This window comes from Melospiza melodia, chromosome 28, assembly GCF_035770615.1.
Source record: "Melospiza melodia melodia isolate bMelMel2 chromosome 28, bMelMel2.pri, whole genome shotgun sequence".
Lineage (NCBI taxonomy): Eukaryota > Metazoa > Chordata > Aves > Passeriformes > Passerellidae > Melospiza > Melospiza melodia.
Window position 1 is genome coordinate 6,794,118 of NC_086221.1, and position 135,841 is coordinate 6,929,958.

General features: G+C 49.3%; 13 protein-coding genes across 17 annotated transcripts; 7 read left to right on the forward strand and 6 right to left on the reverse strand.

Annotated features, from left to right (window-relative positions):
* Positions 1-11,904: 11,904 nt before the first annotated feature.
* On the reverse strand, positions 11,905-17,179 carry CHIA (chitinase acidic). Its single transcript, XM_063177817.1, has 11 exons — positions 17,008-17,179; positions 16,357-16,386; positions 15,581-15,782; positions 15,278-15,334; positions 15,008-15,173; positions 14,771-14,895; positions 14,515-14,638; positions 14,222-14,407; positions 13,568-13,687; positions 13,344-13,485; positions 11,905-12,236 (listed from the first exon to the last, which is right to left on the reverse strand). The coding sequence occupies exons 1-11, from the start codon at positions 17,030-17,032 to the stop codon at positions 11,989-11,991; spliced, it is 1,425 nt and encodes a 474-aa protein (XP_063033887.1). The 5' UTR covers positions 17,033-17,179; the 3' UTR covers positions 11,905-11,988.
* Positions 17,180-20,050: 2,871 nt separating this feature from the next.
* On the forward strand, positions 20,051-24,559 carry LOC134430244 (acidic mammalian chitinase-like). The gene is made up of 11 exons (XM_063177813.1): positions 20,051-20,147; positions 20,780-20,809; positions 21,413-21,614; positions 22,028-22,084; positions 22,188-22,353; positions 22,469-22,593; positions 22,857-22,962; positions 23,037-23,222; positions 23,399-23,518; positions 23,600-23,741; positions 24,405-24,559. Exons 1-10 carry the CDS (start codon positions 20,123-20,125, stop codon positions 23,732-23,734), a joined length of 1,152 nt encoding a protein of 383 aa, XP_063033883.1. The 5' UTR covers positions 20,051-20,122; the 3' UTR covers positions 23,735-23,741; positions 24,405-24,559.
* Positions 24,560-26,407: 1,848 nt separating this feature from the next.
* On the forward strand, positions 26,408-33,225 carry CIMAP3 (ciliary microtubule associated protein 3). The gene is made up of 6 exons (XM_063177732.1): positions 26,408-26,486; positions 27,747-27,889; positions 29,207-29,316; positions 30,796-30,855; positions 32,320-32,446; positions 33,157-33,225. The coding sequence occupies exons 1-6, from the start codon at positions 26,462-26,464 to the stop codon at positions 33,223-33,225; spliced, it is 534 nt and encodes a 177-aa protein (XP_063033802.1). The 5' UTR covers positions 26,408-26,461.
* A 2,377-nt stretch (positions 33,226-35,602) lies between these two features.
* TAF8 (TATA-box binding protein associated factor 8) lies at positions 35,603-46,452 on the reverse strand. Of its 2 annotated transcripts, XM_063177935.1 has the most exons (8): positions 46,393-46,452; positions 45,116-45,269; positions 43,700-43,798; positions 42,328-42,390; positions 41,269-41,393; positions 39,445-39,592; positions 38,212-38,354; positions 35,603-36,960 (listed from the first exon to the last, which is right to left on the reverse strand). In XM_063177935.1, the coding sequence occupies exons 1-8, from the start codon at positions 46,450-46,452 to the stop codon at positions 36,817-36,819; spliced, it is 936 nt and encodes a 311-aa protein (XP_063034005.1). In that variant the 3' UTR covers positions 35,603-36,816. The 2 variants fall into 2 exon arrangements, with proteins under 2 accessions (XP_063034005.1, XP_063034004.1); XM_063177934.1 differs by lacking the exon at positions 46,393-46,452 and having other exon boundaries at positions 45,116-46,113.
* A 15,759-nt stretch (positions 46,453-62,211) lies between these two features.
* CCND3 (cyclin D3) lies at positions 62,212-76,166 on the forward strand. The gene is made up of 5 exons (XM_063177830.1): positions 62,212-62,433; positions 64,041-64,256; positions 69,075-69,234; positions 70,469-70,602; positions 74,827-76,166. The coding sequence occupies exons 1-5, from the start codon at positions 62,236-62,238 to the stop codon at positions 74,989-74,991; spliced, it is 873 nt and encodes a 290-aa protein (XP_063033900.1). The 5' UTR covers positions 62,212-62,235; the 3' UTR covers positions 74,992-76,166.
* A 1,661-nt stretch (positions 76,167-77,827) lies between these two features.
* On the reverse strand, positions 77,828-82,871 carry BYSL (bystin like). Its single transcript, XM_063177829.1, has 7 exons — positions 82,595-82,871; positions 81,693-81,849; positions 81,255-81,393; positions 81,010-81,143; positions 80,672-80,832; positions 80,053-80,155; positions 77,828-78,632 (listed from the first exon to the last, which is right to left on the reverse strand). Exons 1-7 carry the CDS (start codon positions 82,869-82,871, stop codon positions 78,284-78,286), a joined length of 1,320 nt encoding a protein of 439 aa, XP_063033899.1. The 3' UTR covers positions 77,828-78,283.
* A 91-nt stretch (positions 82,872-82,962) lies between these two features.
* MED20 (mediator complex subunit 20) lies at positions 82,963-87,411 on the forward strand. Of its 2 annotated transcripts, XM_063177932.1 has the most exons (4): positions 82,963-83,005; positions 83,434-83,585; positions 84,461-84,714; positions 86,224-87,411. In XM_063177932.1, the coding sequence occupies exons 1-4, from the start codon at positions 82,992-82,994 to the stop codon at positions 86,437-86,439; spliced, it is 636 nt and encodes a 211-aa protein (XP_063034002.1). In that variant the 5' UTR covers positions 82,963-82,991; the 3' UTR covers positions 86,440-87,411. The 2 variants fall into 2 exon arrangements, with proteins under 2 accessions (XP_063034002.1, XP_063034003.1); XM_063177933.1 differs by lacking the exon at positions 83,434-83,585.
* A 1,884-nt stretch (positions 87,412-89,295) lies between these two features.
* Positions 89,296-109,272, forward strand: USP49 (ubiquitin specific peptidase 49). Of its 3 annotated transcripts, XM_063177885.1 has the most exons (8): positions 89,298-89,343; positions 93,623-93,750; positions 99,728-99,855; positions 101,600-102,962; positions 104,135-104,339; positions 105,667-105,775; positions 107,356-107,561; positions 109,007-109,272. In XM_063177885.1, exons 4-8 carry the CDS (start codon positions 101,628-101,630, stop codon positions 109,171-109,173), a joined length of 2,022 nt encoding a protein of 673 aa, XP_063033955.1. In that variant the 5' UTR covers positions 89,298-89,343; positions 93,623-93,750; positions 99,728-99,855; positions 101,600-101,627; the 3' UTR covers positions 109,174-109,272. The 3 variants fall into 3 exon arrangements, with proteins under 3 accessions (XP_063033956.1, XP_063033955.1, XP_063033957.1); XM_063177886.1 differs by lacking the exon at positions 93,623-93,750 and having other exon boundaries at positions 89,296-89,343; XM_063177887.1 differs by lacking the exons at positions 89,298-89,343; positions 93,623-93,750; positions 99,728-99,855 and adding an exon at positions 100,381-100,407.
* A 1,711-nt stretch (positions 109,273-110,983) lies between these two features.
* TOMM6 (translocase of outer mitochondrial membrane 6) lies at positions 110,984-112,837 on the reverse strand. The gene is made up of 3 exons (XM_063177733.1): positions 112,707-112,837; positions 111,838-111,939; positions 110,984-111,325 (listed from the first exon to the last, which is right to left on the reverse strand). The coding sequence occupies exons 1-2, from the start codon at positions 112,835-112,837 to the stop codon at positions 111,843-111,845; spliced, it is 228 nt and encodes a 75-aa protein (XP_063033803.1). The 3' UTR covers positions 110,984-111,325; positions 111,838-111,842.
* A 3,571-nt stretch (positions 112,838-116,408) lies between these two features.
* Positions 116,409-126,066, forward strand: LOC134430181 (basic proline-rich protein-like). Its single transcript, XM_063177734.1, has 11 exons — positions 116,409-116,777; positions 119,934-120,011; positions 120,501-120,749; positions 122,724-122,882; positions 123,015-123,103; positions 123,247-123,368; positions 123,460-123,578; positions 123,663-123,773; positions 124,119-124,241; positions 125,445-125,624; positions 125,718-126,066. Exons 1-11 carry the CDS (start codon positions 116,409-116,411, stop codon positions 125,967-125,969), a joined length of 1,851 nt encoding a protein of 616 aa, XP_063033804.1. The 3' UTR covers positions 125,970-126,066.
* A 954-nt stretch (positions 126,067-127,020) lies between these two features.
* LOC134430182 (uncharacterized) lies at positions 127,021-129,251 on the forward strand. Its single transcript, XM_063177735.1, has 3 exons — positions 127,021-127,030; positions 127,561-127,839; positions 128,773-129,251. The coding sequence occupies exons 1-3, from the start codon at positions 127,021-127,023 to the stop codon at positions 129,135-129,137; spliced, it is 654 nt and encodes a 217-aa protein (XP_063033805.1). The 3' UTR covers positions 129,138-129,251.
* Positions 129,252-129,395: 144 nt separating this feature from the next.
* Positions 129,396-134,666, reverse strand: PRICKLE4 (prickle planar cell polarity protein 4). The gene is made up of 6 exons (XM_063177736.1): positions 134,610-134,666; positions 133,407-133,802; positions 133,116-133,316; positions 131,561-131,747; positions 131,108-131,391; positions 129,396-130,975 (listed from the first exon to the last, which is right to left on the reverse strand). The coding sequence occupies exons 1-6, from the start codon at positions 134,664-134,666 to the stop codon at positions 130,169-130,171; spliced, it is 1,932 nt and encodes a 643-aa protein (XP_063033806.1). The 3' UTR covers positions 129,396-130,168.
* On the reverse strand, positions 133,788-135,557 carry LOC134430405 (prickle-like protein 2). The gene is made up of 2 exons (XM_063178043.1): positions 135,025-135,557; positions 133,788-134,928 (listed from the first exon to the last, which is right to left on the reverse strand). Exons 1-2 carry the CDS (start codon positions 135,154-135,156, stop codon positions 134,779-134,781), a joined length of 282 nt encoding a protein of 93 aa, XP_063034113.1. The 5' UTR covers positions 135,157-135,557; the 3' UTR covers positions 133,788-134,778.
* Between the last annotated feature and the right edge of the window lie 284 nt (positions 135,558-135,841).

The following is a 135,841-nucleotide window of genomic DNA, read 5'->3' on the forward strand; positions in this document are numbered from 1 at the left end:
TAAAGTATAAAATGTAAAAGGTAAAATATAAAAGTGTAAAGTGTAAAATGTAAAATGTAAAGTATAAAGTGTAAAGTGTAAAATATAAAATGTAAAGTGTAAAATGTAAAATATAAAAATATAAAGTGTAAAATATAAAATGTAAAGTATAAAATGTAAAATGTAAAGTATAAAATGTAAAATGTAAAGTATAAAATGTAAAATGTAAAGTGTAAAATGTAAAATATAAAGTATAAAATGTAAAATATAATATATAAAATATAATGCATTATATATTAATGTAAAATTTATAGAATACATTATATAATACATACAAATTTATATAATATATTATATAATACATAATAATATATTTACATTAATATATAAAATATAAAATGTAATGTGTAAAATGTAAAATGTAAAATAGAAAATTAAAATGTAAAATGTAAAATAGAAAATGTAAAATGTAAAGTGTAAAATATAAAATATAAAAATAAATATAAATATAAATATAAATATAAATATAAAATACAAAATATAAAAGATAAAATATAAAATATAAAATATAAAATAACATGTAAAATGTAAAATATTAAATATAAAATGTAAAGTATAAAATGCAAAATATGAAATTTAAAACAAAATAAATATAAAATATAAAATATAAAATATAAAATATAAAATATAAAATATAAATATGAAATTCGAAATATGAAATATTAAATATGAAATATGAAATACAAAATATAAAATATAAAATGCAAAATACAAAATATAAAATATAAAATAACATGTAAAATGTAAAATATTAAATATAAAATGCAAAGTATAAAATGCAAAATATGAAATTTAAAATTTAAAATATAAAATAAATATAAACTATAAAATATAAACTATAAACTATAAACTATAAACTATAAACTATAAACTATAAACTATAAAAATAAAATATAAAATATAAAATATAAAATATAAAATATAAAATATAAAATACAAAATACAAAATACAAAATGTAAAATATATTTATTTTTCCAGGACAAGCTGGCCCTGGCAGCAGCAGCAGCAGTGTTGGCTCAGGAGATCAAAGCTCCGCAGGGCCCTGGGAACAGAGCGGGGCCCCAGGTGAGCCGTGCCCTGCTGTGCCCCACCCCAAGCCGTGATAAAATCTGCCCCAGCCCAGGGCAAACAGCACGTGGGGGCACAGGCGGGCACAGGCCAATTGCCCTCGGTGATTGCTCCTCATCAGGGCGCGGCCGCCCAGCCAGGCCTTGCCCTTTCCCCTCTGGAAACTCCCAGGACAAACACGGAGCGCAGTCAAAACAGGCACTCCCTCCCTCCTGCACACACCTGGGGACAGGCGCGGTGACACCGAGTCCCTGGCACTGCCACAGAGACGAGAGAGATCAGGGGAAATTTACAATAAAATAAATTTATTCTCCAGGATGGAGAAAACCAAGCCTGGGAGATGGCACCTCCTGTTTCAGGCAAAAAAACAATCAGGACACAGCAGTGGTGGGATAAAGGATCAAAATTCCTCCCCTCTGCCTGATTTTTTCAGGCCAAAAAAACAATCAGGTCAAAGAACTGGTGGGATAAGGAATGTACTGAGTCCTTGGCACTGCCACAGAGATACCCACAGACAGGAATCCAGGGAAAATGTGGGAAAATTTGTGGAAAATTTGTGGAAAATTTTTTCTCCAGGATGGAGAAAACCAAGCCTGGGAGATGGCACCTCCTGTTTCAGGCAAAAAACCAATTATGAATAGCAGGAATGTGCAGGACCAAAATTTCTCCCATCTCCCTGAATTTTTCAGGCTAAAACCAATCAGGACCCTGCACTGGTGGGATAAGGAACTAAAATTTCTCCCCTCTCCCTGAATTTTTCAGGCCAAAAAAACAATCTGGACAAAGAAATGGTGGGATAAGGGACTAAAATTCCTCTCATCTCCCTGAATTTTTCAGGCTAAAACCAATGAGGACACAGAAGGAATGTGCAGGACCAAAATTCCTCCCAATTCCCTGATTTTTTCAGGCTAAAACCAATCAAGACAAAGAACTGGTGGGATAAGGGACACACCAAGTCCTTGGCACTGCCACAGAGACACACACACACAGAGATCCAGGGAAAATGTGGGAAAATTTGTGGAAAATTTATTCTCAAGGATGGAGAAAACCAAGCCTGGGAGATGGCACCCACTGTTCCAAGGCAAAAAAACAATCAGGACACTGCAGGAATGTGAAGGAACTAAAATTTCTCCCCTCTCCCTGAATATTTCAGGCTAAAACCAATCAAGACACAGCACTGGTGGGAAAAAGGATCAAAATTTCTCTCCTCTCCCTGAATTTTTCAGGCCAAAAAGCAATCAGGACACTGCAGTGGTGGGGTAAAAGACTAAATTTTCTCCCCTCTCCCTGAATTTTTCAGGCCAAACCTCCCTCCTCGGGTCTGTCTCACACCTTTCCTTCTAAGGCAGGCTGGACTGAAGGATTTCCCCTTTCCCTGCTGACACGCAGCTACGAAAAACAGATTTTTTCTTTTCTTAGAAACGAGAAGTACAAAAATAAAACCAACAAAGAAAAAACCCCAGACCTCTGGCTGAAACCACAAGACAGGAATTTTATTTTTTATATATTTTTTTTTAAGGGTAACTGGGCTGCCAAAATGCAGCTCAGCCAGGCTGGGAGGAGCTGCCAGGGCAGCACATTGCCCAAAATCTGCATTTTTTTTGACAGTTTTGAAGAGAGGGGAACGCGTGGTGCAGCTCCATGGCAACATAATTTTAGCATTGCAATATTAATTATTATTAAATATTATTAAATTATTTTCAAATGAAAGAGGAAATGGTGAAGAGCATCCCAAACAATAAGAAAAAGCCATTCCAGATGTCCCAAATAGCAAACCCAGGCACAGATCTGAGCTGAGCCTTATAAATCCTTCCATCACTAAAAACATTGAATAAAGAAATTCGGTGAAGAGGCATGGACAGGGAATGGGAGAATTAAATATATTGAATTAAGAAAATAAAGTGGAGGAAGAAAGGGGCTGGTGGAAAGGCCCAGCAGAGCAGGGAAAAATAAAAATACCCCACAAATAAATGGCTCCAAGGCCCCTGATCTGAGCTGAGGATTACATAAATCATAAAAACCCCCCATAAATGGCTCTGATCCCACTGAGGGGTTGTTCCTATTTGGGACCAGGGACATTAAAACGGGAATGGCCCAGCAGAGCAGGGAAAATCCTCTATAAAATCCCCTATAAATGGCTCCAAGGCTCTCCCCTCCCTCTGCCCTTGCCAAGATAACCCCATGGCCGTGCCCTTGGAGCCTGCAGAGGCTGGAAAGGCAAACAGAGCTTTAAAAGGGTCTCAAATTCCAACCTCCCACTCCCTCCTCCTCCTCCTCATCCTCAGGAGAGCTCCTGAGCTGCTCTCACAGGCCCCCAAAGGCCTCTGGAGCAGAAAAAAACAGCTAAAAATATCTCCCACCCCCTCAGCCTGCCGGATCCACAGCCCTGGAGGGTTTTCCTTGGCCTCTGGCCACGTTTGTCAACCATAAATGAGATTTTTTTTTTTTTCACTTTATTTCCCACCAAGGCCCTGTTGCGCTCCAAGCGCTCTGCTCAGGAATCCCAGCTCTGAGCTCCTCAAATCTCCCAGTTTTGAGGCTTTTTTGCCCCATTGTGAGGGGTGAGCAGAAAAGAACCCAGCTAAAAATATCTCTCACCCTGCTGGATCCAAACCCCTGAAGGGTTTTCCTTGGCCTCTAAATGAGATTTTTTCCACTTTATTCCCCCAAGGCCGTGCTGTGCTCTAAGCGCTCTGCTCAGGAATTCCAGCTCTGAGCTCCTCAAATCTCCCAATTTTGAGGGGTGAGCAGAAAGAAACAACTAAAAATATCTCCCACCCCCTCAGCCTGCCGGATCCAGAGCCCTGGAGGGTTTTCCTTGGCCTCTGGCCACGTTTGTCAACCATAAATGAGATTTTTATTTTTTTTTTTTTTTCACTTTATTCCCCCAAGGCCATGCTGTGCTCTAAGCGCTCTGCTCAGGAATCCCAACTCTGAGCTCCTCAAATGTCCCAATTTTGAGGGGTGAGCAGAAAAAAAACCCAAATAAAAATATCTCCCACCCCCTCACCCTGCTGGATCCAAACCCCTGAAGGATTTTCCTTGGCCTCTGGCTATGTTTGTCAACCATAAATGAGATTTTTTTCCATTTTCCTGGCTAGGCTGTGCTGTGCTCCAAGCGCTCTGTTCAGGAATTTCAGCCCTGAGCTCCTCAAATCTCGTAATTTTGGGGCTTTTTTATTTTTGCGGCTTTTTTTGCCCCCCTGTGTGGGTTAATTGATTAAGAGGAGGTTTTGGGTGAGAAAAAATCTGGAATTGCTCCTGCTGATCCTCAACAAGGCCTGAAATGCAGGAATGAACTGAGGGAAGAAGGGAATAAAGAAAAAAAATCCAAATTTCCCTTTGGGCTGCTGCTGTTTTGGGGTAGAGATAAACCACAGGGATTTGATGGATTTTAGAAGCCATGAAAGGATTTTAGAAGCCACGAAATTCCTTCATTTTCCATGTGGATTCCCTGAAATTCCCTGATTTTCCCTGTGGAGCAGAGGGTGATGCTCAGAATTTCCTCACCCCAAAGCTGAGTCCCCTTTGCTCCTCCTGTTCCAAGTACAGCCAGAGTAAAACCACAGGATATTTATGGATTTTAGAAGCCATGATATTTTTTAAAAAATGGGTTTTATAAGCCTAATGGATACCCTGATAAAATACCCTGATTTTCCCCATGGACCTGGTGTGTCCCACCTGAACCTGGATTTTTCCCAACCACTCCTCAGGTTTAATTTGCTTCAGAGCTGAAACAAGAGAAACAAAAATTACTTTTTTTTTTAACAAAAAGGAAGGGAAAAATTGGAAAATTGGAGTTGTTCTCCTCCAGCCTCACCCCAACAGCAGCAGCACAACAAGGTCCACTTCAAAGGTGTCACCTGAGCCACACCTGACCTGAGAAAATCATCAGCAGGGCCCCTGGGGATGCTAAAAATTGCCCCCCAATTACTCTGTGGGCTGCTAAAATTCAGCATAATTGCCTTAATGACAACTAATGACACCTGGGCTATGCAAAGAAAGGCAGCACACGTGGGATGAAAAAGGCTCTGACCACATCTGGCCCAGGGTGAGAAGCTCCTGCTGGTCCCACTCTGCTCCTTGCCCTGCCCAGCAGGTTCCAGCTCCTCCAGAAGATCAAAGCCCTGGGTGTGATCCTCGGTTTTGGCTCTCTCCAGTTTGGGATAAAGGGATTTTCCAGCATCTCCCAGTGTCCTTCAGCTGGGGCCACTGTAATCTGGTTTTTTTCCCCTGTTGATTTCTTTATTTTTTGCTGATTTTTTCATATTTAAGAGCAGGACCCGCCTTATCTCCCACCACCCACATGAGAGGAGGGATTTGCAGCCAGGTCAAGGAAAAAGGGCCTTGCCTTGAATTTGGGGTTTTCCTTCTCCAGATGATGAAAGCCCTGGGTGTGATCGTCATTTTTGGCTCTCTCCAGTTTGGGATAAAGGGATTTTCCAGCATCTCCCTGTGTCCTTCAACTGGGGCCAACTCCTACTCCCCTTTTAAGCTGCATTTATTTTTTTATCCCCTTTTATTTGTTATCCCCCTTTATTTTTTATTCCTCCTTTATTTTCATCCCCTTTTATTTTTACTCCCATTTAATTTTTAGCCCCTTTTTTTTATCTCACTCTTTTTTATTCCCCCCCTTTTTACCCTCCTTTATTTTCACCCCTCTTTTTTATCCCCTTTTAAGACCCATTTATTTTTATTTTCAATTCCCATTTATTTTTATCCTCCTTTATTTTTTATCCCTTTTTATTTTTATCCCCCTTTATTTTGTATTCCCCTTTTATCCCCTTTTTATCCCCCTTTATTTTTTACCTCCCTTATTTTATCCCCCTTTATTTTTACCCCCCTTTATTTTTTATCTCCCTTATTTTATCCTCCTTTATTTTTTACCTCCCTTATTTTATCCCCCTTTATTTTTATCCCCCTTTATTTTTTACCCCCCTTTTATCCCCTTTTTTACCCCCCTTTATTTTTTACCTCTCTTTTTATCCCCCTTTTTTAATCCCCCTTTTTTCACCCTTCTATTTTTCTAATCCCTCTTTCCCAAGCATTTGAAGTCACCAATTCTCCTTTACTCCCCCACAAACCTTCTGAACCCCCCCAAAAGTTCCCCAGTTCTCCCCCAGGACTCAAAACTCCCAAATTCTTGGAGAACCAAAGGATCTTTTATCTTTTATCTTTTCCCTTTCCAAATGAGCCACAACTGCTTTGGAGAGGCTTGAAATGGGGAGGAAAAAAAATCAAATTTAAAAAAGAATTCTGGCGAATAATCCCACCCTCAGCAGCAAAACGCTTCTTAAAGAGAAAGGAAAATATTGTGCTGAGCACAGGGGGGATAAAAAACCAACCCTGGAGTGTTTATCCCTGGAGCTGACAGATCCCAGCTGTTCCCAAATCCCAAATTCCCAAAAAAGGGCCGCGCTTCCCTCGCCTGACGCGGCCGCGCGGACGTCAGCGGGAGCAGCAGGGAGCTCCAAAACAAATGACGTGGGAGGAAAAAGCTGCCAGGGAGGGCTGGAGAACAGCCAGGCTGCCAAAGATGGAGATCCTGACGGGATTCCAGCCCTGGGGAGCCCCGGGAATGTCGGGGGGCTGCTGGAGAGGGGCTGGGGTTGGAGGGGTGAATCCAGCCTGGAGGTGGGGAAGGAGTGGGAGAGAGACAATCCACCCTATTTTCCTGGCATAAAATAGAGAATTGTCAGTGGGAGAAGAAATCCTGCTCCTAATGTACAGAGCCAAGGGGTTCTGTCCTTTATTTCTGTGGGAGAAATAAAGTATTGGGAAATGGAAGAGGGGAGAGGAACGTCAGGGATTCTTGGGAGTGGGACAGATCCAATCCCTGTTTTCCTGCCCGAAAACAGGGAATTATCAGTGTGAAAACAGATCCAGGTCTGTGTACCAGTTTTGTTTTCTTCCCTGTGGGAGAAATAAATGATTGGGAAATAGGAGAGAAAGGAAAGTCAGGGATGCTTGGGAGTGGGAGAGATCCAGTCCCTATTTTCTGCCAGGATTGTCAGTGGGAGAACAAATCCTGCTCCTAATGTACAGAGCCAAGGGGTTCTGTCCTTTATTTCTGTGAGAGAAATAAAGGATTGGGAAAGAGGAGAGAGGAACATCAGGGATGCTTGGAAGAGGGGAAGGAGTGGGAGAGATTCAGTCCCAGATATCTGGGAAAAAATAGGGAACATCTGGCAGAAAATAGGGAACAGGAAAACAGATCCTGTTCCATGTCCCAGTTTTGTTTTCTGTCCTGTGGGAGAAATAAAGGATTGGGAAATAGGAGAGAAGAGAAGAACATCCAGGGAAATAGGAGAGAAGAGAAGAACATCCAGGATGAACCCAGCCTGGAAGAGAGGAAGGAATGGGAGAGATCCAGTGCAGGGAAGGAAAAGTCCACATTACAAACTTCAAAAGATCCATTATTAGGTTAGTGGGGAAAATAATCTAAGTATCAGTTCTTAATTAAATAGTCTCATCTTAAAAGACCTTATAACAAAAAAGTTAACCATTTTTACCTTACTAATAAAAAAGTACAGAACTCATAGTTATAGGACTTTTTCATTAATAAAAAAATAATAAAGACCTCAGTCCAAACATCTCAAACACCTTCAATCCCAACCTCAAAAAACTAATACACCCTCAAAAGCCATGATCCCCTAACCCTCCCCCTCGAGATATTCCCAATTTCTGCCTTCGTTCCTTAATTTTCATTCAGGTTTTTAACTCATTTCCCTTAATTTTTCATTTCAGGTTTTTCCCTGCTCTGCTGACTGAAGCATTGCTGAGGGAACAGGAAATTCTGTCCCAAATGAAAACCCTTGAGGGGGATAAAAGGGTGTTGGGAGATAAACCCCATCCAGCTAGGTTTGGAAGGGAAATTTCTGCTATTTCCAAACAAGGCCAAGTGGCTGAGCCAGCGTGGGGACAGAGATGATGTCCCTGCCCCAGTGAAGGTCACCTTAAACCCCGCTCAGGAAAGCTGAACTGGGGGCTCAGCCTGACTCCAGAGCTATTTTAAACCCAGGGAGGTTGAAGGGCACCTGCTCCAGCAGGGAATGTTTTATTTAAAGGCTATTTGGTTGCTCAAGCTGGGCTCAAAATGTCATTAAATTATTAAAAATCCTTTTTTTGTTGTTTTGTTTTAATTATCCATGCCAGGTCACTCATATCTTCCCCTCCAAGTTGTGTCTTCCTCCTTGATTTTTTCCCCCTGCTTTTGCAACATCTGTCAGGTTGGTTTTGGCCTGTTTTGGTCCTTTGCACTGCACCTCATTTCCTCCCAGACCATTTTCTTGTAGTCACTAAATAATCCTTTATTTTAACCAGCAGGAATTTATGGATGTGAATGAGAGGAGCTCACACCCTGTGCTGGGGGGGATGTGACGATCCACAGCCATTTTTAAACCCTTTTATTTTATTTTTTGGGAATTTTTTTTTGCAAGAAACGTGGGGTCAGCTGGGTTGTCTGTGGTAAATATTTCATGGGAAGCTGATCCAGCCTCCCTGCCCAGATGGCTCCAGCTCTGGAGCTGGGATTAGGGGGGACAGGCAGATGTTGCCTCAGCACAAGGGGTTAAACTGGGATTAGATGGGCTGGGATGGGGCTGGGGGGCAGAGAATCCTGGGAGAGGGAGAAGGAGAAGGAGAAGGAGAAGGAGAAGGAGAAGGAGAAGGAGAAGGAGAAGGAGAAGGAGAGAAGGAGAAGGAGAGAAGGAGAAGGAATGAAGGAGAAGGAGAAGGAGAAGGAGAAGGAGAAGGAGAAGGAGGAAAGGAGAAGGAGAAGGAGAAGGAGAGAAGGAGAAGGAATGAAGGAGAAGGAGAAGGAGAAGGAGAAGGAGAAGGAGAAGGAGAAGGAGAAGGAGAAGGAGAAGGAGAAGGAGAAGGAGAAGGAGGAGAAGACGACGACGACAGCGCACACCAAGATTCCTCCATCTTGCCTCCTAGACCCCCATTCTAAAAACCCCAAAATTCTCCTTTTTCACCCTGTGACAAATTCACCACCATTCTACTCAAACCCCTGTGGCATGTGACTCCTCACACAGAGCTGGGAATTGTTCCCAAGGGCTAAAATCAAAGGCACAGGTGGTTTTGACTCCATTCCAAGGTCTCTGAGCCCCTTGCCAGGGCATTGAGTCAGCCAGGAACGGGCTGCGTTCCCACAGCCCGGCAGAGCCGGGGTTATTTGGGGAACAGGACGGGCAGAAACTGAGCTGGAGCTGTTTCACAACACCCGAGAGAGCTCGGGGTTTGTTCACAGAGCAGGGAAAACGAGGAGCGGGGAAAGATGAGAGAGATGGGCGGGATGGACAATGGGAGAGGGCAGCAGGGCATGGAATCATCAGGGGGAAATTTCCGGGCGCTCCTCGAACATCCCCGGGGACAGGAGGGGGACAGAGGGGCCTGGAGGAGCCGAAGGGGGGCGGCTGCAGGATTTCGTAAGGCGGTGAGTCAGAGCTGGCGTTTCTGGGAAGCAGGGAGGGAGGGAGGGAGGCAGGAACCGCCCCCGGGAGGGCAGCGCTGGGAGCCGGGAAGCGGCGCTGCTGCCGGGGCTGTGGAGAGCAGGGCAGTGGAGACCCAGGGGAAGGTGGAGCTGGGGTTTGAGCTTGAAAATGGAGACATTTATAGTTATAGTTATTTCTATTTATATTTATACTCATATTTCTGTGTGTATTTCTATTTCTATGTATATTTCTATTTCTAGTTATAATGATATTTCTATTTATTTATCCATATTTATGGGTATAGGTATAGTTGTATTTATTGATACTACTTATATCAATATATACTTATATTTATACTAATATTTCTATGTGTCTTTCTATGTGTATTTCTATGTATATTTCTATGTGTGTTTCTATTTCTATGTATATTTCTATTTCTAGTTATAATGATATTTCTATTTATTTATCCATATTTATGGGTATAGGTATAGTTGTATTTATTGATACTACTTATATCAATATATACTTATATTTATACTAATATTTCTATGTGTCTTTCTATGTGTATTTCTATGTATATTTCTATGTGTGTTTCTATTTCTATGTATATTTCTATTTCTAGTTATAATGATATTTCTATTTATTTATCCATATTTATGGGTATAGGTATAGTTGTATTTATTGATACTACTTATATCAATATATACTTATATTTATACTAATATTTCTATGTGTCTTTCTATGTGTATTTCTATGTATATTTCTATGTGTGTTTCTATTTCTATGTATATTTCTATTTCTAGTTATAATTATATTTCTATTTATTTATCCGTATTTATGCGTATAGGTATAGTTGTATTTATTGATACTGCTTATATCAAGATATACTTATATTTATACTAATATCTCTATGTGTATTTCTATGTGTATATTTATATTTATATTTATATTTATATTTATATTTATATTTATATTTATATTTATATTTATATTTATATTTATATTTATCCATATTTATGGGTATAGGTATAGTTGTATTTATTGATACTACTTATATCAATATATTATATTTATAATTTATTTATATAAATTATTATCATATATAAATTATTTATAATTTATATATTATATACTTATATCAATACTTATACTAATATTTCTATGTGTATTTCTATGTATATTTCTATGTGTATTTCTATGTGTATTTCTATTTCTATTTCTATTTCTATTTATATTTATATTTATATTTATATTTATCCATATTTATGGGTATAGGTATAGTTGTGTTTGTTGATACTATTTATATCAATATAGACTTATATTTATACTAATACTTCTCTGTGTATTTCTATTTGTATCTATATTTCTATTTCTATTTCTATTTATATTTATTTCTACTTATATTTATACTAATATTTCTATGTCTGTTTCTATGTATATTTTTATGTATACTTCTATTTCTATGTATATTTCTATTTCTATCAATATCTACATCTATATCCCCATCTATATCTATATTTATGGGTATAGGTATTGATGTGCTTATCTATACCATTTATGTTTATGTTTATTTCTACTTATATTTATACTAATTTTCTATGTTTATTTCTATTTATATTTTTATGTATACTTCTATTTCTATGTGTATTTCGATGTGTATTTCGATGTGTATTTCGATGTGTATTTCTATGTGTATATTTCTATGTGTATATTTCTATGTGTATATTTCTATGTGTATATTTCTATTTCTATTTCTATTTCTATTTATATTTATATTTATATTTATACTTATATTTATATTTATATTTATATTTATATTTATATTTATATTTATATTTATATTTATATTTATCCACTGAGCTGGTGGGACTCAGAGAGAGAGGAGCTTTCCTGCCTGTCCCAAACAGGAAGAATGGCCTTTGGTGGAATGGGATGAACTTTAAGGTCCCTTCTAACCCAGCCCACTCCGAGATTCCGTGATTCCATGTCTCCCACAGGCTTTAAAACCCTGGAGAAACAAACTCTGCCTTTATCCTGTTTTTTGGGGTTTTTTTACCTATCAAAGTGCTCTATTTCTATTAAAAAATGCTTAAAAAATTCCTCTTCGCCTCAGATACGGATTTGTGACAAAGAGGAACAACAACTCAGCTTTCAGGCTTGCAGCCGCTTTTCTTCTCCGAATGTTGCCGGAAAATCTCTAAAAAACTCCTGGAAAATCCCTCCACCACGGCTGGGAAGAAGAGCAGGCAACATTGACACCTGCTGTCGGGAATTTTAACAGCCACGCACTCCAGGATTCCCTGAGAGAGCCATGAAAACGCGCAAAAAAAAAAAAAAACAGAGTTACAACAGAGAGGATTGCTCTGAGAAAGCTTTATTTAATCATGATTATTGCACACAATGAAAATCCGAGGGATGGATTGGCCGGGAAAGGGTTGGCAATCACTGGGGCCAGTTGCAGCAGGAGCAGGCGGGGTCGAAGACCAGCCCCTGCTCGCAGCTCTGCACGAAGGTCTGGCCGTTCAGGCAGTTGTAGAAGTTCCTCTTGTTGTTGGGGTCTGCGTAGATCCCGTTGGGTTTCCCGGCACAGAATCCAGAACCACCGGAGCCGCCGGAGCCGCCGGAGCCGCCAGAGGTGGTGGTGGGAGCCTCAGTGATGGGAGGAAGGGGCTCGGAGGGGGGAACGCAGTCTGGAATGCAAGAATTCAACCAGGAATTGGGTTATTCTAACGTTCCTGGTGTTTCATCCCACACCTACATAGGAAGCTCCTCCATAAAGAGCTGCTCCTTTTGCTGGTGGTGTTGGGAGACTCAAATGGGAGGAGGGGGAACAGAGTCTGGAATTTAGGCAGGAAAGGGTTGGAAGTGTTTGATTCCTCCCCATCCTTCATGGGAAGGTTGGGAGTCTCCGTGAAGGAGCTGCTCCTGTTGCTGATGGTGGGAACCTCAGTGATGTGAGGAAGGGGCTCAGAGGGGGGAACGCAGTCTGGAATGCAAGAATTCAACCAGGAAAAGGGTTATTTTAACATTCCTGGTGTTTCATCCCTCTCACACCTCCTTAGGAGGGTTGGGGGTCTCCATCAAGGAGCTGCTCCTGTTGCTGGTGGTGGTGTTGGGAGACTCAAATGGGAGGAGGGGGGACACAGTCTGGAATTTCGGCAGGAAAGAGTTGGAAGTGTTTGATTCCACCCCATCCTTCATAGGAATTTTGGGAGTCTCCATGAAGGAGCTGCTCCTGCTGTGGGTGGTGGTGGGAGCCTCAGTGATGGGAGGAAGGGGCTCAGAGGGGGGAACGCAGTCTGGAATGCGAGAATTCAACAAGGAAAAGGTTTATTTGAATGTTCCTGGTGTTTCATCCCTCCCACACCTCCATAAGAAGTCCTTCCATGAAGGAGCTGCTCCTGTTGCTGGTGGTGGGAGCCTCAAATGGGAGGAGGGGGAACAGAGTCTGGAATTTAGGCAGGAAGGGGTTGGAAGTGTTTGATTCCACCCCATCCTTCATAGGAATTTTGGGAGTCCCCATGAAGGAGCTGCTCCACGAGGAGCAGGTTTGTTTTAACGTTCCTGGTGTTTCATCCCTCCCACACCTCCATAGGAAGGTTGGGGGTCTCCATGAAGGAGCTGCTCCTGCTGCTGGTGGTGGGGCCCTCAGTGATGGGAGGAAGGGGCTCAAATGGGGAACACAATCTGGAATTTGGGTGGGAAAAGGGTTGAAAATGTTTCATCCCTCCCGCACCCCTGTAGGAATTTCGGGAATCTCCACCAAGGAGCTGCTCCTGCTCTCTGGAGCCACTCACCGCTGCTCTGCAGCCCCAGGCCCTTCTTCAGGCTGGAGATCAGGGGGTATTTGCCTTCCTTGCAGAAATCCCCAGTGAAGTCATCCATGTCCAGGGCCCACACCATGGCTCCTCCAAAATTGTTCTTCTTCAGCCAGTCCACCTGTGGGGAGGAAAGTCCTGGTGAGCGCCAGGAATTGATCCCACAGGAGAATCCAGCCCCATCCCAGCACTGCCCCCAAGACCTTGAGGCCGAAGCTCTTGACGTTGTCGTAGCCGACCCATTCGCTGCCCTTGTAGGCGTAGGGGACATCCTGGGGTTCATCCCAAGCCTGGGTGGCTCCAGAGCTCAGGAGAGAGCAGATCTAAGGAGAAGGAAGCAGGAATGTTATCCACAAAAAGGGAAAAGCCCAGGCCCTGGCCTTGCCTTGGCTTCATCCTCTGGTTTTGTGCTGCCTCCCCATTCCCTGAGTGCACAACTCCCTCCTGGTGATTCCATGGAGAGCTCTGTGCCTGAGCCGTGCAGAGAACTCCATGGGAGCTTCCTGATCAATTCCTTCAAATGAAACCTCCATGGGAGCCTCCTGATCAATTCCTTCAAATGGGAGCTTCCTGATCAATTCCTACAAATGAAACCTCCATGGGAACCTCCTGATCAGTTCCTTCAAATGAAACCTCCATGGGAGCCTCCTGATCAATTCCTTCAAATGAAAACTCCACAGGAGCTTCCTGATCAGTTCCCTCAAATGGAAACTCCATGGGAGCTTCCTGACCAGTTCCTTCAAATGAAACCTCCATGGGAGCCTCCTGATCAATTCCTTCAAATGAAAACTCCACGGGAGCTTCCTGACCAATTCCTTCAAATGATTTGAGCGAGGAATGTGATGGAACATCCCTACCTCGTAGTAAGCCAGAGTTCCAGCCTCCCTGGTGTAGGGTCCAGCGGGGCCAGGGCCGGATGCTGGAGCTCCAACGGAGGTGTCAGATGGGTTCTGCAGGGTGAAGCTCTTTCCATAGGTTGGGAATCCCACCAGGAGCTTCTCAGCTGGGGCACCATTGCTCTTCCAATAATTCATGGCGTATTCCTGCAAGAAACCATTCCCTCTCGGATCTTTGCTAGGATTTGAAGGATGAATTCCTCGAAATCTCACCCAGGATCTGGGAGCTGTGGGTGTCCCAAAGAAGCACTCACAACGTTGAAGTATTTGTAGTCGCCGCTGTCGGCAGGGCCGGCGAACAGGGGGCTGTTCTCTCCGGTGTTCCTCTCCCAGGAGCCGTGGAAGTCGTAGGTCATGACGTGGATGTAATCCAGGTACCTGCAGGGAGAGGGGCTCTGTCCTCACCCGAGGGCCTGCAGCTGCCGTCACCCCACCCTCAGGGGCTCTTTCACCTCATCACTCTCAGGAAATCCCTCAAATCCCACCAGGGACCCCAGGTTTGTCACTCACTTGCCAATCTCAGCGATCTCGTAGCCAGCCTGGATGGTGGAGAGTCCAGCAGCCACAGCAGCAGTGACCATGAGCCGCGGCCTGTTGCTCTGCTTGGCTTCCTGCTCGAAGGCTGCCACCATTTCCTGAGGGACCCAAGGCACAGCGATCACCTGGGGGCTCTCAGGGCTGAGGCTTTGCAGCCGCCCAGGGCTCAGGGGCAGAGCTGTGGCCAGCAGGGTCTGGAGCCAAGCCCACCTTAACCAGGACGGTGAAGAGAGACTTGTCCTGGGCAGGGCTGCCCCTGGAGCCGGGGTATTCCCAGTCCAGGTCCAGCCCGTCAAACTGATACTGGCGCAGGAATTTGATGACGGAGTTGATGAAGGTCTGGCGGTTTTGGGGCGTGGAGACCATGGTGGAGAACCTGGGCAAGCAGAGCAGGAGAGAGGTGGGGTTCCCATGGAGCCCCTTCCCCTTCTCATTTTGTTCCTATGCTGCCATTTAGGGCTGGAAATGGTTTGAACTCACTTGGCTGTGCCGAAATTCCACCCTCCAATGGCCAGCAGGGTCTTCAGGTCTTTGTTCCTGAAAGGGAAGAGGCAGGAACCTGAGTTATTGCATGTCATAAAATCGTAGAATGGATGTCCACAGCACCCCTGAGCTGCTAGCCCCATGCTCAGAGGATGGGGCTGTCCCCATGTCCTGGCTTGGCTGTGTCTCTGTCCCTCTTCACTCAGCATCCTTGTCACCAAAAAGGACAGGGAGGGAGCAGAGAAGGGCACAGAAGGGCACAGGAGGGAGCAGAGCCCTGCTGGGGCTCCCAGCACTCACTGGTTCTTGAGGCCATTGAAGGACTTGTAGAGGGTCTCGTCGTTCCACTCGTAGGTGGTGATCTCGTTGTTGTTCATGCCGGCGAAGGCGTAGATCAGGTGGTTGCACAGGCAAGGGTCGACATTTTCAGGGGTGAACTTGCCCAGGCCAGGCCTGTACTGGGCCCAGTTGGTGAAGTAACAGGTCAGCACATAGGCAGTGCCTGCGGGGAGACAGCGGCCGTGGAGGGGCTGCAGAGCCTGGGCACGGCATCCCTCACTCATTCCAGACTGCAGGGCAAGACCTGTTCTGTTGCATCTGGATGGCAGCAGGCTTTTGTCAAGTGGGCAGTTTTCCTTATCTCTCCCACAATCACTTCTCACTATGGACGGACATCTGCTGATAACAGCTCTTGATTGATAAGAGCTACACTGCCTGACTGATAAGAACTACAGCATCCCACTGGGAGCTGCTCTGCCCATAAAGAGGAGCCAAGCATTGCTACCCAAATATAATCTGGAGATTCTGGAACACCAGCACAGCTTCTCCACTGAATTTAGCAGAGGAGCAGCAGCTGCCTCTTCTTCCACTGGTTCTGACCCTGTCGGTGTTGCTCTAGTGCACCGCACTATTTATATTATCCTTTTATTTCCTTCCCTGTAAAAGAACTGTTATTTCCTCTCCCATATTTTTTACCTGACAGCCCCTTAATTTAAAACTTATAGTAAATTAGAGGGGTGGGGAGGGTTCACATTCCCCATTTCAGGCGAGGCTCCTGCCTTCCTCAGGGCACCTACCGAGCTGGGCGTTCAGCAGCAGGGCCAGACCTGCAGGGCACAAGGAAACAACAACACACGGTCACTGCTGCGCCTGGGCAGTGCAAACCCTGCAGCAAGGCTCTGCTCACAAGCTCAGGCACAACAGTTTCACTCAAGTTTCTCCATGCACTTCATTTCTCCGATGATTTCAGGTAAAAGCACCAAAAAGAACCCAAACAGATGCCAAAGGAATCATTGGGGTTTTAGGTTTATGTCTAAAAGCACATCTCAATTGCAGCCTGCAATGAACTCTGTCAATGCTCAGGCAGAAGAGTTTTGCTAACATTTCACCAAGCACTTCATTTCTCCAGTGATTCCATGAAAAAGCATAGAAAAGAACCCACACAGATGCCAAAGGAATCATTTGGATTTCAGGTTTATATCTAAAAGCACATTTCCATTGCAGCCTGCAGTGAGCTCTGTCCGTGCTCAAAGCAGAGCAGATCCCCAGCCCCAGCAGCGCTAAAGAAGAGAAATTTCCCTCCCCAAAGGAAACTGAGAAATCTCTGACAGAAAAGAGAGAGAGCAGCGTTTTCATCCCTCCAGCCCCCGGGCAGGCAGCAGAGCAGCAGCGCCAGAGCCCCCAGCCCTGCTCAGGAGGGCACCGAGCTCCAGCCCAGCAGCACTCACCGGTGAGCAGAGTGAGCTTGGCCATCCTGGACCAGACTGACGTGCTCGGGCTCTCTCCCTCTTTTATACCCTGCTCCTCTCTGCTGCCAGCGTGGGACCGCAGCGATGGACAAACATTACGCAACTTGGCAGGGAGCGGTGTCACCAAAGCTGTCACCAGCACAATGGGCCCGGGCTCTCCAGCTGCAGGGGTCACTGCCTGGGGCTGTGCCACGTCCTGGAGCTGCGAGGGCAGATAAAGAGCGGGATTAGATTGTGGGGTTGTTCAAATGTTGTTCCAACAGCAGCTCTGTGTCCCCCGATGGCTGCAGGGGTGACCTTGTGCTGTCCCTGAGCCCTTCCCAGGGGCTGGCACTGCCCAAGCCCAGCCTGGGTGTCCCTGGTGGCAGCGGCCCCAGGCAGGGCTGAGCGGGGCTCTGCCTCCAGCCCGGGCCCTGCTGGGGGCTCTGAGCTCACCTGGGCTGTGGGACAGAGGGACCCTGGGGCTCTGAGCTCACCTGGGCTGTGGGACAGAGGGACCCTGGGGCTCTGAGCTCACCTGGGCTGTGGGACAGAGGGACCCTGGGGCTCTGAGCTCACCTGGGCTGTGGGACAGAGGGACCCTGGGGCTCTGAGCTCACCTGGGCTGTGCGACAGAGGGACCCTGGGGCTCTGAGCTCACCTGGGCTGTGCGACAGAGGGACCCTGGGGCTCTGAGCTCACCTGGGCTGTGGGACAGAGGGACCCTGGGGCTCTGAGCTCACCTGGGCTGTGCGACAGAGGGACCCTGGGGCTCTGAGCTCACCTGGGCTGTGCGACAGAGGGACCCTGGGGCTCTGAGCTCACCTGGGCTGTGGGACAGAGGGACCCTGGGGCTCTGAGCTCACCTGGGCTCTCCTCTGGCAAACACAGGAAGGTTCTTTATTTCTTGGAGGTTAAACTCCACAAGGCACTCTCCGCAGTATGAACCCAGTTAATTTTCCTCTCAAATTTGTCCCCACCTTTTCCCGCTCATCTCTTTCCCAAACTGAGACACCCCTGTGTTGCTGAGCATTCCCATTTTTCCCTAAGTGAAGCTCCATCAGCTGAATGCCTCAAAATATCCTTTCCACATTTGATCTTCTATCCAGATGGAGACTCCAAGCTCCCCGCCTATGTGAGGAGCCTGGGGATTGGATTTCTTCCCTTTTCCCAACTCAGGAATGGGGACACGGCTGTGTCCCTGCACTGGAAGGTTTAATTCCCTGTGGGGTGACATGAAGGTGGCTTTCCAGGAGGTCATCCAGCCTTGGATGACTGGAAACCTGGAAAACAATCTGGTATCAGATGCTGGCTGATCTGCAGATTAAAATGTGCCAACCTGAGCCTTGGAATTTGGTGCAGGCACGGGGTGGGACACAGCTGATAACAGGACAACATCCTCAAGGAGTATTTTTCCAATGTTTTTCTTGGTTGATAAAGACAAATTCAGCTGGGATAGGTCTGGAAAATCCTACCCTCAGTGACCTCTGGAGCATTTTCAGCTCTGTTATCCAGGGAAGGTGTTTGGGTATAGACACGAGAGCATTTGGGGCAGGATCAAGGACACTGATTTGTTTTCATGTGGGGGTAACAAATCAGGAGTTTTCCTTCAGGACTGATCCTGCCCTTCTCCTGTTCTAACAAAGGTGTTTTGCTGTGGGTTCCCTAGGAGTGCTGGGAAGTGACGAAGGGCACAAGGATTGGTCCTTGCTGAAAAAATTCCAATTAGAAAGAGCAGACAGGGACCTTCCGACTATTCCAGTGTTGGGTTGCAGAGAGATTTCACCACTCTGGTTTTTCCAGCTGCATCTTCCCGGTAAAAGTCTCATCCTGCCCATTCCATTGGCTGCTGGGAACACCAACACTGGAATTACCAAAACAGAGGTGTGGCACAAGGCTTGCTGCAAACAAAGTGAATCAGAATCAGCTTCTGCTGCGTTGTCCTCCCACTTGTTCTTGTGACCATGGGTGTCAGGAGATTAGGGAAAGAAGATGACAAAAACAACGCTTCTTACAGAAGAATTTTGCTTTATCAGGTGGAGAATGACTCAGTAAAAACCAATGTGGTTTTTCTTTAGTGATGGGACTCCTCATGTCTGCTTCCAGAGGAGACCCCACCTCACCTGGGTGGGCAAGACACAGCTCAGATCACCAAGGTCCCTCTGTCCGACAGAGGGAAAAGGGAAGAAATCCAATCCCCAGTCTCCTCACACGGGGGGGAGCTTGGAGTCTCCATTGGGACAGAAGATCAAATGTGGAAAGGATATTTTGAGGCATTCAGCTGATGGAGCTTCACTTAGGGAAAAATGGGAATGCTCAGCAACACGGGGGTGTCTCAGTTTGGGAAAGAGATGAGCAGGAAAAGGAGGGGACAAATTTGAGAGGAAAATTAACTGGGTTCATACTCCGGAGAGTGCCTTGTGGAGTTTAACCTCCAAGAAATAAAGAACCTTCCTGTATTTGCCAGAGGAGAGCCCAGGTGAGTTGAGAGCCCCAGGGTCCCTCTGTCGCACAGCCCAGGTGAGCGCAGAGCCCCAGGGTCCCTCTGTCCCACAGCCCAGGTGAGCTCAGAGCCCCAGGGTCCCTCTGTCCCACAGCCCAGGTGAGCTCAGAGCCCCAGGGTCCCTCTGTCCCACAGCCCAGGTGAGCTCAGAGCCCCAGGGTCCCTCTGTCCCACAGCCCAGGTGAGCTCAGAGCCCCCAGCAGTGCCCGGGCTGGAGGCAGAGCCCCGCTCAGCCCTGCCTGGGGCCGCTGCCACCAGGGACACCCAGGCTGGGCTTGGGCAGTGCCAGCCCCTGGGAAGGGCTCAGGGACAGCACAAGGTCACCCCTGCAGCCATCGGGGGACACAGAGCTGCTGTTGGAACAACATTTGAACAACCCCACAATCTAATCCCGCTCTTTATCTGCCCTCGCAGCTCCAGGACGTGGCACAGCCCCAGGCAGTGACCCCTGCAGCTGGAGAGCCCGGGCCCATTGTGCTGGTGACAGCTTTGGTGACACTGCTCCCTGCCAAGTTGCGTAATGTTTGTCCATCGCTGCGGTCCCACGCTGGCAGCAGAGAGGAGCAGGGTATAAAAGAGGGAGAGAGCCCGAGCACGTCAGTCTGGTCCAGGATGGCCAAGCTCACTCTGCTCACCGGTGAGTGCTGCTGGGCTGCAGCTCGGTGCCCTCCTGAGCAGGGCTGGGGGCTCTGGCACTGCTGCTCTGCTGCCTGCCAGGGGCTGGAGGGATGAAAACGCTGCTCTCTCTCTTTTCTGTCAGAGATTTCTCAATTTCCTTTGGGGAGGGAAATTTCTCTTCTTTAGCGCTGCTGGGGTTGGGGATCTGCTCTGCTTTGGGCATGGACAGAGCTCACTGCAGGCTGCAATGGAAATGTGCTTTTAGATATAAACCTGAAATCCAAATGATTCCTTTGGCATCTGTGTGGGTTCTTTTCTATGATTTTCATGGAATCACTGGAGAAATGAAGTGCCTGGAGAAATTTTAGTGAAACTCCAAACAGAAACTCTTCTGCCTGAGCATGGACAGAGTTCATTGCAGGCTGCAATTGAGATGTGCTTTTAGACATAAACCTAAAACCCCAATGATTCCTTTGGCATCTGTTTGCGTTCTTTTTGGTGCTTTTACCTGAAATCATCGGAGAAATGAAGTGCATGGAGAAACTTGAGCGAAACTGTTGTGCCTGAGCTTGTGAGCAGAGCCTTGCTGCAGGGTTTGCACTGCCCAGGCGCAGCAGTGACCGTGTGTTGTTGTTTCCTTGTGCCCTGCAGGTCTGGCCCTGCTGCTGAACGCCCAGCTCGGTAGGTGCCCTGAGGAAGGCAGGAGCCTCGCCTGAAATGGGGAATGTGAACCCTCCCCACCCCTCTAATTTACTATAAATTTTAAATTAAGGGGCTGTCAGGTAAAAAATATGGGAGAGGAAATAACAGTTCTTTTACAGGGAAGGAAATAAAAGGATGATGTAAATAGTGCGGTGCACTAGAACAACACCGACAGGGTCAGAACCAGTGGAAGAAGAGGCAGCTGCTGCTCCTCTGATAAATTCAGTGGAGAAGCTGTGCTGGTGTTCCAGAATCTCCAGATTATATTTGGGTAGCAATGCTTGGCTCCTCTTTATGGGCAGAGCAGCTCCCAGTGGGATGCTGTAGTTCTTATCAGTCAGGGAGTGTAGCTCTTATCAATCAATAGCTGTTATCAGCAGATGTCCCTCCATAGTGAGAAGTGGTTGTGGGAGAGATAAGGAAAACTGCCCGCTTGCCAAAAGCCAGCTGCCATCCAGATGCAACAGAACAGGTCTTGCCCTGCAGTCTGGCACAGGAGCTGTGCCCACAGTGGGGATGCCGTGCCCAGGGCCGGACCATGCCAGGCTCTGCAGCCCCTCCATGGCCGCTGTCTCCCCACAGGCACTGCCTATGTGCTGACCTGTTACTTCACCAACTGGGCCCAGTACAGGCCTGGGGAGGGGAGGTACACCCCCGAGAACATCGACCCCAACCTGTGCAACCACCTGATCTACGCCTTCGCCGGCATGAACAACAACGAGATCACCACCTACGAGTGGAACGACGAGACCCTCTACAAGTCCTTCAATGGCCTCAAGAACCAGTGAGTGCTGGGAGCCCCAGCAGGGCTCTGCTCCCTCCTGAGCCCTTCTCTGCCCTTCTCTGATCCCTCCTGTGCCCTTCTCTGCCCTTCTCTGCTCCCTCCTGTGCCCTTCTCTGCCCTTCTCTGATCCCTCCCGTGCCCTCCTGTGCCCTTCTCTGCTCCCTCCTGTGCCCTTCTCTGCCCTTCTCTGCTCCCTCCCGTGCCCTCCTGTGCCCTTCTCTGCTCCCTCCCTGTCCTTTTTGGTGACAAGGATGCTGAGTGAAGAGGGACAGAGACACGGCCAAGGCAGGACATGGGGACAGCCCCATCCTCTGAGCATGGGGGCAGTGGCTCTTGGCCTTTCCCACCAAAGTGACCCAGGGTGCACTGACCAAACCCTTGGGGTCACTCCAGTTCCTGTCCCTTTCTTGCAGGAACCGCAACCTGAAGACCCTGCTGGCCATCGGAGGGTGGAATTTCGGCACACAGAAGTGAGTCCAACCAGCTCTTTCCAATTATGACTCCTGGGAGAGGGAGGGAAAGCAGGAAGAGGTTGGATTCCAACCCCACCTCTCTCCTGCTCTGCTTGCCCAGGTTCTCCACCATGGTCTCCACGCCCCAGAACCGCCAGACCTTCATCAACTCCGTGGTCAGGTTCCTGCGCCAGTACGGGTTCGACGGGCTGGACCTGGACTGGGAATACCCCGGCTCCAGGGGCAGCCCTGCCCAGGACAAGTCTCTCTTCACCGTCCTTGTTAAGGTGGGCTTGGCTCCAGGCCCTGCTGGCCACAGCTCTGCCCCTGAGCCCTGGGCAGAGGCTGCAAAGCCTCAGCCCTGAGAGCCCCCAGGTGATCGCTGTGCCTTGGGTCCCTCAGGAAATGGTGGCAGCCTTCGAGCAGGAAGCCAAGCAGAGCAACAGGCCCCGGCTCATGGTCACTGCTGCTGTGGCTGGAGGACTTTCCACCATCCAGGCTGGCTACGAGATTGCTGAGCTGGGCAAGTGAGTGACAAACCTGGGGTCCCTTGTGGTCCTGGGGTGGGTTCCCTGGGTGGGAAATAACAGTTCTTTAATAGCGAAGGAAATAAAAGGATAAAATAAACAATGCAGTAAACTAAAACAACACTGACAGAGTCAGAACTCAACCTGACACCCTGTGGACAGGCAGTGAAAGCCCCTGAGGGTTTCCCAAGTTCAGGGGCTGTGGGGTGATGGCAGCCCCAGCTCCGGGCCCTCAGGTGAGGACAGAGCCCTGCTCCCCACAGGTACCTGGATTACATCCACGTCATGACCTACGACTTCCACGGGCCCTGGGACGGCTCCACGGGCGAGAACAGCCCCCTGTTCAGCAGCGGCAGCACCCTCAGTGTTGTGAGTGCCTTTGGGGCCTCCGGCCCGGGGCTCCCCGTGCCACAGCACAGCCTGAACCCTGCTGCCTTTTCCAGGAATACGCCATGAACTACTGGAAGAACAACGGCGCCCCAGCCCAGAAGCTGCTGGTGGGATTCCCAACCTATGGAAAGAGCTTCACTCTGCAGAACCCATCCAACACGGCCATCGGCGCTCCCAGCTCCGGGCCTGGCCCTGCAGGGCCCTACACCGGGGAGGCCGGGCTCCTGGCTTACTACGAGGTGTGTGAGGGACTCATCGCGGCCCGCAAGGGCAGCCCTGACGCTGCTGGCAATTCCAGCACGAAATTCCTAACCTGGCTCATGTTCTCACTGCTCTTTGTCACACATCTGCACCTTCCTGAGCACCCAGGTTTGGGTTCCAACCTGGCTGACATTCCCACTGTTCTTTCTCCCAGATCTGCACCTTCCTGAGCTCTGGAGCCACCCAGGTTTGGGATGCGCCTGAGGATGTCCCCTACGCCTACAAGGCCAACGAATGGGTCGGCTACGACAACGAGAAGAGCTTTGGCCTCAAGGTCTGGGGGCAGTGCTGGGATGGGGCTGGATTCTCCTGTGGGATCAATTCCTGGCGCTCACTGGGATTTTCCTCCCCACAGGTGGACTGGCTGAAGAAGAACAACTTTGGAGGGGCCATGGTGTGGACCATCGACCTGGATGACTTCACTGGCAACTTCTGCCACCAGGGCAAATACCCCCTGATCTCCACGCTGAAGAGGGGCCTGGGGCTGTGAGCGTGCTGTGAGTGACGGGGAGGGACATGGGACACGGGCTGTGTGCCCCAAAGGACACAGAGGGGTGGGCAAGGGGGCATTGCAAACATCGTCCCTTCCCCAGTGTGAAAAACGATACCCGCTTCCAAAAAAGTTTTATTAAATTTTGCTTCCGAAAAAGGTTTATTAAAATATTAAATATTACCATGTTTATATATTAAATATTATTAATATTATATTTATTAAATTATTAAATTTTAGTTCCAAATAAAGGTTTATTAAAACTTTATCAAAAATATAACAGAAGACTGAATAGAGAAAATTTAAAGGATTTTTTCCATGGCATGTGCTGGTTTACACAATGGAGGTTTTGCCTTTTAACCCTTTAGCCCTTCCCAAAGTTTTGTCTATTGACTCCTTCTTCCCTATCCAGTGGTGGAGTTTCACTTCCTTAATTCTTAATTGGAAATCAGCTGTTGCCGTAGTAACAACCCCACCCTCCCAAATGTCCCAACAGGCCACCCCATAATAACAACACAAGGAGAGGATAAAACATAACTATAAATCTATAAAACTTCTCCTAAGAGATATACATGATATTTAATTTAATTGATATTTAATTTAATTGTGAGAGTCAGCCATGGCATTACTCATGTGTCACACCAAGGAAAATTCTGCTTTCTTTTCACAGCACAGTCCTCACGTCCCTGCAGCTGCTGGAGGTGCAGGAGGAGCTGCAGTGACAGATCCTGATCCCAATCCTGATCCCGATCCAGCCCAAAGATCCCTCTGATCCCATTGCACACAATGACAATGATTCAATAAACCTTCACCCAAAACCAACAACTTCCTGGTTCCACTCGTTTCTTCTTTTGTGTTTTTTCACTTCCTGATTCTCTCAGGATGTTGGTGTGAAAAACAGGTTCAGTCTCCAGTGGAAATGTAAACAGTTTAGTGAAGGATAGTGGGAGACGAGGACCATGGAGCAAAGGTGTGAAAAACACATTCACTCTCCTGTGGAAAAGTTTAAAAGGAAAATAAAGGACAATAAGGCACAAGGACCATAGAGCAAAGTGTGAAACAGTGAAAAACACCTGTGAAAAACCGTGAAAATGTAAAAAGTTTAATAAAGGACAACAGGAGAGCAAAGGTGTGAAAAACACTTTCACTCTCCTGTGAAAATTAAGAAGTTCAATAAAGGACAATGGGAAACAAGGACAAACATTGTTGGGTCAGCCAAGAGCACCCTGTTATCCTCGGGGATTCTCCTTAAATACCTCTTAGTTAAATCATTCTGTTGAATATTCATAGTTTCTTATGCATATCAATAAACTAATTTACATATTCAGGAGCTATTTTACATGGCCCCTCCTTGCTCTGCCTTTTTAGAGCCTGTGTTTCCTGGCTGTGCTTTTGGGATGTTATCCCATCCGAGCAGGCATTTTAACACAAAATTCATTATTCACTATTTCACTGCCATGTCCAAGCTTAACTAACAACAGAAATAAAAACCATATTTTTATAACAAAGTTACTTTAACACCACACATATAAAATCCATTTTAATATTAGCAAAAAGCCAATATTATGTATCTATAACACATAGTTATGTATTTCACTACTAAGTTTAAGTAACAACAGAAATGAAACCTGTATTTTTATAACAAAGTTACTTTAAAATCATACATATGAAATCCACTTCAATGTTAGCAAGAAGCCAATATTATATGTATCTATAACACATATCAGCCATTTCACTACTAAGTTTAATTAACAACACAAATGAAAACTATCTTTTTATAACAAAGTTACTTTAGTATCACACATATAGAATCCATTTTAATTTTTGCTAAGTGCCAATATTATGTATCTATAACACATAGCATCTATTTCACTACTATGCCCAAGCTTAATTAACAACACAAATGAAAACTATATTTTTACAACAAAGTTACTTTAACACCACACATATAGAATCCATTTTAATATTAGCAAAAAGCCAATATTATGTATCTATAACGCATAGTTATGTATTTCACTACTAAGTTTAAGTAACAACAGAAATGAAAAGGTACTTTAAAATCATACATATGAAATCCACTTCAATGTCAGCAAGAAGCCAATATTACAATATGTATCTATAACACATATCAGCCATTTCACTACTAAGTTTAATTAACAACACAAAGGAAAACTATCTTTTTATAACAAAGTTACTTTAGTATCACACATATAGAATCCATTTAAACATTAGCGAAAAGCCAATATTATGTATCTATAACACATACTTATAGCATCTCTTTCACTACTATGTCTAAGTTGAAGTAACAACAGAAATGAAACCTATATTTTTATAACAAAGTCACTTTAACACCACACATATAAAATCCATTTTAATACCTGCAAAAAGCCACTATTCCAATGTGCATCTCGGGCAGGTTTTGGCTTCCCTCCCAGCCGGCATTTCTCGCTGCCGCTCCCTGGCAGTGCCAGGGGAACGGGGGCAGGAGCCGCTGTCACACCGCCAGCGCTGTGACCTCACAAGGCAGAGCTGCTCCCGGAGCCAGCCCGGCCGTTCCCGAGGGAAATGCCCAATCCCGGCTTTTCCCCGGCCCCCTGATGCCCAACCCCGGCTTTTCCCCGGCCCCCTGATGCCCAACCCCGGCTTTTCCCCGGCCCCCTGATGCCCAATCCCCGCTTTTCCCCGGCTCCCTGGTGCCCATAACACCCGCAGCTGTGCCAGGCCGGGATGGCAGCAAGGCAGGAGCCCAGAGGTGAGAGCTGGCCCAGGTAGGGGCACCTGGAGGGGCTGACATTGCTTCTCCTTCATCCCCCATCCATCCCACCGTCAGCTGCTCCAGCGGCTTCTCAGATCCCAGTTCCCTGCTCAGAATGGGATGGGGAAAATCCGCCCTGTTCAGGAAAATCAATCCACAAACATCAGAGGTTTGTGGCCAAAAGAAGAAAAATCCGCCCCTGTCAGGAAAATTAATCCACAAACATCAGAGGTTTGTGGCCAAAAGAAGAGAAATCCGCCCTGTTCAGGAAAATTAATCCACAAACATCAGAGGTTTGCGGCCAAAAGAAGAGAAATCCGCCCCTGTCAGGAAAATTAATCCACAAACATCAGAGGTTTGTGGCCAAAACGGAGACAGAGGAGTTCTTTTGCTTTATTCCAATAAAAGGAGAGGCCATGGGGTGTTCACCTGGGGTCTCCAACTTTTGGAGGATGCAGCCTCCTTTATATCCCAATTTTCCTCTCTCTTTCCCCATTTCTGAGGTACCTGAGAGGTTCAGACTTCCCAAAGATTCCCCTCTAATGTACAACCCTCCCTTTTCATTTTTAATTTAGGGTTTTCTCCCATTGCTTATTTCAACTTTCAATATCCAATTTAATTTATCAGCAAACCTACAGCTTATTTATAAAGGTAAATATCTTTTTTTCCCATTCATCAAGAATGGGAATGGGTTGAATCCAATCCATGGTTGGGTTTCCATCCATGGGAATCCTTCCCATCATTTCTTTTCTCTCTCAGTGCTGGTTTTTACCTACCAGCAGACCCACAGTTTGTTTGGAAAGACAAATTGCTTTTGAAAAATAAATCTGTTTGAAAAGACAAATCCCTCATTCCTCTCAGCCCCTCGTGGCTTTGAGGAAGGGTCTGAGAGGAACGAGGCAGAGGGAAGGGCAGACCCCTCTTAACTATCCATGGCAAAGACAAATCTGTCGTTCTTTGTGGAAAACAAATCAATTTTCTTGTGAAAAACAAATCTGTTTGGGAAAACAAATCTGTCACTGCTTGGGAAAAACAAATCCATTTTCCTGTGAAAAACAAATCGTTTTGGAAAGACAAGTCCCCCATTCCCCTCAGCCCCTCGTGGCTTTGAGGCAAAGAGCAAATCCCTCCCAAATACCCCAGGGCAGGGGGATTAAGGCAGAAGGCAGCTCATGGTTACCTTTTTTTCTCTTTTTTTTCCTCTTTTCTTTATTTTTTTCTCGTTTCTCCGGCGTTTCCCTGTGCCTGTCCCCTCAGCTATGTCCAAGCTCATCTCCTTTGGGACCACTCAGGACCGGAAAATGTTCCCCTCCAGCTTTGCCCCGGACAGGCTGGGCATCGAGGTGCTGGGCGTGAGGGGCAGCCCCTTGCTGGGGCCGGGCTCCTACCTGGGGCCAGAGGTGAGCTCCTCCCGCCTTCTGGGGTTTTTAGACAAGTTACGGGGTCCCTCCTGCCCCGAAAACCTGCTGGGAGATGCCCCACATCCTCCTGGAGAAAAGGAATTTTCTCCTTTCCCACCCGATCCTTGATGTTCTGGAATAGTCAGAAATTAAGGGGATAATTAAAGGAACAAAATAAGGAAATAATTAGGAATGGTCAGAAATTAAGGGAATCATTAGGAATAGGTTTATTAGGAGTAGTACCATGAAATCCTCCCTGAAAACCTGCTGGGAGATGTCCCAAATCCTCCTGGGAAAAGGAATTGTCTCCTTTGCTTCAGGCTCTGCGGTAGTGAGAAATTGAGGGGAATTATTAGGAACAACATTTGCTGCTCAGAGAATTCTGCCGCTGCAGGACGTCCCACATATCCTCCTGGAAAAAGGAATTGTCTCCTTTCCTGACCAGTCCTTGAGGATCTGGAATAGTCAGAAATTAAGGGAATTATAAGGAGTAAGTTTAATAGGAAAAGTGTCTGCTTTTCATGCTGCACTCCTGCCCTGAAAACCCACTGCAGGATGGAAAAAGGAATGATCTCCTTTCCCAACCGGTCCTTGAGGATCTGGAATAGTGAGAAATTAGGGGAACAAAATAAGGAAATAATTAGAAATAGTCAGAAATCAATGGAATAATTAGGAATAAGTTTAATTGGAATAGTACCATGAAATCCTCCCAGAAAACCTGCTGGAACATGTCCCAGATCCTCCTGGAGAAAAGGAATTTTCTCCTTTCCCACCTGATCCTTGATGTTCTGGAATGGCCAGAAATTAAGGGAATAATTAAAGGAACAAAATAAGGAAATAGTTAGGAATGGTCAGAAATTAAGGGAGTCATTAGGAATAAGTTTATTAGGAATAGTACCATGCAGTCCTCCCTGCAAATCCACTGCAAGTTGTCCAAATCCTCCTGGAAAAAGGAAATTTTCTCCTTTCCCAGCCAATCCTTGACGTTCAGAATAGTCAGAAATTAAGGGAGTAATTAAGGGAATAAAAATAAGGAAATAATTAGGAATGATCAGAAATTAAGGGAATAATAATGGGAACAGTATCATGCACTCCTGCCCTGCAAACCCACTGCAGGATGGAAAAAGGAAATTTTCCTGGAAAAAGGAATTACCTCCTTTCCTAACCAATCCTCGAGGCTCTGGAATAGACAGAAATTAAAGGAATAATTAGGAATAACCCTATTAGGGATAACTTTTGCTGCTCAGCTGACTCTGCCCTGCAAAGGATGGGTTTTGAATAATGCCAAATGAATTATTTTTGGGTCTCAAATTGCAGAACAACGTCCTGCAATCGTCCTGGAGCACCCGGCCCATGAGCGCCCTGGGCTACGTGATGGGAGCCAGGACGGCCCCGAGATTCCAGCAGAGGGCTCAGGTGAAGGAAAAGTGCCAAAAAGAGGGGAAAAGCGGGAAAAAAAGAGGAAAAACGGCCAAATAAGAGGGGGAAAGCAGCAGGAAAAACCCAGGGAAAAAGCAGAAAAAAATACAGGGGAAAAGCAGAAAAAAACCAGGGGAAAAGTGGCTGAAAAGAGGGGGAAAGCGCCCAAAATAAGAGGGGAAAAGCAGGAAAAAAAATTAGGGGAAAAGCAGCCAAACAGCAGCCAAAAAGAGGGGGAAAGTAGCCAAAAAAAAAAAAAAAAAAAGGAGGGAAAAGCAGCCAAAAAGAGGAGGAAAAGCAGGAAAAAAAAGGGGGGAAAAGCAGCCAAAATATTCCCCAGCCTGGCTGTGCCATGCCCTGGGTGCTGCCACAGGAATGTGGAATTTCGGGTGGGAATGTGGTGGAATTTTTGGGCGGGAATATTGAACTTTGGGTAGAAATATTGGAATTTTGGGTGGGAATGTTGGAATTTTGGGTGGGAATGTTGGAATTTTGGGTGGGAATTTTGGTGGAATTTTGGTGGCAAGTGGAACTTCAGGGGGGAATGTGGAATTTTGGGTGTGAATCTGCAATTTTGGGCAGGAAAGTGGGATTTTTATGGGCATGTGGAATTTTGGATGGCAATGTGCAATTTTGGGGGTGAATGTAGAATTTTAGGTGGGAATGAGGTGGAATTCCGGGAGGAATGAGGTGGAATTTTGGGTGGCAATGAGGTGGAATTTTAGGTGGGAATGAGGTGGAATTTGGGGAGGGAATGAGATGGAATTTCAGGAGGGAATGAGATTGAATTTGGGGTGGCAATGAGGTGGAATTTTGGGAGGGAATGAGATGGAATTTTGGGAGGGAATTTCGGTGGAATTCTGGGAGGGAATGAGGTGGAATTCCGGGAGTAAATGTGGTGGAATTTTGGATGGGAGTGAGGTGGAATTTTGGATGGGAATGAGGTGGAATTTTGGGCAAGAATGAGGTGGAATTTTGGATGGGAGTGAGGTTGAATTTTGGGAGGGAATTTCGGTGGAATTTCGGGAGGGAATGAGGTGGAATTTTGGATGGGAATGAGGTGGAATTTTGGGAGGCAATGTGCAATTTTGGGAGGGAATGAGATGGAATTTCGGGAGGGAATGAGATGGAATTTTGGGAGGGAATGAGGTGGAATTTTGGATGGGAGTGAGGTGGAATTTTGGGAGGGAATGAGATGGAATTTCGGGAGGAAATGAGGTGGAATTTTAGATGGGAATGCGGTGGAATTTTAGGTGGCAATGTGCAATTTTGGGTGCCAATGTGATGCAATTTTGGGTGGGAATGAGGTTGAATTTTGGAGGTGAACTCTCCCTGAACTCCCCTGGTTTTTGGCCTCTTTTCCCCTGGTTTTTGGCCGATTTTCCCCGGTTTTGGCCGCTTTCCCAGACCGTGACCCCCGGCCCCGCCGCCTACGGGCCCTTCCCGGCCGAGCCCCGCCCGGCCCGGCCCGGCCCGGCCCCGGTCCCGTTCAGCTCCAGCAGCCCCCGGTTCCCCACCCGCCTGCAGGACCGGGACCGCTACCCCGGGTAAGGAAAACCCTTTGTAAAATAGAAAATAAAATAAAATAAAATAAAATAAAATAAAATAAAATAAAATAAAATAAAATAAAATAAAATAAAATAAAATAAAATAAAATAAAATAAAATAAAATAAAATAACATTGGTTAACATTGGAATATTTAGGTTAATATTGGAATTTTTTTTTGTTAACATTGGGACATTTTTGATAATACCGGCACATTTTGATTAACACTGGAATATTCTGGTTAATATCGGAATATTTAGGTTAATATTGGGACATTTTGGATAACACTGGGATATTTTGGATTACACTGGGATATTTTATGTAACATTTTGGTTAACATTGAATCATTGTAATTAACATTGGAATATTTAGCTTAACATTGGAATATTGAGGTTAATATTGGAAATTTTTTTTGTTAACATTGGGACATTTTTGATAATACCGGGACATTTTGATTAACACTGGAATATTCTGGTTAATATTGGAATATTTAGGTTCATATTGGGACATTTTGGATAACACCGGGACATTTTGGATTACACTGGGATATCTTGGATTACACTGGGATATTTTATTTAACATTTTGGTTAACATTGGAACATTGTGATTAACGTTAGAATATTTAGGTTAACATTGGAATATTTAGGTTAATATTGGGACATTTTGGATAACACTGGGACATTTTGGATTACATTGGGATATTTTATTTAATATTTTGGTTAGCATTGGAACATTGTGATTAACATTAGAATATTTAGGTTAACATTGGAATATTTAGGTTGATATTAGAATTTTTTTTGTTAACATTGGGACATTTTACACTGGGATATTTTATTTAATATTTAGGTTAATATTGGGACATTTTGGATAACACTGGGATATTTTGGATTACACTGGGATATTTTATTTAATATTTTGGTTAATATTGGGACATTTTGGATAACACTGGGATATTTTGGATTACACTGAGATATTTTATTTAATATTTTGGTTAACATTGGAACATTGTGATTAACATTAGAATATTTTGGTTAACACTGGAATATTTAGGCTAATATTGGAACTTTTTTTTGTTAACACTGGGACATTTTTGATAATACCGGGACATTTTGATTAACACTGGAATATTCTTGTTAATATTGGAATATTTAGGTTAATATTGGAATATTTAGGTTAATATTGGAACATTTTGGATAACACTGGGATATTTTGATTTACATTGGGATATTTTATTTAATATTTTGGTTAACATTGGAACATTGTTTATTGGAACACTGATTAACACTGGAATATTTAGTTTAACACTGGAATATTTTGGATATTAGAATATTTTGGATATTAGAATATTTTGCTCAACGCCGGGACACTTTGGGCCGACGCCGGGACATTTTCATTCAACCAAACCAGCCCGAAAATGCAGATAAAATGCATTTAAATCAACAAACAAACAATTGCTGCTCCCCAGGCCTGGCACCTACGACATCCGGGAGCCTCAAACCAAAAAGGTCTCGTGGCCCTCCCGGTTTGGGGCTCCCAACTGGGCAGCGCTGCCCCAGCCGGTGCAGAGGATGATGAAGATGCAGGTGCAGAAGGTGAGGAAGGCTCAGAGACAGGAAATTCCCTTTTTCCCTCCATATTTTCACTTTTTTTGTTGTCCTTTCCTGCTCCTGAGACAGGAAATTCCCTTTTTTTCTTCATATTTTCACTGGTTTGTTTTCGTTTCCTGCTCCTGAGACAGGAAATTCCCTTTGTACTTCATAATTTTCTCTATTTTATACTCCTTTCCTACCCCAGTACTTCTGAGAGAGGAAATTTCCTTTTAATTTCCCATTTTCGCTGTTTTGTTGTCCTTTCCTGCTCCTGAGACAGAAAATTTCCTTTTTATTCCCCATTTCCTCCACCTTTTTCTATCCTTCCCTACCTCAAAGCTTCTGAGACAAAAATTCACTTTCAATTCCCATTTTCCACAATTTTATTGTTTTTTCCTATTTCCTGAGAGAGAAAATTTCCTTTTTTCCTTCACATTTCCACAATTTTTTTGGTTATTTTGCCCTGCCCAGAGCACAAAACACAAAGTGATTTTTCTCTCAATCAATCCCAGTTTGCAAAACCCCCCAAAAATCCACTTTTACACAGAATTTTCTCCAATTTCCACCCCCCAAAATGAGCAAAGTGGGGCCTCCGCTGCCTCGTGGGGCTAAACTGGTACAAAAATCTCATTTAAATCCCAATTTTGGGTCTCACCCTTTCATTTCCTGGCACATTTTCGTCGTTTTTAATGGAAAATTTGGGTTTTTTTTAGATGACTGTGGATAAAAATTTCCAGAAAAACCAGGGCAGGGAGGCGTACCTGAAGCTGCACCACGGCTGAGGAAAAAATATCTTTATTTGGAGACATCACTGCAGCTCCAGGCTGAATAAACCAAATATTTTAAATGGTTTTTAATGTTTTTAATGCTTTTTAATGTTTTTAATTTGCTCTGCTCATGTCAATCCTCTCAGCCCCATTCCAGCCCATTGGGAAGAAATTGAAATCCAGAATTTGTTTTGAAATCGATTGAAGGTGGTTTAAAATATTTTGATGTGTTTGTAAATGTGTTGGAGATATTTTTAAAAATTTATGGTCGTGAGCTGAAAATAAAAATATATAAAAATATCTAAATATATAAAATCAATTTTAAAGTAAAATAATAATATGTAAAAATATATAAATATATAAAATCAATTTTAAAGTAAAAATTCAAATTCTAAACTTTCTTTTAGTTAAACATGTCTCTAAACTGTAAATTTATATTCCCACTTTTAAAGTTTTTTTAAAGGTAAAGGCTTTATTAAAGCCTCAAATTAAAATCTTACATTTAATTTTAAACTTTAGATTCTAAAACCACATAATTTTATATCCCAAATATTTTTATATACCAAATAATTTTATATCGCAAATAATTTTATATACAAAATAATGTTATAAACCAAATCATTTTATATACCAAATAATTTTATATCCCAAATATTTTTATATACCAAATAATTTTATATACAAAGTAATTGTATATACGAAAAAGTTTTATGTATCAAATATTTTCATATACCAAATAATTTTATAAACCCAATAATTTTCCAAGAATTCCCTACATTTCAAATTCTAACACTCAGAGAATTTTTTTATGTTTTTTGCCCAAAATATTTACCCTGAAAATACTGAGGGAAAGAGGCCGGGTTGGGACAGGTGGATTTTTGCATTTTGGCTCCTTCCCTGCTGAAATGAAAATATTCTTAATTTAAAAAAAAAAAAAAATTGCTTGAAACTGAGAATATTGACACAAAAATAAACGTGGCCTGAAACAGAAAGTTCCTGGTGTTGGGGCAGCTGCTTCCCCTCCAACCTTTAATTTCTGTACTTCCAAACCTAATTGTTAATTTAAATTCAATGAAATCAATAATTTAATTCAAAGTAATTTAATTAACAATTAAATTTTAATTAATAATGAAATTATTTTCAATTAAATTGATTTAATTGAAATTAGATAAAATCTCAGATAAAATTCCTTTTATTATGAACATAATAAATTATTATTATATTCCTTTATTTAATTTAAATTTATTTAATTTAAATGTATTAGTTTTTATTAAATTGATAAAGGAACATAATAATACAAAATAACTTTAATAAATACCTTTATTAAATAATTCTAAATACCTTTACTACATAATAATTATTATTCCTTTCTGAAGAACATAAAAATCACAATTTGCCCATAAGGACATCATTTTTTAAAATTATGAACACAATAAATTATTATTATATTATTTTCTTAAATTAATAGTTATTAAATTTAAAATTATTATTTTTTATTAAATTGATAAAGGAACATAATAATACTAAATACCTTTACTAAATAATAATTATTATTCCTTTCTGACGAACACAAAAATCACAATTTACTCGTAAGGACATAAATTTTCTTTTATTATGAACATAAAAACTACAATTTTCATTCCACCTTTTTTTTTTTTTTTTTTTTATTTCCCCTACCCAGCAAGGGATTTTTCTCCTTGCAGAAACCAAAAAAAAGTTAAAAAAAGATAAAATTTGTGGATATTTACAAACATTTACAGGTTTTCTGTACATTTTTCACTCTGTACAAGCAAGGCACCAGCAGAAGTGACAGTGGCACACACAGCGGGGAGTCTGAGATTTAATTTCAGATTTTTTTTTTTTGGCAGGAAATCATTGAAAAAAAACCTTTTTTTATTAAATTTTTGTCCTGGGGAAGAGGGGGGATCCTTTTAACAGCACGGAGGTGAAGTTGGAATTTTTGGAAGGTTTTGGACCAAACCTCAGGAGCTTTTTCTGATGGGAACTGAACCCGGATTTTGGGTTAAAGAAAACCCAAATGGTTTTCCCAAAGAAGCCAAAGAAAAACTTTTTTGGTTTTCTTTTACCCTAAAATAAAGAGGATTTTTCTTCTTTATTTTCTGTAAGAAAATGCTGAAGGGAAATGAAAGCAAAGCCCTCCAGAAGCGGCAAACAATGACAACAGTGGTGTGGAAATAAAGGGAATAAAGGGGGGAAAGAAAGGGAGGAAATAAAAGGAATAAAGGGAGGAAAGAAAGGGAATAAAGGGAGGAAAGAAAGGGAGGAAATAAAGGAAGTAAAGGGGGGAAATAAAGGGGGGAAATAAAGGGGGAAATAAAGGGAATAAAGGGAGGAAAGAAAGGGAATAAAGGGGGGAAATAAAGGGGGGAAATAAAGGGGGGGAATAAAGGGAATAAAGGGAGGAAATAAAGGGAATAAAGGGAATAAAGGGGGGAAATAAAGGGAATAAAGGGGGAAATAAAGGGGGGAAATAAAGGAAATAAAGGGGGGAAATAAAGGGAATAAAGGGGGGAAATAAAGGCTGGGTCCTCCAAATCCAAACCCAATCCCAATCCCCGGGTCCCCAAATCCAACTCCTGTGTCCTCCAAATCCAACTCTGGATCCTCCAAATCCAAATCCAACCCCTGTGTCCTTCAAATCCAACCCCTGGGTTCCTCCAAATCCAGTCCCTTGGTCCTCCAAATCCAAATCCAAATCCAAATCCAAATTCAATCCCTTGGTCCTCCAAATCCAGCCCCTGTGTTCTCCAAATCCAAATTCAAATCCAGATCCAATTCCTGTGTCCTCTAAATCCAAATCCAACCCCTGGGTTCTCCAAGTCCAAATCCAACCCCTGTGTCCCTCCAAGCCCTGGATCCCTCAGCTCCAGCTCCTGTGTCCTCCAAATCCAATCCCTTGGTCCTCCAAATCCAAATCCAGCCCCTGTGTTCTCCAAATCCAAATCCAAATCCAAATTCAAATTCAAATCCAAATCCAGCCCCTGTGTTCTCCAAATCCAAATCCAAATCCAAATCCAGCCCCTGTGTTCTCCAAATCCAAATCCAAATCCAAATCCAGCCCCTGTGTTCTCCAAATCCAAATCCAACCCCTGGGTCCTCCAAACCCAAGCCCAGTCCCTCCAAGCCCTGGATCCCTCAGCTCCAGCTCCTGTGTCCTCCAAATCCAACCCTTGGGTGCTCCAAATCCAATCCCTTGGTCCTCCAAATCCAAATCCAGCCCCTGTGTCCTCCAAATCCAAATCCAAATCCAAATCCAGCCCCTGTGTTCTCCAAATCCAAATCCAAATTCAAATCCAGCCCCTGTGTTCTCCAAATCCAAATCCAAATTCAAATCCAAATCCAGCCCCTGTGTTCTCCAAACCCAAGCCCAGCCCCTCCAAGCCCAGGCTCTCTCAGCTCCTCAGCAATGAAACCCCCCCAGAGCGGAGCCCAAAGCCCCCCCAGACAATTCCCAGCTGGTTCTCCTGGGCCAGTGAGCAGAGGGAGAGCCGGGTGGGAGCGGGGCCCAGAGACCCCTCCTCAGCTGGGCAGCCTCTCCTGAGCCCCGGGGGAGCCCCCCAGGGGAATTTGGGGAACGTCCCCCCCTCACTTCTTCCTGCGGATTTTGGGTTTCTTGACGGGCCTCAGGTAGGGGTTGTCGATGACGTTCTCCTCGCCGTTCCTGCTGCCTGCCAGGGAGCTGCTCTGCTGCAGCACGGAGCTGTTCTCCTTCTCGGGCCCTGCGTCGTCCTGGCACGGAAAAAAAACAGCAAAAAAAACAAAAAAAATCACAAAGTCAGGCTTGGAAATCCTCCTGCTCACAGAATCCGTGGTTGCTGCAAGTCGCCGGAGCGTCCTGGGGTAGGGGAAGGTGTCCCTGCCCGTGGGACGGGATTTTTATGGTCCCAGACTGTTCCAGGATTCCAGGTTCTAAGCCCAGAGGCTGTGGGCAGGAGGGACAATCAACAACAAGGAGCTGCACCAGAGGCCAGGACTCGTGGCTTGTGAGACAGGAAAATCCCCTGGGAAAATGAAAATTCAGGATGCCCTGAAAGCTCCAGCTGGACTCTGCAGGGAGCTGGGGAACCAGGACAATGCTCAGCTCCATTCCCCATTTCCCAAGGAACAGAGCCAGAATTCCAAGCTGGAGAACCAGGACCATGTTTAGATCCATTTCCCAGGAGACAGAGCCAGGTTTCCCAAGCTGGGGAACCCTGACAATGTTCAGTTCCATTTCCCATTTCCTAAGGAGGCAGAGCCAGGTTTCCCAAGCTGGGGAACCCTGACAATGTTCAGTTCCATTTCCCATTTCCTAAGGAGGCAGAGCCAGGTTTCCCAAACTGGGGAACACTGACACTATTCAGTTCCATTTTCCATTTCCCATTTCTCATTTCCCAGGAAACAAAGCCAGAATTCCAAGCTCAAGAGCCCTGACACTGCTCAGTTCCATTATTCCCCATTCCCAGGAGGCAGAGCCAGGTTTTCCAATCTGGGCAACCCTGACACTGCTCAGTTCCATTTCCCATTTCCCATTTCCCATTTCCCAGGAGGCAGAGCCAGGTTTTCCAAGCTGCAGAACCCTGACACTGCTCAGTTCCATTTCCCATTTCCCAATTCCCATTTCCCAGGAGGCAGAGCCAGGTTTTCCAAACTGGGGAACACTGACACTGCTCAGTTCCATTTCCCATTATTTCCCACTCCCAGGAGGCAGACCCAGGTTTCCAAGCTGCAGAACCCTGACACTGCTCAGTTCCATTTCCCATTTATTTCCCATTCCCAGGAGGCAGAGCCAGGTTTCCAATCTGGGGAACCCTGACACTGCCCAGTTCTATTTCCCATTTCCCATTCCCCAGGAGGCACAGGCAGGTTTCCAAGCTGCAGAACCCTGACACTGCCCAGTTCCATTTCCCATTTATTTCCCATTATTTCCCACTCCCAGGAGGCAGAGCCAGGTTTCCAAGGTGCAGGAACGGCCCCAGGAGCCCCCCAGGGTGGTCCCACCGTGCTCATGTGCAGCGGGAGGTTCTCGGTGTCCGCCTGCTCGTCCTGCTCCGAGGAATCCGTCTCCTCCATCTGCTGCATCTCCAGCTCCGAGGGCAGCAGCGCCGTCAGGTAGGGCACGGTGAAGGGCCTGGCAGCAATCACTGGCAGCAGGGAAAACGGGAGACACAGTCAGCGAGCTGGGAGAAATTCCTGCCCTCAGAAACGAGCGGCGAAGTTATGGAGATCAAACATTTCGCTGGTTCTGGGTTTGGACGCATTTCGTTTTCCTTTTCCTTTTTTTTTTTGGATACTTTTCCTTACACTTCCTAAGGATGAGGAAGGAAATCCTGATCCCTGAAAGATGGCAGTCTCTAGTTCCCAATTTTCTGATCCCCAGAAGATGGCAGTCTCTACTGCTTCCCAAATTTCTGATCCCTAAAAGATGGCACTCTCACCTTCCCAATTTTTTGATCCCTAAAAGAAGGCAGTCTCTATTGCTTCCCAATTTTCTGATCCCTAAAAAATGGCACTCTCTATTTCCAATTTTCTGATCCTTAAAAGAAGGCAGTCTCTATTATTGCCCAATTTTCTGATCCCTAAAAGATGGCACTCTCACCTTCCCAATTTTCTGATCCCTAAAAGATGACAGCCTCTACTACTTCTCAATTTTCTGACCCCTGAAAGATGGCACTCTCACCTTCCCAATTTTCTGATCCCTAAAAGGTGCAATCTCTATTATTTTCCCAATTTTATGATCCCTAAAAGATGGCAGCCCCTACTGCTTCCCAAATTTCTGATCTCTAAAAGATGGCACTCTATTTCCAGTTCTCTGATCCATAAAGGATGGCACTCTCTACTTCCCAATTTTCTGATCCCTAAAAGGTGCAATCTCTATTATTTCCCAATTTTCTGATCCCCTAGAAGATGACAGAGTCTACTGCTTCCCAATTTTCTGATCCTTAAAAGATGGCACACTCTACTTATTTGGATTTGGGATGAGATTTGGATTTGGGATGAGATTTGGATTTAACTTCTCCACCAGGAAAAGAAAGGGAACCTCGAGGAACTGCTTTCTTCTTTTCCTCCACACTTTAGCCCCCAACCCCTCCTTTCCCAACCTCCCATTGTGGCCACCCTTAAATCCTTCCCCCAAACCCTCTGATTTGAAGGATTCCCACTCTCAGCAAGGCCAGCACCACCACGGGACGATTCCCAAACCCTGCAGGGAGGTGAAGCCATGGGGTGACTGACGTGGGAAGGTGCTGACATCGTCCTTGAAGAGGCTCTGGGTCTCGCCTGTCTTGGCCATGAAGCGGGTGAGGGCCCTCTCCACGTCCCGGCGCTGCGACGCCGCCTTCTCGCGCAGCACCTGGTAATCGCACACCGGCTCGCGGTACGTCTGCACGAGGGAGAAGGGCAGGGTTACACCTCCGAACCTCGCAGGGATGGAGCAGCTCCTCCTCCAAACCTCACAGGGATGGAGCAGCTCCACATCCAAACTGCACAGGGATGGAGCAACTCCACCTCCAAACCTCACAGGGATGGAGCAGCTCCTCCACCTTCAAACTGCACAGGGATGGAGCAGGTCCACCTCCAAACCTCACAGGGATGGAGCAGCTCCACTCCCAAACCGCACTGGGATGGAGCAGCTCCACCTCCAAACTGCACAGGGATGGAGCAGCTCCACCTCCAAACTGCACAGGGATGGAGCAGCTCCTCCACCTCCAAACCTCACAGGGATGGAGCAACTCCACCTCCAAACCTCGCAGGGATGGAGCAGCTCCTCCACCTTCAAACTGCACAGGGATGGAGCAACTTCACTCCCAAACCTCACAGGGATGGAGCAGCTCCACCTTCAAACTGCACTGGGATGGAGCAGCTCCACATCCAAACCTCACAGGGATGGAGCAGCTCCACATCCAAACCTCACAGGGATGGAGCAACTTCACTCCCAAATATCACAGGGATGGAGCAGCTCCACATCCAAACTGCACAGGGATGGAGCAGCTCCACCTTCAAATATCACAGGGATGGAGCAGCTCCTCCACCTCCAAACCTCACAGGGATGGAGCAGCTCCTCCACCTCCAAACCTCACAGGGATGGAGCAGCTCCACCTCCAAATATCACAGGGATGGAGCAGCTCCACCTTCAAACTGGACAGGGATGGAGCAGCTCCTCCACCAAATATCACAGGGATGGAGCAGCTTTACTCCCAAACCTCACAGGGATGGAGCAGCTCCACCTCCAAATATCACAGGGATGGAAAAGCTCCAGCTCCAAACAAATATCACAGGGATGGAGCAGCTCCTCCACTCCCAAACCTCACAGGGATGGAGCAGCTCCACTTCCAAACAAACATCACAGGGATGGAGCAGCTCCTCCACTCCCAAACTTCACAGAGATGGGAGGAGTTATGGAGCAGCTCCACCTCCAAATAAATATCCCAGGGATGGAGGAGTTGTGGAGCAGCTCAACTTCCAAACTTCACAGGGATGGAGCAGCTCCAATTATGGAGAGCTCCACCTCCAAACAAACATCCCAGGGATGGAGCATCTCCACTCCCAAACATCCCAGGGATGGAGCAGCTCCACTCCCAAACATCCCAGGGATGGAGCAGCTGCAGGCTCTGCTCTTCACCATCTCCAGTGTTTTGGACAGTTAAGAGTCCAGCAGGCAAAACTCCAGGGATCCTGCACTGGGAATGGTCTGGGAGCAGGCAATGGGAAGGATCCCATCCCAAGGAATGCCCACAACCCACAAACAAGGAATATTCAAAGCCAGGAAAAACAATACTTTGGATAAATAGCACCAGCACTGAAGTAAAAAAAAAAAAACAAACCACTTCTGGGGTTCTGGACATCAAACAGATCCCAGCCAGCACAAAAATGAGAAATCCAGGGGTTCTGGCTGATTTCTGGATGGCAAGGGATGCCCACAACCCACAAGGAAGGAATGTATCAGGTCAGCAGGAATATTTTGGATAAAACGGCAGCAGCACTGCAGCAAAACCTCCCCAACTCCTGGAATTCAGAGAGAGCCCAAACAGCACAAAAAAAAATGTTGTTTTCACTCACTGGTGTCTTGATGTAGGTGTGAGGATCTGGGAACTCTGGGAAATGGCCAGGAATGTGGGGTGGGTGAGGTTTGTTCTGCCCGGCTGTCAGGGCCTTGGGGGTCACGGGCTGGTTTGTCACTGGAGCTGCAGGGGGGAAAAAACAGCACGGGAATCAGGGAGCACAAAAAGGGAAAACAACAAAGGAATCGGGGAAAACACAGAAATAAGGGGGAAAAAAAACCCACAGGAATTAGGGAAAACAGCACAAGAATCAGGGGAAAATACCCACAGGAATCGTGGAAAATACCCACGGGAATCAGGGAAAACAGACACAGGAATCAGGGAAAAAAACCCCACAGCAATTAGGGAAAACACAGGGATCAAGGAAAACAGCACAGGAATCAGGGAAAACAACAAAGGAATCAGGGGAAACCAACATAGGAATGAGGGAAAACACAGGAATGAGGGAAAACACCGCAGGAATCAGGGAAAAGAACACAGGAATCAAGGAACACAAAAAAAAAAACAACAAAGGAATCAGGGGAAACACCACAGGAATGAGGGAAAACTACCACAGGAATGAGGGAAAAGAACACAGGAATCAAGGAACACAAAAAAGGAGAACAACAAAGGAATCAGGGAAAACTACCACAGGAATGAGGGAAAAGAACACAGGAATCAAGGAACACAAAAAAGGAGAACAACAAAGGAATCAGGGTAAACACCACAGGAATGAGGGAAAAGAACACAGGAATCAAGGAACAAAAAAAAAAGGAAAACAATAAAGGAATCAGGGAAAACACAGAAATGAGGGAAAACAAACACAGGAATTCTCCTTCCCAGGGTGTCCCCAAAGCTCTGCTCCCATCCCTGACCCGGGATTTGGATCCCGAAGGGAAAAGGATCCCTTGATCCTTCAGACCAATCCCCTCCCGAGGGAGCCAGGCCCCTTCACCCAGCACAGGAGCCCCAGATCCTGGGCTTGTCCCACAGAAAGCTCCTGGGGAAGGCAGTGAGAGGAATGCCAGGAATCCCAGGCTGGAATTGCCAGCCCAGGGAGGGCCCCCCATGCACGTACGGGCAGTGATCACCATCCTCTGGGAACGCTTGGCGTAGGCTGGAAGGGTTTCCACGTTGAAGCCTGGAGCACAAAAGGGGAAAAGAGGAATTGGTCCTGTCCGAATCCAGGATTTTTCCCAAATTGAACAAGAAAGGGATGGGCCAGGGGAGCGGATCGTGGGGAGGATCATGGAAAAGCATCAGCTGTGTGTGGCCACAGCACGGAGCACCTGTCAGGGACGTATTTTATGAAAATTCCTTTTCTTTAGGATTTTTCTTCCTGAGAAGCTGAGAGGCCTCAGGAACAAAATGCAAACAATGATTATCTGCTGCTGGGGAATGCAACAGGTGCATCTGTGATTGGTCTCATGGGGTTGTTTCTAATTAATGGCCAATAACAGCCCAGCTGGCTGGGACTCTCTGAGAGTCACAAGATTTCTTTTTCCTTTTCCTTTTCCTTTTCCTTTTCCTTTTCCTTTTCCTTTTCCTTTTCCTTTTCCTTTTCCTTTTCCTTTTCCTTTTCCTCTTCCTTTTCCTTTTCCTGCCTTCTGATGAAATCCTTTCTTCTGTTCTTTTAGTATAGTTCTAATACAATACAAATCATCTGTGGTGGTGTTCACAGGGGTTCCAGGACGAGGGAAGAGATGAGAATCTGACTCCATGCTCCACAAGGCTAATTTATTATTTTATGGTATATATTATATTATATTATATTATATTATATTATATTATATTATATTATATTATATTATATTATATTATATTATATTATATTATATTATATTATATTATATTATATTATATTACATTATATTATATTACATTACATTATATCATATCATATCATATCATGTTATATAATATTATATAACATAATATAACATAATATAATATAATACATTATATTATATTATATTATATTACATTACATTACATTACATTACATTACATTATATTATATTATATTATATATATTAAAACTATACTAAAAGAATAGAAGAAAGGATTTCATCAGAAGCCTTGCAAAGGAATAGGAAAAATAATGGAATAAATAACAAAATCTTGTGACTGACCAGAGACTCTGAGCCAGCTGACTGCGACTGGCCATTAATTAGAAACGACCACATGAAATTAATCAAAGATCTACCTGTTGCATTCCACAGCAGCAGATAATTATTATTATTATTTACATTCTGTTCCTGAGGGTTCTCAGAAAAAAATCCTAAGGAAAGGATTTTTCATAAAATGTGTCCGTTATCGTAAAACAATAAAATAATTATTTTATTATCATAAAATATTAAATGTAAATATAATTAAAAATAATAATTTTATTATCATAAAATAATAAAAAATCCTTCTGACTATGGGGGCGGGAGGAGGGAGCTGCTCACCCATCTCCACCAGGGTCACCACGATGTCCGAGAGCGTGGGCTGGGTCCTGGCCGTGTGCTCGCAGTAGGACTTGGCGCTCCTGCCGATCTCCGAGATGTCTGCAGGGCAAAAACACCGGGGCTCAATTCTCACTGCTGGGGCAGCTCCAGGGATGGGGAACTGGGGGCTGATTCCAGGGATTGGTGCCTTGGATTGGGGCTGATTCCAGGAATTTGTGTCTTTGGATTTGGGGCTGATTTTTGAGATTGGTGCCTTTGGATTTGGGGCTGATTCCAGGGATTGGTGCCTTGGATTGGGGCTGATTCCAGGAATTTGTGTCTTTGGATTTGGGGCTGATTCCAGGGATTGGTGCCTTTGGATTTGGGGCTGATTCCAGGAATTTGTGCCTTTGGATTTGGGGCTGATTTTTGGGATTGGTGCCTTTGGATTTGGGGCTGATTCCAGGGATTTGTGCCTTTGGATTTGGGGCTGATTTGTGGGATTGGTGCCTTTGGATTTGGGGCTGATTCCAGGGATTGGTGCCTTTGGATTTGGGGCTGACTTTTGGGATTGGTGCCTTTGGATTTGGGGCTGATTCCAGGGATTGGTGCCTTTGGATTTGGGGCTGATTCCAGGAATTTGTGCCTTTGGATTTGGGGCTGATTTTTGGGATTGGTGCCTTTGGATTTGGGGCTGATCCGAGGAATTGGTGCCTTTGGATTTGGGGCTGATTTGTGGGATTGGTGCCTTTGGATTTGGGGCTGATTTTTGGGATTGGTGCCTTTGGATTTGGGGCTGACTTTTGGGATTGGTGCCTTTGGATTTGGGGCTGATCCGAGGAATTGGTCCCTTTGGATTTGGGGCTGATTTGTGGGATTGGTGCCTTTGGAGCTGATTTTTGGGATTGGTGCCTTTGGATTTGGGGCTGACTTTTGGGATCGGTGCCTTTGGATTTGGGGCTGATTCCAGGGATTGGTGCCTTTGGATTTGGGGCTGATTTGTGGGATTGGTGCCTTTGGATTTGGGGCTGATTCCAGGGATTTGTGCCTTTGGATTTGGGGCTGATTTGTGGGATTGGTGCCTTGGACTGGGGGCTGATATTTGGGATTTGTGCCTTGGAGTTGGGGCTGATGTTTGGGATTGGTGCCTTGGATTTATTTGGGATTTGTGCCTTGAACTGGGGGCTGATTTTTAGTATTTGTGCCTTTGGATTTGGGCTGATTGCAGGGACTGGGGGCTGATTTTTGGTATCTGTGCCTTGGATCGGGGGCTGATTTTTGGGATCGGTCCCCCGGGTTTGGGGCTGATTTTTGGGATTTATCCGCAGTGCCAGCCAGAGCAGGGCTGCACTCCGTGCCCCGCCAGCTCTCTCCCCACCCTGTCCCTGTGTGAAAAGCAGGACCCAGCCCCTCCGTGGGCGGGCAGGGGGCACTCACAGCTCTGGATCATCTCGGTGAGCGTCTCCACCGCCGCCTTCTCGGCGCTCTCGAAGCCGGCCTCGGTCAGCAGCGAGCTCACCACCACCTGCAGCGTGCGGCGCCGCGCCAGCTGGTAATTGTCTGCGGGGGTGCCAGCCTGCTTGCTGCCCCTCTGACAGGGCAAAAACAGAGTTACCCATGGCATGGGATCCATGGGGATTGTCTGCGGGGGTGCCAGCCTGCTTGCTGCCCCTCTGGGACCAGGGAAATGGGAAAAGTTATCCATGGAATCCATGGGATGGGATCCATTGGATGGGACGGAATCCATGCAGTGGGACGGGATTGAATGGGATCCATTGAATAGGATCCATGGGATGGGATGAGATGGGATGGGATGGAATGGGATCCATGGGATGGGATGCAATGAAATGGGATGGGATGCATGGAATAGGATGGGACCCATGGGATGGGATAGGATACATTGGATGGAATGGGATGCAATGGAATGGGATGGGATCCATTGGATAGGATGGAATCCATTGGATGGGATGGGATGGGATATATGGGATGGGATGGGATGGGATATATGGGATGGGATTAGATGCAATGAAATGGGATGGGATCCATGGGATAGGATGGGATTGAATGGGATCCACTGAATGGGATCAATGGGATGTGATGGGGCAGGGAGCAGGGAATGGAAGGGCTTGGGAGCAGAGACTTGGGAACAGGGGAGGGTCACAGAGCAGGTGGAAGGACCATGGATCAGGGACTGGGAAGGGACATGGAGCAAGGATTGGAAAAAGGTTAGGAGCAGGCAATGGGAAGGGTGACATCGCAGGAACACAGGTACACAAACATACACATGTGTGTCCTATACACTCCCATGGGCACGTGTATATATTCCTATGCACTCTCATGGGCACGTGCGGATATGTTACATATATATATATAAATATTTATATATGTATATATATTTACACACGTGTCCTTATAGAACCTCCCAGACACTTTTTGGGACGCGGCCCTTTAAGGAAACCCCCACAAGCCCCGCCCTGTGCCCCGCCAGCCAATTGAAGCGCGCCATCCTCAGCCAATCAAACCCCGCCTCCCTCTGGCCTTCCAGCCAATCAGCGCCTCCCTCCCTCCACCCGCCGCCTCCACGCTCCGCGGCCTGGCCGCGGCCGCCTCCGCGCCCCGGAGGGATCGGACGCTGCCGCCCCGCCCGGCCCCGCCGGGGAGCCGCCGGGAACCCGCCCTCACAGCCCCGCGCCCCGGGAATCAGGCGCCGTTACCGTGCCGGAGCCCCCGGACGCTGTGTCAGCCATCTTGGAGCCATATGGAGCTGTGCGCATGCGCCAGGTGCGGGCGCGGCTGTGGGCGGGAGCGCGGGGCATTGTGGGAGTTGTAGTGCAGACGGAGCGACGCGCGGGGCGTTGTGGGAGCTGTAGTGCGGAGGAGAAGCAACATCTGGATGCGCCCGCCCTCCCTTCCCCCGCACATCTGGAGATCCCAATGGATGGAACGAGATGGGATTGGTGGTCCCGCCCATCCCAAACCGCACAGGACACGGGGAGCGCGAGGATTTTGTTGAGTCGGCAAAGTCTCCGTTGAAATCTGATTGATCACATCCCAATTCATGATATTCTGATTTATAACATCCCGATTTATGGCATCCCAATTTATTATATCCTGATTTATGATACCCCAATTTATTTATCTATATATATATGTATATATATATTATATTATTTATTATTATTTATTTATGACAATCCCAGATTTTGATTGTGATTTATTGTGATATATCTCACATTTTGGTCATGATTTATTGTGATTTATGCCACATTTTGATCCTGATTTAGTCCACATTTTGGTTGTGATTTATCGTGATTTATCCCCTATTTATATAGTGATTTATCCCACATTTTGATTGTGATTTATTGTGCTTTCTCCCACATTTTTATCGTGAATTATTGTGATTTATCCCACATTTTAATCGTGATTCCTCCCACATTTTGATCACGATTTATCGCGATTTCTCCCCCATTTTGCACGGAGCCCCGCTGCCAGCAGAGGGCACGTTGGCACCGAGAAATTCTGATTATTTCTTCACTCACAAACCAAATCAGCAGCGCTGAGTGAATCCGTGGCCATTTTCCCATCCCTCAGCTGTGAAAATCCCCAAGGATGGCAGCCCCAAAAGGAGGGGACAAACCCCGATAAAGTCCCCATGGATGGCAGCTCCACATGGGGACACATCCCAATAAAGTCCCCAAGGATGGCAGCTCCAAGAGGGGAAAATCTTAATAAAGTTCCCATGGATGGCGGCCCCAAAAATTGGGGACACAATCCCTGATAAAGTCCCCAAGAATGGCGGCCCCAAAAATGGTGACACAACCCCAATAAGTCCCCAAAGATGGCAGCTCCAAATAAAGGGGACAGTCCCAATAAAGTGACCATGGTTGGCAGCCCCAGAAATGGGGACAATCCCAATAAAGTCCCCAAAGATGGCAGACCCAAAAATGGGGGACAGTCCCAATAAAGTCCCCAGGGATGGCAGCCCCAAAAGGAAGGGACATGAAGGGACAATCCCAATAAAGTCCCCAGGGATGGCAGCAGCCCCCAAAGGGGGACACTGCATGGGGATGGCAGCCCCAAAAATGGGGACAATCCCTGATAAAGTCCCCAAAGATGGCAGCCCCAAAAATGGAGGACAGTCCCAATAAAGTCACCATGGTTGGCAGCCCCAAAAATGGGGACAATCCTTGATAAAGTCCCCAAGAATGGCGGCCCCAAAAATGGTGACACAATCCCAATAAAGTCCCCAAGGATGGCAGCAGCCCCTAAAGGGGACACTGCATGGGGATGGCAGCCCCAAAAATGGGGACAATCCTTGATAAAGTCCCCAAGAATGGCAGCCCCAAAAATGGGGGACAGTGCCAATAAAGTCCCCAAGAATGGCAGCCCTAAATGGGGATACAAAGGGACAATCCCAATAAAGTCCCCAGGGATGGCTGCCCTAAAAGGGGACACATCCCAATAAAGTCCCCAAGGATGGCAGCAGCCCCAAAGGGGGACACTGCATGGGGATGGCAGCCCCAAAAATGGGGACACAATCCCTGATGAAGTCCCCAAGGATGGCAGCCCCAAAAATGGGGGACAGTCCCAATAAATTCCTCAGGGATGGCAGCCCCAAAGGAGGTGACAGCTCCAGTAAAGTCCCCATGGCTGGCAGCAGCCCCAAAAGGGGACAATCCCTGATAAAGTCCCCCAGAATGGCAGCCCTAGATGGGGACAATCCCTGATAAAGTCCCCAAGAATGGCAGCCCCAAAGGAGGGGACACAAAGGGACAATCCCTGATAAAGTCCCCATGGTTGGCAGCAGCCCCAAAAGGGGACAATGCCAGATAAAGTCCCCAAGGATGGCAGCCCCAAAGGAGGGGACACGAGGGGACAATCCCTGATAAAGTCCCCAGGGATGGCAGCCCCAAAGGAGGTGACACGAGGGGACAATCCCTGATAAAGTCCCCAGGGATGGCAGCCCCACAGGCACAGCTGGAGCTGCAGCAGCAGCTGGGAGGCCACGATAGCTCCTGAGCTGTCACCTCCCTGTCCATGGGGACATGGCCCTGTCACCTCCCTGTCCATGGGGACAGTGGCCCTGTCCCTCCCTGTCCATGGGGACAGTGGCTGTGTCACCTCCCTGTCCATGGGGACATGGCCCTGTCCCTCCCTGTCCATGGGGACAGTGGCTGTGTCCCTCCCTGTGCCATGGGGACATGGCCCTGTCACCTCCCTGTCCATGGGGACAGTGGCTGTGTCACCTCCCTGTCCATGGGGATGGTGGCCCTGTCCCTCCCTGCTCCTCCTCTCTCGGCTGGAGCTGTCCCCAAATTCCTTCCGGAAGGTTCTGCCCTTGTTCCCTCCCGTGGGGGATTTTTAGGGACCCTTTTCTGGCAATTTTTGAAGAATTTTGTGACCAAAATCTCGATTCTGGGTCACATCCCTCAGGGGCAAAACTCCCCTCAGGATTTTTCTCTCTGGGGTTGGGTGTGAGGAATCCCAGCAGGTTTTGGCAACCTGAAATGATCTGAGGGAGTTTTCCACGCTCTGGGTGGGCAGGAAGGGAGAGAGGGTTTATATCCCAAATTTTTTGCGGGTTTTTTATGGGGATATTGGGTTTTTTCTTTTTTTTGTTTGTTGGTTTTTTGTTTTGTTTTGGGGGGATTTTTTAATTCAGCTTTTTTTGTTGATTTTTTTATTTTTTGTTTTGTTTTGTTTTTTCCTTTTTTTTTTTTTTTTGAGGATTTTAAACTTGAGGATGAGCAGAGGAGGGGGTTTTAACAGGAAAAGTCTCAAGAATTCGGAACTTTTCAACTTTTCCCTGATTTCAGCAGGAATGATGGAGATGGGATTTTCCTCATCCTCACCTGCAGAGCCGGGGCTGTTTTGGGGGGGGAAACACTCAAATATTGATGAAATTCAAATATTCAGGCATTGATAAAATTCAGATATTCAAACATTGATGAAATCCAAATATTCAAACGCTGATAAATTCAAATATTCAGATGTTGATGAAATCCAAATATTCAGATGTTGATGAAATCCAAATATTCAAAGGCTGGTAAATTCAAATATTCAAACGCTGATAAATCCAAATATTCAGATGTTGATGAAATACAAATATTCAGACATTGATAAAATCCAAATATTCAAACGCTGATAAATTCAAATATTCAGACATTGATGAAATCCAAATATTCAAACGCTGATAAATTCAAATATTCAAACATTGATGAAATCCAAATATTCAAACGCTGATAAATTCAAATATTCAAACGCTGATAAATTCAAATATTCAGATGTTGATGAAATCCAAATATTCAAACGCTGATAAATTCAAATATTCAAACATTGATGAAATCCAAATATTCAAACGCTGATAAATTCAAATATTTAGATGTTGATAAATTCAAATATTCAAACGCTGATAAATCCAAATATTCAAACGCTGATAAATCCAAATATTCAGACGCTGATAAATTCAACTATTCAGACGTTGATGCAGTGGTTTCCCAGGGGCCCTGCCAGGCTCGGGGGCACCCCGGGGGGGTGGCAGGCCACGCTTCACGTGCACACAACTGTCACCTGCTGTCACCTGCTGTCACTTGGGGCCTCTCTGCTGTGACAGAGGAGCCGCCACAGCTGGGGCGGCCGTTGGGGCTGGGGGGGACACAGGGACAGACAGACAGACAGACAGAGGACAGGGACAGACAGAGTGACAAGCAGGAAATGGGGGAAAAAAAACCAACCCAAAATCGCCCCATTTGGTGGCATTGGGATGCTCCAAACCCTTCATTGACTCAGGGAAAATGCAACCCCAATATGTGGGATACTCCAGAAACAATCCAAATCTTTGGGATACTCCAGAAACAATCCCAATCTTTTGGGATGCTCCAGATGCAATCCCAATCTTTGGGATACTCCAGAAACAATCCCAATCTTTGGGATGCTCCAGATGCAATCCCAACCTTTGGGATGCTCCAGATGCAATCCCAATCTTTGGGATGCTCCAGAAACAATCCCAGTCTTTGGGATGCTCCAGATGCAATCCCAACCTTTGGGATGCTCCAGAAACAATCCCAACCTTTGGGATACTCCAGAAACAATCCCAATCTTTGGGATACTCCAGAAACAATCCCAACCTTTGGGATACTCCAGAAACAATCCCAATCTTTGGGATACTCCAGAAACAATCCCAACCTTTGGGATACTCCAGAAACAATCCCAATCTTTGGGATGCTCCAGATGCAATCCCAGTCTTTGGGATACTCCAGATGCAATCCCAACCTTTGGGATGCTCCAGAAACAATCCCAACCTTTGGGATACTCCAGAAACAATCCCAATCTTTGGGATACTCCAGAAACAATCCCAATCTTTGGGATACTCCAGAAACAATCCCAATCTTTGGGATGCTCCAGATGCAATCCCAGTCTTTGGGATGCTCCAGAAACAATCCCAGTCTTTGGGATGCTCCAGATGCAATCCCAATCTTTGGGATACTCCAGATGCAATCCCAGTCTTTGGGATGCTCTAAACCCTTTCTTGAGGCAAGGAAAGAAATCCCAATCTTTGGGAAAATGCAGTCCCAACATTTGGGATGCTCCAGAAACAATCCCAGTCTTTGGGATGCTCCAGAAACAATCCCAATCTTTGGGATGCTCCAGATGCAATCCCAATCTTTGGGATGCTCTGAACCCTTTCTTGAGGCAAGGAAAGAAATCCCAATCTTTGGGAAAATGCAATCCCAACTTTTGGGATGCTCCAGATGCAATCCCAATATTTAGGGCGCTCCAAACCCTTTATAGAGGAAGGGAAAAATACAACCCCAATTTTTGGGGTGCTCCAGACGCGACCCCAGTCTATGGGATGCTCCAAACCCTTTACTGAGGCAGTATCCCAATATTTGGAATACTCCAAATCCTTTATTGAGGCAGGGAAAGCTGCAACCCCAATACCTGGGATGCTCCAAACCCTTTATCAAGGCAGGGAAAAATACAATCCCAATCTTTGGGATTTTATCCCAAACCCTTTATCGAGGCAGGGAAAGATGCAACCCCAATATCTGGGATGCTCCAAACCCTTTATTGAGGCAGGGAAAGGAATCTCAATATTTGGGATGCTCCAAAACTTTTATAAAGGCAGGGAAAGATACAATCCCAAACCCTTTATCGAGGTAGGGAAAGATGCAACCCCAATATTTGGGATGCACCAGATACAGCCCCAATATTTGGGATGCTCCAAACCCTTTATCGAATCAGGGAAAATGCAATCCCAGTCTTTGGGATGCTCTAAACTCTTTATAGAGGCAGGGAAAGATGGAACTCAAATATTTGGGATGCTCTAAACCCTTTATAGAGGCAGGGAAAGATACCACCCCAATATTTGGGATTTTATCCCCAATTCTTTATCAAAGCAGGGAAAATGCAATCCCAGTCTTTGGGATGCTCCAAATACTTTATTGAGGCAGGGAAAGAATTCCTCCCTTCCCCATAAATTCCCCATCCTTTGGTTGATTTCTGCCCAGCCTGACCGCGGGTGTGACAATCCCACAAAATGTCCCCAAAAAGGGCACCCGGGAGGGGTGGCTGCAGCTTTTCCAGCCATGAATAATCCCCACAGTTTTGTGGAGAACAGCTGGGAGGGCGTTTGGGGAGCTGTGCCACATCTGGGTGTCCCCAGAGCCGCGCAGGTGGCACCTCGGTGTCTAATCCTGCCAGCCCAGCCCGGGCTATCGAGGCCCTGTGGGGGCAGAAAGGGCACAGATAAAGCAAAAACTCCTTTTTTTTTTTTTTGAAGCTCCAGACAAAGATAAAGCAAAAAACTCCAATTTTTTGCTTTTTTTTTTTTTTTTGGTGCTCCAGGCAGAGACAAAACAAGAAGTCCTTTTCTTTTTGGGTGCTCGTGCAGCTCCAGACAAAGATAAGAGGCTGCCCTGGGTTATCAGCACCCCACAGATTAAAGGGGGAAGAGCTGCCTGCACTTCCAGAGGCAGCTGTGCCATCAAACTGCAGGGCTGCAATGGAAATCCCACCATTTTCCTCAGCCCTGCAGGGTTTGGAATGGAAATCCCAAATTTTGGAATGGAAATCCCACAATTTTCCTCAGCCCTGCAGGGTTTGGAATGGAAATCCCAAACTTTGGAATGGAAATCCCAAATTTTGGAATGGAAATCCCACAATTTTCCTCAGCCCTGCAGGGTTTGGAAAGGAAATCCCAAATTTTGGAATGGAAATCCCAAATTTTGGAATGGAAATCCCAAATTTTGGAATGGAAATCCCAAATTTTTCCTCAGCCCTGCAGGGTTTGGGAAATTCCAAATTTTGGAATGGAAATCCCACCATTTTCCTCAGCCCTGCAGGGTTTGGAAAGGAAATCCCAAATTTTGGAATGGAAATCCCAAATTTTTCCTCAGCCCTGCAGGGTTTGGAATGGAAATCCCAAACTTTGGAATGGAAATCCCAAATTTTGGAATGGAAATCCCACAATTTTCCTCAGCCCTGCAGGGTTTGGAAAGGAAATCCCAAATTTTGGAATGGAAATCCCACCATTTTCCTCAGCCCTGCAGGGTTTGGAAAGGAAATCCCAAATTTTGGAATGGAAATCCCAAATTTTTCCTCAGCCCCCTCCAGGAAATCCAAGGCCGCCTTTACCCCCCCCCAGATTTCAGGGGGTCCCCACAAACCCGTTGTGCCCCACAAATTTATTTTTTACCCGCCAAACGCCACAGCGAGCGCTCAGAAGTGTTTCTTTACTTCCTGCAGAGCGAAAAATCGGGCGGGAAAAACCAAAAAAACAACAAAAGCTGCTGAGCAACGATTTCTGCTCACCTGCAGGGCTGGGTGCGCAGCTGAGCGCTGCAGAGCAGCCTGTGCACCCCTAAATCTCCTCTGAACCCCACACCTGCAGCCCAGGCTGGTTCTGAGGCATTTTGGGGGGAGTTTTGAGCTCAGGGATTCTGCTGGGTGGGGGTCCTGAGCTCGGGGCTGAGCTTTGCAAAGCTCGGCTTGAAAGGGTTTGAAAAGGGTTGGGCAGGGTTTGGTAAAAGGGTTTGGAGCATCCCAGAGATTGGGAATGCATCTTTGCCTGGCCCTGTGAAAGATTTGGGCCAGCCCAAATATTGGGATTTCTTTCCCTGCCTCTATAAAGGATTTGGGGCATCCCAAATATTGGGGTTTCTTTCCCTGCCTCTATAAAGGATTTGGGGCATCCCAAATATTGGGGTTTCTTTCCCTGCCTCTATAAAGGATTTGGGGCATCCCAAATATTGGAATTTCTTTCCCTGCCTCAATAAAGGATTTAGAGTATCCTAAATATTGGGGTTGCACCTTTCCCTGAGTCAATAAAGGATTTGAAGCACCCCAAATGTTGGGGTTGCATCTGGAGCATCCCAAATGTTGGGGTTGCATTTTCCCTGTCTCTATAAAGGGTTTAGAGCATCCCAAATACTGGAATTGAATTTGGAGCATCCCGAGGGTTTGGAGGATCCTAAATATTGGGGTTGCACCTTTCCCTGAGTCAATAAAGGATTCAGAGCACCCCAAAGACTGGGGTTCCATCTGGAGCATCCCAAATGTTGGGATTGCATTTTCCTAAATATTGGGGTTGAATCTTGCCCTGCCTCTATAAAAGATTTGGAGCATCCCAAATATTGGGATTTCTTTCCCTGCCTCTATAAAAGATTTGGAGCATCCCAAATATTGGGATTTCTTTCCCTGCTTCTATAAAGGGTTTGGGACATCCCAAACATTGTGATTCCATCTTTCCCTGCCTTGATTTAAATGTAGGAAAAACAGCCCCTCTCAGGATTTTAGGGGACAAACAGCCAGTGAAGTTTGGGGCTTTGGGAGGCAAATATCCCATGAGATTTGGGGTTTTGGGAGATGGACACCCAGTGAATTTGGGGTTTCTCCAGGACAGGTCCCAGCACAGCTGCTGGCAGCCCCACCCTGGCAGCCTCAGGGACAGCAGGGGTGGAGTCTCTGACTTTGTTGTATTTGGAGATTATTTATTTATTTATTTATTTATTTATTTATTTATTTATTTATTTATTTATTTATTTTCTTATCAGTTCCAGTTTCAGCTCACCCAATGTTTAGGCAGCTCTGATCTCCTTTTCAATTAATTGCAGGAGTCTCACTTTGAGTGTTTCTCCTACTAACGAGCATTTCCTTACTCCTGGTTTCGGTTTTATTTTCATTTTTAGTTTCATATATTTATATATTTTTATATATTTTTTATTTATTATAAATATATATTTTATATAAAATATTTTTATTTTTATAAATTTATTTTTATAAATTTATTTTTATAAATTTATTTTTATCCCATGTGCGGGAACCTCAGGAATCACTGCTTGCTGAGCTGGAGGAGCTTTATTCACCCCTGAGATGTTTTTACACAAATTTAGCCTCGCTTTACATCAAAGCCCGTTGGTTTTACATTTCTGCTGATTTAAATACAGTCACACCGAGCTGGTTTCACCACCACAACATCCTCTGCTGGCTGCTGGAAGGAGCAAAGCCCTGATCTGCCCGGATCCACCCGATTCTGAGGCAAATTCTCCCCTAAATCCCTTTTCCCATGAGCCAGCCAGGCCCTGTCCTTGTCCCCAGGCTGCTCAAACCCCTTGGCAGCTTCTCCCAGGGAACCAAATCCCACATTTCCCCTTCCCTGGGCTCCCAGCAACTCCTTTGTCCTCCTTATCTCCAGGTTGGCACCTCCTGCGTGTGACAGTGCCCAAAAAAAAAAAAAAAAATCCAGATTTTGGCTTGGGGATGCTGTTAAAATAATAATAATAATATTCCCAAATCTTGGATTTCCACCCCTCGGAGCAGGCAGGACTTGAAAGTCTCCCTGGGTTTTGTCACTACAAAAAGGCAGCTCTGAGAGTGCCTAAATCCTGTGTGAGGCTGATTAATTTACACCCTGTTAATTACCAGGTGCCTTTCCAAGGGGCTGCTGCGGCCTTGCAGTGCACAATGGCATTTTCAAGGGGAATTAAACCCTTTGTTTCTGTGTTTGCGGAGTTGTTTTGAAAGGCATCATCTCCCACCTGGGGGTTTTTCTCCCATCCTGAAGGCCTTTATTACCTTTAATCAAAGAAAACTATTAATAATTAATCACCTAAATAAAAACAGGCTCCGTGCCTTGGAAATGCAGAATAAATATGGTGAATTTTAGGTTTCCATGAGGGTGCCTGGAGTGTCTGAATGTTGTGATTTCACCTGGCTGGGGGGGAAGCTGAGGCCAGGAGCAGCTGAATGCTCTGAGCAGAGCAAAAACCAAAAATCAATCCTCAATCCCTGGCTCTTCCCAATCCCTGGCTCTTCCCAGTATGGATTTCCACCCTGAATATTGAATTTCACAATCCTCAATCCCTGGTTCTTCCCAATATGGATTTCCACCCTGAATATTGAATTTCACAATCCTCAATCCCTGGCTCTTCCCAGTATGGATTTCCACCCTGAATATTGAATTTCACAATCCTCAATCCCTGGTTCTTCCCAATATGGATTTCCACCCTGAATATTGAATTTCACAATCCTCAATCCCTGGCTCTTCACAATATGGATTTCCACCCTGAATATTGAATTTCACAATCCTCAATCCCTGGTTCTTCCCAGTATGGATTTCCACCCTGAATATTGAATTTCACTATCCCCAATCCCTGGTTCTTCCCAATATGGATTTCCACCCTGAATACTGATTTCCCCAATCCCTGGTTCTTCCCAGTATGAATTTTCACCATAAATATTGACCCCATATTTTTATTACCCACCCCATTAGTGGAAAAACCCTCATTCTTCTCTCGACAAAACTCATTTAGGAGACTAAAAAAAACCAAGAAATTGCTGCCGCAAGTGTGAGAGCTGAGCCGGGGACCTGCCCAGGGATGATTTGCAAGAACCGCTGTGGTTTCAGCTCTGAGAACCCCCAGGCTTGGGGACAGGGGACAGAACCAGGCTGGGTGTCCCTGTCCCCTGAGGGCTCCCCAGGCTGAGTGTCCCTGTCCCCTGAAAGCCCCCCAGGCTCTGCAGAGAGGTGACAGCACCCAGGATCTGTGGCCCTGTCCCCTGAGAGTCCCCAGGCTGTGTCCCTGTCCCCTGAGGGCTCCCCAGACAGGGGACAGCACCCAGTCTGAGTGTCCCTGTCCCTTGAATCCCCCTTCAGGGGACACCCCCAGGCTGGTGTCCCTGTCCCTTGAATGCCCCCTCAGGGGACAGCACCCAGGTTCAGTGTCCCTGTCCCCTGAGAGCCCCCCAGGCTCTGTGTCCCTGTCCCTTGAACCCCCCCTCAGGGGACACCTCCAGACTGGTGTCCCTGTCCCTTGAACCCCCCCTCAGGGGACACCCCCAGGCTCTGTGTCCCTGTCCCCTGAGAGCCCCCCAGGCTCAGTGTCCCTGTCCCAGCGCCAGCAGCTGGCAGGGCACACGGCAGCCGGAGGAAGTGGCAGGGCCAGCTCTGCTGCCAGCCCCGGGCACAGTGGCAGGGCCCAGGCAGGGTCAGACATTGCCAGGCCTGTGCTGGGGTCTCCAGGAAACCTCTGCAGGCTCAGAGCCAGCAGCCCCAGATCCCCTTCCTGCCAGCACCAGGGGGGTTTGGGGGCTTTGGGGGCTTTGGGGCTTTGGGGTTTTGGGGGGTCTGGGGGCTTTGGGGGGTTTGCAGCAGGATTTGTTGGCAATTTCAGCCCTTCCGCGTCCTGCCCAGGGGCTGGGGGAGCCCCCCAGGACCCCAAACCTGAGTGAGGGCAGCAAAATTCTCCTCATCCTCCTGCCCTGGGGCTGCTCCAGTGTTTCCCAAGGAATTCCCAGACAGAATCCCAAATTTCAGCAGGTATTCATCTCCCAAAACCCCAAATTTCACTGGGTATTTGTCTCCCAAAACCCCAAACTTCACCAGATGCTCAACTCCCAGAACCCCAAATTTTACCAGGTTCATCTCCAAAACCCTTAATTTCACTGGGCGTTGATCTCCAGAACCCCAAACTTAACAGAGAGTTCATCTCCAAAACCCCAAAAATTTGCTGGATATTTGTCTCCCTAAACCCCAAACTTCACCAGATGCTCATCTCCCAGAACCCCAAACTTCACTGGGTGTTCAGTGGGTGTTTGCCACTCAAAACCCCAAATTTCACAAGGTGTTCATCCCCAGAACCCCAAATTTCACTGGGTGTTCATCTCCCAAAACCCCAAAACTTCACAGGGTGTTCATCTCCAAAACTCCGAAACTTCACTGGATTATTATCCCAGAATAAAAAAAAATATTCTTCCAGAATAAAAAAAAATTCATTATTCCAGGAAATCCTTCAGGATTCCCTCCATTCCTGGACAGGGAATGATTCTCTCCAGGCTCCATCTTAAACCTGGCTTAAATCCTCCCTTCCCTGCCCTGAGCTCAGCTTTTAAATTATTCTCCCAGGAAATCCCAGGAAATTCCATTTGTGCTGCTCCTCCGAGGAGCCCCAACCTCACAACATCAAATAAAAATATTTTAAAAATAAAAATATATATAAAAAACCCATAAAAATAATCTGCAATCCCAAATTAATTCTTTTAAATTTTTAAAATATTTAAATATATAAAATATTTAAAATATTCAAAAAATCCAAACCCATGGAATCTCCCATCAGGGCAGGAAGGATGGACAAGGCAGGGGCGTGGAACAAAAGCTGAATTTTAGATGTAAAACATCAGGGCAGTGGTTTTTGTTTCACTGTTTGCATAATTGGTGACCACAGATAATCCCCTGAAATGACCTAAATTTGTCCCATCCGGGGGCTTTCCAAGCCCAGGTTGTTTTCTGAAATTTTGGTTTCAACTTTGTTTTTTTCTTTTTTTTTTTTTTTTTTTTTTTCTTTTTTTAATTTTATTATTTTTTCTTTCTTTCTTTCTCTCCTGGTGAATTCTGGTTCTAAAATGCTGATTTTTGGAGTAAAAATGAGATTTCACCCAGGGCTGCCTCGCTCTGGTTCCGAGTCTGAGTCAAGGAAAATGAGATTTCACTGGAGATTTCCTGGGAAAAGGCAACTGAGGCACCAAACAGCTGGGAAATGGCAAAGGAGGGCAAAAAACACTCTGAAAAATCAGGATAAATGAAACATGGGATCAGGAGAAAATTCCCTGTGGGATCAGGAAGATTTTCCTCATGGGATCAGCGGGAATTTTCCTACAGGATCAGAAGGAATTTTCCTATGGGAAATTTCCTCATGGAAGGAATTTCCACAGGAATTTCCTCGTGGAATTAGGAGGAATTTTCCCATGGAATCAGCAGGAATTTTCTATGGGATCAGGAGGAATTTCCCTGTGGAATCAGAAGGAATTTCTTCAAAAAATCAGGAGGAATTTCCTCATGGAATCAGGAGGAATTTCTCTATGGAATCAGCAGGAATTTCCCTGTGGAATCAGCAGGAATTTCCTCAAGGAATCAACAGGAATTTCTTCAAAGAATCAGGAGGAATTTCCTTATAGGATCAGAAAGAATTTCCCCATGGGATCAGGAAGTTTTTCCTCATGGGATCAGCAGGAATTTCCTCATGGAATCAAGAATTTCATTACAGGGTCAGGAGGAATTTCCCCATGGAATCAGCAGGAATTTCTTCAAAGAATCAAGAGGAATTTTTTCCACAGGATCAGGAGGAAATTCCTCATAGAATCGGGAATTTCCTTACAGGATCAGGAAGAATTTTCCTATGGAATCATCAGGAATTTCTTCATAGAATCAGCAGGAATTTTCCTATGGGATCAGGAGGAATTTCTTCATAGGATCAGGAGAAATTTCCCTACTGAATCAGGAGGAATTTCCTATGGAATCAGCAGGAATTTCTCCATAGAATCAGGATGAATTTTTCTTCAGGATCAGCAGGAATTTCCTCATGGAATCTGCAGGAATTCTCCTATGAACTCAGCAGGAATTTTTCTATGAAATCAGGAGGAATTTCTTCATAGAATCAGGAGGAATTTTCCTATGGAATCAGCAGGAATTTCCTCATGGAATCAGGAATTTCTCCATAGAATCAGGATGATTTTTTCTACAGGATCAGCAGGAATTTCCTCATGAAATGAGGAGGAATTTCTTCATGGAATCAGCAGGAATTTTCCTATGAAATCAAGAGGAATTTACTATGGGATCAGGAGGAATTTTCCTATGGAATCAGGAGGAATTTCTTCATAGAATCAGGGGGAATTTTTCTACAGGATCAGGAGGAATTTCCTCATGAAATCATGAGGAATTTCTTCATAGAATCAGGACGATTTTCCTCATGGAATCAGGAATTTCGTCTTGGAATCAAGAGGATTTTCCTATGGGATCAGCAGGAATTTCTCTCTGGAATCAGGAGAAATTTCCTTATGGAATCAGGAATTTCCTATGGATTCAGGAGGAATTTCCCCATAAAATCATGAGGAATTTCCAGTCCCCATTCCCAGAGGTGTCCAAGGAATTCCTGGATGTGACAGAGCTGGTGACAAACTGGGGACCATTCCCAGGCTGGGCTGGGAGATCCTGCAGGGATTTTCCAGCCCCAGCACTTCCAGGAACACACAGAAATGACCCCACATTCCATGGGAAACTCCCACTTTTCATCACCAACATCCCAAAAAAATCCCAATTTTATCCTTCAGCCAAGACCAACCTCACCCTGCCGAGCTCCTGGAAACCTCTGAGGGTTTTTTTTGTCATTTCCACTCCCAAGGAATTTCCTTTTTTAACCTTGCCCAAGCCAGGAAATCGCCTATCTACGGCCAGCAGTGACCAAAATTTGGTTTTCCTGGAATTTTCCCCCATTTTTCTGCCCACACTCAGACATTTTAAGCTTTTTAGGATGCTGCGTTTTAATTTTTTTTTATTTATTTTGCATTTCCAGCCTCTCCTTGTGGCTTTCAGAGGCTCCAGTTCTGCCCAGTCATCATCTGGAGGGAACAGCAGCTTGTGCAATGTTCCCTTCCCCCTTTTTTTGGGGCCACAAACACCAGAAAAGGAGCAAAAACCAAAATAATTAAAATAAGAAAAATTTAAAAATAAAAATAAACAAACAAAATAACAAAAATTAAAAAAAAAATAACAAAACCAGAAGGCCCAAAAGGAACCACTGGGGTTTAAATAACAAAAATAACAAAACTTTTGACTCCTTTGCTGGAGTCAAAAGTTTTGTTATTTTTGTTATTTAAGTTTTGTTATTTTTGTTAATAATTAAATGGCATAAATGGCAATATTAAATGGTATAAATAGCAATTATTAAATGGCATAAATGACAATAATTAAATGGCATAAATTGCAATATTAAATTGCATAAATGGCAATATTAAATGGCATAAATTGCAATATTAAATGGCATAAATTGCAATATTAAATGGCATAAGTTGCAATTATTAAATGGCAGATCCCAGAAATTTTTTCTCTGTTCCTGAGTTTTGTGTGGATTTTATTTTATTTTATATATTTTTATGCTATTAAATATTTTCTTTTATTTTATATATTTTTGTGTTATATATTTTTAATTCTAGGTTTATTATTATTTATATTTGATGTATTTTATATATTTTAATTTTTATGTTATATTTTTATTTTTATATCTTTTCTTTTATATATTTTTTAAATTTATATATATAAAATATTTATTTTCATATATAAAATAGATAAAATTTATATTTTCTATTATATATTTATTTTATGTATTTTATATTAAAATATTTTACTTTATATATTTTATATATAAAATAAAACATATTTATATTAAAATTGTGTAATATATTTAATATATAAAATATTTAAATATATATACACACAAATATATGATTTTTAAATATAAATTTTATATATATAATTAAAAATTATATATAAAATATAAATTTTATATGCTTTCTAGCTTATCTGGGCAGCTCCCCCCACGGTTATCTCCCGCACCAGGGGGAATTTTGGAAGCCAGCAGGCTGCAAACATGTGCACGGCTGATTATTTCCACAGCCTTGAAAAAAATGTGCTAAAAAAAGAAGAAAAAAGGGAAAAAATGGGGGGGGAAAAGAAAAAAAAAAGGGGAAAAAAGGAGAAAAAAAAAGGGAAAAAAAAGTTATAGGAGAAGAAATTCAAGTGTCAGGGGTTGCCGGACGCCTCGGAGCGGGGAGATGAAGGGGATGCAGCGGAAACGCGCGGGGGGTGGCGCAGTGTCCGTCTGTCTGTCCCCCCGTCTGTCCCCGTGTCCCCCCCCAAGATGGCAGCAGCGCCCCACGTGCGCCCGTCCCGCCAGAGCACCCCTGGCCCCGCCCCCTCCGCAGCGCTCAGCGCTCTGATTGGTCAATACCGTTATAACCACGCCCCTCAGCTCGGCGGGCGCGGCGCTGCCTCTCTCTGATTGGCTGCAGCGGGGGGGTGCCGCTCGGTGATTGGCTGCGGCGCGGCTCGGGCACGCCCCCTCCCGGCGCGCGGCGGCGCTGGGGGCCGGGGCCGGGGCGGGAGCGGCGCCAGTTCCCGGCGTCCCGCGGCGGAGCCGGCGGTGCCCGCGGCGCCTCCTCCGTGCGTCCCCTCGGCGTCCCCTCGGCGTCCCCTCAGCGTCCCCAGAACCCCTGCCCGCCCCCTTATGGAGCTGCTGTGCGTGGAACCCGCGGCCCGCGCCCCCCGCGCCGGGCGGGACCCGCATCTGCTGGGGGACCGGCGGGTGCTGCAGAACCTGCTGAGCCTGGAGGAGCGCTACAGCCCCCGCGTGTCCTACTTCCAGTGCGTGCAGAGGGACATCCAGCCCTACATGAGGAAGATGTTGGCCTTCTGGATGCTGGAGGTACCGGGATGCTGCGGGGTTTGCACCCAAAAAACCCGGGGGACAAGGCAGAGCTGACGGGTGTCGGGCACAGCGGTGGTGCCGGTGGGGATGGAGGGTGAAATTCGCTCTCCTGTGCTAAAATTGGGATTTTTTTTTTCCTCAAAAGCTCCGGGCAGGGCTCAGCTCAGCCCCAGGGGGAAATAATAACGCTGCTGTTAAGTTCCTGAAATTAAAAATGAATCTGCGGGTGAAGTTCAGGGCAGGGTCCCCATAAATGACAATTCCGCAGCGCTCCGTCCTGCCTGTCCCAGCCGATGCTGCGGGGAACGCTTCTAAAAAAAAAATAAAAAAAATCCAGAATATTTAAATTTTAAAGAAGATTTCCCCCCCCCCCCCCCCCCTTGCTGTCATTATTCCCGCGATCCCCTTTTGTAGATAAACCCCGCTTTGGGAGCGGCTCTAAAAGCAGCGAGGTGGCACCGGGGGATGTCACGACCCGCGTGTCATTGTCCCCATCGCTGCCGGCAGCGTTGGCTGCAGGAGGAGCAGAAACCGCAGTAGATTTGGCGGTGTCGAAAGAAGGAAGTTCGCTGTGACAAGTGGCTGGGGACAGATAAGAGGCGCAGGGCTGAAAATTTGGGAGCCGCTGGACTCCTGCTGGTGGGGAATTTGTGGAATTTGGGGACGATTTGGGTGATGCCGTTGATTGCCATCGCGGCCCTGGAGAGCTCCAGGTGGAATTGGCAGCCCTGGATGCTTCTCTCCACCCCCCCCCCCAGCCAAAAAATGCGATAAAAAAAAGGAAATTTGGAGCTCCAGATCTGCCCGGGGGATCCCCAGCAGGGCACAGCAGAATTGGGGCCAAATGGGGCAAATTCCGATTTATCCACGTGCTCCAGGTGGAATTCCCAGCCCTGCATCCTTCTCTCCACACCACCAGCAACCTGAGGGAGGGAAACTGAGGCACTGGGAGATCCCTGGGTTTCCATTTCCTGGGTTTTGGGGCACATCCTACTCCAGTATAGAGGGATCTAAAGGATTTGTCCCATTCAGAGCTGCCCAGGGCAGGGGTGACAGCTGGCAGGGGCATCCCCAGCAGGGCACAGCAGAAATGGGGCCAAATGGGATAAATTCAGATTTATCCACGTGCTCCAGGTGGAATTGGCAGCCCTGGATCCTTCTCTCCACCCTCCAGCCAAAAAATGCGCCAAAAAAAGCAAATTTGGATCTCCAGAGCTGCCCAGGGCAGGGGTGACAGCTGGCAGGGGCATCCCCAGCAGGGCACAGCAGAATTGGGGCCAAATGGAGCAAATTCAGATTTATCCACATGTTCTAGGTAGAATTTCCAGCCCTGGATCCTCCTCTCCACCCTCCAGAGCTGCCCGGGGCAGGGGTGGCAGCAGACAGGAGCCATTCCCAGAAACGGGGCCAAACGGGGCAGATTCAGGTTTCTCCACGAGCTCTCTGGAGCTGCAGCTGCTCCCCACAGGAAGGCGAAGCCTCGGGGTGACACCACGGTGGGGAGCAGCTCCCTGTGACGAGTGTGAAGCAGCAGCTCTGAGGCCGAGCTCAGCTCTCTCCCCTCACCAAAACTTCCTTTTCTCCCCGCGCCGCGTCCGAGGCAGGTGTGCGAGGAGCAGAAGTGTGAGGAGGAGGTGTTCCCGCTGGCCATGAACTACGTGGATCGCTTCCTGGCCTCGGTGGCCGTGCACAAGAACCACCTGCAGCTGCTGGGGGCCGTGTGCATGCTGCTGGCCTCCAAGCTGAGGGAGACCATGCCCCTGACCGTGGAGAAGCTCTGCATCTACACCGACAACTCCATCACGCCCCAGGAGCTGCTGGTAAACCCCTGAGTTCCCTCCCTGTGCCCAGTTCCTGCCTGGCATCTTCTTGGCATCTCCTGATCCCATCCCTCTGCATTCCCTTACTCCTTGGTGAAGGATTTTCCATCCTACCCATGCTGGGCAGCAGAATTGTCCCCTCAGCTGTCCCCATCCTGGTTCTGGAGGAAGTTTCCTGTGCCACCACTGTACTGTCACTTTGGGCTGTCACTCTGGGCTGTCACTGCAGTGACATCTCCAAGAGTCACAACTCTGGTCCCTTCCCTGTGCCCAGCTCCTGCCTGGCATCTCCTGATCCCGTCCCTCTGCATTTTCCCCCTCCTTGGTGAAGGATTTTCCATCCTCCCCATGCTGGGCAGCAGAATTGTCACCTGCTGGCTGTGGATGAAGTTTCCTGTCCCAGCTATGAGCTGTCACTGCAGTGACATCTCCAAAACTCACAGCTCTGGTGCCTTCCCAGTGCCCAGATCCTCCTGGTATCTCCTGATGCCATCCTTCTGCATTCCCTTCCTTCTTGGTGAAGGATTTTCCACCCTTCCTGTACTGGGGACCAGAATTGTCCCCATCCTGGTTATGGAGGGCATTTCCTGTGCCACCACCAAGCTGTCACTTTGGGCTGTCACTCTGGGCTGTCACTGCAGTGACATCTCCAAGAGTCACAACTCTGGTCCCTTCCCTGTGCCCAGCTCCTGCCTGGCATCTCCTGATCCCATCCCTCTGCATTCCCTTCTTTCTTGGTGAAAGATTTTTCCATCCTCCTCGTGCTGGGCAGCAGAATTGTCACCTCTTGGTTCTGGAGGAAGTTTCCTGCCCCAGCTCTGAGCTGTCACTGCAGTGACATCTCCAAAACTCACAGCTCTGGTGCCGTCCCAGTGCCCAGCTCCTGCCTGGCATCTCCTGATCCCATCCTTCTGCATTCCCTTCCTTCTTGGTGCAGGATTTTCCACTTTCCCCATGCAGCAGAATTGTCCCCTGCTGGCTGTGGATGAAGTTTCCTGTCCTGTCACTCTGAGTTGTCACTGCAGTGACATCTCCAAGCTCTGGTTGGCATCTCCTGTTCCTGCTGTCCTGATCCCGTCCCTCTGCATTCCCCTCCTCCTTGGTGAAGGATTTTCCACCCTCCCCGTGCTGGGCAGCAGAATTGTCCCCTCAATTGTCCCCATCCTGGTTGTGGATGAAGTTTTCTGTGCCACCACCAAGCTGTCACTCTGGGTTGTCACTGCAGTGACATCTCCAAGCTCAGGGTCAGGGAATGTGAATTTCCCACATCCCCACCCCAGTTTCTGCAGCTCTGCCTCCCTCCCCCAGCTGCAGAAATTGGGGGAATGTGGGAATGTGGGAACTGAGGGGAATGCGGGAGATTTCGCTTCCACAGCAGCAGGAAAAAATTCAGATTTTAGGTGCAGAGTGAGGCAGCCGAATGTCTGTGAGGGGTTTGTGAGCTCAGTGGGTGCTCCAGGCTGCTGGGCATGGGTGCAATTCCTGCTCTAACCCCTGCATTTCTCATCCTGCGTCCACAGGGTTCCATTCTGAGCTCTGAGAGGCCAAAAGAGTCTGATAAAAACCTCTGAGATCCAACCCTGCGAGCTCAGCCTCGGCCACAAGGGAGGAAATGGGAGAAAAACCCTTTTTTGGGGGCCTCGGGAGGGAGCAGTGACCTCTCCTCAGTGACAGAGCATCCCTGGGGACCCCGGGGGCTTTTTGGGGTTTTCTCATCGGTTTTGGGGTGGGATCTGAGCCCCAGAACCCCCAAAACTCTCAGGTGTGACTCAGGGGCACCGCAGAGCTCTGAGCTCAACCTGGTTTTTCCCAATTCTGGGGGAAAATCCCCTCCCCTCCAGAACAGTCATTGGTGGGGGGGTGATTGCCTTAATTAACACTCCTAATTAGCTGATGAGGGATGGGGATGGCCGCAGGAATGGGGTGCCCCATCCCTGGGGGACACCACGGCCTCTCCTGGTGATCCTTGCAGGTTTAAATCTCCACTATAAAGGGAATACCCAGGGATCTGTAAAGGATCACCCTGGCTGAGGGCCCTGAGGGAGTTAAATCCAATTTACTGGATTTCCATGGATATTCACGCTGGCTGAGGGAGTTAAATCTGAATTGTCCATGGAAAGGTCTCTTCCCATGGATTTCAACCCTTTTTGGAGCTCATTCTGCTCCAATAAAGAGGGAATGGAGGGAATACCCAGGGATCTGAGGGATTCACCCTCACTGAGGGCCCTGAGGGAGTTAAATCTGAATTTCCTCACCCCAGAGCTGCTCCTTCCCCCTCTGTGCTCACCCCCTGCTCCAGTAAAGAGGGAATGGAGGGAATATCCAGGGATATGAGGGATTCACCCTGATTGTGGGAGTTAAATCTGAATTGTCCATGGAGAGTCTTCCTCCCTGGATTTCCATGGATTTCAACCCTTTTTGGGGCACATCCTGCTCCAGTAAAAAAAAAAAATACTCAGGGATCTTTGAAGGATTCACCCTGGTTGTGGGATTTAAACCCAGGTTACTGGATTTCCATGGGTTTTAACCCTTTTTGGGGCACATCCTGCTCCAATAAAGAGGGAATGGAGGGAATACCCAGGGATCTGAGGGATTCACCCTCACTGAGGGCCCTGAGGGAGTTAAATCCAATTTAACTGGATTTCCGTGGATATTCACGCTGGCTGAGGGAGTTAAATCTGAATTGTCCATGGAAAGGTCTCTTCCCTGGATTTCCATGGATTTTAACCCTTTTTGGGCCCTGAGGGAGTTAAATCTGAATTTCCTCACCCCAGAGCTGCTCCTTCCCCCTCTGTGCTCACCCCCTGCTCTTTCCCAACGCCCAGAGCAGGGCCAGGGGAGCTTCTCCAGCAGCCTGGGGACAATGGCACATCCTGGTGGCCCCGGGCCATCCCTGCAGGAAGCTGGCTCGCATTCCCGGCCTCTGCTTCCTCCTCCTCCTCCTCCTCCTCCTCGGGCAGGGGCTTGGCAGCAGCTCAGCCCTTCAGAAGGACACAGAAGCGCTCTGGAGTCATTCTGGGGGAGAAGGAAATGATGCAAGGAGGGATTTGTCCATTTGGAGGAAGTTGGGTTTCCGTCCAGGCCCTTCTCTGACCCACCTTGGGGTTGTTTTTTTGTTGTTTTTTTTTTTTTTAATTCAATTCTTTATTTTTAAATGTAATTCTTTATTTTATTTTATTTTGTTTTGTTTTATTTTGTTTTATTTTATTATTTTATGTTATTTTTTATTTTACATTATGTTATGTTATTTGATGTTATTATTTTATTTCTGTTATTTTATTTGATGTTATTATTTTTATGTTATTTTTTATTTTACAGTATTTTATTTTATGTTATGTTATTTTATGTTATTTCTGTTATTTTATTTTATGTGATTATTCATATATTATTTTATTTTGTAATTTATTTTATTTTTATTTTACATTATTTTACGCTATTTTATTATTTTATGTTATTTTATGTTATGTTATTATTTTATTTTATTTTTTATTTTATTTTTTATTTTATTTTATATTATTTATATGTTTTCTTTTATTTTATTATTTCATTTTATTTCATTTTTATAAAGACTTTTCTGGCCTGGCTGACAGGGGGTTTAGCTGCTCAGAGCTTGGGTGGAGCAGCTTTGGGACAGGAATGGCACCTGAGGGGACAATGGGGTGACAAATTGTGCCCAGGGTGGGTTTTGGGACAGGAATGGCACCTGAGGGGACAATGGGGTGACAAATTGTGCCCAGGGTGGGTTTGGAGCAGCTTGAGCAATTCTGCTCCTTTGAGCAACCCGGGGCAGGTTTGTTGTGCAAGGGGAAGGGAGGCAACAACCAGAAAAAAAAGGGGAAAATGAAGATGTGAGCTTGGGAAAGAATTGTCACCGTTGTCACTTCCTCAGAGTGTCTGTGCTGAGCTCCGGGGCGGCGCTGGTGGGATCCTGAGTTTGGGGCAGAAGGGGATTTGTGCTGGGTGGGGGAACAGAAACGAAAAATGAACCTGAGCCTGACCTGAGCCTGGGGCAGCTCTGGAGCCTCGGCAGGGACACGGCCAGGGCTGGGATTGTGCTGTGGGGACAATGGGGACAGCCCAAGGGACAGCCCTTCCCCATCCTGGAGCCTCCTGGGCTGGCATTGTGCCGTGGGGACAATGGGGACAGCCCAAGGGACAGCCCTTCCCCATCCTGGAGCCTCCTGGGCTGGCATGGTGGCACAGGTACAGCGTGGGGACAATCCCTCTGCCCTTGCCCATCCTGGAGCCTCCTGGGCTGGCATGGTGCCATGGGGACAGTGGGGACAGCCCAAGGGACAGCCCTTCCCCGTCCTGGAGCCTCCTGGGCTGCCATGGTGCCATGGGGACAACATGGGGACAGCCCATCTGCTCTTCCCTGTTCTGCACTGGCCCTGGAGCCTCCTGGGCTGGAATTGTGCCATGGGGACAGTGGGGACAGCCCAAGGGACAGCCCTTCCCCATCCTGGAGCCTCCTGGGCTGCCATGGTGCCATGGGGACAGTGGGGTAAGCTCCTGTGCCCTTCCCTGTCCTACAGTGGCCCTGGGGCCTCCAGGGCTGGCATGGTGGCACAGGGACAAAATGGGGACAACCCCTCTGCTCTTCCCTGTCCTTCTGGCCCTGGGGCCTCCTGGGCTGGCATGGTGGCACAGGGACAGCGTGGGGACAAACCCCTCTGCCCTTCCCTGTCCTGCCTTGACGCTGGGGCCTCCAGGGCTGGCATGGTGGCACGGGGACAGCCTGGGGACAGTCCCTGTGCCCTGCCCTGTCCCCGGTGCTCCTGAGCCCCCCGTGACGCGCCGCCCTCTGTGTGCCCTCAGCACTGGGAGCTGCTGGTGCTGGAGAAGCTCAAGTGGGACCTGGTGTCGGTGATCGCCAACGATTTCCTGCCGCACATCCTGCACCGGCTGCCGCTGCCCGCCGACAAGGTGGAGCTGGTCAAGAAGCACGCGCAGACCTTCATCGCCCTCTGCGCCACAGGTGGGGGCCGCTGGCACGCCTGGCACGCCTGGCACGGGCTCCCCTCCTTTTCTGGGGTCTTCTCTGTGGTCAGGGTTCGAGGTGGGATGGAGCTGTGGGATGCCAGGGGTGTGTGCCAGGCTCTGTGTGCCCGTGAGAGGGCGGCTGGGGGCCCCAGGATGGAGAGTTGAGAATCTGATTCCGTGTCCTCAGAAGGGCAATTTATTAATATAGAATAGAATAGAATAGAATAGAATAGAATAGAATAGAATAGAATAGAATAGAATAGAATAGAATAGAATAGAATAGAATAGAATATCTATTATGTTCTATATTATATTATATTATATTATATATTATATATTATATTAATAATATATTGTATTAATGTATAATATTATAATACTGTATTCTTTTATTCCATATTATAATATAATGCATATTATATTACATTATATTATATTATATTATATTATATTATATTATATTATATTATATTATATTATATTATATTATATTATATTATATTATATTATATTATATTATATTATATTATATTATATTATATTATATTATATTATATTATATTATAATATATTACATTATATTACATTATATTATATTATATTATATTATATTATATTATATTATATTATATTATATTATATTATATTACATTACATTACATTACATTATAATATTTTACATTACATTACATTACATTATATTGCAATATTCTTTTATTCCATGTTATAATATAATATATTATAATATTCCATATTCTAATATAATATATGCATTACAATGCATAATAGAACGAATATGATATTTTCTATATTATACCATATCATACCATACTATATTATACTATACTATATTACATTATGCCATACTAAAACTATACTAAAGAATAGAGAAAGGAGGGAATGATAATAAAAGCTTGTGACTGCTCAGAGTCCCGCCACAGCTCACTGTGATTGGTCATTAATTAAAAACAACCACACGAGACCAATCAAAGATTCACCTGCCACATCCCCCAGCAGCAGATAATCACTGCTTGTATTTCATTTCTGAGGCCTCTCAGCAGAAAAATCCCAGAGAAAGGATTTTCCTAAAACGCCTCTGTGACAATTCTCCTCCACCCCGCGCTGCACAGAGCCCTCTGTGGGGCCCTGCAGGGCGAACCCCGACCCCAGACCCCAGCTGACCCTCTGTGACATCTCCTCCTCTCCCCTCTGTGCTGTGCTGGCTGCAGACTGCACGTTCGTCATGTACCCGCCGTCCATGATCGCCACCGGCAGCATCGGCGCCGCCGCGCACGGCCTGGGGCTGCCGGGCAGCGGAGAGGCCCTCACCGAGCTGCTGGCCAGGACCACGGGCACCGAGCTGGTCAGTGACGGGCACCGGGGCTGGCACCGAGCTGGGAGCGGGTACTGGGGCTGGGGAGTGCCACTGGGGCTGGCACCGAGCTGCTGGCCAGGACCACGGGCACCGAGCTGGTCAGTGACGGGCACCGGGGCTGGCACCGAGCTGGGAGTGGGTACTGGGGCTGGGGAGTGCCACTGGGGCTGGCACCGAGCTGCTGGCCAGGACCACGGGCACCGAGCTGGTCAGAGCAGGCACAGGGCTGGGGAGTGTTACTGGGGCTGGCACAGAGCTGGGGAGTGGGCATTGGGGCTGGCACAGCTGGGGAGCACGGCTGGGGCTGGCACAGCTGTGCTGAGTGTTACTGGGGCTGGCACAGAGCTGGGGAGTGGGCATTGGGGTTGGCACCGAGCTGCTGGCCAGGACCACGGGCACCGAGCTGGTCAGTGACGGGCACTGGGCTGGGTAGCGGGCACCGGGGAGTGCCACTGGGGCTGGCACCAAACTGGGAGTGCCACTGGGGCTGGCAGCAGGGTGGGGAGTGTTACTGGGGCTGGCACCAAGCTGGGAGTGCCACTGGGGCTGGCAACAGGGTGGGGAGTGTTACTGGGGCTGGCAACAGGGTGGGGAGTGTTACTGGGGCTGGCACCAAGCTGGGAGTGCCACTGGGGCTGGCACCGAGCTGGGGAGTGCCACTGGGGCTGGCAGCAGGGTGGGGTGTGTTACTGGGGCTGGCACCAAGCTGGGAGTGCCACTGGGGCTGGCACCGAGCTGGGGAGTGCCACTGGGGCTGGCAACAGGGTGGGGAGTGTTACTGGGGCTGGCACTGAGCTGCTGGCCAGGACCACGGGCACTGAGCTGGTGAATGAGTGCCACTGGGGCTGGCACTGAGGTGAGGAGTGTTCCTGGGGCTGGCACCGAGCTCTGAGTGGGCACTGGGGCTGGCACAGCTGTGGGAGCCTTGCTGCCACTCAGAGGAAGGGTTCTCCATCAGGACAGGACAGCTGCATGGGGAGGGGGTGGGCTCTGTGCCTCTGGAGATGTTCCAGATCCACCTGATGTGTCCCCTGTGCCACCTGCTCCAGGTGAACGTGGTGAGGGAGGGACTGGGATGGACTGGTCATGGTGATGGACTGGTCATGGTGATGGTGAGCCCAGGGATGGTCTGGCTGTGGTGGTGGAGAACCTGAGATGGACTGGTCATGGTGATGGACTGGCCACAGGGATGGTCAGCCTGGGATGGTCTGGCCATGGTGATGGTCACTGGGATGGCCATGGTGATGGTCACTGGGATGGTCTGGCCATGGTGATGGTCACTGGGGTGGTGTGGCCATGGTGATGGTCACTGGGGTGGTCAGGCCATGGTGATGGTCACTGGGATGGCCATGGTGATGGTCACTGGGATGGTCTGGCCATGGTGATGGTCACTGGGATGGCCATGCTGATGGTCACTGGGGTGGTCTGGCTGTGCTGATGGTCACTGGGGTGGTCTGGCCATGGTGATGGTCACTGGGATGGTCAGGCTGTGCTGATGGTCACTGGTCTGGCCGTGCTGATGGTCACTGGGGTGGTCAGGCTATGGTGATGGTCACTGGGATGGTGTGGCTGTGCTGATGGTCACTGGGATGGTCAGGCCATGGTGATGGTCACTGGGATGGTCAGGCCATGCTGATGGTCACTGGGGTGGTCAGGCTGTGCTGATGGTCACTGGGATGGTCAGGCCATGGTGATGGTCACTGGGATGGTCTGGCCATGGTGATGGTCACTGGGGTGCTCTGGCTGTGCTGGTCTGGCCGTGCTGATGGTCAGCCTGGGCTGCAGGGATGGACTCGAGGGCCCTTCCAGCCCCATCTGCTCTGGGTTCTGTGGGGTTTTGCTGTTCAGACGGTGCTGCCCCGGTTTGAGGAGAGCCCGGGGCTGATGCCAGGCACAGCCTGGCAGGGCAGGGTGGGCTCGGAGCCCTTGCAGTGCCACACAAAGGGCAGGATCCGTTCCCTGCCCGGGCAGGTGTTGGCAGGATCGGGTTCTCGGCCTGCGACGGGGACAGGGACGCTCAGGCTCAGCATCTGCTCCCCTCAGTGTCTGGTTGCACCTGGGGGGGACAGGGGGGGCTGGGACATGAAACCTTCCAGCTCTGGGGGGGCTCTGCAGCCCCTCAGCGCCCCGGGAGGGGGCACAGGGACCCTGTAGGGCTCCAATCTGAGCTTCTCCTCTCCCCTTTGATCTCCTCCCCTGCCCAGGTGGGTCACACTCCCCTGCCAGGACCTGGGGCTGGCTTTGTCCAGGGGGAGGCTCCTGCTCTGTTTGTGCAGATGGAATTTTTTTGTTCTCTGGGGCCTTTTTGAAGAGAGAATCAGTGCAGCCAGCTGCTCCCAACCTGCTCTGGGGGCCGGGGCTGTGCAGGGAACAGGTGGGAAGCAGGGAGGGCTCTGTGCAGGGAGAGGAGCTGAAATGGAGCCCGGCACCCTCCTGTCCCCTCCTGTCCCCTCCTGGCCCCTCCTGTCCCCTCCTGGCCCTCCCCAGCATCTGCTGTGCCCTTGCCCAGGTGTGGGTGCCTCACAAACAGCCCCAGCTCGGGCAGGGCCAGGGCAGCTCCTCCTGGGATTGAACACAGAGCTTTGGGTTCCTGCGAGAGCTCCTGAGCTCAGCTCCCTCATTTGTGCTGCTGCTTCTCCCTGAGCGTGCCCAGGTGCCCATGGAGATGCCCAGCCCATGCCCAGGTGCCCATGAGGATGCCCAGCCCCTGCCCAGGTGCCCATGGAGAGGCCCAGGTGATGCCCAGCCCCTGCCCAGGTGCCCCTGGTGATGCCCAGCCGCTGCCCAGGAGATGCACAGACCATGCCCAGGTGTCTGTGGGGATGCCCAGCCCCTGCCCAGGTGCCCATGGAGATGTCCAGAGGATGCCCATCCACTGCCCAGGTGCCCATGAGGATGCCCAGCTGCTGCCCAGGTGCTCATGGAGATGCCCAGCCCCTGCCCAGGTGCCCCTGGTGATGCCCAGCCGCTGCCCAGGTGCTCATGGAGATGCCCAGGGGATGCCCAGCCCCTGCCCAGGTGCCCCTGGCACTCAGGGCCGGGGCAGGAGGAGCCAGGCAGGGGCAGCAGGGCAGAGGAGCCGGGCAGGGGGAGCCGGGCACAGGAGCCGGGCAGAGCAGGGCAGAGGAGCCGGGCAGAGGAGCCGGGCAGGAGGAACAGGGCAGGGGGAGCCGGGCAGGAGGAACAGGGCAGGGGGAGCCGGGCACGGGAGCCGGGCAGAGGAGCCAGGCAGGAGGAACAGGGCAGGGGGAGCCGGGCAGGAGGAGCCGGGCAGGAGGAGCCGGGCGTTGCTATTTTCGCTCGCCACATCCTCTGTCAGTTTCTAAGAACCGCCGCGGATTCCTGGTAAGAGATTTCAGGGTGTGACCATGTCCCGTGAGGTGCAAACTGTCACCAGGCCGGGCTGTGCCCCTGGGGTGTCCGGCGGGGAGTTTCCTCCTGCTTTTACGGCTCGAGGGGGAAAAACCAGAGCAGGGTTTGCGTTTCTGGCGAGGTTCTGTGCTGTCCCCCAGCTCTGGGGTGTCCCAGAGGGGACAGGAGGGTGGAAACCTTGTCAGAGGCTCCGTGGTTCTCCCAGCGTGGATGGGAGGTGCTGTAGGGTGGGTTTGGGGTCAGGGAGGGTCCTGCTGAATCAGGGGCGCGCAGCAGAATTCCTGGGAATGCTGGGCTGGAGGGGCTGGGGAGCTGGAGAAGGATCCATGTCCCAAGGACATTCACATTTTTGGGATTTGGGACGTTTGTCCTGCTCTTGTCACCCATCTGGAGCCACCCCCTGGCTCCAGGACTTTGGGAACCTCTGCTGACACATTCCAGGGAGGCGGGAGGACAACCAAAGTGTGGGGATTTACCCGAGGAGGGACAAAGATGGAGAAAATCTCCTTTTGCTGCTGGTCAGATGGAAAAAAAAAAAAAATCAATAATTACTTTCATTTCTTTCATGCCCTGCCCTTGCAGATGAAGTCAATGTCTTCTCTTGAAATATCACGTCTGCTCGCAGAAAAGCAATATATTCTCGTCATAGTCATAATAAACCATAGTCAATAAACCATCCCACTGCAATCCAAGAGGTTGCTGGGGGGTCAGAGATTGAAGCCCTGAGAGGTTTTGTTTGGGGAAATCCCTGGGCGAGGAGCTCGGGCGACAGGGACAGAGCTGTTCTGCAGGAGCAGCGGGAGCGGGATCTGATGCCCCATCTGTGTTTGCCCGTTCCAGGACTGCCTGAAGGCGTGCCAGGAGCAGATCGAGGCGGCCTTGGCCGAGAGCCTCAAGCAGGCGTCCCAGCCCCAGCAGGAGCTCAGCTCCAAGGCGGCGCCGTACGCGGACACCCAGCCCGTGCCCACCAGCACCCCCACGGACGTCACCGATGTCAACCTGTGACCAAGGAGCCTTTGGCCGGAGCTCCAGCCCCTCCCTGGACACCCCCAGCTCGCCGCACGCCCCCTGCCCACCCGGGAGCCTGGAGGGGGAGTTGGAATCGTTTCTGTGTTGGTGTTCCCCGGGTTCCTCACGGCCACTTCCAGCCCGCGTGAGGGACGGAAACGGCAGAGCCGCCCCAGTCCTGGTGACCCCTGGCTGCTGTGGGGCTCGGGGAGCAGCTGCTTGGTCCTCGTTGCTTCGTGCCCCCAGCTCCAGGGGACGCCGTGCAGCTGCTTGTGCTTGGGGAGGAGCCGTGGGGCTTGTTTGGGTTTTTTGCTGTTGGATGTGGGAATTTTGGGGGACGCGCCTCGGGAGGAGCTCGGGGTCCCCCCATGGCTGCTTAATTTATTGTTCACTGCTGGGAAAAGGGGAGGGAGGAGAGCTGGAATCGCTCAGGGTGCTGGGTGCTGCTCTCCTCTCCTCCCCAGCAAAGTGCCTTCACCCCTCTCTCCCTTCCCTGGCTCCCTGGGCAGCGGCAGACTCTCCTCAGCAGAGCTGCCTTTGGTAGCTTAGGCATCAGACTAGGATTCAAGGAAAACCTCTGAACGTGCTGCTATGGTCTGGGATGCGTCTCCACTCTTCCAAGGCAGGGATTTCAGATCGTGCTCAGGAGGGAGCTGCGTCCGGTCCGCGTGGATCTGGAGCTGCCTCCTGACAGGGTGGAAAACTTTGCTGCGCACTTGAGTTGGGAAAGCAATTACCGCATTTTTGTATCGTTGTTGTTGACTCCTCGTTAGTTTTTTTTATAAAAATTGTTGTAAAACAGGAAAAAAAAACAAAAAAAGAAAAAAAAAGGAAAAAAAAAATAATGCTGCTTTTCTATAAGAAATCCAGAGTGGAATTAGCCAGGAGAAGCCAGAGACTCCACAGGGATGGGAAGCAGAATCTGCTGCTGCTCCCTGGGGACATCTGCACGTGTGGCTGTTGTCCTCCCGCGGGGGATGTGTGGAAAAGGAGGTCGAGATCTTCCTTTTGGATGGCACCAAGCCCACAAAAATCCGGCGGAAAAAGGTGGGGCTGCTGCTCCTCCCAGAGCCTGCCTGGCCCGGAAACCCACGGAGCCGCTGCCTCCTGCGAGCAGGAGGGCTGGGACAGGGCCTGCCTGTGCAAGAGGAAATGTCTTTCTTTCTTTTGTTTTTTGTTTGTTTGTTTTTTTTTTTTTTTTTAATATATAAATATATATATATATATCAAAGTGAATTTTTAATTTAAGAGTAAAACTGGTTTGGTGTTCACTCGCACGAGTCTCGCTGCTGGGAGAGCCAGAGAACCCCGTGATGTTGCAATAAAATATTTTAAACAAAAAAAAAAAAAAAACCCAAAAAAACGGTGGCTCGAGGGTTTCCCTGTGCTGTTCTTGGATCTTTTCCTGGTTTTGAGGATCCCTTGGGAGCTCCAGCCCTGCTTTTCCCAGCATGGAGTGGGGAGAGGACCCTGAGGGACACTCAGGGGTGGTGGTGGAGCCAAAACCCTTCCTGCGGGTGAGGTGGCCCTGGAGCAGAGGCATCACCTTCTCCCCAGCAGGGCGAGGGGCCCTGGAGCAGCTCGGGGGGTGCCAGGACAGTGCCAGGAGCTCTGTGCCAGCCCAGGCTCCCTCCTGTGCCCATCGGCCTCGAATCAGATAAAATCAGCGAGTCGCAGAAAAGGCTGAGGGGCGTGGGGACCTCGGGGGTGGCAACAGGGGGCACAGCTCAGGGTGCAGCAGGGGCTCCTCTCTGTGGCCCAAAGCTGCAGGGCACAGGGCTGGCAGTGACAGTGACTGCAGGGCACAGGGCTGGCAGTGACAGTGACTGCGGGGCACAGGGCTGGCAGTGACAGTGACTGCAGGGCACAGGGCTGGCAGTGACAGTGGCACCAGGGCACAGAGCTGGCAGTGACAGTGACAGCAGGGCACAGGGCTGGCAGTGACAGTGGCACCAGGGCACAGAGCTGGCAGTGACAGTGGCAGCAGGGCACAAACCTGGCAGTGACAGTGGCACCAGGGCACAGAGCTGGCAGTGACAGTGACAGCAGGGCACAGGGCTGGCAGTGACAGTGACTGCAGGGCACAGAGCTGGCAGTGACAGTGACAGGAAGACACAGAGCTGGCAGTGACAGTGGCACCAGGGCACAGAGCTGGCAGTGACTGACTGCAGGGCACAGGGCTGGCAGTGACAGTGGCAGCAGGGCACAGAGCTGGCAGTGACAGTGGCACCAGGGCACAGAACTGGCAGTGACAGTGGCACCAGGGCACAGGGCTGGCAGTGACAGTGACTGCAGGGCACAGGGCTGGCAGTGACAGTGGCAGCAGGGCCTGGTGGAAAAGTCTCCCCTGGGTTTGGTTTTCCACCAGAGGTGGCACTCGGGCACAGTGCCAGGAGCACACCAGGCAGGTGACCCACGGCCAGGTGAGGATGGTGGCCCTGTGGCTTCAGGAAGCAAACCCTGAGAAGCTTTTTTTGGGAAAACCCCTGGGCAAGGAGCTCCAGCAGCTGGTGGGGACAGGGACAGGCTGGGAGCACGCGGGGCAGAGCCAGCCCTGACTGAGTGACAGGGCTCTGGTTTTATTTCTGAGTACACGGACAAGCCAGGGTGTCCAGGGACAAGCCAGAGGGTCCAGGGACAAACCAAAGTGTCCAGGGACAAGCCAGGGTGTCCAGGGACAAGTCAAGGTGTCCAGGAACAGCCAGAGTGTCCAGGGACAAGCCAGAGAGTCCAAGGACAAGCCAAGGTGTCCAGGGACAAGCCACAGTGTCCAGGGACAAACCAGAGTGTCCAGGGACAAGCCACAGTGTCCAGGGACAAACCAGAGTGTCCAGGGACAAGCCACAGTGTCCAGGGACAAACCAGAGTGTCCAGGGACAAGCCAAGGTGTCCAGGGACAAGCCAAGGTGTCCAGGGACAAGCCAGAGTGTCCAGGGACAAGTCAAGGTGTCCAGGAACAAACCAAAGTGTCCAGGGACAAGCCAGAGTGTCCAGGGACAAGCCAAGGTGTCCAGGGACAAGCCAGAGTGTCCAGGGACAAGTCAAGGTGTCCAGGAACAAGCCAAGGTGTCCAGGGACAAGCCAGAGGGTCCAGGGACAAGTCAAGGTGTCCAAGGACAAGCCAAGGTGTCCAGGGACAAGCCAGGGTGTCCCCGGGCTCCTGGGTGGCACTGCCAGCAGCACAGTCCAGCTCTGAGGGCCCAGCCTGTCCCAGTGCCCGCTCAGAGCAGCAGCACCCAGCAGGGCTCTCCTGCCCCGGGCTCGCAGCCTCGTCCCAGCCCTTCCCCGCTCACTCCATGGCCGGCGCCCGCTCCCCCTCCACGTCCCTGGTGCCGGAGTTGATCAGCTCGCGGCGGATCTCGGCCGAGATCTGGGGGTGGCTGTGGAACTTGAGCAGCTCCAGCAGGGCCTCCTTCTGCTCCGAGGCCAGGTCCTCCTTGTAGCGCTGGGCCAGGGCCAGCAGGCTCTGGTGCCACAGCACGGGCAGCGGGCGCCGCTCGGCGCGGAAGGCCAGGAAGTGGAACACCAGCGCGTCCAGCACGCGGAACGGCAGCGCGTACTTCTTGTCGATGAGCAGGCGCAGGAAGATGCTGTTGGCACCGCTGTACTGCATCTCTGCCAGCTTCAGCAGGGCCGCACTGAGGGGGGGACAGCACGGGCACAGCTCAGGGCGTGGGGCAGGGGACAGGGGATGGAGCCATGGGGACATGGGAGAGGTGAGGGGACAGGGGATGGAGTCATGGGGACATGGGAGAGGTCAGGGGACAGCTCAGGGGATGGAACACGGGACAGGGGATGGAGCCATGGGGACATGGGAGAGGTGAGGGGACAGCTCAGGGGATGGGGCATGGGGACAGGGGATGGAGTCATGGGGACATGGGGGAGGTGAGGGGTCAGGGAACAGGGACATGGGGACAAGGGAGCAGTCAGGGGACAGGGGATGGAGTCATGGGGACATGGGGGAAGTGAGGGGACAGCTCAGGGGATGAGGCACGGGACAGGGGAGAGGTCAGGGGACAGGGGATGGAGTCATGGGGACATGGGGGAGGTGAGGGGTCAGGGAACAGGGACATGGGGACATGGGAGAGGTCAGGGGACAGGGACACAGGAGAGGTGAGGGGTCAAGGGACAGGGACATGGGGACGGGAACAGTAAGGGGACGGGATGGAGTCACGGGGACACAGGAGGGGTCAGAGGACAGGGACACAGGAGAGGTGAGGGGGCAGGGGACAGGGACATGGGGACCAGGGAGAGGCTCAGAGTCAGTTCACAGAGCCACTGGGACACAGGATGGGGTGACGGGTCAGGGCACAGGGACACGGGGACAAGGGCGTGGTGAGGGGTCAGGGGATGGAGCCACGGGGACACAGGACTGTTGAGGAGCCATGGGACAGGGATATGGGGACATGGGACAGGTGAGGGGTCAGACAACAGGGACATGGGGACTAGGGAGGGTCTTAGAGTCAGGACACAGAGCCACAGGGACACAGGAGAGGTGAGGGGCCAGGGGACAGGGACACAGGAGAGGTGAGGGGCCAGGGGACAGGGACACAGGAGTGGTCAGGGGACAGAGCCATGGGGACCAAGGAGGGGCTCAGAGTCAGGACACAGAGCCACAGGGACACAGGACAGGGTGAAGGGCCAGGGGACAGAGCCACGGGGACAGAGGAGGGACCACAGAGGTCAAGGGGGACCAGGCAGAAGCCACAGGGACCAAGGAACAGGCAGAGCCAAAGCCATGGGGATGCAGAATGGAGCTCGGGGACTGACAAGGGACCACAAGGGCCAGGGGGACTGAAGTCCTGGGGACTGAAGAATGGGCATGGGGGAAATAGGCAGGAGCCACAAGGACCAGGGAGGGACCACAGGGGTCAGGGGGGCCTGGACTGGACCATGGAGCACTGAGGCACAAAGCTGAGCCTTGAACCTCAACCCCAGAGGGAGCTGAGCGGCCCCTCACCACCTCCGAGGGGCTGGAGAGGCTGAGGGCTGGGTCCAAGGCGCTTCCCAGGGCCCCTGCAGGAGAAACTCTTCCCCTCCAGCCCCTCAGGGCCTCACCTGGAGTGCAGCACGGGGATGGAGCACTTGCTGAGGATGCTGCCGATGATGATGGCCTCCCTGAGCGTGCAGGTGCCAGACTCACACAGGGGGATGAGGATCCCTGGGAAGGGGAACAGTCAGGTGTCACTGAGACATTCTATGGAAAACCTTTTCCTTAGGATTTTTCTTCCTGAGAAGCTGAGAAGCCTCAGAGGAAAAGAAAAACAATGGTTATCTGCTGCTGTGGGATGCAACAGGTGCATCTGTGATTGGTCTCATGTGGTTGTTTTTAATTAATGGCCAATCACAGTCAGCTGGCTCAGACTCTCTGGTCAGACACAAAATTTTATTATCATTCCATTCCTTTCCTTTCTTCTATTCTTTTAGTATAGTTTTCATAGATCATTTACTTTTAATATAACATATATCCTAAAATAATAAACCAGCCTTCTGAAACATGGAGTAGTCAAGATTCTCTTCCCTCATCCTGGGACGCCTGCGAGCCCCACCACAGTCAGGCACCAACCACCTCCATGCGCAGCTCAGCCCCTTCCCCCTAGAAACCCCCACTCCTGCAGCATCACCTGGACACCCACGGGCATGCACCAGCCCCTCGGGGACCCTGCAGGAGCCCTACCCTTGAACCAGGCTGCTGGTTTGAACAGAGCCTTCTTCAGAGCCATGTACAGGTGGAAGTTGAGCCGCTTGTACTCGGCGATGTCGTCGCGGATGCGCGGCAGCAGCACCAGGTTGTAGAACCTCTGGGCCATCCTCTCCTTCAGGTTGGAGGAAAATATCCTGCGACCGGCAAAGCACGAAGGGATGGGTGAGGAAAGGAGGCCAGATGGGCAGGTTGGTGTTTTGTAACCAGTTTTGGTGATCTGACTGTGGTTATGGGAACGAAAACGCCAAAGATGCCATGGCAGAGGGTCCCTGAGGGGACCTTACCTGGTGGGGTCCGTGAGGGGACCTTACCTGGTGGCCTGGTACATGGCAGCCGCTGTCCACGTCTCTGGCTCGGTGATGTAGAGGATCTGCTCCCAGTTGGACAAGGCAGGGATGATTTTGAACGCCTTGGGGAGCTTCCCACTCCTGTACTTGGACAGCACCTTCAGAGACAGGGACAGGGGCCAGGCCGCGAGTGAGATAAGTGACAGCAGGGACAAGAGCGTGTTATCACCTCAGGGTGGTGGCTGTGGGTTTGGATGCTCCATCCTCACCTCCCTGACACCCCTGTAGACCTCCAGGACACGGGGGTCGAGCTGGGGCATGGGGCAGCCCGAGATCTCCGACAGCGCCGTCTCCACCTCCGTCTGCTTCTCCGTGATCTTCTCCATGATGATGTCGGCCAGCGTGCGCCTGGGACGGCAGGGACGGGGTCAGGGGACATAGGAGGGGTGGCAGGGACAGTGGGGACATGGGAGGGCTGGCAGGGGACAGGGGCGAGCCAGAGGCTGACAAGGGATGGGGGCCAGCTGGGGTCTGTGCGTGCACCAGGGGGACAATCGGGGGTAACAGGGGGGTGACACGATGGGATCACATCACAGGGGATGGAGGTGACCGGGGGGCTGACACTGGACAGGGACTGGGACAGGAGCAGGGGCGACTCGGGGCTCCATGGGGCTGACACCGGACAGGGCACAGCCCAGAGCGCTCACCTCAGGGGTGGGTTCTTGTTCATGAACATCTCGATGGCTTTCTCGTCCTCGGGGTCCACCTCCACCTCCCCGCCGTAGTCCCCGCTCCGTCCCGCGGCCGCCGCCGCCTTCTCCAGCGAAGGCCACTCCTCATCCTCCTCCGAGTCCGGGTCGGGACCTGCGGGGAGCGGAGCTGGCTCAGCCCGGGGCCGGGCACCCTCGGGTATTTTAAGATCGGCTTTTCGCAAATATTCAAATTCATATTTTATGTCTTGTGTTAGAAAGTGCTGCTGTATTGATTCTCTTAAGTAGCGTGTTAAATACAGTTTTAGGTTATAAAAAAGGTTAAAATAGAAATTATGCTATATAGGATACTTTTTTTTTTTTTAAGAATGGACTCGCAGCGAGATAGCAGCCACAGGACACCTGAATCTTTCAGAGAAAGTGAATTTATTGCCCTCTTATCAGAAGAAACGAACTTCTTTCTGCCTCAAAGGTGCTGTTAGGATTCAGAGGAAGTAGTTGTCGATGACCAGACAGAATCCTGTGTTTGAATGGAATTTATGCATCATACATAATAAAAGTGTAACAAATGCATAAGTGTATGAATACGCAACAGACTGTCGTTTTTAAGGGTTAATCCTTTGTTAACGTGGGTCCTTTTTCGGGTTCGTGCTGCCCAGAAAAAGGTTACGGACCCGGACTGTCCGTAACTCTTTATCTCTAGTGTCTCATATTGTCCTAATTCAAATTGTCCAAATTATTATTATTACTCTAATATTACTCTATTATTATTATTCTGTTACTCTATTACTTGTATTAGAATTTTTATTTTTATAACTTTTAAAATTTTTAAGACGAGCGACTGGCGTTTTTAAAATTTAAAAAAACCAAGCGATTGGCGTTTTTCACCGGGGGCTCACCGAGAACCGCGCTGCGCTTTCGGGGGGCCGCGGGCGCTCCGGGGCCGTGCTCGGCCTCCAGCTCCTCCTGCTGCCGCCGCGCCTGCTCCAGGATGCGCCGGGACAGCCGCGCGTCCACGAACCCGTCCCCGTCCCCGGTGCCGCCATCGCCGCCCGGCTCCTCCGCCCCGCGCTTCTCCCGCGCCCGGAACCGCGGGGCCGCGTCCTGCAGGATCTGCTCGGCCAAGGGCAGCGCCGGCGCCGGGCCGGAGCCCCGCGCCCGCCGGGCCTTGGGCATCGCGGCGGCACCGGGCACGGCGCAGCGGAACCGGGGCACGGCGGAGCGGCACACGCGGGATCTGCGCCCGCCTCTTCCGGGGCCACCGGCACCGCCCGTTCCGGTGGCGGCACCGGCACCATGGGGGTCACCTGGTGAGAGCGGGGGATCCGGGACGGGGGAAAGCACCGGGAAGGGCTCCTGGAATGGGGGTGGAACCGGGGTAGACTCCTGGAATGGGGGTGAAGGCACCGGGATAGACTCCCGGAATGGGGGACGGAACCGGGAAAAGCTCCTGGAATGGGGGGGGAGGCACTGGGAAAGGCTCCCGGAATGGGGGACGGAACCGGGAAGGGCTCCTGGAATGGGGGACAGCATCGGGAAGGGCTCCTGGAATGGAGTGGAGGCACCGAGATAGACTCCTGGAGTGGGGGACGGAACCGGGATAGATTCCTGGAATGGGGGGGAAGGCACTGGGAAAGGCTCCTGGAATGAGGTGACAGCCCCGGGGACGCGGGGAGAGTCTCCGGGCGAGGATGCGGGGATGTCCCGGCGGGTCCCCGAGCCCCGGCCCGTGTCGCAGCGTGTCGCAGGTGCCGGTGGCCGAGGGCAAGAGCGTGCAGCAGACGGTGGAGCTGCTGGCGCGGCGGCTGGAGGCGCTGGGCGCGGACAAGCAGGGCACGTTCGGCGTGGACTGCGAGACCTATCACACCGCGGCCACCCTCGGCACGCAGGGTCAGCTGAGCCCTTCTCCGAGCTTCTCTTTCCCTTCTCCTTCCCGTCCTTTTCCCCCTTCTCTCCTCCTTCCCCACCTTCCCTGGAGGCGCCTGGATCTGATGCTGCTTGATGTGGTTTAGGGGTTACAGTGGCAGTGGTGGGCTGGCTGATCTTGAAGGTCTCTTCCAACTTCTGATGATTCTACAGTTCCTTCTTTCCTTTCCCCTTTCTCCTTTTCCCTTTTCCTTTCCCCTCTTCCCCTCCTTTTTTCCCTTTCCTTTTCCCTCCTCCCTCCTCTCCCGGCTCCCCACATCCCTTCCAGGCACTGATGTGATTTTCCCCACACAGCCCTGGCTCTGCTGAGCCTGTTGTTCCCAGCCAGAGGAATTTCCTGGGTTCCCACAAAATTCCTGCCTTAAAGCAGCTCCTCTTCCTGCCTCTCGTCCTTGCTTTAATTCTGCATCCTCACGTGTTGTTATGGCATCCACTCAGGCAACGGCTTGGGTTTTCTGATGGAAATTTATAGGGGAAAAGAAATCCTCGGCAGCACCGGGATAAAACATCAGCAAGTCTCGGGGTGAGGTGAAAGGAGAACCCCAGGAGCTCCCACTGCCCAGAGGGAGCTGGGCTCGGCCTCTCCTCCTCGTTCCAGCTGCCAAAAAAGCAGGAAAAAGCTGCTCTGGAACATCCCAATGGGTCTGGCTGGGAATGGCAGCTCAGCAGAGCCAGGGCTGTGAACACATCAGTGCCTGGAAGGGATGTGGGGAGCCAGGAGAGGAGGGAGAAGGGAAAAGGGAAAAAAGGAGGGGAAGAGGGTTTGGGTATCTCGGGGTCATTCTGAGCAGCAGAGAATCCGAGAGAATTCGTTTTCCCAGCCCTCGCTGTCGTTGCAGGGCAGACAGGGAAGCTGATGTACGTCATGCACAACTCCGAGTACCCCCTGAGCTGCTTCGCCCTCTTCGAGAACGGGCCCTGCCTGGTGGCCGATGCCAACTTTGACACCCTCATGGTGAAGCTCAAGGGCTTCTTCCAGAACGCCAAGGCCAACAAGATCGAGAGCCGCGGCACCCGCTACCAGTACTGCGACTTCCTGGTGAAGCTGGGCACGGTCACCATGGGCCCCAGCGCCAGGGGCATCTCCGTGGAGGTGAGAGCCCTTTGGGAAAGGTGGGGAATTCATGGATGGGCAGGGGGAGTCCATGGGAGAAGCTGGAGAAGGTTTAGGGGGGATTGGATTGAGGGTGTCCTGAGGCGAACCAACGGGGAAGATGGAGAGGGGTGAGTTAGTGACAAGGGCGTGGAGTTCCAGGCAGGGATGGATGGGATGTTGGGAAGAAATTCTTCCCTGGAAGGTGAGAACACCCTGGAATAGATGTCCCAGAGCAGCTGTGGCTGCCCCCAGATCCCTGGAAGTGTCCAAGGCCAGGGGACCTGGAGCAGCCTGGGACAGTGGGAGGTGTCCCTGTCCTGGATGAGCTTTATCCCCAAACCATTCCACGATTCTGGAATTCCCTGTCCTGTCTGTGTCTCGGTGGTGTTGCTGGTGCAGCAGGCAGCTGCGGATCTCCTCTCCTGAGGTTTAATCCTTGGTGCTCCAGGGCTGTCCCTGCAGTGGGAATCCCTGCAGGAATTCTATCCCGATAAAAAACTGATTAAATTCCAGCTGCACAACAGGAGCACCATCCCTCAGGTTAATCAGGTAAAGGGGATAAAACCTCTCCAGTGCCAATTCTGTGCTGATTTGGGGCTTGCTGTCCTTCCCTTTGAATTCTACCTTCCCTTCCCTTCCCTTTGGAAAGGGTCTCCTGCATGTTCCCAGCATGTCCTGTTTGTATTTACCCATCCTTGTTAGATGCTGAATGTTTTGAGATGTTTCCATGAAAAGCCTTCCCTGCATGGAAGCTCCGGGGCTGTGGGGCTGTGATCCCAGGTGGAATTCTGCCCCTGACACCATCTCCAAGCCTGTAGGGATGAATTCCCAGGTGGAATTCTGCCCCTGTGAGCAGCTCCAAGCCTGTGGGGATGAGTTCCCAGGTGGAATAGTGCCCCTGGCACCATCTCCAGAGCTCTGGGCTGTGTTCCCAGGTGGAATTCTGCCCCTGACACCATCTCCAAGCCTGTAGGGATGAGTTCCCGGGTGGAATTATGCCCCTGTGAGCAGTTCCAAGCCTGTGGGGATGAGTTCCCAGGTGGAATACTGTTCTTGCTGCTAGTTCCAAACCTGTGGGGATGATTTCCCAGGTGGAATACTACCCCTATGAGCAGCTCCAAGGGTGCAGGGCTGTGTTCCCAGGTGGAATTCTGCCCCTCTGAGCAGCTCCAAGCCTGTGGGGATGTGTTCCCAGGTGGAATTCTGTCCCTATGAGCAGTTCCAAGTCTGTGGGAATGTGTTCCCAGGTGGAATTCTGCCCCTCTGAGCAGCTCCAAGCCTGTGGGGATGAGTTCCCAGGTGGAATAGTGCCCCTGGCACCATCTCCAGAGCTCTGGGCTGTGTTCCCAGGTGGAATTCTGCCCCTGTGAGCAGCTCCAAACCTGCAGGGCTGTGTTCCCAGGTGGAATTCTGCCCCTATGAGCAGCTCCATGCCCGTGGGGATGAGTTCCCAGGTGGAATTCTGCCCCTGTGAGCAGCTCCAAGCCTGCAGGGCTGTGTTCCCAGGTGGAATACTGCCCCTGTGTGATCGCCAACGACTGCTGGAACCTGCTGATGGAGTTCATGCAGAGCTTCATGGGCAGCCACACGCCCGGCGTCCCGTCGGTGTTCGGCGCCAAGCACGACAGCACCTACGGCCCCGGGGACACCATGGTGCAGTACATGGAGCTCTTCAACAAGATCCGCAAGCAGCAGCAGGTGCCCGTGGCTGGCATCAGGTGAGGAGGAGCCCCTGCAGCTCCTGAGTGCACCCTCACCCTGCCTGCACCACCAGCTTCTCCAAAATCTGCCACAGCAGCTGCTCCTCCTGGAGATTTCCCCGTTTCAAACTGTGCAATTCTGGGTGTCCTCCGTGGTTTGGGATGGTTGGATCCAGTGGTTCCGTGGTTTTTTGGACAGTGAAAGGAGAAATTCCAGAAAAAATACATTCTTAAATGTCTATTTTTTTATGTTGACATCGGTGTTTTGTTGTATTTCATCCCAATAAAAGGATGGGTTTTGGGAGGAGGAGTTGTCCCTGCAGTGAGAGTTGTGTTGTGAATTCCCAGTCTTCCCTTGGATTTGCTTTATGCTCCCAAAGCAAATATTTCCCTGTGAAAAAAATCCAGGAATTCCCTAATTTTCCTCTTCCTGGCACATTCTTACCTTGCCTTCATCTGCAGGTGATGGAAATATCAAAATATGCTGCCTCCCTTGGATCCATTGGTTCTGTGGCTTTTTGGTGCAGGGAAAACAGAAATTCCACAAAATTACAGACATCTCTTAAATTTCTATTATTTTTTTTTATATCCACATAGGTGTTTTGTTGTATTTCATCCCAATAAAAGGATAGGGTTTGGTGGTTTGTGTTGTAAATTTCCAGTCTTCCTTTGGATTTACTTCAAGGACTTTATGCCCCTAAAGCAAATATTTCCCTGTGAGAAAAAAATCCAGGAATTCCCTAATTTTCCTCTTCCTGGCACGTTCTTACCTTGCCTTCATCCTCTGTAGCTGATGGGAATGTCAAAATCTGTTTCCTCCCTTGGATCCATTGGTCCTCTGGTTTTGTGGACAGTGTTTTGTGCAGGGAAAAGAGAAATTCCAGAAAAATACAGACATCTCTTAAATTTCTATTATTTTTTTATATCCGCATCGGTGTTTTGTTGTATTTCATCTCAATAAAAGGATGGATTTTGGGAGGAGGAGTTGTCCCTGCACAGTGAGGGTTGGGCTGGTTTGTGCTGTAAATTTCCAGTCTTCTTTGGATTTAATAAATTTAATCAGCACAGGGCTCAGAAAGAGATGGTTCATGAGCCATAAGAAATGGCACAATGTCCCCTAAGTGAGGTAAAAATTCCAACATGCTGAATACACTGAATTTTTTGCAGATTTTAGCCCCAAGTTCACGACTGTTCAGTGGTGAAAATTCACTGTCCTAAACTGGGAAAACTTAGAGAAACAAACTGGGATTTATAGGGATGGTTATCCCTGTCCTGTTTCCCATTACAAACCTTAAAGTTTAAAATAAAAAATCCCTGTTAATGAGCAGATTAGTCATGGTGAATGTCGGGAATGCTTTGTTAATTCCGTAACCAGAGATGTCAAAACTCTGCTCGTGTGCCTAAAAACCATGGAAGTGTGTGCTGGAATCCCTGGGGATTCCTGGGGTTTTATGAATTCATTGTGCTGCTCCTGGAGCTCCAAAAAGGGACCCCTGGAGCTGCTTATTTCACTCCCTTGATGGCCAAAATTACTCTTTTTCCCTGAAAAAAATCCCAATTTTGGCAGTCAAATCCCAATTTGGAAGGTTGGTTGTTTTCTCAGAGGTAGAGGTGAGATCCTGCTCCATCATGGATGCGGTTTTTTTGCTTCTGCGCCTCTCAAAATCTCTGTCAGTGTTGTTCCATTCCCTAAATCCATTCCCAAGAGGGATTTTTAAATTATTTATATTTATTTATTTATACAGGTGATGTTATCAGGGTCACGAGTGCTTCACTGGCAGAGCCTGTCCCAAGTCTCACAGCCATCAGAGTTGGTTTTTTTTTGGGATGACCCCTCATCACCTCATGGATCCTTTGGGGTGTGTCCCCTCATCACCTCATGGATCCTTTGGGGTGACCCCTCATCACCTCATGGACAGTTTGGGGTGTCCCCTCATCACCTCATGGACACTTTGGGGTGTCCCCTCATGACCTCATGGATCCTTTGGGGTGACCCCTCATCACCTCATGGATCCTTTGGGGTGTCCCCTCATCACCTCAATGACCCTTTGAGGTGTGCCCTCACGACCTCAAGGACACTTTGGGGTGTCTCCTCACCAAAAGGAAGACCCCTGAGGGTCTTCACCTCAGCACCTCCTTAGCCCCCTCATCATCTCAGGGTCTTCAATAGTACACCCCCCCCCCCTTGGCCTCCCCTCAGGGATCCTTTAAGGTGTCCCCCCAATCCCCTCAGGGTCTTCATCACTCAGAACTCCCTTGATCCCCCGGGTGCCCCCTCATCGCCTCAGGATCTCCATCTCAAGGCATCCGTCACCTCAATGCCCTCACAGATTCCCCCTTGTGCCCCCCCATCACCTCAGGGACCCCCGTGGGGCGCGCCCTCGCCATCCCCTCAGCACCGCCATCACCTCAGGGGCGCCGTGGGGTACCTCCCACCCCACGCCACCCCCTCGGGGCCCCCCGCGCCGCCCCTTTAAGAGCCTCTTTGTCTCCGAGACACCCTTATTTACCCTCCCGAGCCTCAACCGAACTTCGGCCCCGCGATTCACAAAGCCCGGTACGTCACGGGCGGGGGCGGGACTCGAACCTGCGCCGGCCCGCCCCCCCCGGCGCCCATTGAACAGCGCCGCCTGCCGGCTGCGCAGACTGCGTACGCCCCGATACCGCTCTGCCCGCCGCGGCGTACGCTACGCCAGCGGAGTGCGTACGCTACGCAAACAGCGTAAACACCCGAGCTCTTCGCCTGTGTGCCGCGCTACGCAATCGGCGTAAGCGGCGAAGAGGGAGGCGGGTGTTGGCGTTGAGCGACGCGCGCTCCAGCTAATGGAAAGGCGGGGCGGGGCGCAGTGGCCAATGGGCGGGGAGGGGGCGTGGCCGGCCGGGGCGTCTCGCGCTGGGTGACAGCTCGCGCGTGCTGGTGATGGCGGTAAATAAAGGGGACGGGGGGGCGGGGGGGCGAGGGGAGGTGTGCGGGGGGGGACACGCGGGACGCGACCCCTCCTGAGGGCAGAGAGGGACGGAGGGCTGGGGGGATATGGGGGCTGAGGAGAAGGAGGAGGAGAGGAGAGGAGGGGTCTTCGGTGATGCCCCCCTCAAAGGGACCCCCCCGCCGTGCTCCGTGGTGGGGCTGAGGCGGACCCCGCTCCGCTCCCCCCTCATCCCTCACGGGGGTCGCCGCCTTTGTGTGCGGGCGGGACCCCCGCGCCGGGCTCGGCGGCTCCGCAACTTTGCCTTTGTTGAGGGAACATCCTCCGCTCTCCACGTTCCCCCCCTCATCCTCGGGATCCACTCCCACCTCTCCCCAGATTCCCCCTTTATTCTCCTCTTCCTAAAATCCCCCAAACCCCTCTTCCACCTCCTCCTTGCCGGGATCCTCTCCCCTTCCCTTCGCCGGGACCATGAGGGGGTGCTGGGGGTCGTGGCTTTGCTGGGAGGGGGGGAAAAAAAACCCCTTTAAAAACTCCCTTTAAACCTCCGTGCTAAGCTGGAACGGGGAAAGGGCACCAAAACGAGGAAATTCGGTGCGGGTTTGTGTTTATGTAGGAAAAAAAACAAGCTTAAAAAGCCGTGCGTTTGTGTCCCCAAGAGGGGGGAAGAGCTGAACTTAATCCGGGGGAGGGCTTGGCAGCAGAACTGCTCCAAAATCCCCTTTTTAAACCTCCAAGGGGATCCCCCTTTGCCACGATCACGGATCAGGGATAACCGAGCCCTTTAAAACGGGAATCCAGCGTAATTTTAGGAAAAAAAAAAAAAAAAAATCTCCCGTTAATCGCTTTACACGTAGGGAACGAGCCTGATCCTTGTGTCAGAGCAGCTGCGGGTGGAGCGGCGTGGGGCGAGCATCCCGTTATCCCGAAATGCTGGAGCTGGGAAAGTGGGAAGTTTTCTTCACTTTGTGGAGTTTTGTTTTGCTGTAGTTTTTAGTCAGGCAGAGATGCCTGGAGTAGCCGGGCTCGTCTGGTGTGAAACGAGGCGAAATTTGGTCCTTTCGCGTTCTGCTGCCTCCGGGAAGATGCTCCTGGAGCCCAGGGATGGAGGTGGAGATCCCGGGGAAAACCGATGGATTTTTTCCTGGAGTTCTCAGGCGTTTTTGGGAGGAAGAAATGCAGAAAGCAGCGGATTAAAAGGGATGATTTGTAGGGCTGGAAGCAAAAAAATGAAGTGTTGTGGAGGGGGCTGAGAGCTGAGGAAATGTGGCTGGGATGTGGGAATGAGGATGGGAGGAAGAGCTGGAGGATGAGAGGGGATAAACGAGTGGAATTGTGAATTAAAAACTCCCCGTGCATGCGAGCAGTGTGGATTAAATTCGGATTAAATGAAGTGTTGGGAGCTGCCCCGTGTGGAATTTTCACCAAAATTTGGCTGCTCTGCCCTGGGGGGGCTCCTGTGCTTTATGCAGGGTCAGAGAGGTTGGGTGATGTTTAAAAACCCGAAAAGGAGAAGGCAGCAAAAGCGTTTGGTGTTTCATTTGGTGTTTTCAATTGCTGGGTGCTGATATTTGGGAGGGATGTGCCAAGTGTGAGCAGCATTTGATGTCTCTGTGCTTTCAGCAAACCATAAATGTGCATTTATCCCTCCCCTGATCATTCTCCCAGCCGACTCCAAGTGGAAAAGGATGTTTTGAAGTTGGCAGATTTCTTTTTTTCCAGCGTGGAATAATTCCTGGTTTTGTGCGGGCTGGGTTGGTTACAAGAGAATTTTGCTTGTTCAGGAGCAAAGCTTGGACAATAGTCACACATGCAACGGGTTAGGGGCTTAGAAAAGAGCCAAAAAAGCCCAAAGTGGGGATTTTTTTGGGGCTGTTTTGTGGCCAAGGATTGTTAGGGAGGAATCTCTTGCTGCAATTCCTGCTGAGATCCCGGCTCCATGTGGTGCAGGGCTTGTGAGGATGCAGAAATTCGGGTTGGGGAGGGAGTGCTGCCAATTGCTCAGTGGGGACAGAAAAAAGCACATTCAGGTTCTGGGTGTCTTTATTTTTTTTTTTTTTGCAGAGGATTTCTTGTGGCTGCTGCAGCTCTGCCCACATCACAGGTCATTCTCCTCAGTGCTGAACACACTCACTTGTTAATTATTATTTTTGAGCAGCCCTGTGTTGTCTCAGCACCTCTGGACACGTGACAAGAAGCACTTGCTCAGCACCAAAAGTGATTTATTCACTATAAAGGACTGAAAATGCCTTTTAGATCCTGATTTTCTCGGCCTTTTTTCCCCCCCCTGTTCTGTTTATATACTGAAATGTCACAGGGACTCATAAAATGAAATTTAGTGAGAAGATGTTAACCCTCAACCCTCAGAGGATGTTAGTGGATTGATTTAGGGCAGTTAACAAATGGAAATAATTCAAAATAATACTAAATTCTAAAAAATCCTACAAAATTCAGCTGTTGGTAAGTGTGGATTCCTTCCTGGCTGCTTTTAGCTTTGGGGAAGTGTGAAAGGTTTTCTGAAATTGACCCCAGCTCTGAGGCAGAACAAAACTGAGGGGTTTGGTTTAACATTGTTATAAATAAACAGAGAAATAATAAATAAGTTTGCCTGTAAGTGGGAGCAGGGGTTGAGGTGAGGAGGGATGGGAAGATGGGGTTGAAGTTTCCAAGGTTTCCCCTCCAACCCTTTGTGTTGTGCAGGAATTCTCTCCGGTGAGAATGAGAACTTTTCTCACTTTGTTTAACAACATTTGTGGGTTTCAGCTTGAAAATTTCATCAAGGCTTGGGTTTGTTGCTGGGGTTTTTGTTTTTATTTTTTTTTCCCCTTTGGGGAATGAAACGTTGGGAGATGTTTTTATCTCAGCAGCTTGATATTCATAAATCCTTCATTTTTCCCAAAATCTTCACCCTTTCTCAAACCCCTTCAGCTCTCCCAAACTCTTAACCCTTCCCAAACTCCCTTCACCCTTCCCAAACTCCCTTCACCCTTCCCAAACCCCCTTTCTTCACTGTTCCCAAACTCCTTTATTTTCCCCAAAATCCTCGCCTTTCCCAAACCCCTTCACCTTTGCAAACTCCTTCACTTTTCCCAAACCTCTTCCACCCTTCCCCAAAATCTTCACCCCTTCCCAAACCCCTCCACCACTTCCCAAACCCTTCACCTTTTCCCAAACTCTTCACCCTTCCCAAACCTGTCCATCCTTTCCCAAACCCCTTCACCTTTCCCAAAATCTTCCCCTTTCCCAAACCCCTTCACCCTTTCCCAAACCTTTCACCCTCCCCAAAATCTCACCTTTTTCCAAATCCCATCACCTTTCCCAAACCCTTTCACCCTTCCCCAAACCACCTCCACCCTTCCCAAACCTCATTCACTCTTTCCAAAATTTTCACCCCTTTCCAAACTCCTTCACTTTTCCCAAAATCTTCCCCTTTCCCAAACCCCTCCACCCTTCCCAAACTCCTTCACCTTTTCCCAAACTCTTCACCCTTCCCAAACCCATCCATCCTTTTCCAAACCCCTTCACCTTCCCAAAATCTTCCCCTTTCCCAAACCCCTTCACCCTTCCCCAAACTCCTTCACTTTTCTCAAAATCTTCTCCTTTCCCAAACCCCCTTTCTTCACCCCTTCCTAAACTCCTTCACTTTTCCCAAAATTTTCCCCTTTCCCAAACCTTCCCCCCTTTTCCCAGACTCTTCTCTGGAAAAAATCCCCCCTTGAATTCCAGTTAGAGAAGGAGCTCCCTCATTAGTGTCAAACCCTTAATGAGCTTTTGCTCCTAAGGATGCTGAGCAAATCCAAATTATTGAACAGAAATTATACAAAAATCCCATTCAGAGCTGGGAATATCTCAGCTGTTGGTTGATGTTTCCCTGTGTGCCCACAAATTCTTTTCACTTTGGGGCTTTTGGAGGTTTTTGGATCAGGTGAGGCTTTTGTGGCTCAAAATTCCAGCCCAGAGCAGCCAGAGCACCCCATGGAAACAAAACAGATTAAAAAGGAGAAGAGATAAAGTAGCTGGAGGTGAGATTCTGCCCTTTGCCACCTTTGGGATGGAATTTGAGGTGAAATAAAGCTGATTATTTATCAATTTGCTGTAATTGATATCCCGGTGCACTGAGGGAAATTCAGATTAAACCCCACTGTTCTGCTGGCTGTGAAAGGGAAAATAAAATTCCCTTTTTACAACAGCATTAAGGAGTGCCTGTAGTAGGCAGAAAACAACACAAAGCTGCCAAGTTTATCTATTTTTTCCTAATTGTTGTTAATGAGCTTTTAGCTTGCAAGATGATCATGAGGAGCACGTGAGCTGTTCCACCTCCAGCTGGTGACAAATCAGCTGCAACCCCTCAGAAAACAGCAAATTCTTGGGACCTACCTCGAGATTTTTGCAAGAACACTGGCTGGGTGAGTCCCTTTAATTAGCTAATTATGCTGGGAATCACTGAGAAGTCGGGATTTACTGAGGGAATAAAAAAAATACCTAAAAAAACCCGGAGCTTTTCTTGGTGCTCTCACTTCTCTCGTGTCTCTGCCGGGCTCTGAAATTCAGATTTCTGCTGCTTTTCTTTTCCAAATGGAGTCAGAGAGCTGCAGCCCAGGGATGTGACAGCTCCAAGTTGCTCTGAAATGTGTCCTGAGGAACGTGGCAGCCGTGGCAAATGGAATTTTTAAAGAGAGATTCTCACTGAGGAGGTGTTTTGGTGTTTTTGCTGTAGTTTTAAGGAGTTTGCTGATTAAAATACCAAAGAAATAAAAAGCACGTCCTCAGGAATCCCCCCCACACAAGGCTGGAATCTCTAAATAACTTGGATTTTAAAGGAAATAATTGTTGAGGGGGAGGTGGTGTGGACTACAAAAACATTCTAGATTTAGAAGAAAATGGCATTAATTATGCTGAAAAAATTGGCATTATTATTAAAATGGCATTAATTATGCTGAAAAAAAAATCCATCTAAAACTCTGTTATTCTTTAAAAAACCCCTGAAATCAGCTGTTTATTCCCTGGAGCTGTGAGCAAGAGCCCTGAGCTTGGATTTAATGATGTTTAATCATTCTTTCAAAAGCACAGAAAGCACTAAAAGCTTGTTCAGCTGAGCTAGAATGAACTGAAAGCTGGAACTGAGATTCAAAAGTGATTTATTTGCAGAGGTAAATCCATAATCCCAGCAGTCAGGAGTTAATCTGGCCTCAGACTAAGACTAAAGCAAATCTGTTTAACTAAGAATAGTTAATTCACCTGAAGCAGAGCAGGGATGGAGATCCTCCTCAGCAGAGTTTGCTTGGGAGGAAATAAAATATATAAAATAAAATAAAGAGTGGAAACAGCAAGGGAGGGGGGAAAAAATCTCTTTTGGATTTTTTTCTGCTCTTTTCCTGCACTTCTCAGTTGGTTTGGGTAATGTGGAAATAAATCAGAATTAGGAAGGAAATAAAATTTAAAGGGTTTAGGAGCAGCTTTTTGTGGCATCAAACCCAAATTCACCTCTCCCTCTTTGCCCTCCTTGTCCTGTTGTTGTTTCATTGAGGACAAATTGAGGGGATGAACTTTAACCCCTGAGGAGGATAATTTATTAAAATCACAGATAATTTATTAAAATAACAGATAATTTATTAAAATAACAGATGCTGCAGGACGGGCCTGCCTTGATCTGCAGCTCTTAAGGAAGATTAACACCCCAAGAGTTCACAAATCAGGGTCCTGCCTCCACCTTGGCCCTCACAAAATCCTGAAATTCACAAATAAATGAAATATTCCAGCCTAAAATGCAAATCAGGAATGATTCCATCAGGACCAAGGCACCCCTCACATCCTGAAATTCACAAATAAATAAAATATTCCAGCCTAATCTGCAAATCAGGAATAATTCCATCAGGGAAATGTAGATTTGGACAAGTGAAATTTTTCCTTTTGTACCCAAAAATTGAGGCACAAACCTCAGGGGAGGCTGGGGCTGAGGAGTCAAATTTTAGTTGTATTCTATTTTTAACACATTTAGTTTCAAATTTAGTTTTATTCTTTTAGTTTTTAGTTCAGATCTCTGTTTGGAGGGAAACAAAAGAAAACAAAAAAGAGCAAAAGAGGAGAGCAAAACTCCCGTTACATTATTGTATTTACAATATTGTATTTGATTATTGATTATTGATTATTGTATTTACACTACAATATTGTATATTGATTATTGTATTTACAATGCAATAAATCAATATATTGATTATTGTATTTACACTACAATATTGTATATTGATTATTGTATTTACAATACAATAAATCAATATATCGATTATTGTATTTACAGTATAATAAATCAATATATTGATTATTGTATTTACAATACAATATTGATTATTGATTATTGTATTTACAATACAATATTGTATATTGATTATTGTATTTACAATACAATAAATCAATATATCGATTATTGTATTTACAATACAATATTGTATATTGATTACTGTATTTACAGTACAATAAATCAATATATCAATTATTGTATTTACAATACAATATTGTATATTGATTATTGTATTTACAATACAATAAATCAATATATTGATTGTTGTATTTACAATACAGTATTGTATATTGATTATTGTATTTACAATACAATAAATCAATATATCGATTATTGTATTTACAATACAATATTGTATATTGATTGCTGTATTTACAATACAATAAATCAATATATCAATTATTGTATTTACAATACAATAAATCGTCTTCAGTGTTAAATATGCAAATTCTCATTAACCCATCTACTACAGCATGCATATCTTATAACATTTCTACACAACCTATAAAAATCACTACATTGCCAAGCTACGTTTCCATGTTAAACCCTAAATCTTATTCTTTAAGCCTTATCTACTTACTTGCAGAAAAAATTGTTTCTTCCAAAAAAATTACATTCAACTGGTCACAACTAAAGTATCTCCAAAGTTGCTTTCATTTCAATCTCACATATAGTTTCTATGTTCTCAAAATCTTTTACTAAGCAGTCATATTTGAAAAACTTTCTTGTTTCATCCTGCCCAAACACTCTGACTCCTTGGGATTCACCAGGAAAAGCAGAGGGAGGTGACAGCAAAAAAAAAAAAAAAAAAAAAAAAAAAAAGCAGGATTTGGGTTATTTTATCCGTGTTTTCCTACAATGCTGCAAAAAAATAGTTTAAAAAACAACACCAAATGTGCTTTGTTTAATGTGCTAATGGTTCTGTGCTTCACTTCTGCCATTCCCTGGAGGAATGAGTGAAAAAATCTGAGCTTCCCACCTGTCCTGGCAGATGATTTTCAGGGATTTGTGCTCTTTTATTTATTCTGGAATCACCTTTTGGACAAATAAAGCAGCATCACTGCAGGGCTGAGCCCCCAGCGCCTCTCCCGGCCCCTGAATTGGGTTTTATTTCACTTTTTGCAGATTTCTTTAGGAAAAGAAAGTGGCTGCTGTCACCAGATGGCTTTAATCGCGTTCCAAACGTGCAGCAATGGCACAAAGAGCAGAATGAGCCCGGCTGGTTTCTTGTAACTCTCCTTTAGGGGCAGCGGCCAAATCGGTTTTGCTGCATTTGGCTCTGGGGGTTTTAGAGGGAGCTCCCTGTGAGGTTTCCCCAGGGTTCTGAGCCTGCGAGGCAGCAGAGCGGGGTTTGCCCCGGGGTTGGAGTGATTTACAAGGTGAGAAGTTTTCAAATCGCCTCTCAAATAACTCTCAAAAGTTATCAGCTGAACTAATGCCCCTGTTTTGATTTTATTCCCTGGGGGTTTTATTCGGTTTTACTCATCCTGAATGGATTGCAGGGCTCCAAGTGGTTCCTTCTCCCTCCTTTGCTTCCCCATCTCCATGCAGGGGAGCCAAGTGCTTCCCTCTCCCTCCTTTTCCTTTCTCCCTGTTCTTTCCTCTCTCTCTCTTTTTCCCTTCTCCCTCTTTTTCTTGTCCCTTCTCCCTCTTTCTTCCTTCTTCCTCCTTTTCCCTTCTCCCTCTTTTTCCTTTCTGTCTTTTCCCCTTCTCCCTTTTTCTTTTCCCTTCTCCCTCTTTCTTCTCCTTTTCCCCTCTTTTTCCCTTCTCCCTTGTTTTCCCTTCTCCCTGTTTTTTCCTTTCTCTCTCTTTTTCCTTTCTCTCTCTTTTTCCTTTCTCTCTCTTTTTCCTTTCGCTCTCTTTTAACCTTCTCCCTCATTTTCCTCCCTTTTTCTTGTCCCTTCTCCCTCCTTTTCCCTTCTCCCACTTTTTCCGCCCTTTTTCTTTTTCCTTTTCCCGTTTTTTTCCTTCTCCCTCTTTTTCCTCTCTTCTTCTTTTCCCTTCTCCCTCATTTTCCTCCCTCTGTCTTTTCCCTTCTCCCTTTTTTCCCTGTTTTTTCCTTTCTCTCTCTTTTTCCTTTCTCTCTCTTTTCCCCTTCTCCCTCTTTTTCCTCCCTTTTTCTTTTCCCTTCTTCCTCTTTTTCTCTTCTCCCTCTTTCTTTTTCCTTCTCCCTTTTTTTCCTTCTCCCTCCTTTTTCCTCCCTTTTTATTTTCCATTCTTCCTCTTTTCCCCTTCTCCCACTTTCTTCTCCTTTTCCCCTCTTTTCCCTTCTCCCTCCTTTTCCCTTCTCCCACTTTTTCCTCCCTTTTTCTTTTTTCCTTTTCTTTCTTTTCCCTTCTCTGTGGGCATGATTTCCTGGGAGAACCCAGCAGCTCTTCCCCTTTGGGAATTGAGGAGAAATTCAATATTTTTTGAAAATTACACTTCACAGAAGCAACAGCAACCAGCTGTTTGATGAATCCCTAAAAAAATTTATTTTTCAGGCCTGGTTTTTTGTTCCAAAGTAGAAATTTGATGTGCTGGGGATCTGCTTTTATTTATTTATATTGATTTTATATTTTTCTTTTATTTATATTTATTTATTTATATTTTTTAAATTCCATAGATCTGCTGTGGGACTGATTTCCTGGGAGAACCCAGCAGCTCTTCCCCTTTGGGAATTGAGGAGAAATTCAATATTTTTTGAAAATTACACTTCACAGAGCCCATGACCAACCAGCTGTTTGATAAATCCCCAAAAAATTCTGTATTTCAGGCCTGGTTTTTGTTCCAAAGTAGAAATTTGCTGTGCTGGGGAGGCTGAAGGGTTAAATCCCCCCCACTGTCGCATATGGCAGTGAGCAGAATCACAGATGTTGATGATACAACATAATTAGTATTCTTTTATGTAGATGAAGGCTGTCAGTGGTACCACAGTGTCTGCACTCCTGCACGCTGGAATTTCTGCCACTTGCTCTCACCGAGGTTAAAGATTTGAAATAAAATTTCATTTTTTTTTTTTTATATCCACACCTTGAGGAGGAAAATTAAGAGGGAAAAAAGCTCAGGGAGGGGAAAAGGTGAGGAAAAAGGGATTTTTCCAGTTTGGAAAAAAGAGACCAAATCAATCCTTTGTTTAAGTGAGGATTTCCAAAATCCTTTCCACATGTTGGGGTTTGGGAGGGAATGAGCCCAGCCCGAGGGAAATGTGGGAATTTCTGATTTAAATCAAATCCTCAGGGGTTCTGTGGGTGCCCAAGTGGCCACTTGAGCTTTCAGTGCAGTCCAGGAGAAAGAACTGAAGAGCTTTGAGATTTCTCTGAGATCCCACCCTCCACAGCAATAGCGCTGCTAAAGGTGACAATGAAAGCAAATTTCTGTCACTGAAATGCATTTCCTTCACCTGCCCTCCCGTGCAGTGAGGGCTCAATCCCTGCCCCAAAGCTTTGGCAAATGTTCGATTTTACACCTCATTAAATGATGTTTTTACCACATTTTCTGTGTGCCAGGCCCTTGTGTCACTAACTTCGTTCAGATCTGCTTTTCCATTCTCTGTTTTGTCCCCATTTTTCTCTCCTCTCTGGTTATTTTGTTGCACTTTGCACCTGCCAGCTCCTCATTGCTTCCTTTTTATTGTTTGAGAAACCACCTAGAACTGAAATTTACCTGAGCACAGCTTTTCTTTTTCTGATCTTTCCCCCTTCTCCTCCCTGTGTCTCTCACCAGGCAATCCAAGCAGCCAAAAATCCAAAGTGATCACAGGATTTTTTCCTCCTGTTTGTTTTATTTTTTTCCTTTTCTTGACTCCCATTTTTTCCCTCTGCCATATGTTGGGTCACCCACTACAAAAAGCCTCACCATGAAGAGGCTCCGTGTGATCAGCAGATTTTTTTTACAAATAAAAAAAAAAAAAAAAAATGAAAGCAGGGAATGAAATGGAATTTTGTGTGTGAGAATTTGGGATGCTGGGGGTAATTCCAGAGAATTATTTCTGGGATAAATGAGTTCTGCACTGAGGGGTTAATGATGCTCCTGCCAGCGTTCCAGGCTTGGTGTCTGTGATCACCAGGATATTTTCCCCCCTCTCTCTGTCTCTCTCTCTCCAGGGCTTTGGAGCTGCCTGGCAGTGAGGAATTCCCAAGAATTGAATTCTCTGGGATCGTGGGAGGACGATGGGGCTGCTGCACGGCCGGGACGCGGCGGGGCCGAGGAGAGGATGTGTGAGCTGCACCCCGTGAGTGCTGAGCCCCCAGAGCCTGGAGGGGCTGGGAAAGGAGCCACAGTTCACTGGGGAGCTTCTGTCAAACCAATCTTTTATCAGGACTTAGGATTTTAGATCTTCATACGTTTATAATCCTGTAATTCTTTAGTGTATAACTCTAAACTCTATGGTTGAGGAGAGGATGTGTGAGCTGCACCCCGTGAGTGCTGAGCCCTCAGAGCCTGGAGGGACTGGGGAAAGGATCCACAGTTCCCTGGGGAGCTTCTGTCAAACCAATCTTTTATCAAGATTTAGGATTTTAGATCTTCATACATTTATAATCCTGTATAAATACGTGGCTGAGGAGAGGATGTGTGAGCTGCACCCCATGAGTAACCTGGGGATGTGACCCCTCCTTCTGCCCCAGAGCCTGGAGGGGCTGGGAAAGGATCCACAGTTCACTGGGGAGCTTCTGTCAAACCAATGCCTTCAGATTTTAGCTTTTTATACATTTATAATCCTGTAATTCTTTAGTGTATAACTCTAAACTCCGTGGTTGAGGAGAGGATGTGTGAGCTGCACCCCGTGAGTGCTGAGCCCCCAGAGCCTGGAGGGTCTGGGAAAGGAGCCACAATTCACTGGGGAGCTTCTGTCAAACCAATATTTTATCAAGATTTAGGATTTTAGATCTTCATACATTTATAATCCTGTAATTCTTCAGTGTATAACTAAACTCCGTGGCCGAGGAGAGGATGTGTGAGCTGCACCCCATGAGTAACCTGGGGGTGTGACCCCTCCTTCTGCCCCAGAGCCTGGAGGGACTGGGAAAGGATCCACAATTCACTGGGGAGCTTCTGTCAAACCGATGGCAATTCCTTGTGTTTTTTGCCCCCAAGGTTGGGGCAGCAACACCTCCTGTGAGACGTGGGTAGATGCAAACAGAAAGAATTTGGGGAGTGCTGTGCAGGGCCAGGAGCCAGATTTGATGATCCTAACCCTTCCAATGACCCTACAAGATCTCAAATGAGTGTCACACCTCTGAAACCTTTTCCCTTGTGTTTTTCCCCCCCAAGGTCGGAGCAGCAGCTCCTCCTGTGAGACATGGATAGGTACAAACAGGGAGAATTTGGGATGTCCTGTGCCGTACTAGGAGTCAAATTTGATGATCCTAACCATTCCAATGACCCTACAACAACATCTCAAATCTGTGTCACAGCTCTTTCCCTTGTTTTTTTTTCCCCCAAGGTCGGAGCAGCGACTCCTCCTGTGAGACATGGATCGATGCAAATGTGGGGAATTTGGAATATCATGTGCAGGACTAGGAGTTAAATTGGATGATCCCAACCCTTCCAATGACCCTACAAGGAGATTTCCAATGCATGTCAACAGCTCTAAAACCCTTTCCCTTGTGTTTTATCGCCCCCAAGGTCGGAGCAGTGACTCCTCCTGTGAGACATGGATTGATGCAAATGTGGCAGATTTGGAATGTTGTATGCAGGCCAGGAGCCAGATTTGATGATCCTAACCCTTCCAGTGACCCTACAAGATCTCAAATGAGTGTCACACCTCTAAAACCTTTTCCCTCGTGTTTTTCCCCACCAAGGTCGGAGCAGCAGCTCCTCCTGTGAGACATGGATAGGTACAAACAGGGAGAATTTGGGATGTCCTGTGCCGTACTAGGAGTCAAATTTGATGATCCTAACCATTCCAATGACCCTACAACAAGATCTCAAATGAGTGTCACACCTCTTTCCCTTGTTTTTTTTTTCCCCCCAAGGTCGGAGCAGCGACTCCTCCTGTGAGACATGGATCGATGCAAACATGTGGGGCGGCTACGACTCGCCCAGGACCACTCGATCCTGAACCCCCAGAAGTGGCAGTGCGTGGACTGCCACACCACCGAGTCCCTCTGGGCCTGCCTCAAGTGCTCCCACGTGGCGTGCGGGCGCTACATCGAGGAGCACGCCCTGAGGCACTTCCAGGAGAGCCGGCACCCCTTGGCCATGGAGGTGCACGAGCTCTACGTCTTCTGTTACCTCTGCCAGGATTATGTCCTCAACGACAACCCCGAGGGTGACCTGAAGCTGCTGAGGAGCTCGCTGTCGGCCATCAAGGGCCAGAGGAGCGGGAGGACGCTGCGCTCCATGGCGCTGGCCGAGGATGCCTGGAGGAGGAGGAGCCCTCAGGGCCAGTCCCAGATGCTGACGGCGCTGTGGCACCGGCGCCAGGCCCTGCTGGCGAGGGCTCTGCGCACCTGGTTCCACAGGAGCTCCCGGGGACAGCTGAAACTGAAGGAGAAGAAGCAGATGGAGGAGCTGGAGAGGAAGAAGGAGGCGGCTCGGCAGCGGCGGCGCGAGATGAAGAGGCAGCTCCTGGAGGAGCTGGCCAGCACTCCCCCCAGGAAGAGCGCCCGGCTGCTGTCCCACGTGCACAGGGAGAGCTTGATCCCAAGGAAATTCAGGGAGGTGGCCACAGCTTCCCCTACCTCAAGGCAGAGATTGAAGCAGTTCTACTCCATCCGCAGGCAGCCCCTGATGACGCCCGGGGTGACGGGGCTGAGGAACCTGGGCAACACTTGCTACATGAACTCCATCCTGCAGGTGCTCAGCCACCTCCAGAAGTTCAGAGAATGTTTCTTGACTCTTGATCTCTGTGAAACAGAAGAACTTTTAGCTAAAACTGTGAACGGGAGGGCCAGGATGCCAGGCAGGCTGGCAAACGGAGCTGCTGCCAGCGAGCCGGGGAAGCCTGACAAGGTTCAGAGCTCCCCGGGCGCCTTGAACGGGGGCTCCTCCATCAGCCGCAGCCTGGAGCTGATCCAGCCCAAGGAGCCCAGCTCCAAGCACATCTCCCTGTGCCACGAGCTGCACACCCTGTTCAGGGTGATGTGGTCTGGCAAGTGGGCCCTGGTGTCGCCCTTTGCCATGCTGCACTCCGTGTGGAGCCTGATCCCCGCCTTCCGCGGCTACGACCAGCAGGACGCGCAGGAGTTCCTGTGCGAGCTCCTGGACAAGGTGCAGCAGGAGCTCGAGTCCGAGGGCAGCAGGCGCAGGATCCTCATCCCCTTCTCGCAGAGGAAGCTCACCAAGCAGGTCCTCAAGGTGGTCAACACCATCTTCCACGGGCAGTTGCTCAGCCAGGTATGGAGTTGCTTTTCCGCAGGGATCACTTGGAGCTGTTCGCACCAAGGAGCTCTGCACGTTGAGGATCCCATTGAGGAGTCTCTTAGGAGTTCCCGATTCCTGAGGGAAAAAATCCCTTGGATTGCCACCATTTCCATCCTTGGAAATGCACAAATTCCATTTCCATCCTTGGACATGCACAGATTTAGCACAAATTCACTTCAGTTGTGCCACTACTGGATGAGACCTGCACAAGCACAGAAGTCCTGCCCCTGCTTTTAGGGTTGGAGTGTGTTTAGTCCTGAGGTTTTAGGCAAAGGCTCTGCACATTGAGGATCCCATTTAGGAGTCTCTTAGGATTTCCCAGTTCCTGAGGAAAAAATCCCTTGAATTGCCACCATTTCCACCCTTGGAATTGCACAAATTTAGCACAAATTCATTTCAGTTGTGCCACTTCTGGATGAGACCTGCTCAAGCACAGAAGTTCTGCCCCTGCTTTTAGGGTTGGAGTGTGTTTAGTCCTGAGGTTTTAGGCTCTGAATGTGTTTAGTCCTGAAGTTTTAGGCTTTGAATGTGTTTTTAAGGTACCTTTGCAGTTTTTATGCCCCTTTTCCTTGTGGTTTTTTGCCTCCCAAAGTTGGAGCAGTGACACGTCCTGTGAGACATGGCTGAATGCAGATGTGGGGAATTTGGGATGTGCTGTGCAGGGCCAGGAGTCAGATTTGATGATTTTAACCCTTCCAGTGACCCTACAAGGAGATTTCAAATCCATGTTACAGCACTAAAACCCTTCTCCTTGTGTTTTTTTTTTTCACTTCCCAAGGTCAGAGCAGTGACACCTGTGAGCCATGGGTGAATGCAAATGTGGGGAATTTGGGATGTGCTGATTTGATGATTTTAACCCTTCCAATGACCCTACAAGGAGATTTCAAATCCATGTTACAGCACTAAAACCTCTTTCCTTTGTTTTTTGCCTCCCATGGTGGAAGCAGTGATACCTGTGAGCCATGGGTGGATGCAGATGTGGGGGATTTGGGGTGTCCTGTGCACGGCCAGGAGCCACATTTGATGACCCTTTTGTCCTTCCAGTTGATGAAAACCCAAAGTCCCAAAGCTGTGAGCATTCCCTGCGTTTCAGTTCCACCCCACAGCCAGCCGTGTGTCCCTGTGTCCGTGTGTCCCTGTCCCAGGTCACCTGCAGGACGTGCAACTACAAATCCAACACGGTGGAGCCCTTCTGGGACCTGTCCCTGGAGTTCCCCGAGCGCTACCACGCCCTGGAGAAGGGGATCCTGCCCGAGCCCCAGGCCGAGTGCCTGCTCACCGAGATGCTGGCCAAGTTCACCGAGACCGAGGCCCTGGAGGGGAGGATCTACGCCTGTGACCAGTGCAACAGTGAGTGCCAGCGGTGCCACCAGCCTGGCACTGTACAACAGTGAGTGCCAGCAGTGCGACCAGCTTGGCACTGTGCCCAGTGCAGCAGTGAGTGCCACCAGTGCCACCAGCCTGGCACTGTGCCCAGTGAGTGCCACCAGCCTGGCACTGTGCCCAGTGCAACAGTGAGTGCCACCAGTCTGGCACTGTGCCCAGTGAGTGCCACCAGGCCTGGCGCTGTGCCCAGTGCAACAGTGAGTGCCACCAGGCCTGGCACTGTGCCCAGTGCAGCAGTGAGTGCCACCAGGCCTGGCGCTGTGCCCAGTGCAACAGTGAGTGCCACCAGGCTGGCACTGTGGGCTGGCAGAGCACGGATGTGCTGGCAAACAGAGCCTGGGATAAATCCTGAGCCACAGATCGGGAGGGTAACTCGGGTTTGCTTTGATTCTTTGGGAGGAAAAAGAAATTAAATTTATTTGTTTATTTGTTTATTATTAGTTTATACTTTGGAATTAAAACAGCTGAGGGGTTCCGAGTGGCTTTTAAGGAATTCTGAATGGCTCAGGAATTCTACTTCAAAGGAATTTTGAACGGCTTTTAAGGAATTCTGAATGATTTTAAAGGAATTCTGAGTGGCTTTAGAGGGATTCTAAATGGCTCAGGAATTCTAGATCACTGAGATTTTAAATGGCTTTTAAGGAATTCTGAATGACTTTACAAATTGTAAATGATTTTTAAGGAATTCTGAGTGACTTTAAGGAATTCTAAATGACTTTTAAGGAATTCTGAATGACTTTAAGGAATTCTGAGTGACTTTTGAGGAATTCTGAGTGGCTCAGGGAGCATTTTCCAGCTGGAAAGAGTCAATGAAAAGGCCCCAAGTGCCAGGAGCAGTGAGGGCACTGCACAAATCCAATTAACAGGTGCAGTGCTAATTGGGATCTCTGGCAGCCACCCGGTCCCTTCTGCTTTTCCTGGGAGGAAGAGGAGGGAGGAATTCTTCCTCTTTTCCAACTTTGCTGTTGCTGGGAGCATTTTAAAAAAATGCTTCTGTGAGAAGCTCAAAGCAGCAGAGAGAATAAAATATGGAATATTTGTGAGCTGGAATTGTTGGTTGGAATTTTGCAGCCCAGGAAATCTTTGGCTCAACATCCCAACAGGAAAAATTCTGATTTCTCACTCAGAGGTGACAAATATTTGTGTGATGAGGAGAAAGAAATTCTGAAATTTATTCCGTGCTGGAAAAAAAAATAAAGATTTCACCTTGTGCTGGTTTTTCTCTTTGGGGAATTAATTGATCCTGACAATCTTTGCTTTTGGGGGGGTTTGGGGGTTTGTTTTTTGGCAGGCAAACGGCGAAAATCTTCCCCCAAACCTCTTGTTCTGAGTGAAGCTAAGAAGCAGTTGCTGATCTACAGACTACCTCAGGTCCTCCGGCTGCACCTTAAACGCTTCAGGTGGGGAAATTTTGGGGGAAAAATGACCAAAAATTTGCCTTTAAATGCCCTCAGTTCCTGCTAAAATCAGCTGTGTAACTTCTGAGCTGTCACGTTTGTGAAACCCCCTTGTGTTGCCTCTTTGCAGGGTTTTTGTTTTTTTTTTTTTTTTCTGTCACAATTTAATATTTTGTGCATTTAATTCTTAATTTTTTCGGGTTTTTTTTTTTCTGTCACAATTTCATATTTTGTGCATTTAATTCTTAATTTTTTCCGGGTTTTAATGGAGTTTGCAGGCAGCTTGGAAGGAGAGGTCAGTAAGCTGAGTGGAAGGTGGGAGATTGAGAGAATTCAATGCCAATATTGGTGTTTACCTGGGGAGCAGAAAGCAGGAAAAGCTGAAAATACGAGGAAAAGTCTCTGCAGTGGTCAGGGTGGGTGTAGGAGGGTTTTATGGGTAGCACTGAGGGTTTTAAAGGTGGTCAGAGGAGAAATCTGGCTCAAAAATACCCAACCTAAAATAAAAACTATCAGTGGCAGGGGGAGACCTCACCTAAAATAAAAATTATCAATGGCAAAGGGAGATTTTGGGGTGAAACCCCTGGATTTGGTGGCACTGAGCACCGTGAATGTGGGGTTTGTGTGTTTGGGCCATTCCTGCAGGGGATTTTGGGGTGAAACCTCTGGATTTGGTGGCGCTGAGCAGCCCTGAGTGTGGGATTTGTGTATGAGGGGGATTTTGGGGTGAAACTCAGGACTGAGCACCTTGAATGTGGAGTTTGTGTGTTTGGGGGGTTCCTGTAGGAGATTTTGGTTCAAACCCCCAGATTTGGTTCTGCTGAGCACTCTGAGTGTGGGATTTGTGTATGTGGGGCATTCCTGCAGGGGATTTTGGGGTGAAACTCCCAGATTTGTTTCTGCTGACCACCCTGAGCATGGGATTTGTGTGTTTGGTGAGTTTTTGCAGAGGATTTTGGGGTGAAACCCCCAGATTTGGTTCTGCTGAGCACCCTGGGTGTGGGATTTGTGTGTTTGGGGCATTCTTGCAGGGAATTTTGGTTCAAACCCCCAGATTTAGTTCTGCTGAGCACCCTGAGCACAGAACTTGTGTTTGGTGGGTTTTTGCAGAGGATTTTGGTTCAAACCCCCCAGTTTTGGTTCTGCTGAGCACCCTGAGTGTGGGATTTGTGTTTGGTGGGTTTTTATTGGGAGTTTTGATCCAAACCCCCAGATTTGGTTCTGCTGAGCACCCTGGGTGTGGGATTTGTGTCTTTGCGGGCGTTCCTGCAGGAGATTTTGGTTCAAACCCCCAGATTTGGTTCTGCTGAGCACTCTGAGTTCAGGCTTTGTGTGTTTGGTAGGTTTTTATTGGGAATTTTGATTCAAACCCCCAGATTTGGCTCTGCTGAGCACCCTGAGTTCAGGCTTTGTGCGTTTGGTGAATTTTTGCAGAGGATTTGGGGCGAAACCCCCCAGATTTGGCTCTGCTGAGCCCCCTGAGCACAGAACTTGTGTTTGGTGGGTTTTTGCAGGGAATTTTGGTTCAACCCCCCCAGATTTGGCTCTGCTGAGCCCCCTGAGCCCGGGCTTTGTGTTTGCAGGTGGTCTGAGCGCAATCACCGCGAGAAGATCGGGGTCCACGTGCTCTTTGAGCAGGTATTAAACATGGAACCTTACTGCTGCAGGGACTCCCCGGCCTCCCCGGGCACAGCTGGCTGTGTCTATGACCTGGCAGCTGTGGTGATGCATCACGGCAAGGGCTTTGGCTCAGGACACTACACAGCCTATTGCTACAACACGGAGGGAGGTGCGTGAGCTGGCCTGGCCAAACCCCCCCAAACCTCTCCCCTCCTCCCTTTCCTTGCGTTTTCCCTCCCTTGGAATCCTCCCTCCAAAATTCCACTTCCTTGGGATCCACTCCTTGCCCTTCAGTAGTTTGTTTTTCGCTGTGTATTCTTATTTTTTTTTAATTTTTTAAGCATTTATTTTTTATTTTTGCTTTATTTTATTTTTTTTTTCCCCCCTGGGAATGGTGGGAATTCTTCATTCTGCCCAAGCTGCTGCAGCTGGGTTTGCTCAGGATCCTGGGGGCTCAGGAGATGAACAGAACGGGTTTTGAGGGTGGAAAAAACAGGAACTATTCATGAGCAACATCCGCAGCTGCACCAGGACAGGCTCTGCCTCCCCGGGCCACAAACTGGGAATTTTTGGCTGCCTAACTCAGCTTTTGGGCTGATGAAATCATGATTTGATATTTGTAAAGTTATATTTTAAAAATTGTGTTTAAAATTATGTATTTTTAAATTACATTAAAAATTCTATTTAAAAATTCTATTTAAAAATTCTATTTTTGGCTGCCTAATTCAGCTTTTGCGCTGATGAAATCGTGATGTGATATTTGTAAAGTTATATTTTAAAAATTGTATTTAAAATTATGTATTTTTAAATTACATTAAAAATTCTATTTTAAAATTCTATTTTAAAATTCTATTTCAAAATTCTATTTTTGGCTGCCTAATTGAGCTTTTGGGCTGATGAAATTATATTTGTAAAGCACCCCAAAAAATTAGATTTTAAAAATTCTATTAAAAACTATATTTTTAAAATTCTATTTAAAAATTCTATTCTATTCTATTTATGGCTAATTGAGCTTTTGGGCTGATGAAATCATGATTTGATATTTGTAAAGAACCCCAAAAATTATATATTTTAAATTATATATTTTCATATAATATTAAAAACTACATTTTAAAATTCTATTTAAAACTATACTTTAAAATTATGTTAAAAACTTTGTTTAATTTATATTTAAATATTTAAATAATATAACATGTATAATATATTATATTTATATAATACTATAATACTATGTAATGTATTATAGTGTATATATATTGTAATATATATATTGTAATATATATTATATATATATATTGTAATGTATTATAGTGTATATATATAATGTATATTACACTATATATATATAGTGTAATATACATTAATAATGTATATTAATGTATTTAAGCAATTGTATTAAATTTATATTTATATTAAAATCATGCTTATTAAAAATATAATTAAAATGATATTAAAATTGTATTAAAAATGAAATTAAAGCCATTTTCCAGCTTACAGGAAAAGCCAGAGGTGCCTTTTCTCCTGTGGATGTTTCCTGTGAGCAGCTCCAGGGTTCAAAGGGATCCAGCCTCAGCTCAAAAGGATTTTTTCCCTGATTTTTTCCCTTTTTTGCAGGGTTTTGGGTGCACTGCAATGACTCCAGGCTGAATGTATGCAGTGTGGAGGAGGTGTGCCAGACCCAGGCCTACATCCTCTTCTACACTCAGAGAACGCTGCAGGACAGAGCAGGAATGCCACAAAAACCACTCCAAACTCAGGTGTTTGCCACCCAGAGCCAGTGACAAGGACACACCAGTGACACTGCCACCAGGGGAAACGCTCCCGGCTGCTTTGGGGACTTTGGGGGTTCAACTTGCCCTGATTTGGGGGGAGCTGCAGGGGATGGGAATGGGGCAGGGATGGGATTGGGGCAGGGATGGGATCGGGGATGGGATTGGGGCAGGGATGGGAACGGGGCAGGGATGGGATCGGGGATGGGATTGGGGCAGGGATGGGAACGGGGCAGGGATGGGAACGGGGCAGGGATGGGAACGGGGCAGGGATGGGATTGGGGCAGGGATGGGATCATGGCAGGAATTGGGGTCAGGGCAGGAATGGGATTGGGGCAGGGATGAGATAATCAGGAATGGGATCAGGGCAGGGATGGGATTGGGGCAGGGATGGGATCAGGATAGGAACGGGATCAGAGCACAGGGCAGGGATGGGATCATGGCAGGAATGGGATCATGGCAGGAATTGGGGTCAGGGCAGGAATGGGATGGGGCAGGGATGGGATCAGAGCAGGGACAGGATCAGAGCTGGAATGGGGTCAGGGCAGGAATGGGATTGGGGCAGGGATGGGATAATCAGGAATGGGATCAGGAATCAGGGCAGAATTGGGATCAGGGCAGGAATGGGATCAGGGCAGGGATGGGATCAATCAGGAATGGGATTGGGGCAGGGATGGGATCAATCAGGAATGGGATTGGGGCAGGGATGGGATCAATCAGGAATGGGATCACAGCTGGAATGGGGTTAGGGCAGGGATGGGATCAATCAGGAATGGGATCACAGCTGGAATGGGGTCAGAGCAGGGATGGGATCAGGGCAGGAGTGGGATCAGGGATTAGAACAGGGATGGGATGGGATGGGGCAGGAGTGGGATCACAGCTGGAATGGGGTCAGGACAGGAGTGGGATCAGGGCAGGAATTGGGGTCAGGGAAGGAGTGGGATGGGGCAAGAATGGGATCAGGGCAGGGATGGGATTGGGGCAGGAATGGGTTTAGGGATGGGATCAGGGATCAGAAGAGGGATGGGATCAAGCAGGAGTGGGATCACAGCTGGAATGGGGTCAGGACAGGAGTGGGATCAGGGATCAGGGCAGGAAAGGGATCAGGAATCAGGGCAGGAATGGGATCAGGGCAGGAATGGGATCAGAGATGAGAGCAGGAATGGGAGAGCAGGGATGGGATCAGAGCACAGCCTGGAGTTCCATCCCAGGCTGGATTTCAGCTCCATCCCAGGCTGGATTTCCCTGATTTCCATCCCAGGCTGGATTTCAGCTCCTTCCCAGGCTGGATTTTTATCCCAGGCTGGATTTTCCCTGTATTTCCATCCCAGGCTGGATTTCCCTGATTTCCATCCCAGGCTGGATTTTCCCTGTATTTCCATCCCAGGCTGGATTTCCCTGATTCCCATCCCAGGCTGGATTTTCCCTGGATTTCCATCCCAGGCTGGATTTCAGCTCCATCCCAGGCTGGATTTCCCTGATTTCCATCCCAGGCTGGATTTTCCCTGATTTCCATCCCAGGCTGGATTTTCCCTGGATTTCCATCCCAGGCTGGATTTCCCTGATTCCCATCCCAGGCTGGATTTCCTGGCAGCAGCAGCAGCTGCTGGTTCCCAGGGCTGGGCTCGTCCCTGTCTTTCTCTCGGGTGTGAAACAGAAATCATGTTTTTATGATTTTTTTTTGTTGTTGTTGTTATTTTGTAAATCTTTACTCTTTTTACACCTTGTTTTTTTTTGTAAGCTGAAATTTCTTATTAAGAAAAAAAAAAAAAAGAAAGAAAAAACAAAGAGAGAAAAAAAAAGAGAAAGAAATTCCAGTGGGTTGTGTTGTTATTCCATAAAATTTAATAAACCTCTGGGGGGTACAGGAGGAAATTCCATGAACATCCTCGAGGAATGAATGGGAAACCAAATCTTCCTCTCAGCATTGAACCTTTTGTCCTTGTCACTGCTCCAGGCAGGACAGGGGGGACCAGAGCAGCTCCAGGTGGGACCAGAGCAGCTCCAAAGGGATTTTAGCAGCTCCAAGGCAATCTCAGAAGCTCCAGGTGGGATGAGAACAACTCCAAAGGGATTTGAGCAGCTCCAGGTGGCATCTGAGCATCTCCACAGCTCCAGTCCTGGTGGGATGGTGAGCTCTGCTCGCAGCAGCTCCAGCTCCTTCCTGGGACGGGAGTCAGCACCGTCAGGGGAGCTGATTCTGCTCTAAGATCTGGTAAAAAAGGGTTCTGTGGGGTTTGGGGTGGGCTCACCCCTGGTTTGTGTCACCTCAGTGGTGACAGTGCTGTCCTGGGGGGGGGGCAGGATGAGTTTGGGGGGTTTGTTCAGCCTTGGGGGGCTGCAGCTCCAAAGCCTGGTGAGCAGGGACAGCAGCCAGGGCAGGGCTGGATTTGGGATATTTTGAGGGTGGATTTTGGGAAAGGTTCCTCCCCCCCAGAGGGTTTGGGTCACTGCCCAGGCTCCCCAGGGAATGGGAACAACCCTGAGGCTGCCAGAGCTCCCCAGGGAGGGATTTTGGGCTCTCAGGGGTGCCCAGGCGGGATTTTGGCATCTCGGGGACACCCAGGTGGGATCCTGGGGTGCCTGAGCAGGGCAGGGGTTGGATTCGATCCCTGCGGGTCCCTCCCAGCTCAGGATGTTCCCGATCCCGCCCCTCGGTGCCTGCCCCGCGCTGACCGGAGCTACGGCACGGGCTGCGGCGCCATCAGGTCGATGTCGGTGAGGTTCCGGGCCACCCAGACCCCGGCGGCAAAGAGCCCCAGGTTCAGCAGCAGGTTCCTGCAATCACAGAAAGCCCAGAAACGCTGAGCTCGGGAAAGATTTTGGGAAAGTTCATCCGAACCCAGGCTGTGCCCGATCCCCACCCTGAGCACGCAGTGCCGCCTCCAGGGATGGGCGCTCCAAACCCCCCTGGGCAGCCCCTTCCAGCCCTTTCCATGAGGAAATTCCTGCTCATGTCCAACCTGAGCCTCCCCAGCCCAGCCTGAGGCCGTTCCCTCTCCTCCTGTCCCTGTTCCCTGGGATAAGATCCCAAATCCCCCTCGGCTGTGCCCTCCTGGCAGGAGTTGTGCAGAGCCAGAAATTCCCCCTGAGCCTCCTTTGCTCCAGGCTGAGCCCCTGCCCAGCTCCCTCAGGACTCTCCAAACCCTGCCCAGCTCCCTCAGGACTCTCCAAACCCTGCCCAGCTCCCTCAGGACTCTCCAAACCTTCTCAGCTCCCTCAGACCCTTCCCAGCTCCCTCAGACCCTTCCCAGCTCCCTCAGGATTCTCTAAACCCTTTCCAGATTTCTCCAAACCCTTCCCAGCTCCCTCAGGACTCTCCAGGCCCCTCCAGCTCCGCTCCCTTCCCCGGACCCGCTCCGGCCCCAAAATGTCCTCCCTGAGGCGAGGAGCCCGAACTGGACGGAGGGACAATCCCTGCCCTGCTCCTGATCCAGGCCGGGGACGGACACCGGGCTCCCGATCCCGACCCGGACGGAGCTCTGCTCCGGGCCCGGCCTCCATCCCGGCCCCATCCGTGCCCCGGTCCCGCTGCCGGTGCCGACCTGCGGAAGTCGTTGCGGTCGGTGGCGAAGCGGAAGGCGCTGCGCAGCCAGGTGCGGATGCCCCGCGGCGGGGCCGCCACCGCCCCGGCCGCTCCCGCGGCTCCCGCTCCGGCCGCCGCCACCGCCGCCATTGCTGCCGTGCGCGCGCCCCGTGCGCGGCGTCACCGGCGCGGCGTGACGTCACCGCCGGCGCGCGGGGCGCTGCGTGAGGGCAGCGGCGGGAACGGGAGCGGGATCGGGATCAGGGATTGGGAGCGGGATTGGGATTGGGAACAGGATCAGGGATTGAGCGGGATTGGGATGGAGAACGGGATCAGGGAGCGGGAGCGGGATCTGCGATTGGGATCGGGAGCGGGATTGGGAATGGGATCGGGGATCGAGATTGGGAACGGGAGCGGGATCAAGGATTGGGAGCGGGACTGGGATCACGGATTGGGATCGGGGATTGGGAATGGGATCGGGGATCGAGATTGGGAACGGGAGCGGGATCAAGGATTGAGAGCGGGACTGGGATCACGGATTGGGAGCGGGGATTGGGAACGGGAGCAGGATCAGGGATTGGGAACGGGATCGGGGATTGGGAGCGGGATCGTGATTGGGACTGGGAGCGGGATTGGGATCGGAAACAAGAGCGGGAACGGGACCGGGATAGGGATTGGGATCGGGCTAGGATCAGAATTGGGGCTGGGATCGGGACCAGCACCAGGACCGGGATTGGGATTGGCACTGGGATCAGGATCAGGAGCGGCACTGGGATTGGGACTGAAATCGGCATCGGGATTGGGACCGGGATCGAGAGCGGAACCGGGATTGGGATCAGGACTGTTATAGGTTAGTTGCGGTGGGGAATTAATCACCGACTAATAAGTCCAAATAAAATGAAATTTATTAATTGATACAGCAAGCGATAATAGGCAACGTCAGCGCCCCGGGCGCGCTGGGCGACAGGAGAGTCCCCGCTCTAACACTGCCGCACACTTCTGATTTTCTGTGGAGTTCTTAAACAGTCCTGCTTCCAGGTTGATGTGTAGTACTCTGCGTATTCTTCTTTTGTGTCTAGGTGGTCATAGTCCACCCCCCAGAGGTCTGAAGATGAAGATTGGTATTTTCCTTTGTCTGATTCCTGGAATTTTAGGCTTAATCTGCTGAGTTCCTGGAATCTTAGGTTTACTGAGCGAGCGGATAAGCTGATACTGTGCTATCAATCATAGCAAGCCCATCACCCATATTAACAGTTTACTAAACACATAAACAAATGTTTGGGAAACCCAGTCTTTGGTTTCACCTTCCTTATCCTTTTAAGCCTGGAAATTTACTTAAGCAAACAAATTGAGGTGGTGCAACTTTGTCAGCTTTGATGAACAAACTTAAAGTTTCAACCCATTACAGAGCCCAGGGGAGAGGCTCGGGTGGAGCCCCAAAGCCAAGAGCTGCACGTTTTGGGGTGCTCGGTGTGCCACGGTGGCAATGAGGGTCCTGAAGGGCCCTCGGTGGGGTGAGGACTGTGGTTAGAGTGAGGTTTATTATAGTTTTTATTATAGAATGCTTTTAACAATAAAAGTAACTTATTCTTGTGCAGAATTTCTGGAATTAGCAGAGTTTTCCTGTTATTCCCATTTCCCTACTGCTCCTCTCTGGGGACACCCAGGTGACCAAGCCAGGCCTGGATCCGTGGGGACATCCTGCCACACTGTCCATCCATCCATCCATCCATCCATCCATCCATCCATCCATCCATCCATCCATCCATCCATCCATCCATCCATCCATCCAATCCTGCAGCCTCGTCTGTCCCTGCTGCTGGATCCTCTCCCCAGATCCCACTAACTGATCCACCCAGATTGATTTATGGCAATTAGTGACCCTCATTAAGGGGCCAGCTGGAGATCCAGGCGTTACCCCCCTGGCAGGAGCAGCCAGATCCCCTGGGCTGCCCCGGCCCCACACCCTGTTTGGGGTTTTGGAAGGGTTTAGCCCCATTCTAATGGGCATGGAAGAAGGCCTTTGAACCTATCCTTTGTTCACAATTAACCTTTTTAAGTCTTAAGTTGATTTAGGAGCATTTGAATTAAAGCTTTGATGCCGAATTTTGCCCCAAAAGGCGATAATAAGCTGCCCAGAGACTGGATTTAAGGCCTGTAGGCAGGAGGTATTTATTGGCAAGGCGTTGGAGAAATCACTAAATGGATTTCTGAGTTATGTACAGCAAAAGCAGGTTTTTATACAATTTTAAACAAGGATTACATCATTTATTACATGCATATTCATAGGCAGGCAGGAGTATAGGCGGAGTCTTCTGGGAATTCTTGGTCTTCCTTAGTTAAATTTTAAGCTTTTCCTAATTTGGACATCTTCCTGTTATCCTTGGCATGTTTTTTTCCATGGCTTGGCTGAAGTTACTGTTGTACTTGGCTTGATTCTAACGGCTTGGCAGGTCACTTTAACTTATTGGCTTCCACTTCTGCTTCTTCAAATATTCTAATTCCAAAGTTTCTTCTGTGAGTGTATTTTAGATTATTCATTAATTTATCTAGATATCTGATCAAAGTTCTTCCTAATAGTGTATTTTAGGTTATTTATTAACTTCTGCGATTCCCTTGATATACTTTTAAGTGTCTTTTAATTCTTTTATTTCTCAGAAACTATTGTTCATTATAATGAATGGCTTCAGCTTTAAAGATGTTGCTTTTTGACAGGAACTTTCTGCTTGTGGCTGAGTTCTGCAATAATAACTTTTTGAAGCATAATTTTAGAATACTGCTTGTACCCTTGAAACTATAGCTTTAGAATATATAAAAAGGAAATGTGCTTATCTCACACCTTGATAAAGCAGTGATAAGCAGCTTGAGAAAGGAAGATGAACATCACCTCAAGGATTTGTAGTTTTGACCGAGGGAAGCTGGACATCACTGCTATGAGGTTTATAGTCCTTGCAATCAAAAGGTGGACCCACATCTGGAATCTGGACCTCACCAGATGGGATTCTTCATCCTTCTTTCGGAAAGCAGACTCCCACCATCTGGGGATGCTCCTTTTCTGGGATACATCCTGAAAAAAACTAAATCACAATAGTGTATGGAATTGTGACGTAGAAATTTGGAATAGAAACTGCTGATGAGTAAAAATTGAGAATATAAACTGCTGATGAGTAAAGAATAGGAATAGAAACTTTGAAACTATAGCTTTAGAATATATATATTATATTAAATATTCTATATAATATATATTCTATATTTTATATATAATATATATAATATAGAGTATATGTTATATATTATAGAATATATATATTCTATATATATTATATAGAATATATTCTATGTATTCTATATATTATGGATAATATAGAGCATATATTATATATTCTAGAATATATATTATATAGAATATATTATATATATTCTATATATAATGCATCATATATAGAATATATAGAATATATTTTATATATATATTCTGTATAATACATATATTATATAAAAACTGCTGAGAAAGCTGATGAGTACCCCTATAAATACCTGTGAGCCTCAACTATCAGTGTGGAGGGAAAACTTCCCCCACTGTACCCAGCGCTGTATTGCTCATACTTTTATTAATTAATAAATTGCTGATTTATTAATGAATAAATTGATTCCTGCTTGAATATTTGCCTAGCCAACCTTCTAATTTATAACACCTCCCACGTTCCTGGAAGGTCAGGCCATGTGCATGCAGCAATCCGCATGGCCGGCCCGACCAGTTCCGACCAGTTCCTTATCAGCGCGTCCCAGCCCAAGCCCCCGCGGCTGCCGGGGCCGTTCCGGGCCGCGACAAGGTGATAAACGCAGAAATCCTCGGGGCAGGGCGGGATGGCCGCGCCTGGAACCAGCCCCGCAGCCCCCGGAGCGCCTTTCCCGGCGGGAATGCCGGGGGATAGGGGGGAGGAGAGCCGGGAGGCGCCGGGCTGCCTCGGGAGGGGATGATCTGGGTGGGCAGCGGCCTTGGGAGACCCTCCCGCAGGGCCACGAGGTGACGGACGGACAGACGGACCCGCCGGGAGGGGACAGCAGCGGCGCCGGCACGGCAGCAAAGGTGGGTGCCGTGGAGCCCCGTCCTGCCAGGGCTCTCCGAACTCCCCAACCCTGCTTTGTTCCCTCCTCGGTTCTGCTCCAGCTCCTCGGGAATGCGGGGGGGGGTCCCGCTCCCCGAAGTGTCCCGGGACAAGCCTGGGAGCAGCGCGGGCACCGAGCGGTTGGTGCTGGAGCTGGGGGGTTCGTGCCCCGAGGGACCCCGGGATCCCCTTTTCCATGGATATTCCATAACCCAGAATCTCCTTTTCCGTGGATATTCCATACCCTAGGAGCCCCTTGTCCATGGGTATTCCATACCCCAGGATCCTCTTGTCCATGGATATTCCACACCCTGGGGGTGCAGGACCCCTCTTCCATGGATATTCCACACCCTGGGGGTGCAAGGACCCCTTGTCCATGGATATTCCACACCCTGGGGGTGCAGGACCCCTCTTCCATGGATATTCCACACCCTGGGGGTGCAGAATCCCCTTGTCCATGGATATTCCACACCCTGGGGGTGCAGGACCCCTCTTCCATGGATATTCCACACCCTGGGGGTGCAGAACCCCTCTTCCATGGATATTCCACATCCTGGGGGTGCAGGATCCCCTTGTCCATGGATATTCCACACCCTGGGGGTGCAGGATCCCCTTGTCCATGGATATTCCACACCCTGGGGGTGCAGGACCCCTCTTCCATGGATATTCCACACCCTGGGGGTGCAGGATCCCCTTGTCCATGGATATTCCACACCCTGGGGGTGCAGGACCCCTCTTCCATGGATATTCCACACCCTGGGGGTGCAGGGACCCTCTTCCATGGGTATTACACACTCTTGGGGTGCAGGACCCCCCCTCCATGGATATTCCATACCCCAGGATCCCCTTGCCCATGGATATTCCACACCCTGGGGGTGCAGCACCTCTCTTCCATAGATATTCCACACCCTGGGGGTGCAGCACCCCTCTTCCATGGATATTCCACACCCTGGGGATGCAGGACCCCTCTTCCATGGATATTCCACAATCTGGGGGTGCAGGACGCACTTTTCCATGGATATTCCACGTCCTGGGGGTGCAGGACCCCTCTTCCATGGATATTCCACACCCTGGGGGTGCAGGACCCCTCTTCCATGGATATTCCACACCCTGGGGGTGCAGGATCCCTCTTCCATGGATATTCCACACCCTGGGGGTGCAGAATCCCCTTGTCCATGGATATTCCACACTCTGGGGGTGCAGGACCCCTCTTCCATGGATATTCCACACCCTGGGGGTGCAGGACCCCTCTTCCATGGATATTCCACACCCTGGGGGTGCAGGATCCCTCTTCCATGGATATTCCACACCCTGGGGGTGCAGGATCCCCTTGTCCATGGATATTCCACACTCTGGGGGTTCAGGACCCCTCTTCCATGGATATTCCACACCCTGGACCTCTTCCATGGGTATTACACACCTCTTCCATGGGTATTACACACTCTTGGGGTGCAGGACCCCCCCTCCATGGATATTCCATACCCCAGGATCCCCTCTTCCATGGATATTCCATACCCTGGGGGTGCAGCACCTCTCTTCCATAGATATTCCACACCCTGGGGGTGCAGCACCCCTCTTCCATGGATATTCCACACCCTGGGGATGCAGGACCCCTCTTCCATGGATATTCCACAATCTGGGGGTGCAGGACGCACTTTTCCATGGATATTCCACGTCCTGGGGGTGCAGGACCCCTCTTCCATGGATATTCCACACCCTGGGGGTGCAGGACCCCTCTTCCATGGATATTCCACACCCTGGGGGTGCAGGATCCCCTTGTCCATGGATATTCCACACCCTGGGGGTACAGGACCCCTCTTCCATGGATATTCCACACCCTGGCGGTGCAGGATCCCCTTGTCCATGGATATTCCACACCCTGGGGGTGCAGGGACCCTCTTCCATGGGTATTCCATACCCCAGGATCCCCTTGCCCATGGATATTCCACATCCTGGGGGTGCAGGATGCCCTTTTCCATGGATATTCCACGCCCTGGGGGTGCAGGACCCCTTGTCCATGGATATTCCACACCCTGGGGGTGCAGGACCCCTCTTCCATGGATATTCCGCGCCCTGGGGGTGCAGGGACCCCTCTTCCATGGATATTCCACGCCCTGGGGGTGCAGTTTGCGGCTCTTTGCTCCCACCCCGAGATTCCCGGGGGAATTCAGATCCTCGGGGCGGGATCAGGGAAGCGGCGCTGCCCGGGCCGTGCTCGGGGGCGGAATCAGCGCCGGGAGCGGGGCGGGAAGAGGAACGGAAACTCCTGGGGGAGGCACCGAGAGCTCGGGGAGGGCTCCTCAGGAGGGATCCCGCTGGACATTGGTGTGGAACGAGAGCGGGGTGCGGGCCGGGAGGATTGGGGTGTAGGGAAGGATTGAGATTCAGGGGTGCAAGATTAGGGTGCAGGGAAGGATTAGGATTCAGGATTGAGGTGCAGAGGTGAAGGATTGGGATCCAGGGACGCAGGATTGGGGTGCAGGGAAGGATTGGGATCCAGGGACACAGGATTGGGGTGCAGGGAAGGATTGGGATCCAGGGACACAGGAGTGGGGTGCAGAGGTGCAGGATCGGGGTTCAGCATTGGGGTGCAGAGGTGCAGGTTTGGGATTCAGGAGTGGGGTGCAGGATTGGGATTCAGGATTGGGGTGCAGGGAAGGATTGGGATTCAGGATTGGGGTGCAGAGATAAAGGATTGGGATTCAGGATTAGGGTGCAGGCAAGGATTGGGATGCAGGGAAGGATTGGGATTCAGGATTGGGGTGCAGGGCTCTCCAACCCCTCCATGCTCCAGTGCTGCCACCCCTCAATTTAAGGACAAAAATGGGGTTTCATGCTGGCAGGGGGCTCACCCAAGCCCCCGCGTCCCTTGGGGACATCACGGGGTGACGCGTGGGGTTGGCAGGGACACGTGGGCAGGGACAAACAGAGCCTGGGGCGGGCAGCGGGGGTGCCAGGGCACTGCCAGCCCCGTGTCACCCCCAGGGTCTCGGCGTCCGTAGCGGTGTCCCCGGAGGTGTCGCGGGGCTGGCAGCAGCAGCAGCAGCACGGGTGGCACCTGGCTGGCTGGCAGTGTCCCCAGGGCGGCAGTGACGTCCCCGGGGGCCGTGCTGAGCCGGCCTCTCCCTGCCTTGCAGCGGATCCCGCAGCTCCCGGAGGCGCCCTCGGCCAGCATGTTCCACCCGCCGGGCTGCAGGAGGAGCTTCCCCAGGGAGGTACGTGCGGCTGCCAGGGATCTCCTGGGTTGGGGTTCTCCTGGAGCTCTCCTGGAGCTTTCCTGAAGCTCTCCTGGGTTTGGGCTCTCCTGGAGCTTTCCTGAAGCTCCCCTGGGTTTAGGCTCTCCTGGAGCTCTCCTGAAGCTCTCCTGGGTTTGGGCTCCCCTGGGTTGGAGCTCTCCTGAAGCTTTCCTGGAGTTCTCCTGGGAAAGCTCTCTTGGGGATCTCTTTGGGCTCTCCTGGAGCTCTCCTGGGGTTCTCCTGGGTTGAGGCTCTCCTGGGTTGGGATGGGAGCCCAGCATCGCCCCGGGGCCACCCTGGGTTCCCCCTGCCCCATCTCCACCCCTGGGGATGCTGAGGAGCCAGCAGAACACCAGGGTGGGGAGGAACCCTGGATGATGCGGGCTCTCCCAGGGCGGCCGGGTGGGCTCCTGGGGCTCCCCATCCCTGCCTGCTCCTGGGGCTCTCACGGCTCTGGTCTCTCCACAGCCTGCTCCGTGGTGGGATGGGCCGTGGCCGTGTCCCCCTGATGGCCCTGAGGACACCTGGGATGGGCCACCTTGGGACGGGCCACCTTGGGATGAACCACCTTGGGATGAACCACCTTGGGATGAACCACCATGGGATGGGCCACCATGGGATGAACCACCATGGGATGGGCCACCATGGGATGGGCCACCATGGGATGGGCCACCATGGGAGCAGCAGCCCAGGAGACGCCGGCGCAGGAGGGGCCCGGTAAGGGACAGGGCTGGGGGACACGTCCCAAGGATGGTCATGCTTTGTCAGGGAGACCCTCCCAAGTCACCAAACCCCGTCCCCAAAACCATTCTGGACACGTCTGGATCCACTCGTGGTCCCCCAGGCACAGACAGGAGTTGGTGGCTTTCTAAATTCCCAAAAGGAGTCTGGAAATGTCGGGATCCAGCAGAAATCTAAAGGATTTCACAGGTTCACCCCCCAACCCCAGGATTAAGAATGGCAAAATAAATATGTAATATACCTATGTAAATGTATTTATATATATATGAATTTATATATATATGCCTAAATATAAAAATGCATTTATATATAGATATATATATAAAAATGTGCATATATATATAGGTATATATATAAAAAGGTGCATATATATAGGTACATATATAAAAAGGTGCATATATATATATATAATATATATACACCTATATATAAAAATAAATTATTTATTTATTTATTTACTATTTATAAAAATTTAATTTTATTATAAAATATAATTTATTGTAAAAATATTCGATAATATTTTATTATAAAAATTTTATTTTTTATTTATATATTTTTATTTATTATCACTAATCTGCAGTGCAGTGGGGATGGTGTTATGAATGAGGTCCTGTGTGTCTTAATTTATTAAACCACAAAATCAGAACTTAGCAGCAGTTTTAATTGAGCAGCAATTTTATATAAAATTAATACAACCAAGTAAGCATGTACAGAGTAAATTTGGCAGTGATTTCAAGGCTGATTCCTTAATTATCTCAAGGTCTATTCTATTTTGGGATGTTATTTATCTCAAACTACATCCTGTATCCTATTTTCTCATGAACATCTGAAAACATCTGTTTTGTGGCACTAATTACATGCCTTTTTCCTCTGTTACTTTTTAACAAATATTTTCTTAAATATCAAGATATTTACAATTACAATATATTTATTTATATTATTTATTATGTAATATATAATATTATATGTTATATGTTATATGTTATATGTTATATGTTATATAATATATAATATATAATATATAATATATAATATATAATACAATATATTATATATTATATATTATATATTATATATTATATATTATATATTATATATTATATATTATATATTATACATTACTATACTATAGTATATAGTATATAATATATACTATATTATATATATATTTACAAATACAATATATTTACAATTGTTAGCCCAAATCACATTCATTTATCACAATGGTTACACCAGGGCGCTGCTAATTAAATCAATAGTTTCAAAATTAATTAGCAATTACAGTTCAGATTGTGTTGCTCACCCAGACCCACACAAATCTCTTTGGCTCACTCCAGGAGTGATCTTGAAGGGCTCCAGAAATGAACCCACACTCACTCCAGGGAAATTCCCCTGTTCAAAAGTGGGGTTCAGCTTTTACAGCATGAAATGACAGATGTTGGGGGGTTTGGGGAGCATTTTTCCTTAAAAAAAATAATCAAATTGCTGCCCTCTGGTTCCTCCCAAGAAACATCTGCCCCTGTTCCCTGCCAGTGCTGTTTGCTCTCGGGGTTTCACATCCTCGTGGGGTTTCACATCCTCGTGGGGTTTCATTTTGGGATTTTGGAGTCACTGCTGCTCTCAGGGCTCTCCAGCGCTGCTGGCAGCCTGGTCCTCCCCCTCCACTGCTGCTGATTTCCACACCAGGTGAAATCTGAGCTGGTTCACCCTAATTGCGTCCTGCCGCTGCTGCAGGGAGGGATTTACCCACAGCCCCCAAAGCAGCGAGCAGGAGAGGCACAAAGAGCCGAGGGTCACAACGGGGAGGGGGAGCAGCAAGAAATCCCAAAAATCCCAGTGGGTTTGTGGGGGGAAAAAAAAAAATCCCAAAAATCCCAGTGGGCTCGTGGGGAAAAAAAAATCCCAAAATTCCCATGCTGAGCGTCCTCACCACGGCCGTTCCCTTTGCAGCCCAGCCCCAGAGCCTTCCCTGGCCCTGGGGACGTGCCCTGGAACGAGGAGGAGCAGGACAGGAGGTGGGCACCCCCCGAGTGTCCCCTGCCACCGCCCTGGCCTGACAGAGCAGCCGTGCCAGGAGCTGAGGGTGACTTTGGAGAGTGCTGGTACCAGGTGAGGGCTGGTGGCACCTGGCCATGGTGGCACGACAGTGGTGACATGGGGCAGGGGACGGTCACTGCCCTGGTGACAAGGACAGTGTGTGGGCACCCTGTCCCGTTCCCTAAATCCAGTTTTTCCCTGCAGGATCCGCCGCCTGACCCCTGGCCTGAGTACCCCGAGGAGAAGCAGCCCCAGCCCCAGCCCCAGCCCTGGCCCCCGTCCGGCCCTGCAGGGTGGGTGACAACGAGTGACACCAGCACGGCTGTCCCTGCCCGTTGGCATCGCACAGAGGCCCCTCCCGAGCCAACCCCGCCATGCTGGGGCTGGCTGGAGGCATTCCTGAAGAAATCCAAGGAAATCCCCGAAATTCCTGCAGGAATCCAGGGAATTTCCCCCAGCACCGCCCGCCCTGGAGCCACCACCCGGCTGGGACACGACGGAGCCGCCCCCGGCAGCTGCTCCCGGTGCCCCGGGCGTGGTGTCCCCGACCCTCCCGAGGTCTGTGCTGCCCCCAGGCCGGCTCCTCGCTGCTCTCCATCCCCTCCCGGGCCAGCCTGAGGAGCTTCTGCCGCTGTTTCCCACCCCGCAGGGCACAAGCCGCGCTCCAGGAGGAGCCAGCCCGGGGCCAGGAAGGAGCCGCAGCCCCCGGAGCCTCCCCAGCGCCCGGAGCCGCCCCCAGGGGCTGCAGAGAGGCAGGAGCAGCCGCAGGTGAGGGGTTTTACCTGTCCCACCCCGTCCCACAGCAGGGCTGTGCTCACCCCGAGCCCCGCACGCTGTGCTGGTTCCCTGCAGGATGTGCCAGCGGGGACTGGGGGTGTTCTGGAGCCCCCCAACCCGGCCAGGAGCCCTCTGGAGAGCCCAGCTGCTGATGGTGGTGCTGATCCTGGTGCTGCAGAGCTGCAGGTAGGACATTCCCCCATGCCAGGGGTGCTCCCAGCCCTGGAGCTGCCTGGCTCAGGGGTGCTGGGGCATCTCCCTCCTCTCTGCTCCAGCCCTTCCCCCTCTCCACCTTGCTTTTTTTGCCAGGTGTGGAGTTTTTCCAGGCTTTTCTCAGTGTTTCCTGTGGGTTCTAAGTGTCCCGTCCATCCCATCCCATCTCATCCCATAGATCCCATCCCATGGATCCCATCCCATCCCATCCCATGGATCCCATCCCATCTTATCTCATCTCATCCCATTGATCCCATCCCATCTTATCTCATCTCATCCCATTGATCCCACCCCATCCCACCCATTTCCCGTCCCCAGGTGGAGCTGGGAGCTGGGCACAGCCCCGTGGGCAGCCAGGATCAGGGTCCCTGTGCTCCAGGAGCAGATCCAGCCCCTCCTGAGGAGACTTCCAGGAATCCTGAGATCCAGGAGCACCTTGAGGTATGGGGCTGCTGGGGAGGGACACAGGACCAGCTCCAGGCTCCCCAAACCCTCCCCACCAGCGCACACAGCTTCCCCTGGGGATGGCTTCTATTTTTTTCTATTATTTTTTCTCTTTATTTTTTCTATTTTTTCTATTGTTTTTTCTATATTTTGTATTATTTTTCCTGGTTTTCACTATTATTTTTTCTATTATTTTTTCTATTATTTTTTCTATTATTTTTTCTATTATTTTTCTATTATTTTTCTCTTTTTTTTTCTATCTTTTTTCTGTGTTTTTTTTCTGTATTTTTTCTGTATTTTTTTCTGTATTTTTCTATATTTTTTCTATAATTTTTTCTATTATTTTTCTATTTTTCCTATTTTCTATTCCCACCCTAAAGCAGAGCCTGCAGGGAGGCACAGCCCCCTTTCCCAAACCCTCTAATCCCCTCACTGTGGACTCCACAGTGCCCCTGCCCAGTGTGGGGAGGGACTAATCCCACTCTGAAATTTAAGAGTTCAATTAGCGGTAAGAAATAAGTATTTATTTATTATTGATATTATTTATTTATTTATGTATTTATTAATAAATAAGTATTTATTATTGGGGTATTTATTATTATTTATTTACTTATTAAATAAGTATTTAATATTCTTTATTAATATATTTATTTATTTATTTATTTGTTTGTTTGTTTATTTATTTATTTAAATAAATAAATAAATAAATAAATAAATAAATAAATAAATAAATAAATAAATAAATAAGTATTTATTTATTAGTTAAGTAAAGCAGAAGTGGCAGTGCTGGGTGCCTGGCTGCAGCCAGAGGCACACACACACAATTTTCAGTCCTTTGTGCTGCTGCAATTGCGCAACTTCCTCAAATTTCTTGGCACATTCTCTGGGCCGAGTTTGCCACAGCTCCACCCTGGGTCGCTGCAGGGTCTGGGGGTCCATCCAGGACCCTCCCCTGGTTTTCTCCTGATGCCTCTTGACCCCTGGCATTCTCTTTTTGTGCCGTTTTGTTCTCTGCCTGTGCTATCTTGGTTCTGCGTTTTGTTATCTGCTGCGCCAGCCTTGCTTTGTGCCCATTTTCAGTTCCTCAGCCCGCAGAAGCCGTTACAAATTCGCCTTCTGTCTGAAAGCTGTTGCAATTCACCGGCAATTCCCGTTTGTAGCAACAACAGTTTCCCAACTTTGGCTGTCTGTGCCGCGCAGGCGGAGCCGTGCGGTGTCCCCAGGGCTGGCGGCGGTCACGGGTCACCTCCCCAGAGCCCGGCAGCCCCTCCAGACCCTGCCAGGAGGGAAATCCTGGAGTGCAGCAGCTCTGGGGAGGCAGAGCTCAGCCCTCGTTCCTGTGGGGCTGGGGAAACTGAGGCACGAGCTGCCCAGGCTGGGGTGAGTTTGGGGCGTGGGGCAGCTCCGTGTCCCCACCCCAATGGGGGACAGCGCTGTCCCCGTGTCCCAGCACAGCCACTCTCTGTCCCTCAGCCTCTGCAGAGCCTTCATCCTCCTGAGAACCCTCAGCTTCCTCCAGGACCTGCAGCAGAGCCCAAAGCCCAGCCCAGCCGAGCTGCTCCAGCCGCCTGCACCCCACCAGAGACCTCCACAGCGCCCCAGAGCCCACCTGGGGCTGGTGCCACCAACCAGGTACGGGGTCGGGGTGTCCCCAGTGTCCCCCCGGGCTTGGGGGCGCTGCCAGAACCCAGGGGGGTCCCTGTGGCTGCGGGATGTGGGGTTTAGGGGTGCCTTTGTCTGGAGGCACAGCCCGTGTCGGCCCCGGGAGAGCAGCCAGGGCAGGAAGCCGAGGCTCAGGGGTGTGACCACACAGCATCACAACAGCGTGGGGAGCTGCTGCCAGAGCCTCAGGGCAGGGCCACGGGCTCAGCACCCCAAAACCAGCAACAAACAACCCCTATTTTAACCCACAAACCCACAAATACCATCCAAACTCCTGCAGAGCACGGCCACGGGGTCGGCACCCCAAAACCAGCAACAAACAACCCCTGTTTTAACCCACAAATATCAAAATATCATCCAAACCCCTGCAGAGCACGGCCACGGGGTTGGCACCCCAAAAGCAGCACCAAACAACCCCTGCTCCTAGCCCACAGACCCACAAATATCATCCAAACCCCTGCAAGCCCCCCAAAACACCAAATTCACACCCAGCATTGTTCCCATCTTACTGCTGCACTAAGGGCACAATGTTTTTCGTGTTACTGGACACACTGTGCCCTTAGTGCAACAGCAAGACAGGAAAGAACATCTTTAGCAAGAACACAAAAAAAACTTTCAATAAAATATCCACAAAAGCACAAAAGTAAGCGTGGTTACCTAATAAATAACTAGCCAACAGTGAGCTCGCCTTTACAATATGCACAAAATTCATTAACACTAATACAAAGATACATACCTACCAACAAAGTTCAAAATTTACTAATCACTCGTATTAGTACTCCCAACAGTTTGTCACTGCTCTGTCACCCCTCCCTTGGGTGCCACCCCACTCCCCCTCTTTGCCCCAGCTTCTCTCCCTCATTAGCAGTAATTAATAGTAATTAATCTGCTCTGGAGGGTTCTCCTTGGCTTCCTCAGAGCTCCATTGCAGGCCTGCTCACACTCTGCTGTCACTGGATTTGTGCTGCGGGTTTAAGGGGTTTGGATGATATTTGTGGGTTAAAAGAGGGGTGGTTTGGTGCTGGTTTTGGGGTGCTGACCCTGTGGCCCTGCCCTGTGGGTCTGGGAGCAGCTCCAGGATGGGGGGGATCTCACCTGAGGAGCTTTGGGAGCCATGCTGGGGGGTGAGGGTGTGAATTTGGCGTTTTGGGGGGGCTTGCAGGGGTTTGGATGATATTTGTGGGTTAAAATAGGGGTTGTTTGTTGCTGGTTTTGGGGTGCTGACCCCGTGGCCGTGCTCTGCAGGGGTTTGGGTGATATTTGTGGGTTTGTGGGTTAAAATAGGGGTTGTTTGTTGCTGGTTTTGGGGTGCTGACCCCGTGGCCATGCTCTGCAGGAGTTTGGATTATATTTGTGGGTTTGTGGGTTAAAATAGGGGTGGTTTGTTGCTGGTTTTGGGGTGCTGACCCCGTGGCCGTGCTCTGCAGGGGTTTGCAGGGGTTTGGATGATGTTTGGGGGTTTGTGGGCTAAAATCAGGGGTGGTTTGGTGCTGGTTTTGGGGCGCTGACTCTTACACTCGTCTCTTTATGTGACGTTTCTCAGCTAGCTAGCTGTCTGCAAAGCTCTCTACAGCAAACCAGTGGCTCCTTCCGTGGGGTGGCCATTCCTGGGCTGGTGACTGACCAGCGTGGCTCAGTCCCTTTCCCCTCTGAGCTCCCCGTGGGGTTTTGGAGCCACTGCTGCTCTCAGGGCTCTCCAGCGCTGCTGGCAGCCTGATCTCCCCCCCCTCCACTGCTGATTTCCACAGCCAGGTGAAATCTGAGCTGATTTCATCCTGCTGCACAAAGGGGGACTCACTCACCCTTGGCCTTTCCCCCGTGCCAGGCTGTGTGTGGCCAGCAGCAGCCCTGCCCAGAGCCCCCCACACCATTCCCAGCTGGAATCGACTCCCGCTCCGCTGCTGTGCTCAGGAGGAAGGCAAAGATCGAGCTGGTGAGTCCTGGGGGGCACCTGAGGGGCCGGGGGCAGCTCCAGGACGGGGAACGTCACCCGAGGAGCCTTGGGGACAATGCTGGGTGGTGAATTTGGTGTTTGGGGGGAGCGTGCTGTGGGGTTTGCAGGGCTTGGTGCTGGTTTTGGGGTGCTCACCCTGTGGCCGTGCCCTGTGGGTCTGGGGGCAGCTCCAGGATGGGGGGGATCTCACCTGAGGAGCTTTGGGAGCCATGCTGGGGGGGTGAGGGTGTGAATTTGGCGTTTTGGGGGGGGCTTGCAGGGGTTTGGATGATATCTGTGGGGTTGTGGGCTGAAATAGGGGTGTTTTGGTGCTGGTTTTGGGGTGCTGACCCCGTGGCTGTGCCCTGCAGGGGTTTGGATGATATTTGTGGGTTTGTGGGCTAAAATAGGGGTGGTTTGGTGCTGGTTCTGGGGTGCTGATGCTGTGCCCTGCACTGCAGGTGTTTGCAGGGGTTGGGATGGTATTTGTGGGTTTGTGGGCTGAAATAGGGGTTGTTTGGTGCTGGTTCTGGGGTGCTGAGCCCACGGCCCTGCACTGCAGGGGTTTGCAGGGGTTGGGATGGTATTTGTGGGTTTGTGGGCTGAAATAGGGGGTGTTTGGTGCTGGTTCTGGGGTGCTGACCCCGTGGCTGTGCCCTGAAGGGGTTGGGATGGTATTTGTGGGTGTTTGGGCTGAAATAGGGGTTGTTTTGGTGCTGCTTTTGGGGTGCTGACCCCGTGGCTGTGCCCTGCAGGGGTTGGGATGGTATTTGTGGGTGTTTGGGCTGAAATAGGGGTTGTTTTGGTGCTGCTTTTGGGGCGCTGAGCCCGCGGCCCTGCACTGCACGGGTTGGGATGGTATTTGTGGGTGTTTGGGCTAAAATAGGGGTTGTTTGGTGCTGGTTCTGGGGCGCTGAGCCCGCGGCCCTGCAGTCGTACCAGCAGTTCAGCCTGAGCGTCGCCGTGGTGGCCACGATGCTGCTGCACGAGGAGCCCTCGATGGAGGCGGCGCTGGGGGTGGCGCTCAGGGCCAACCTGCGCCAGGGCCGCCTGCACCACCTGCAGCAGCTGGAGCAGTTCATCGACAGCCTCGACTCCGTGGGCTCCAGCGGCCTCTGAGGGCTTTGGGCCCTCCTGCCCTGCGACAGGGCGGTGACGGCGCCCTGGGGTGCTCGGGAGCCTGCAGGGTGAGGTGGGAGGCGTTGGCAGCCCCCGCGGAGAAGGAGGGCGAGCGGGATGTGTTTGGTTTTTTGGCCCTGCCCAAAGCCCTGAGGGCAGCCAAAGCGTCGCTGGTTTGACTGGAGGGAGGGCGGCAGTGCCTGTCCTCCTTTCCTGACGGCCGGGAGTGCGCCCCCAAACCCCAGCGAGTGTTTTTGGGTTGAAATCTGCAAATAAACCGTGTCCTTTTTGCAGCCCTTGTTGTGTTCCTGCAAGGGAGGGGTCCCACGATGAAGCCCGGCTGTGGCAGAGGGCACAGATCACCCCTGGGGACCCCCCAGCCCTGGTGACAGTGTCAGTGTCACTGTGGGGTGGGAAGGAACAGGGCAGAGCCTGAGTTCAGATTTCAGCCAGGTTTTATTGGAGTTTGTCACCTGAGACCAGAGCTGTGCCCTGGTCCCCTCCCCATGGGGACACAGTGCCACCAGGGATGGATTGAGGTGGCAGTGGGGCCCTGGTGACATTGGCAGTGTCACAATGGGCTGGGAAGGAACAGGGCAGACCCTGCTTTCAGATTTCAGCCAGATTTTATTGCAGATTTGTCACCAGCAGCAGCAGAGCCGCACCCCTGGTTCCCTCCCTGTGGTGGCAGTAGGCCACAGTGCCACCAGGGATGGAGATGGGGCCCTGGTGACAGTGTCAGTGTCACAATGGGCTGGGAAGGAACAGGGCAGACCCTGAGCTCAGATTTCAGCCAGAGTTCAGATTTCAGCCAGATTTTATTGGAGCTTCGTCTCTGGTCCCCTCCCCATGGGGACCTGATGCCACCAGGGATGGCGAGGGGTGGCAGTGGGGCACAGAGCAGCCCAGGGCAGGTCACCCCGCGTTCCCCAGCACCGGGGGGACGCCGGCAGCTGTCCCTGTCCCCACCTGCCGCCTCGTGGGAGGTGCTGGGGCCGGCCCTGCCCCGCTCCCTTCCTGCTTTACCTGTTCCTAATTGCGGGAGAGCCGGGCAGGAATGGCAGGATCTGCTCTGCTCTGCTCTGCTCCACCGGGGGGCAGCGACCCCAGCAGCTTCTCCCACCAGCCCTGGGCACCTCCAGGATGCGATTGGAACGCGTTGATGCCCTGGCAGGAGCTGGCAGTGCCCCTCGGGACGCCCAGCCCGCTGTCAGCACACGCTGCAGTGCTTGGCCGTCCTGCCCCTGCCCCTCTGCATGGGCTCCCTGCCCAGGGGGTTCATGCCGGGCTTGGGGATGGGCTTCCCGAAAAAGAAACCCTCCTCCTCCGAGCCTGAGTCCGAAGATGAGGAGCAGGTGGGGCACCAGGAGTCCTCCTCCTCCTCCTCCTCCTCCTCCTCTGTGCCGTGCCCTGCCCGGGCGCCGTGTCGGGGACGGGGGGTGCCCGCCTGCAGCTCTGCAGCTCTTCGGGCTTCAGGGGACCCCAAAAGGGCTCTGGGCTCCTTGGGGGGCTCTGGGTTCAGCTGGGGGGCTGAGGGGTGGCCGGCTGGGGGTCCCAGCGCCCCTGGGTGCTCCTTGGCAGCGTCGCCGCTCCGCTCCCGTGGGGCTGCGCCGAGATCCCCGGGGCTCCTGAAGGCGGGGTGCACGGGGGGCTGCTCCGGGAACGCCTCTGCCAGAGGGGAAAGGAGCAAGGAGAGGCTGAGCCTGTCCTCCCACAGCCCTCCCACAGCAAGGGGCGTCTCGGGACACGGCGGGCTGGCACCCACCCACCCAGCCAGCCTGGGGAGTTTATCGCTAATTCCCACGGGGTGACATTCCCAGGACAGTCCCCAGAGCCTGGATTTGCTCCTGCTCCCCCTCCCGCCCCATGGCAGCAGGATCCCACCATCCCCAAAATCCCCAAAGTCCCCAGAGCCTGGATTTGCTCCTGTTGCCCTCCCACCCTGTGGCAATGGGGTCCTACCAGCCCCAAAGTCCCCAAAATCCCTGGATTTGCTCCCACCCCACGGCAGAGCCTCCTACCATCCCCAAATCCCTGGATTTGCTCCCATCCCATGTCGGAGGCTCCTACCATCCCCAAAATCCCCAAAGTGCCCAAAATCCCCTGGATTTGCTCCTACCATCCCCAAAATCCCTGAATTTGCTCCCACCCCATGCCGGAGGCTCCTACCATCCCCTTGCCCCCCGTCCCTGCTGCTCCGGGCCGCGGGCGCGCACTCGGGGGACGGAGCGGAGGCGATGGCGGAGTCCGAGGAGTCGGAGGCGCCGGAGGAGCCGTCCTGGCCGCGGCCGCAGGAGCCGGAGCAGAAGAGGCGGCCGCGGTGGCAGCTGAGGGGCTGTCCCCGCAGCGGGGCCCGGCACAGGCTGCAGCACAAGCAGGAGGAGCGGGCGTGCCAGTGCAGCCCTTGGTGGGTGACCTGCTCGGTGTCCGCGCCTGTGGGGGCAAAACACGGGTGAGGGGAAGGGTCTTCAAAATAAAAAACCAAAAAAACCCCCCCAAACCAAACCAAAAAACCAAAAACGACCCTCCCCCAAAAAACCCAAAAAACCCCAAAATCCATGCTCCGAAATCTGGGGGAGCCCCCCGGGGGTGGCGGCCGCACCGATGGGGTCCCCGCACGCCTGGCACGGCTCGGCGAAGAGGCTCTCGAAGCAGCCCCGGCAGCAGGGCCGCCCGCTGCGCATCACGTAGCGCTGCCCGCGCAGGGGCTCGTCGCACTCCAGGCAGCAGAAATGCTCCAGGTGCCAGCGCCGGCCCTCGGCCTCGATGCACTCCTCCATGAAGATCAGCTGGAATGGGAATGTGGGAAAATAGGTGTGATTCGCGCTAGCAAAATCGGAACGGTAATCAATATTGATACGGTAATTGATAAAAGAGTTAGAAGGTGTAATGCCAAGAAAGAAAGGGAGAGGATCCATCCCCCCCTCTCCTTTCCTGCAGATGTTCAAGGCCCTCAGCCTCGATGCACTCCTCCATGAAGATCAGCTGGAACGGGAATGTGGTTGAACAGGTAGGACTCGCGGTGACAAAATTAAAACGGTAATCGATATTGATATGGTAATTAATAAAAGAGTTAGAAGGTGTAATGCCAAGAAAGAAAGGGAGAGGATCCATCCCCCCCTTTCCCGCAGATGTTCAAGGCCCTCGGCCTCGATGCACTCCTCCATGAAGATCAGCTGGAATGGGAATGTGGTGAACAGGTGTGATTCACGCTGAGAAAATTGAAACGGTAATCGATATTGATACGGTAATTGATAAAAGAGTTAGAAGGTGTAATGCCAAGAAAGAAAGGGAGAGGTTCCATCCCCCCCCTTTCCTGCAGATAGATGTTCAAGGCCCTCGGCCTCGATGCACTCCTCCATGAAGATCAGCTGGAATGGGAACGTGGGAAAATAGGTGTGATTCACGCTGAGAAAATCGGAACAGTAATCAATATTGATACGGTAATTGGTAAAAGAGTTAGAAGGTGTAATGCCAAGAAAGAAAGGGAGAGGTTCCATCCCCCCCTTTCCTGCAGATGTTCAAGGACAGGAAAAAGCAAGAGATAACAGTTGCTAAAAACGAACAGAAAGAAGGGAAAATCTGGTTGGGTCCCAGGAAAACGTTAATTATATGAGATATATTGCTTTGGTGCTTAAATATAATATTATGTTCGTTTTGGCTTGCATTATACTGGCTTGGTGCGCATGTGTAACCCAAGGGTGAGTTGAAGGACATCGAGGAAGAGGAGAGGCCTTCATCAAAAACGACCCCCAAAGAGTTATGCGACCACCGAACCGAGTGGTGGAGCATGCGTGGCAAAGGTGGTGATGAGGGCGGAGGTAGAATTGTGACAAACCGAAAATGGGAGGGGATGGCATTGACACGTGGCGTATAGGGGGGAATCTTCACTTGGCAAGCTCGTACGCGAGATGGAAAGGGTCCAGAGCCCTGCACCCCGTACCCCGCGGTTATCTTTTGCTCATGCGCTATTATTGGAACCAAATTATCCCTTATTTTTAATATTGACAATTGTTTTCCGGTTGTTCAGTAACTAACGGACCTTAAAGCTTGCTTTCACTTCAGTCTCGCTTATGGTTCCCATATTCTCAAAATCTTTTGCCAGGCAATCCTATTGACAAGGCTTTCCCGTTCCATCCTCCCCAACAGGCGCCCACCTGGTCGCAGGAGGCGCAGCGGGGCCGGAAGAGCTCGGCGTGGTGCCGTCCGCAGTAGATCCTCCCATCCTGCTGGAAGTAGATGAGATCCACCAGCTGCTGGTGGCAGAAGTGGCAGGAGAAGCAGGACGGGTGCCAGAACTGGTCGCCCAGGCGAGACGCCGAAACCCCCGGGTCGCCTTTGTTCAGCCTCCGGCCGCACTGCAAGGCACAAGGACACGAGGTGTGGGGCAGGGCTGGCTTTTGGGGACGGCTCCCTGCCAGGGGGTGGCAGCTGGAGGGGCGGCTCACCTTCCTGCAGGGACGGCCGTGGCAGGGCCCTGGCACGGGGCACGCCAGGCCCTGTCCCAGAGCCTCCTGTCGGCGGCGGGCGCTGAAGGCGCGGAGCTGGCGCCGCTCCTCCTCGGCGAGGCCGGGGCAGTAGCGCTCCTGTGGGGCACGGGGGTCAGGGCACGGGCTCTGCTGGGGCACCCCCGTCCTATCGCCTCTCCTATCCAACAACCTCCCAGCACGGTTACAAACACAGCCAAAACCTCCTTCTGAATCAGCCTGATCCCAATAGCAATCTGTATCCACTCCGGAGCAGAAAGCCTCACCTCCTTCTGGGAATGAAAGTCCATTATAAACTTCAAAATCCCCATCAGCCTGAAAATAGACTTCTACTCCCTTACCTTCTTCCTCATTGCACTATTTGTATCATGATCTATCCTACATGTGGCCTCAGACCCCTACATTGCAAAATTTTTCACCTATCTACTATTCTTCCTAATCGCCATACTCATCCTCATCATCACCAACAACCTATTTGTCCTGTCCACTGGCTGAGAAGGAGTCGCAATCTCATCCTTCCTTAGGAGTTTAGCTTTTATCTTTTCCAGACATTTATAATCCTGTAATTCTTTAGTGTATAACTCTAAACTTTAGTGGTAGACTCTAAAACTTTAGTGTATAACTCTAAACTTTAGTGTGTAACTCTAAACTCCACACACAGTGTCGGCTGCTGCTTTCCCATTTTTACACAATTCCTCTCCAGGCCCGGGAATCAATCACCTCACCGCCTCAGGCTCTGAGAGATGGGAACAAAAGGGAGCAAACTTGGGGTCAATGACTTCATTACCTGAAGGTGTAATTGGAAAATTAACCCCCAATATACAAAAGTGTGAAAACCCTGTGACCCGTGGTCCATTTTTAGGTGGGCTTCATCTGCCCTAAATGCACCTGAAGGCCCTTCAATAAATAAAATTGCTTTTTATTCCCTTAATTTGGCCTGGCCTCTGTTTTTGGGTAATCTCAAGACCAGATGAGGCCAGGGAGATAAGGTCTAAACTTTAGTGGTAGACTCTAAACTCCACAAACAGTGTGAGCTGCTGCTTTCCCATTTTTACACAATTCCTCTCCAGGCCTGGGAATCAACCACACTTCACTGGTCAGGCCCTGAGAGATGGGAACAAAAGGGAGTTGGGGCAGCAAACTTGGGGTCAATTATTTCATTACTTTTATTGACCCCCAATATGCAAATGGCCCAAACTTATAGAAGTGCGAAAACCCCATGACCCCGTGGTCCATTTTTGGGTGGGCTTCAGCTGCATTTAGGGCAGCCGAATAATGAATAAAACTGCTTTTTACTCCCTTAATTCGGCCCGGCCTCTGCTTTTGGGTAATGTCAGCCCCAGGTGGGCGCGGGGAGGGGAGCAGCAGCCAGAGGAGGGGGTCTCACATCGCAGTCCTGGGGCGGCAGCTGCTGCAGGAGCGCTCTGGCGCGGAGCCGCGTCCGGTCACGGTCAGAGCCCGGCTGGGGCGAGCACGGCGGCACCTTGGGGGAAACACCGAGTTCAGAGAGGGGTTCAAATGTGTTTAAGGGGCTGAAATGTGTGTGTCTAGCCCCGGAAACGGGGTGGGGAGCACCCACCTCGGGGGGCTCCAGGTACTCCTCCAGGGCACAGCCGGAGTCGCTGTCGGACGAGGCCGGGGGGAGGCCCCCGGTGGTGCCGCAGGGAGAGGGCTCGTCCTGCTGGGGCCATGCAGGGCTCGGCAGGGACATCAGCTGGGGACACAGAGAGAGCCACAGGTGTCAGAGACAGGGCAGGGATCCATCCCTGGACACAGATCCTGCGTCCCTGTGCCAGCTCTTCATCCCTCGGAGGGACCCCAGGCCATGCAGGGCTCGGCAGGGACATCAGCTGGGGACACAGAGAGAGCCACAGGTGTCAGACATGGGGCAGGGAGCAGGGATCCGTCCCTGGGCACAGATCCTGTGTCCCTGTGGCAGCAGGACAAGCAGCTCCTCATCCCTTACAGGGACTTGGGGCACGTCCAGCTGGGACGATGCTCCGAGGCACCACAACCTTGAGACCTTCAGCTGAACCACTGCGGGAATCCAAGAGATTTTTGGGGGGCTCCTTTCTCTTTGGGGGTTACAGCAAACCCACACTGAGGATACAGGCAGGCTGAGCACGAAGGGATGGGATGGGATGGGATGGGATGGGATGGGATGGGATGGGATGGGATGGGATGGGATGGGATGGGATGGGAATGGGGATGGGATCCATGGGATGGGATGGGATGGGATGGGATGGGATGGGATGGGATGGGATGGGATGGGATGGGATGGGATGGGATGGGATGGGATGGGATGGGATGGGATGGGATGGGATGGGATGGGATGGGATGGGATGGGATGGGGATGGGGATGGGGATGAAGCCAGGCAGGGGACACCCCAAACGCC

Bases quoted from the DNA above. Each gene is read 5' to 3' on its own strand.
- CHIA (XM_063177817.1), bottom strand. From the start codon at position 17,032: ATGGCCAAGCTCACTCTGCTCACCG. The intron at 15,174-15,277 runs GTGAGTTCAAAC...CTGCTTGCCCAG, and splicing joins TGGAATTTCGGCACAGCCAA to GTTCTCCACCATGGTCTCCA. The intron at 13,486-13,567 runs GTCTTGGGGGCA...TCCTCCCCACAG, and splicing joins TCAAGAGCTTCGGCCTCAAG to GTGGACTGGCTGAAGAAGAA.
- LOC134430244 (XM_063177813.1), top strand. From the start codon at position 20,123: ATGGCCAAGCTCACTCTGCTCACCG. The intron at 21,615-22,027 runs GTGAGTGCTGGG...CCTTTCTTGCAG, and splicing joins TTCAATGGCCTCAAGAACCA to GAACCGCAACCTGAAGACCC. The intron at 23,223-23,398 runs GTGTGTGAGGGA...TCTTTCTCCCAG, and splicing joins GGCTCCTGGCTTACTACGAG to ATCTGCACCTTCCTGAGCTC.
- CIMAP3 (XM_063177732.1), top strand. From the start codon at position 26,462: ATGGCAGCAAGGCAGGAGCCCAGAG. The intron at 26,487-27,746 runs GTGAGAGCTGGC...CTGTCCCCTCAG, and splicing joins AGCAAGGCAGGAGCCCAGAG to CTATGTCCAAGCTCATCTCC. The intron at 29,317-30,795 runs GTGCCAAAAAGA...GGCCCCGGTCCC, and splicing joins AGGGCTCAGGTGAAGGAAAA to GTTCAGCTCCAGCAGCCCCC.
- TAF8 (XM_063177934.1), bottom strand. From the start codon at position 45,560: ATGGGTCCCATCCTATTCCATGCATCCCATCCCATTTCATTGCATCCC. The intron at 39,593-41,268 runs GTGAGTGAAAAC...TCCCTCGTGCAG, and splicing joins ACACCTACATCAAGACACCA to ACGTACCGCGAGCCGGTGTG. The intron at 36,961-38,211 runs GTGGGACCACCC...TTTCCGTGCCAG, and splicing joins TCCCGCTGCACATGAGCACG to GACGACGCAGGGCCCGAGAA.
- CCND3 (XM_063177830.1), top strand. From the start codon at position 62,236: ATGGAGCTGCTGTGCGTGGAACCCGCGGCCCGCGCCCCCCGCGCCGGG. The intron at 69,235-70,468 runs GTGGGGGCCGCT...TGCTGGCTGCAG, and splicing joins CATCGCCCTCTGCGCCACAG to ACTGCACGTTCGTCATGTAC. The intron at 70,603-74,826 runs GTCAGTGACGGG...TGCCCGTTCCAG, and splicing joins GGACCACGGGCACCGAGCTG to GACTGCCTGAAGGCGTGCCA.
- BYSL (XM_063177829.1), bottom strand. From the start codon at position 82,871: ATGCCCAAGGCCCGGCGGGCGCGGGGCTCCGGCCCGGCGCCGGCGCTG. The intron at 81,850-82,594 runs GTGAGCCCCCGG...CGCTCCCCGCAG, and splicing joins AAAGCGCAGCGCGGTTCTCG to GTCCCGACCCGGACTCGGAG. The intron at 78,633-80,052 runs GTGAGGCCCTGA...TCCCCCCCTCAG, and splicing joins ATCCCCGTGCTGCACTCCAG to TGCGGCCCTGCTGAAGCTGG.
- MED20 (XM_063177932.1), top strand. The intron at 83,586-84,460 runs GTCAGCTGAGCC...CTGTCGTTGCAG, and splicing joins GGCCACCCTCGGCACGCAGG to GGCAGACAGGGAAGCTGATG. The intron at 84,715-86,223 runs GTGAGAGCCCTT...CTGTGTTCCCAG, and splicing joins CCAGGGGCATCTCCGTGGAG to GTGGAATACTGCCCCTGTGT.
- USP49 (XM_063177886.1), top strand. From the start codon at position 101,628: ATGGATCGATGCAAACATGTGGGGCGGCTACGACTCGCCCAGGACCAC. The intron at 102,963-104,134 runs GTATGGAGTTGC...TCCCTGTCCCAG, and splicing joins ACGGGCAGTTGCTCAGCCAG to GTCACCTGCAGGACGTGCAA. The intron at 105,776-107,355 runs GTGGGGAAATTT...TTGTGTTTGCAG, and splicing joins CTGCACCTTAAACGCTTCAG to GTGGTCTGAGCGCAATCACC.
- TOMM6 (XM_063177733.1), bottom strand. From the start codon at position 112,837: ATGGCGGCGGTGGCGGCGGCCGGAGCGGGAGCCGCGGGAGCGGCCGGG. The intron at 111,940-112,706 runs GTCGGCACCGGC...CTGTGATTGCAG, and splicing joins GACCGCAACGACTTCCGCAG to GAACCTGCTGCTGAACCTGG.
- LOC134430181 (XM_063177734.1), top strand. From the start codon at position 116,409: ATGTGCATGCAGCAATCCGCATGGCCGGCCCGACCAGTTCCGACCAGT. The intron at 123,104-123,246 runs GTGGGTGACAAC...AAATTCCTGCAG, and splicing joins CCCCCGTCCGGCCCTGCAGG to GAATCCAGGGAATTTCCCCC. The intron at 125,625-125,717 runs GTGAGTTTGGGG...TCTGTCCCTCAG, and splicing joins CACGAGCTGCCCAGGCTGGG to CCTCTGCAGAGCCTTCATCC.
- LOC134430182 (XM_063177735.1), top strand. The intron at 127,840-128,772 runs GTGAGTCCTGGG...GCGGCCCTGCAG, and splicing joins GGAAGGCAAAGATCGAGCTG to TCGTACCAGCAGTTCAGCCT.
- PRICKLE4 (XM_063177736.1), bottom strand. From the start codon at position 134,666: ATGGGGTTTTCGCACTTCTATAAGTTTGGGCCATTTGCATATTGGGGG. The intron at 133,803-134,609 runs GTAATGAAATAA...TGATACAAATAG, and splicing joins CATATTGGGGGTCAATAAAA to TGCAATGAGGAAGAAGGTAA. The intron at 131,748-133,115 runs GTGGGCGCCTGT...TTCCCATTCCAG, and splicing joins GCTGCGCCTCCTGCGACCAG to CTGATCTTCATGGAGGAGTG.
- LOC134430405 (XM_063178043.1), bottom strand. From the start codon at position 135,156: ATGTCCCTGCCGAGCCCTGCATGGCCCCAGCAGGACGAGCCCTCTCCC. The intron at 134,929-135,024 runs GTGGGTGCTCCC...GTTTCCCCCAAG, and splicing joins AGTACCTGGAGCCCCCCGAG to GTGCCGCCGTGCTCGCCCCA.